This window comes from Zalophus californianus, chromosome 3 (genome assembly GCF_009762305.2).
Source record: "Zalophus californianus isolate mZalCal1 chromosome 3, mZalCal1.pri.v2, whole genome shotgun sequence".
Taxonomy (NCBI): Eukaryota; Metazoa; Chordata; class Mammalia; order Carnivora; family Otariidae; genus Zalophus; species Zalophus californianus.
This window is the reverse complement of record NC_045597.1, coordinates 138,494,350-138,638,528: the sequence shown is the minus strand read 5'-3', so window position 1 is coordinate 138,638,528 and position 144,179 is coordinate 138,494,350. Positions and strand designations below refer to the sequence as shown.

Below are 144,179 nucleotides of genomic sequence, written 5' to 3'. Positions count from 1 at the left end.
TATTTGTCTTTCTCTGACTGACTTATTGCACTTAGCATAATACTCTCTAGCTCCATCCATATCATTGCAAATGTCAAGATGTTATTCTTTTTTATGGTCAAGTAATATACCATTGTACATATTTTTATACACACACACACACACACACACACACACACACACACACACACACCACTTCTCCTTTATCCATTCATCCATCAATGGATACTTGGGCTGCCTCCATAATTTGGCTAGTGCAGACAATGCTGCAATAAACACAGGGGTGCATGTATCCCTTTGAATTAGTGTTTTTGTATTTGGGGCATAAATAACCAGAAGTGCAATTACTGGATTGTGGGGTAGTTCTATTTTTATTTTTTGAGGAACCTCTGCACTGTTTTCCACAGTGGCTGCACTGGGTTTCCTTTTCTCCACATCCTTGCCAACACTTGTTATTTCTTGTCTTTTTGATAATAGCCATTCTGACTGGTGAGGTGACATCCCGTTGTGGTTTTGATTTGCCTTTCCCTGATGGTGATTGATGTTGGACATCTTTTCATATACCTGTTGGCCACCTGGATGTCTTCTTTGGAGAAATGTCTGTTCATGTGTTCTGCCCATTTTTAAATTGGATTATTTGTTTTTTAGGTGTTGTATGGAAGATTCATGAAAACTCTGCTACCTGTAAAAATTGAGAGATCTAAAAATACCTAAGAAAGGAAGAATGAGGAATTCCCTTCCTCAGAAATGTTAAAGGCCAGGCACCAATTTATTTGCAGTTATTCGGTGGCTGGCCTAGCCAGAGATAGGTGCCTGCTCAGTGAGGTCTGAGCTGGCCCTCGCTATAATTCTGTTTGTGGCTTAGGATCACCTTGAACTCTGGAGAGTAGCAAATGCCACTGCAGCTGTCTCGCTGTCTTGGATCTGAGAAAGGAAAAAAAATCCCTTTTGTAGCAGAAGGGTGGTGACTAGGAAGCAAATCTACCAAAAGATCATTTCAGCACATGGGTTGGTGGTTTACTTGAGTAAGTGATTTATGACACCAAGTTTTTATTTGATCTGGCATTACAGGGATAAATTATTGAGTGCTAATTGTATGTTGATAAGCTGTTCCTGCTTGAATTTATTCCTTCCTCAGTTTGTGTTAATTGGGGCATATTGGAACAGAAGGGAAATTGCCCACTTACTGCCTGGTTTGGTTTATGCTGTTGTAATTGTGTCTTCACTGTTAATTCATGTTAAATGAGTAAGGGAGTTCCTACTGGTGGACTTTTGTTTGTCTTCCCATGAACGTGTATTTCTTTTCCTCAAAAATGAAATTTTAAGAATAATATCACTCCTATTTACTTGTTGGAGTTTACTCAAGTGGTAGCAGAAGGTAGGGTCAGAGGTGGACTGGCAGAAAGCTGGGGAATTTTAAATGCATATTTTATCATTTGAAATATAAATCTTTTTTAGATAGAGCCATCATGGGAGGGCTTAGGGTGGGGGAGGTAAGAAGACAAGGTGCTGAATGTTTCCTGCATAGGTGGCTTTCTCTCCCCCTCATCTCTCTGTCTCTGTCTCTCTCTCTCTCTCTGTCTCTCTCTGGCAGGAAAGGTTTTGGGTGGCAATGTAATGTGAGGCCAGCAATGAGAATCTGCATGTGTCATGTAGAGGTATGGGTATGGATGGGCTGGGGTGGTAACTACCAGATATCTGGGCCTTGTCTCTCAAGGGTCTCTGTAATAAGTACTCTAACTCCAAGTAATTCGAGTGAGTCCAGATTTTAAGAACTCAATACAGACACAATACACAAATGGCCAGCAGGATCAGAAGTAGAAAGCTGGATCAGGAGGCAAGGCAACCAGCAAGTGCAGAGGAAATAGTAGTAGGCCACATGGGCACACCAGACCCAAGAGACCCAAGGGCTTTCCAAATGACTTGCTCTACATGACCCAAGGGGAGCCTTGTAAACACTAATCCTAGACACAAATTTTGCCCTCTGCCCTGGTTTTATGAATTCTGCTGGATGTGGGCAGGTGTGTACCTGGCTGTAGACCAGAGAGAGGTGGGCCTGGCAGGTGGCAGGAGCTTCTGGCAATGGCAGGGACAGTGGAGCTGCTCTCCAGCCCTGCTCCTGGGACTCGGATCCCCTTCCACTTCTCCACACTCGGCTGTGACTTTCCTCCCTCTCCCAGTCTTGCTCTCAGATGGCACCTACAATCTCTTTCTTCTGGCTCATCTCCCTCAAATTAAAATAGAAAAGAGTTCCATTGAACGTCACCATTCATGCAGCTTTCCTGGTCATAGGAGAAACAAGCTCACTGGGCTCTGTGTAGAGAAAAGTGTTGAGGATTAGGCGAGTGTAGTTACCCAAAGACCCCTCACCCTGGAAGCACTAAAAGAACATTATAACTGGGTCATTTACCTACTGCATTGCCCTAGAGGTGTGGATTGTGAGGGCAGGGTCATGTTTAAATCCCAGGAAATATCTCTAGTTCATATATTAAGATTTATTTATTTGAGAGAGAGAGAGAGCATGTGGAAGTGGGAGAAAGGGCAGAGGGAGCGAGAAACTCAGACAGACTCCCTGCTGAGCGGGGAGCCCCATACAGGGCTTGATCCCATGACCCATGAGATCAAGACCTGAGCTGAAACCAAGAGTCGGATGCTCAACCAACTGAGCCACCCAGGCGCCCCTACCTAGTTCAAGTCACTTGGCTATTGGCTAGTTAATTAAAACAGGGGTCGTAATTACAGGAAGATTAGCTAAAATATCATTATTACTATGATGTACTTGCTCATCCTGTTGCACTTACTCATTTCCTTCCTGGTGAAGGAAAACCAGCCAAGCTGTGGCAACCCCAGTCTCACTATTGCAAAACTGCTCAACTAAAACATATTCTGCTAAAGCATGCCATGGCCTAGCGGTCTTTCTTAGGGGTCACAGGAAGTAATGGGAAGAGGGCAGGAGAGGAAACAGGGCTTTGGGTCCTAGCTTGAGTTTCACTATTGACAAGACTCCCTCCACACTCTTCCCAGGAATCTGGAGATTTCTCGGGGAAGATTCTGGCACCCAGGGAGCTGGGGCCAGGACCTGGAGCCTCTTGGCAACAGTGCTGCCTGGAGTGCTGAGACCTGGAGGGGAAGCCATGGTAGCATTCGGAAGAAAAAGCAAGGGTTCAAATCCTGGAGGTCGGGGACTAAGCTGGGATCCCAGAGCTGGCTGGGAGATGTGGAGTGAGCTCAGTGTCCATTGTCAGTAGGCCCCAGCCCATGTCATTCTCCAGGTCCCAGCCCCCAAGATTAGCCCATGGCCACCATCGCTTTAGGTTGGAAGGAGGAAGCTAGAGCAAGAGGGGAACTGACAGCCCATATGGTGTCACCCAGCAAGGTGAAATGACTTGTCCAGGGTCACCCAGCTGGAGGTGGCAGTTAGATCCAGTTCTCTGAGCTTTCAGGAATGCTTTTCTGTTATAACCTCTAGCACACCTGAGGCATTCAGGTCCATTCTGACCTTGTGTAAAAGGGATTCTAAAATCACCCCAACCAATCAAACAGGGAGACAAGAAACTAAAATGGGATTCCAGAGTTATTTGAATTCCATATTAAACTGTTTTCCTATTTTTTAACATGGTCAGGTAAAAGTTTGGGTGATGTGGACAAAAGTCTTGAGAAAAATTGAGTAGTGGCCCTCTAGTAAAGAAGATAGTTCCTGCTCCGTGGAACGGAAGGTTGACATCCATACAAATTCCTTTGGTTTTCTTGGGAAGGCTTAATCTTCTTGATTTTCTATCTCCTGGGCTGTTGTGGTTGAGATCTGGCAGGTGCAAGTTTGTTCTCGACCTTGCTTTTAAGCGCGGGGTCCCCAGACCAGCAACATTAGCCTCACCTGCAAAGCGGTGGGCCCCCCTCTGGGCTTAAGGAATCAGAATCTCTAGGGATGGGCCCAGAGATCTGTATCCTTACAAGGGTTCAAGGTGATTCTAGTGCACTCTAAGATATGAGAAGCCTTGAACTAGAATAAAAAGGCAGTGTCAAGTAAAATAATATGAAAGGCAGTACAAAGTAATAGTTCAAACTCTGACAATTGCCAGCTAGGTGGCCTTGGACAAATGAATATCTCTCTGTGCCTTGGTTTCCTTGATTCTGAAATGGTTGGGTCTGCTTCATAAGGTAGTTGGGAAACTCGAAGGAGATAGTACAGGCAAAGCCTTGCCCATATTTATTGGGTATTCGGTACATTTTACTTATTAATCTCATGATTACTACAATCCCAGATGTCTCTAGCTCTGGCAGCTCATGGTGTGAGTTCTAGAACTTTCCTCATGTTGTCGATCTCTCTCTCTCTCTCTCTCTCTCTCTCTCTCTCTCTCAGAGCCTCCACAGCTCCATCAAACCTTGTAGCTGCTTTGGAGTGAGCTCTGCAGGGCCTCCTGAGCATCTCCAGTGGCTCCCTGGTTTGAATCTTCCCAGGAAATCCAGAAGAGATTAAACCATATTTGGTCCTACTTCATGCTCTAGGAAACAGGTTGTGGGAACCTTATATTCTGAGCCAAAATTCCAGACCCATTAGCCACAAGCATGAGTCTCCTTAGGCAGAGAGGGAGGCTCCAACACCGGGACTGCCTGCAGAAATCTGAAGTGTCTAGCCTTGCTGGGTTGGAGAGTCCCACTCCAGCTGTTCTTTGTGGCGACTGCCACCAGCATCCACGCAGCCACTTTTGGAGCAACAGGTCAGACCCCTCTCCAGAGCAGCCCGTAGCCAGCCCCTGCATCACAGAATACAGAATACAGACAGGAGTGGCCGGCTGAGTGGCAGCTGCCCTTGCCTCCCTCGGGCCTACCATAATGTCTCCCTGAGGGCCAGCCCAAGCTTGGATGAGCCTTGGAAAATTAGTGGGCAATTCTGACTGGTTTAATTTTTCTCTCTGAAGAACTTGAGAGACCACGTCCTCTTAATCATCTTTTGAAAAGAAAGACAAGAGAGAAACATTCAAGAAAACACGGAGCAGTTAATCTGTTCATTCATGTTCAGTAAATGACTCTGCGCTCTGAGTACATTCATTCTTTTCTTCTATGCTCATTGGACACCCTCTCTGCACGGAGCGCTGGTGGCATGAGGGTGAATTAGGGACATTTTGCCCTCGAGAATTCTGCAAGCAGGCACGGAGGAGGAGGGCAAAGGAGCCTATCGCTTGATTGAGTACTCACTGTGTGCCAGGCATGGGGCTAAGTTGCTTCACCCTCATGAGAACCCCATGAGGTCAGTATTGTTACTTTCATTCGACAGATGAGGACATGGAGGCCAAGGGAGAGGAAGTGACTGACTTGGAGTCAGCCATTTGGGAAGTGACAGTACTCTGTGACACAAAACCTTCCCTTCTTTCCTTTAGCATGCTGCCTCTGTGGGAGCTTGCTCGCTCCTCTCCAGTGCAATGGACAGGATTATGACGTACCGTGAGAAGATGCAGTTTCTGAGGGCCCTGGCCAGTGGAGAGGGATAGCTCCTGGCTGCCTCTTGGGCCTTGAGGCATAGTGTGAGGGAGGGTGTAAGCCTGGGGAAGCAGGTGGCGGCAAGTTCCTGAGCAGTGCTGCAGGGAAGGCTGGGCGAGGGGGCAGGATGGGCCAGGTGGGCCCTGGGTATGCACTGCAGGAGTCCATGATAAGGAAGCTGAAGGACCAAGCGGCTATTATCCTAGGTCAGGCCTTGTCCTCGGTGTGGTCCTGGCCAGTACCAGTTATCAGGCAGAATTGGATAAGCTAGGACAAAACTTGGGATGTATCTTGCACTCCCGGAGAAGAAGCAATACAACTTTGTCCGCGTGTTACATTTGCTTTCATTTTTATCATCACTTCCCTGCCCCCCACCGTTCCTCAGTGCCCACAGGTGCACAAAGTGCTCGTCATTAGGCTCAGAACAGGTCCAAAAATACTAATAGCTCTCCTCGCCCAGCCCTTCCCCTTGTCCATGCTGGGTCATAGCAGCCACCTCCTGCTGACATCAAATGAAAATATCAGGCAGAAACTGGCACCTGCAGAGAAGTGAGAAGGTCCCAGGTGCTCTGACATGCCTTGGGTGCCCTCACAAGGCACTGACATGATTCCCAGTTTCTGGATATGGTCACTGAGGCTCAGAGAGTCCAAGGTGTGAAGGACCCAGCTAATGAAAGTGGGACACTCTCTTTCCAAAGTTAGTGCCTTAGGAGTTCAGGGGGCAGTTGATAGGTATCTGGGGACAAATAACAATCTGTGATAAATTTAGTTGATTAAAGTTAATTAATTAAAAGTTAATCAACTTGTATTGCCGAAGTTAAAGCAGTGTAGTAAAGAGGCAAAACAGACTGGACTTTGTAGTCAGGTAGTCCTGGGCCCAAATCCTGATCCCACTGAGCCTTACTGGCTTAATCCCTACTTCCCCTGAGCCTTATTTTGTTCATTTGTAAAATCAAAATAATAGAACATACTCTATGGGGTCATCAAGATGAAGTGGTACAATTTATGTATACTATGTAGCTCTGTTCTTGGCAAAAGATATCTCCTCCTCCATCCCATCTTCTTCTCCCACAAATGCTTGCTTCCAGATTAACTGGTTTGGACACATGGACATTGGCCATTTTGATCTACTCAGCTTGAATATCATTTTATTTCCCTGAGATGGTAGGGATACCCACATACTTTATTTTCATGGCCAGGCACAAGGGAGCTAGGATGATCAGCACGATGGCACAGCTCTCCTCCAGTGCTGCCAAATGACCTAAATCAGCATGGTTGGCTTTTTGAAATTGCCATGGTTTCATGATTTCAGGGCTCCATGGTAGTTTCATGTGGCAGAGATGGGCCAGTAGTTCATCAACCTCTTTCTTTTCCTCTTAGCCAGACTATATTCCCCAGTCTCCCTTAGAGTTCAGTGATCATGGGACTGAGTTCTGGCCAATAGAAGATGAATGGAAATGATGGGAATGTGGAAAGTGGGTGAAAAGCCTAGCCTCTAAGAATCTCCCACAAACCCTCCTCTCTTTCCTCATCTGCTGCCAAGATAGAAGATCAGAAGGACTCTAAGGCTGATGAAGAGGGGGAACCTGGGTCTCTGTATGACTGCATGGAGCAGAGTAACCATCCCACATCCCAACCTGCATTGGACTGCGAGTGAAACATAAACTCTTACTATGTTAAGCCCCTGAGGTTTGGGGTTCTTTGTAATAGCAATTAGCCCGCCCTAAACGATACAGGCTGCTTATGACTTAGAGCAGGATCTTTCCAGCCATCATTAATACTCTCTCTAAATGACCGTATAAAATCAAATACCCTGGGAGGGGTAATATATTTCTTTACATTAGCATAAATTAAGTTCTAAGCTTCGCCTGCCAGGTCCATGCAGGGCCCTCCAGATATATGGCACTGATTTGACTGCAGGTACACCTGAGGTGGGGAGACGGCCAGGGCAGTCGTTCTCAAAGCTTCAATATCCACTTGCAACTTGTTAGAAATGCAAATTCTTTGGCCCCATCTCGGGTCTACTGGATTAGAAACTCCGGGAGTGGGGCCTGCTTTCCCAAGGCTTCCCGTGATTCTGGGGCATTGGGCAGATGTTTGAGAACACCTGCAGGAGGACCGCTGGAAACCTGCTCCCATGCAGACCAAGGGCACCGGTCAAAGGGGACAAGGGAGGGTTGGGGGACCAAAGATGAGGACTTGGCAATGATTCCTTACGATTATATTGTTGATATGACACAGAGTTGAAGAATGTGATTTGTCACATCATAGAGAATTAATGGCTATACCTGAATTCTTAGTGTTAGTCTGCTAGGGCTGCCAGAACAAAATACCACAGACTGGGTGGCTTAAACCGGAGAAATTTATTGTCTCACAGGTCTGGAGCCTGGAAGTCCAAGTTCAAGGTGCTGAAAGGTTTAGTTTCCTCTGAGACCTCTCTTGTTGGTTTGCAGATGGCGGCCGACTTGCTGCCTCCTCACATGGTTGTCCCTCTGTGTGCATATACCCCGGGTGTCTCTCAGTGGGTCCTGATGTCTCCTTCTAAAGACAGTACACAGATTGGAGTAGGGCCCTACCCCACAGACCTCATTTTAACTTAAATCACCTCTTTAAAGGCCTTATCTCCAGGTAGTTACACTCTGAGGTGCTGGGGGTTAGGGCTTCCCCGTGTGAATTTTGGGGAGAACACAGTTCAGCCAGCAACAGCTATGTAATCTGGAATATTACTACTTTCTAATTTTCTTGTCCCTCTTGAAACTCTCTTAAATAGTTGTGGAGCCAAAGATAGTTACATGCTAACTTTATTTTAACACATTGTTTGGAGTAAAAACGTGTTCGATTTTATTTTAACAGTGAAGTTAGAACTGAATGAATATTTTTGGGCGGGAAGTTGGCTGATTGAAACTGGATCCAGATAAAAGTAATGCAAAAGGAAATGGGCCCTGTTTTAAAGAGAGTTTCCCCAAATGAATGTAGAGAGCTTGGCAAATGGGGGTGCTGGAAAACAACCTTATGATCCGTCGGAAACACATTTGGTCCTGAGTTGAGGGCCGCTTAATGCCACAGTAAATGGAAAAAAATATGTCTTTGAAATTTTGGTCTTTGGAAATAAACAGGAAGATACTTTCGTTAGGATAGAAAAATGAGTTCCTCTGAGATGCTTTTGAGTCAGCTTGGCTTGTTAGTAAGCTGTGGTAATCATCCTAAAGAGTCATAATGACTGAGTAATGCAGAAGGAATTGTATAGGTGGAAAACAGAATGTGTGAAAAACGGACCGACAACTCTTCTTCCAACTCATGTTTGACTGGCTCATAGGTTTTTCCCGAGAGAACTCTTCAGCGTGTCAGAGCACTGCTCTCTCTTTCATTCCACATTCTCTGTTCTGAGTGTCTCCTCTTTCTTAGGCACCCCCTCCTTCATATTAACTAGCAGGGGTCACGGATTCGGTGCCCTGGCTGCCAGGGTGAGCCCTGCCATACCAGCTTCAGGTAGTCCAAACTTGGGGCAATCTAGCTGCCTTTAAAATCCTACTGAATGAACTTTCTTATCATTTGTTAACTGCCAGGGCAAAGTTCACTGAAAAACATTCTCACAGCTAGTCTGAGAAACAGTGGCGGTTGAAATCCTCTGCATACGGGCACGTTAGCCTATGCTCAAAATATGCTTATGGGGCAAATTCTGATATGATTAATGTTGGCATCATTGAGCATACATTAGTGGAATTTGCATAATATAAATTTGAATAATGTTCAAGGACATTAAATGATTTCAGATTTAATAATGATCATAATAGCTAACATTAAGGGAAGCATTATATGTCAGACATGGCTCTAAACATTTTATATAATAATGTAATTGGTCCTCACAGCAGCTCTAGGAAATAGGTCCTGTTATCATACCCATTTTACAGTTGAGGAAATTGAGGGACAGAAAGGTTCAGTAACACAGTCCGATATCACGCAGCTAGCCCCGAAGCAGCAGAACTGGGGTGTGAACAGACAGCCTTGTCTCCAAGCCGAGCCTTATGTGGTTGTCATTGTTGAGTACACTGAGCCAGAAAAATGGCTTTGCCTTGCCAGGACCGGGCATATGAGAGCTGCACGGAGGCTTCTCTCTTAACACAACGCTTCGGCAAACTGATATTCACCCAAAAGCGTTATCTGGGGGAGTTTGGAAACAAAGTGTGATGTAGGACTAGGGTCCTTGGACCTCCCCTCTGTCGCTTTGGAGAAACTCTTATGCCTGCACACGCTTCAGAAATGTCTACTGAGGGCTATTTGCTGGGTCCCAAAGAACTGTGGTCTTGACTGAGACAGCCCCTGCTCTCTGGGAACACAGCGGCGTTGGGAGAGCCTGACCCGAAGATGTAACGAGGACCCAAGCTGACAGCCCCGAGAGTAGAGGTCAGAGTCAGGAGCCGGGCCAGGGACTGGGGAAGATTTCCCAGAGGAGGTACTGACTGTGCAGAGGCGAAAAGATGACTAGAACTTCACTGCTGAGTCAGTGGGGAGGGGGTGTTTCAGGCCATAGAGGGGGAAGACACAAGGGGTTCCTCAATAGGAGCACAAGTGGGGGCCGTGATGAGGCCCAAGGGTTGGGGCTTGGACCGTCCTGGTAGGGTGCAGAGTCAGCCAAGATTTGTAAGCCAGATAGTGCTATCCACAACGACACATTTGCTTTTTTAGCAAGATAAGTCCGGATTTGTCTAACCGGAATACGGGTGATTCATGGGACAGTATTTATTGGTCCGGAAATGGCCTTATGCTAACGTGGAAGAAGTGGTGGTCTTGGTGCTCCAGATCCCTCCAGACCCCAACCCCACTTACATCTCTTTACTTGTTTGCTGATGTTTGGAGTACCACGGCTAGAGACTTATTCCTTTTTTAAAATGCTTTTTCTACCACGTGCAGGATAGTCTCGTAAGTCACTTAAACCTAGCCATGCTAGCAGGCCCATGCAGCTTTCCTGAGGGTGGGTTGTGGTGAGACATGGAGGGAAGTGGGAGAGGAGGAGAGCGTGGGGAGGGAGCCCTAGGAGCGCATGGAGCAACATAGCAGTAATCCCGAAGGAGACTCGTGACGCAGTTACCCCAAAAGGTGATGTCGTATCAGGGGCAAATTGGAGATGCTGTGGAGTTCTGACGATTTTTCAAGTGACGAATCTAAATCTTTAGCTTATTAAATACTTTAAAACCACAAAGATTTACCATAATAATTTTGAGGGGCCATTAAAGGACTTCTTAGTGGCAGACAGCAGAATCCAGTTCTGGTTAATGTAAGCAGAAAAGGAGTTCATTAAAGGATATTCAGCAGCACATAGAATCTCCAGGAGGGCTTGTGAACCAGGCACGGAGTCTCTGTCTAGAGCCAGGGATGATGACCAAAATCACACAGCAGAAGTGGTCTAGTGAGAACCCTTCTGCTTTCACTTAGAGCACAGATACTATACTAGGCACGGCCAACACTGCTGATTTTGGTGCTAAATGATTCCACCAGAACTGCCAAATTGCCTCTGAAAATTGCATCCACCTTCACCAGAATGGAGTCTTGAAAATCCGCCATATTCTCCTTCCTCTTCCTTCTTCTTCTCTTCTTCCCCCCTCCCCCTCCTCCCCGCTCTTTCCCCCCTCTTCCTTCCCCACCTCCTGCTCCTCCTTTTTTTTTAAATGCCTCCTTCTTGGCTCACGAGCTTCCACGGTAAAGTGTAGCAGCAGTGCATGCAATGGGTGAGGCCAGATGTTCCCCAGTGCCAGGGACTGGAAAGGCACATATCTGGCACCTTGGGGGATAGGTAGTCTCTCTCTGACCAGGACTCATAAAGGGCAGGGGAGCCCCCAAACTTGAGTGCCAGGGGCTTTGAAAGGAGCGAGGAAGCCAAACCGCATGACCCGCCCCACCCCCAACAAGGAGTACTTTCGCACATGCTTATGATGCTGCCTGAGTTACTAAGGACAAAGGGAACTTCAAGGATGCTCGTAGTGATGCTGCTAAATATTTGAAAAGTAGAGCCTTTAGGTTCTTCCACATCCACTAGTTAAAGGCCAGTGTTGTTATGTCAAAATAAGGAGAACAAATTGCTCAGTTTTAGAATAAGGTTTATGCTTTAGCTTTGGACTTAAGATTTTTCCCCTCTATCTTTGTCTTTCTTAAAGTGCCGTTTTTGCCATATTCTCCAAACCTAGTTAGAAATAATGCAGACAAATATTTAAAACATATGTAGCAAATAGTTCTAAGAATATGTCTTCTTATATTTCTAAAAATGAAGTCATAGTTATGGCAATAAATTTTGACTCGATTGCAGAGTGGCTCAGTCAGAAGGAGTGTGTCATGTGACCATGATGACAGGCATTCATTCATAATTTGATGACTTCTCCACCTAGAATCTGGCAGCCTGACAGCCCAGCACCTGCGCAACCCCAGCAGTGAGCGAGGAGTCCCTCCACAGTAAATGAAGGGATGTGGGCATAAAGAGATGTTCTATCATTCAATATATTTTTTGGTCTCATTGTCCAAGTATGTAAAATTTAGTCTAAAGCCTTCAGGTTGACCATAAAAGAAACCTGAGGACCTCATCATTCTGCACAAAGCTCAAGGAGGTGCCTGGAGAAACAATTTATTTTCTGCAACTATGCAGAGGTATAAAAATGAATGGGTTATAAAGACCATTAACAATTTAGTGTTACAGTATCTCTAAAATTTTCATTGTACATACCCACTTTGGGGGAATCTATGCTACAAAAGTGAAAACATCAGTATATAAAGATACATTCACATTATTTCAGCATTGTTTACAGAGGGGGAAAGCCCTTGAATGTCTATTAGTAGAGTAATAGTTGAATAAATTCTGGCACATTCTTCCTGTTAACTGTGAGGTGTATGCTTAAAAGAATGATTTAGATCTGTGTGTATTGACTTGGAAAGATGTACACGTATATTGTTTTGTTTTTGAACATAACCTCAAGATTTTATTGCCTTCATTATATAACAAAATATGAAGCTTAGAACTGGATCACTTGGCCCTTTCTCTTCTTATCTTCTCCCAGTTCTGTCTGCTTGCCTCTCTTAATAGTGTTCTCTTGGATCTGCTGTTGGGCTCAACACATTCAAGCCTCAACACTATCTTGTTGTGGTTTCAGCCTTTTTCCGTAAAATCGGCTGTCTGCCAGCCATGGCCACTCTGCTTCCTGTCATAACACTGCTTTCCCTGGCCATGAAGAGAATCTTTGCCTTTCTTGGGCTATGTCACTTTGTGGGGTTGGTGCTTGCCACACTTCTTGCTGGCAAGTCCAGCGGGTTTGAGAAACCTTCCCCATGTTTGCAAGAGCACTGTTGGCGCGGAAAGAAAGCGCTATATTGTTACCTTAGAAAAGCCATTGCCAAAAGAGTATAAGAGGACAAACCCATCTTCATACAAATACCTATGTGTTGTATGTTTATATTTGCTGGGGTGAGCCCTGAAACGTGTGCGAAAGAATATAAGCCAAAATGTCACTTTTGCTAGGGGTTAGGTGTTCGAGATTGTTTAATGTGTTACAACGAGCATATATTAGTTTTGGAATTAAGACACAACACAGAGAGGAAAACTTCAGACATTTGGTGAGGATTCAACACAACAATATTTGTAAAATGTTTAGTATAATCCCTGGTATCTAGTAAGCCTCTAAGAAATGCTGGATGTTATTGTTGGATTTTTTGCCTCCCGGTTTGATAGAGCAAACAGCAACCTGGCTCTTGCCGTCGTCCACACTATCATTTATTGCATCTGTGTTCCAGATGGCTTGCAGTCTCCGAGTCCACCGTGCACTCTCTCTGTCGCGCCTCGGCCTTTGCACGTCCAATTCCCTGAGAACCTCGAATTCCCACTCCTTCATCTGGTTAGCTGCATTGCATCTCTCAGGTCTTAACATAAGTGCCTTTGTGACCCGCAAGCAAAGGCAAGAGGCCTGTCATTTCTGGTCTGTCTGTCCCATGCTGTAGTCCTCACCACCCTCGTTGGAATGGTTTGTCCGTCTGTGGGGCTCTGTCCATCCATCTTGGCATTTCAGGGCCATGGAATGGGTCCTCGATAAACACAGACAGAGTAGCTGAGTGGACGACTAACTGGCTGTATGACTGAACCAGAAGAGAGAGAGGCAGACGGGGTTTCTCAGGACACGCTTGGGAAGCGGGACAGGTACCCACAACAGGTACCCTGTTGCTGTGTTTCCGCTCTCGGTGCCTGCTCGAGTTACCTAAACGTAGTGTTTTTGCAAACTGGAAAAGGACGAAGGTGCTGCTGCTTTTTAAATGATTAATTTGTTCAGATTATCATATAATGTCCCTCCAATTTAGAAGTTATTAACTTACCAGAGCAGTTAATAACTACTCTTTATTAACTCTCCGCATCTGTGCAAAAACCTCAGATTAACCAGTGTCAGCTAAAAGCGATGGGGAAAATACATTGCAGCCTAGAAATTCCGAGAAGAGCTTTGCAGATGGTGGTAGCAGCTACAACAGAATCAAGTTGTGTGGCTCTTACTGGCAGAGGAATCATTTCTTGGCCCTGTGTAAAATATAATTCTCAAAAATGGTTAAATTAGGACTCTCCCACAGTTATACAATATATACATGTCAAAGATTTTCCTCAACTCATGAATCAAGGAGGGAGCACGGATGTTATAACTGATTTAGAAGAGAATCCAGAGAAGAGATACTTTAGGGATGGTCCCTATTAAAGTGAATAAGACCGTGGGAGCTAGAATGACACCATAGTTAAGGCAAGAAATATTGACTCAGTTGTAGAGTGGCTCAGTCAGAACGGGCGTGTCTGGGGTGAGGGCCAGCTTTAGTAACAGGGCCTCTCCAAGTGAGGTTATACTTGAATGTCCTGGAAATTCTCTGGAGGACTGCTCTGACTCCCCGGGTGGTGTTATAAAGCTGGGGTGGGGGGGGGGGAAATGGCATCACAAGGGCCCACATACCTACTGGAAAGACCTTACTTCCTCATCAAACAATAGATAAGATGGTGGGGAAGGGCTTTCCCTATTTGACCGAAGGAAATGCAAAGATGTGCGACATGGAGGAAGATTTGACGGTGAGAGATTCCAGTCAGCGGCAACAGCAAAGTAAGTGCCCCGTGGGGCTAGAGCAGCCCTAGATGAGAGTCATTCGGTAACAAGCCCCATAGGGGGCAGGAGAGCAGACGGCACTGAACTGGGGAGCAGAGTGATGATGGAGGAATGATCAATCAGCAGGGGGAAGGCAGAGCCCAGACAAGTTACAGAAATTAGAGGAAACAATCTCCATGCTGGGAAAAATCCGAGTTCTTACCCTTTCGGGGGTAGGCAAATTATCCAACCAGTGCATTGAGAGATGAGCTGTTACAATGTCACTCAGACGAGTGTACGGTTGCCCCGCTCTGGAGGCCTGGGAAAGGCAAAAAGGATACACGGGATTATTAGTGAAATTTTATGTTCAGATAAACAACATTGTTTTTAGTACAGAGTGTGTCCCGTGCAACAGTTGGGGCATACTTATACTAGAATTTATTTTTGCTGCTTCTCTGAAATTTACATTTAACTGGACATTCTGTATTTTGTCTGGCAATCCTAAACTGGTCGGGGATAGGACACGTCTGGATAATAGCTGCACAAATTGTTACGTTTTTCATCAGGCCTCTCCCTGATCTATATGCCACATGCGGCATGTGGCATCCTGATAGGGTTATCCTAGCTACCCTTGTCCAAGGTCATGCTCTTTCTCCTTATGGCCAATGCATTAGCGAGGATGTGGCTTTGACCTGTGCAATATTCTCAGATGCATGCCATCAGGTCTTCATCACTGCCGTCTGAGCTTCAGGTCCGGCTCTCACCCGCCCTGACCTAGAGATTTGCAAATTTCCTCATTTACTCTTCCAGTTCTCATCTTCTCCCATCTCTCCTACATGGTGTCAACACGTTGTATTTCTGGATTAAAATGTCCCCCCGAACTTACTTCTAGTAGAAGACGATTCAGACCCGCCGGCAGGACCGACCCTTCGTAATCTGATCTTGTTCTATTTCCCTGGCCATAATTGCTGCCACCCTCAACGGCCCCACCCTCCTTTTGCTCTGGACACAATAGTTACTCACAACACCGAGTCTTTGCTCATGCTGTCTGCCGTGCCTGCAATGCCTTCTTCTTCTTCATCACACCACCGGCCCCTGCTTCAAAAGTCTACTTAAGTGTTACCTTATCTCTAAAGCCTCCCTCTGATCCCAAGCTCTCCTCCCTGCATCCACTGCACCTTCTCCTTGTGCTTCCATTATACCATGGTGTTATTCGAGCACTTGTCAAATTCTGTTGTCAGTAATTGTATGTATCTGTCTTGCTCACTAGATTGTGAGCTTCTCAAGGACAGAGATTCTGTCTTACTCATTGTTTTAAATGTACAGAACCTAGCATAGTGCACGATGCAGAGTATGTATACTTCATCAGGATAAGAAGTAGCTATCTATAAGTTTTAGATCTCCATCAGTGAAGGAAATTGCCATGGAGCACTTGAAGATGAGGCTGCAACCACTGGAGGGACTAGGAAGCTAGCTGGTTAAAGATGGAATACATACAGATGCCTATTTTTCTGGTTCATTGGATTGCACACAAATGATCATGCTCACACATATTATAGCATGAGCATACGCATGTTTATGGAGCACTAAGCATATAGGTACAGATGTCTAGCACAGACTGAAGACAGTGGGGAATAAATGCTCCTAGAACTGGAAGTTACTAGATGAGCTTTCATCACAGCCTGGAGGATACTTCAAGTCTAGGAAGGTGGGAGTTAGGGAAAGAGCTTGGCTTGTCCTTTACATCCCTTCCAGGTGTGTAAGGCACAGATGAAACTTATCATTGTAACAAGATACACCTGCTCACCTTCAACATCGCACTTTTCAACTCTTCCAGAACGCTTCTGAATACAACCAACTTTTATACCTGGGAACCGTTTCCCCTGTAGAGTTCATCAGCTGGCCATGTCCTCTGTATGAACCCTTAGCTAAGCCCCCAACAGTATCTGAGAAGTCAAGAAAAGAGAAACTCCTTGCAAGCATTATAGTATTAAGGGCTTTTTACTTATTTTATTTCTTCCCTCGGGATGGAAACTCGTGAATTTCTCATAGTAGAATTAAAAATTGTGTATCAGGGGCTCCAGGTGAAAGGAAGAGAGATAATGCAGTATTTAAAATGTCGTCCCAGGATAACCTGCAACAGAACCCTTTGGTATGCTTGTTCAAAAAGCTGATTCTTGAGCCCAATCTTTATTTATTGAATCAGAATTTGTTGGAGAGGGGTTCAGAAAACTACATTTTAAATAAACTCCATACCATTTTATATACTATATAGATCGAGAGCTGGTAGGACAGACACACGCAACAGAGCAGACTCCACTCACAGGCAGTGGAGACGGTCCACTAATCATGAGATGGGTGACAAAAGCTCACTTTCAAAAAGGGCCAAGCTCTTCAGACCATCACTACGGCCACATTCTGGCTAATTGCTGTCATGGCTTTGTAACTGTCCAAACTATCACCAGTGGTCAGTGAGGTTCAAAGCTGCTGCTGGCTGGCTGCTGTGCAAATCATTTGAGTCGGCAAGAGAAGCCAGGTGACTCTATGCTGAGTTAAGGGGAGATATTTCCAAGAGGACAAGACTCTGGGATAATACCTAGGATATTGGGTAATGAAGCAAAGGGTGTGTTTCTGAATAGGGAATAAAGGGCACTATGATAGTCCTGGAGGCTTTTATACACTCTGCTGGAAACCAAATAAAACTCAAGTTTTTATATTTGAATACAGTAGTACCCTTATTCATGGTTTTGCTTTCCATGGTTTCAGTTACTCACTGTCAATGGTGGTCTGGAAGCAGGTGATCTCCTTCTGATCTATCGTCAGAAGGTCAGTAGTAGCCTAACACTACGTCACAGTGCCTACGTCATGTACCTCACTCCATCTCATCACATAGCCATTTTATCACCTCATATCAACACAAGATGGGTGAGTACAATAAGTTATTTTGAGAGAGCGAGGGAGACCCCATTCATGTGATTTTTATCATAGTAATTTTTTTTACCATTGTTCTATTTTATTATTAGTTATTGTTGTTAATTTCTCACTCTGCCTAATTTGCAAATTAAATTTTATCATAATTATGTATGTATTAGAAAAAGAGTCCATAAAGGGCTTGGTACTATTCATGGTTTCAGGCATCCACTGTGGGTCTTGGAACATATTCCCCTGCAGATAAGGGGGAGAACACTGTATTCAGTTTTAAAACTTTATTACTATGGTATAAATAATTAATTAAACACTTACCACCCACCCTTGTATTTCAGAGGTAGATATGTTGGCATTTGATACATGATGTAAAGAAATGTCCCATGTGGCACAAAATTGGTGTCTTCTCCTTGAGCCTCAGTCTACAACTTGAATCTGCAGCTTTTGTCATTGTTTATATGAATCCAAAATAGAAAAGATGATTATGAGATCATGCTTCTTCAGTCTCTTCCTGCCTACCTAAACCTCTGTGACTCTCTTTCCCGGCTGGCGCCAGTTGTCTGCATGAGCGCGGAACTCACTGGAAGCACCTGGTCCCTCTGCTCTTCTCTGAACCATTCTCTTCCTTCTCACTTCCTCTCTGATGGAAAACTTTAATTCACCCTAAGATATTTCTCAGCCACAGCCCTGGAGCTCTCAACATTTTGCATACCTCTTGTCTTAAGAGGCTAAACCTTTCCCTTTCCTTTGTGAGTAAACAGACAGCTGAAGCACTTATAATGGAAAAGCACCCCGAGTCTGGGGGAGGCTTAGCTAGATCATGACTTTGGTAGGGCTGCATAATTCTAACAGTGACTCCTGTGGGTTTGACGCTATTTCTTTTAATACTTTCAACACGGGTGCTGTTAGTACCATTTTGCCAATATATGCAGGCTTAGAAAGGTCAACTGATTTACCTGAGGCCACGCCAGCTAGAGAATGGTGAACTCAGGATTTGATTTCCAGCTCTGCATGGCTTCAGCTCCCAAGTTCTCTACATCAGCCAGGACATTTGGTGGGAATGACTGGCAAAGAGGGTCTATACCTGTGTACATAGTAGATTTGTCACGGCTAATCTTCTTTTGCCCTTTAGTGGCCTGGTACAACTGAATCAGGGCAGATCTTGTAGCTATCTCAGGTTTAGTTTTAGTGTGTATGGAAGAAATAGAAGCATCCAGAGTGCTAGCAAGGAGAGTAGTGGGGAATCCAGAGGGACGTCTAAGACAAAGGGAGTAGCAGAGGAACCAACAGGCATGTGCTGTATATGAGCAGAATCAAAGATGTATGCCGCCACCATGCACAATTCCGGCTGATTTAGTACGAATCTACCTTAGAGTCATTTGCTAATATCTGTGAAAACTAAAAAACTGAGTTTTTTGCATTGATTTTCAATTTTTCCTACAAGGGACCAAATGATGTAATTCAGTGGTTTTCAAACAATAACGAGAAAAATCAGTAGAATTTGTGTCTTTATACTAATTCTAGCCAGCTTGATGGCCTTGGGGAAGTTTGCATGTCAGCCCCTTACTCTGAAAGATGGTGGAGATGATGATGATGACAGGTGGTCTTCCAACCTCCTAGGGCTGTTAAGAACTAGAAAACCAGAGATCTTATATAAATATCTAGTGGTGTTATTTTGCAGTCACTCATGGTAGTATTCTCAGTCTTGGAATATTTTATTTCTTTTGGAAAAGTTTATGTCTAATGAGTGCTTTCTGATACTCAAGAATTTTGTACCATGTACCCAGCTTTCCTAGTGGGTTAAGATATTCCCATTTCTCTTACTTCTCTGTTAGTCATTTTGACTTTAAATCCTATTTGGTAAGCGGGTAGGGGGTCCCCGAGACCACCTCTAGGTTTGGTAACTCACTAAGAGCACTCACACACACTCACAGGACTCATCACATGATTATAGTGAAAAGGGACAAAGCAAAATCAGCACAGGGAAAAGGTGCATGGGGCAAAGACTAGAGGAAACCAGGCACAAGCTTCTAAGGATCCTCTCCCTGTGGAGTCACACAGGCTACGTGTACTCCCTCCAAAATCAAATTATAACACCACATGTGAGATGTTATCTACCAGGGAAGCTTCATAGAGACTCATTGCCCCAGGTTCTTACTGGGGCTGATCACATAGGCTCCCTCTGCCTAGCATGTATCAAGAGTCCAAGGCTGCTATGTTAATTCTTTTCTGCTCAGTAAGCTTCAATCTTTTTTTTCCCTAGTCACCTGTTTAAACAATGTGGATATAAAAATACCTCAGGAAAATTTGGTAATGTTATTTTCACACTTATGCCAGCATTTCTGAGATGAAAGTTCTCATTCAAACTCTCTGAACGCAGATAATTTACTCAGCTCCTATAAAAGCTCACCGTTGTATGATGAATTGAAATGAAAATAACAAAAATGAAACAAAAATCTAAAAGGAAGAATCTAACATTTAGAGATATTATAGCAAAACATTATTTTATGTTTCTTGTACAGAAAGTTTCATTAAAATACTTAAATCTAAGTCTATCCCTAAAGCCCAACATTTTTGTGTACAAGAGGATCATGAAAATAACTCTGAAAGCTCATGTATTAATTAGGTAAATGTTAAGCAGCTCTAACAAGAGACATGATAACAAGGTAGCTTGCAAAACAAAGATGTTTATTGTCTCACACACAACGTTCCAAGGTGAGCGGTTCAGATGGTTAAGGGTTCTCTGTCAACTCCATCAGGGACTCAGCTGATGGCAGCCCTGCCATTAGCATCAAGTGGTTTTCCAAGTTCTGGCCATTAGGACCTGAAGGAAGGGGTTATGAGTGCAAGTCTAGAGCCTGAAATTTCCTCTTAAGCAATGAGAATTGCTCCCATCAGTTCTGCTTATAGTGTATTGGTGAGAAATTGGTCACATGACCACATCTAGCTGCAAGGGAAGCTGAGAAATGTAATTGAGCTACAAGCCTAGGAAGGAGGCAAGAACAACTTTTGGTGGACTGCTAGCCATCTCCCCATGGCCATAAGAGTTTTCCATTACACGTGTAAACCAGGATATTTAGCACTTTATTTAGAGATTCATAACTTTCCAAGTAATTGCAGAGCAGATCAAGACATTTTTCTAGAATGATATTCAAGCTATCACTTTAAAGAGTACTATAATAGGGGTACCTGGTTGGCTCAGTCTACAGAGCACGTGACTTTCGATCTCAGGGTTGTGAGTTCAAGCCCCACGTTGGGTGTAGAGCTTACTTTAAAAAAAAAAAAAAAAAGAGTGCTATAATAATCTGCAGCATGAGAAATTCCAAGATGGAAAACTCATGCTGACAGCTTACCTAAATGCTTTCATTGAATTTTTATTATTCTTGATAGTTTTACCCCAACTCTGGTTGATACATTATTTCTCTTAAGTTTGCTTTTGTGCAATATGTAATATTTCCTGCCCCAAACCATACCTTCACAAAGGGCTTTAGTTCTGTTGAATGCCTTTTAACCTCTATATTATAACTATGATTTCAAGTTCAATTGTACTTCCTTAATGTAAATCTAGGGAAATTGAAAAATACCCCATCTCATTTCCACTTTTTACATTTATACCACATCTGTTATCTTACTTATGGATATAACATAATATCAAACTCCGTGAGGGTATTCCGTTTATAACTGACTTGCTTATATTTTCATTCTTGACACACAAACAGTAGAATTTGATTTGTAAAGTTTAAAATTGCCTTATAAAACTGTTCACAAGATTCTTTTGTTGTTTTATTGTATAATCTCCTATAATTTCTGTAGCTTCATTTTGAAGTTGGTGTGAGTAAAAAGGGGTAGATGCTAGACACTGATGACCAGTAATAAGGCTTCATATGCTTCATTTGTTGGAAATACATAAAAACTGGGTCATTGACTTGGCCATTTATTTTTTTTTTCAGTTCCATATTCTGAGATTTTTGTATCACCCACACACATACACTACACTGCACACGTGCATACGTATGTGTGTAGGTGTATATTTTCCATTTTAGCTGTCTTTGGCCTAAATGTGAAAAAAACTCCACACTTGCAAAAAAGTATCCCATTGCTGAAAGTGTGGCCCCTTATGTACTGAGATGATACCACTGTGCACCATGATAAAAAATTTCATTTTGAGTTGTCTCTTGGTGGTGGAGGCAGCTTTGTATGGAGTCCCTGATACAATCAAGAGGAGTCATTCACCAGGCGCCAGATTTGACTTAGGCACAGAGCATGTGGTCTGAGGACAGGATGCAATTAACCAGTTCGTATGGATCAAACCTATGCCCTCGGATTTACACAGGACCCTGAACCAAACCGCTGCAGACAAATAATCCTTCAGTGCTTTGAATTTACAGAGTGCTTTAAATATATATCATTCTCTCCCCCCAAACTATTGCTAATCTATTATCTCCTGATGGTTTCACAAAAGTCTAGAAAGGTATGAAGAGAGAAGCATGACTAAATATGTTTTTCTTTATTTTTTCATTTTCTCCGTCCTCCCTCCTCTGCCCCCTTCCTTCCTCCCTCCCTTCCTTTCTTCTTTATTTTCTTCTTTATTATTCACAGAAAGAGAAACTAAAGGGGCAGAGATCTTTAAGTAAAATCTTTAGAATTGAAATCTATTAGCTGCAAACCCAGTGTAATTGCTGCCATATAAGGATGTAGATGGAGACAGAGGAAAGTGTGTGGTGTGGGGGGTGGGGCGGTGAGGGGAGTAAAGCAGTTCACAGGTATTTCTACTTCAAATCTTTCCCTGATTATCCAAACCACTGTATCTTGGAAGGCACCCTAGGAGTCATCTGGATCAACTTCCCACCACCACATGGCACCACTCCTTGATCTGGCTTTCTCTTGATCATTTCACAGATGAGATGCTTGTATCTCACAAGGCAGCATATCCTAGTTTGGATCGTTTGTGCTCTAAGAATGTATATTGGATTGAAATTTGCCTTCCTGTGACTTCTGTATCGTATGGGAATACATAGACAGGTGTAACCTTGCCTTGACAATCTCTAGTCTAGACTTGTGATAACACCTATCATGACTTCACCAAGTTTTCTCCCCTCCAGCAGTTTCTCTTTTATTTCCTACAGCTTTGCCTCTCTATGTTTATATTGCATTTTGTCCCTGTCCCTCTTAAGATGTACAGGGTACTGAGAGCCAGACTCCAACGCAGAGAACAATGGGAAGTTACTTCCCAGAGTTGAAAGCCCTGTGTAAGGGGAGATTCAAAGAATCTCCAGAGGAAGAGGTTGGTAACGTTATCCTGACGCTGTCCCAAGGTAAGTTACCTACCTTTTGTCTACTTCTGTTTTTCCATCTATAAACTGATGATGCTAGGAATAAATAATGCTTGTGAGTAGTTTGGAACAGTGCCTGACACATAAGTCTATGTGTGAGCTGTCATTACATTTATATTTTTGGCAGTCATGCCACATTTTAGTACATTCTGAACTTTTAGTTAACTGAAGACCATGGCCGTTTATGTACAAACCACTAAAAATCAATATCCCTTCTCTCATATATATATGTGTGTACAGTTTGTACGTGAGTGTATTTGGACCTACATGAAGGACTCCATCCCTGTTAAAATTCATCTGATTTATGTTAGTGTATCTTCCAGCTTAAGTTTTTTCAATCTTTTTTTTTTAAGTATTTTATTTGTTTATATGCCAGAGAGATAGAGAGCACAAGTAGGCAGAGAGGCAGGCAGAGGGAGAGGGAGAAACAGGCTCCCCGCTGAGCAGGGAGCCCGACGTCGGGCTCGATCCCAGGACCCTGGGACCATGACCCAAGCCAAAGGCAGCTGCTTAACCTACTGAGCCACCCAGGCTCCCCAAGTTTTTTTAATCTTGATGGTGTCATCCTACATAGCAAGTCTCCCTTCCCATCTTTTTTTGTTCTCTGGGGGTTTGATAGGCATGCCTTTTGTGACTTCTACCTTATTATTGAAAAAAGGAAGCCAAGTAAGACTGGAACAATTATGTCATCATCCAGCCTACATTTACTTATCTAGTCCATGATAGTATAAGCTATTTAATTTCATGTTTGTCCAAAATCAAGATATCCACCTTGCAAGGATTCTGTATTCACTTACCATTAAGTATTCATATATTAGCACAAGGGAAGGAGATTAGTTTGGCATGACTTATTTATAAAGCACATTTTTGGTTTGCTCCTTCCTCAATTCTCCCAGCTATTAATAAATCACATTAAATACATGTGGCATTGGCTATAATACGCACAGCTACTGCCATAATTTGGCTTATGGACTTGGCCAGAACATACAATTTCACTAGTTGAGGGCCAAATGAAAGTGTGTATTTCTGGTTTAGCAGAAACTAGTTATTATTAATCCAACTATGAGTTCCATTTACAATTATAACCTGTGAAAATACTCTCCTTTTTCCTCAAAAGTCCAGTTCTCCATAGAATATATCTATTTCTCTTTATAAATATATGATCCCCAACAGAGAAAAGAGAGAAAATCAAATAGAAAAGCATGTCCAGAGACTCCTACTTATTTCTTTGGAATGATCCAGGAAGTAAATAACAGAAGGAGTAAAAGTGAGATTTCCTCTCTCCTTACCCAGTATTTTCTCCCCAGAGCAACCCTGCATTGCATTGGCCCTTGTCTCTCTCATCAGACCACCTTATCTGGTAGGATTTTGACCAGAACCTTCAGATAGGCTGGTTCACATGAGGCTTATATGTTTGAACTAACTCACCTCTGAGTCTTTTGAGGTTCATCTGTCACTAATTTGCAGTAATTGTTTTCACATTGTTGATCTCTCAGAACATAAAACGTATTTGCTAATAATAAAGGGGCTGTGATTTCATTAAAGATGTGTTACATTTCAAGGGGGAATACAATATTTTATGAAAAACAAAAGGAACCTTGTCATATTCTATTAAAGCAATCTCCTAACCTCCACTGAAATTGCCTGAGGACTTACATGGCTCCTAATTATACACAGTCTACCTTGGATTTTCACGTAATTTAAATGAATGGGTCTTGTACTGAACATCTCATTTTTAAATTACTCAATGTCTTTTATTTAAATTGTTCAAACTCAATATTTTGACCTCCTTTTTCAAAGAGTCACCTAAGAGAATAGAAGATTCTGGAAAAAAAGAAAACCTCTCTCTCAGAAAGTTATCAAATTACTCATTATTTTTTTAGACTTGACTAGTTCTACTTTACTAAAATATGGAAGGGATTTTGCCATAGAACAAAAGGAATGGATAGATAGGTTGAAGTCAAGGGTTTTATTTTCCTAAACATTTCCCAGAAAGATTAGAAAATACGTATTACTGCTATCTTAAAATCTGATCAATAGGGCTTGCCCACTGCTATCTATAGTAAAAGGGAAGTAAACTGCCAGATTGTAAACACAGCTTGAGTTGCCTCCTTTCTGACGTTTGAATGAAACTTCAGTCCTCTTGGGATCTGAATTTAGCTTTGACAAAAGGCAGCTCCCTGTTTCAACAAGGGTTAAAAAGAAATCACCTTGTAATATCTCCTTCTTAACCTAATTGTCCCTAAAGTGGTCATTTTAATGAACTCAGGTATAGATGTGAGGAAAAATTCTAAATTGGTGGGAATTTCTGAGTCTTTGGTTTGAGGTGGGCTTTGAACGTTTGGAAAATGTTTTCGGAGCTCAGTTGGACGGGACGTGAGGAAGTGCAGAGTGGGAGTGTGAGAGGTGAGGAGTGTTCATTATTTCCTGGCTGTACCTAAAGCTGGGTGCAAAAAAAAAAAAAAAAAAAAAAGAGAGAGAGAGAGAGAGAGAAAGAAAATCAAGCTTTTGGTCAACTTAAAACATACTGCTTTTCATGTCATACTTCATTGTTATAGGTTCTATTGGGTAGACCTTTCCTTACATTACCATGTGCATTTACCGTAGCGGGGATTCTCATTGAAGTGCACAGATATGGGTGAACAAAAACTGCCTGGTAAAGTGTTATGTATGAGCATGGGCCAGTGGTAAATAATAATGGTATTAATAACAAATATAAGAATAAAATGTAGTAACAATAAGTGATATTTATTGAGGACTCACTCTGTGCCCAACAAGAGTAAGTTTTTTCATGTGTACCAACTACTTTCGCTCTTACAACAACCCTATACGTAGTAGGCACCACTATCCTCACTTTTCAGGCAAGGAAACTGAGGCACAAGGAGGTAAGGAAATTAATCGAGTTGCCTCGGCTTTAGGCCAATGCTACTTACATAGTTTGCTTTTTCTGTTATGAGCTTAGATTTTTAGAAGCAACTGTCGCCAATAACTCATAGGAGAGGCATCATCCACACTCCAAATTGACTAGACCGGAGTCCTGTTCTGCTGTGTTGTCTTCATGATGCCATGTCAATTCCCAGTGACACTAATTAACCGTAACGTTTGGGGGAGGGACACTGGTGGGGAGTGAGAAGTAGCCCTATCACTGTCTGAGAAGAACTAAGACAAAAGCAAAAACTTCTAGGATAGAGCTCTGAGAAATGAATAGGACTTGGATTTTGGTCACTTGCTGATCCATTCAGCAAATATTCATTGAGCATCGACCGTGTGCCTGGCACCCCATTCTCAACTGTGGGGACACCGTAGTGATCCCAACACATAGGCTCTTCCTCTTCTGGAGATGACATGCTTCTTAAGCAAAATTACTTTTCACTCACACTGTTTAGATTTTCAGTTGTCTACAATTCTCTGCTTTCAAGGATCTTCCTTCTGTGTTTCAGCTACTTGTCTGGAACCTTCTCCATATAAACAAGTTTATTTTCTGAGGCACAGAAAGGGATTATACACACCCAGTCCATAGGATCAGGGGAAGGAAAAACTTCTTCAGGTTATTTAAAATCTGCACAAAGATACACAAGCATGACTTATATAGTCCTGGGCTCAGGACCAAGAATGTGCTGATCACGTCTATGACTACAAAACTGCATAAAGACCCACATTAAAACAGTAATAACAGAGAAATGAAAAAAAAAAAAAAAGTCTTGGAGACAGAGCCGAAAGTGTTCTTGAATTAAATTACTTTTATCTGGGCTCATTCACTTAAGGATGCAATCAACTCACTATTTCAGCAGCTTGGGACCTTAGAAATGCATTTCAAGATTAATTATAAAATGAATTCTTTAAAATGGAAAAATATACTACTTTCCTATTACTCTTAACAACAGTCTGGTTAATGAAGTCTTGAAGCAGTTTAGTGGTTTGACTGCCACCTACTGTTCATTTTTTGACACAACTCACATATGTAGCTTGGCAGGAGGTAAGAAAAACACCTTAGGCGATACTTTTTTTTTTTAAAGTATTAAACATATGGGCTGTAACATAATTATTTTAAAAATTTAAGAGATTGAAAAAATGTGATTGATTTCATTTCAAATTGCTACAATTGTCTTAGTAGTTTATGACAGTTACATTGGTTAAAAATGAAAGTTCTGTGGCATTCTAAAAATATGTATATATGTATACACATGTATACACAGGACATTTCATTTAGTCCTGACAATTTTTATACTGGCAATTTACAAAAATTTCCACAAATATGAATTCGTCAACCTGAAAATATTATCTTATGAAGTGGCTTCTGATCTTTAAAACGGAAAAAAAGATCTTTATCATCATACTTCTATGCTTACACGGCTGGTGCAGACTTCAAAAATACAAGCACTTCTTCTACCTCAATAAGGAGCTCAAGTACTGTACATCTCTAGTTATTTCAGAATGCCCCAGGCTTTTGAGAGAAATAACACTGCCTTCCTGAGATTCTGTTAAATGCTTAGGACTCAGTGGGCAGGATGGGTCAGTGCATTTTTCTCTCTCATACCTAAATTACTTATTGTAGCGTGAGAACTCATCTTCTGGATATGACAATGCTGTTTAGTGTCTAAATGTAGAATCTTGGTGGAAACTTTATAAACACATGATCCTCAGACATAGTCTTTGTGAGTCATTTTATTTTTAAAATTGTGCCTTTTCAAGTCTTGGTACTAAATTATACATGTAAAGAAAAATTGCAAACTGTTTATGTGTTTTTCTTGAAGTATTCCATATATGTATATGCTTTCGTGTTTTTAAGTGTGCTTGTAGATTGCTTCATTCACACTTGAATCTAGTTGTATTTATTATTTTTTCATAGCGTAAGGGAAAAATCACCCAGAATATTTTGGCCTTATTAAAATGTACTTCCTGCTAAAGCTATGTTGCAGTTTTCCATATAAAATGGTGCCAACAGATTCTAACATTCTAGAAATCTTGTCAGCTAACATTTTCTTTTCTCTACCAGGGACAGGTATGGAGTGGTGGTGGTTTCATTTGTTAAGACAGTATTGGGGAAAGGCAACATAAATATCCTAATTTATTTTTTGCCATAATAGTATTTTTTTCTGCCTTATGAAATAAGCCATCTTAGATTCAAAAATCACGATGAGGTCTGTGATTAGGCCTCTCTGTATAGAGTTTTACAGATAAATGCACATTGTTTGAAAATTTGTTCTTAATGGTGCCAGTAATCTCGATATAAAACAAAAGCTTTTCATGTGGCTTTATTTACAGTGGCACTATAGAATTTATAAAACTGGTATAAGATGATATTAAGCAACATGAGCGAATTTGATCAAATGCCAGTTTTTATAGCCTCTCCCCCGCAGCGATCCCACCCAATAACAATAACACCAATCCAAAGCCAAAGAAAAATAGTTTTACCTAAAATATTGGCAAAGAAGCTGAAACAAATAAAATTAGGCTGACCTTTTAATAAATGTCTGGTCATTGATTTAAATTCACATTTTTCTTTCTCTGAGCAATGCTGACGAGTCTTGTTAGAATACAAGCATGTATAATAACTCGGACACAACCATTTTTATTTCTTTTGTGTGTCATTACTGAAAGATTGAAGCAAGCTTCACCTAAGGGTAGTGATGCAAAAATAATAGTACCCCAGCCAGGCTGCACAAGAGCGAAGGCGAACAAGGGCTTCGTATTAAAGTGCCTTCTAGGTAGCTGACATGACGCATCTAGTCAGACGTAAATAATGACAGACGGAAACTATCATGAGGTCTGTGAAGCATCAACATACTGCTATCATTTTCTCTCTAACCTTGCCTTGCTAGCAGCTCTCAGCCTTATAGGCTGAGAGATCATTTAAAAAGCAAATCCTAATGACTCTGCCCACTGTAACAACAGTCAGCCAGATTGGCATCAATTTAGCTCAGTTTAGAAACTCAGGAGAACAGCCATTGTTGACTTGTGACACCCGAAACTCCAGTTGTTCTCCACATACTGACCCCCCGCCCCCAAGGCTACCCCTTCCCCATGGCTATTTCCGTTTCTTGCAAAAAGATTCTCCTCCCTGGTAGGAAAATGGTTTGTCTAGGTTATTTGCTTGGCACTCTGTACCTAATTTCTTAGGCTGCACTATTTTTCTGGACTAGCTCATTTGGTACAAAATGCTTTAAGCACCCCCTCCCTTTCTCCATGGGCCACACATTATTTTGTGTGTGTTATGTATGCACAGGGTAGCAGTGGGTAAATAACATCCCAGTGTCCCTGTAGCTTAAGACTAACACGGTTATGGTTCAGATAAACACGCCTGTACATGGCTGCCATAATCAATGTGGAATGGCAGAACAATTTTGCAGATGCAGTCCCAGGAAGATAAAGATAAAAAAAAAAAAAAGCTGTCTTGTCCAGATTCAATAGGATCTATTCACCAAGAAATCTGCGATAAAGCAGTCACAGGTTTTATTTGTTAAGACAGTGATAACTTTGCAAGCCGGTGGGAACTGAGGCTGATGTACAATAGGATAATAGCATTATCACTTTGCAAATCAGCATGTGGCTCTGCTTGGGTGCCGCCAGAAGGGCACCGGGTTCTGAGAGCTCTAGCTGCCAACCTGAAAAGGCAAGATCAGACTGCCTGGCTGGGAGTACAAATGTATGAGGATAAATTGCCATGAATCTTCTTCTGCTTGGTTAAAAACACATTGCATATGTGTGTTTTTACTGTTTTGTGAGAGGCTAGGAGATGAATGCATGGACCTGAGTCTGTGTGTGAGTATGTGAGTGTGTGTGTGTGCGGGGGAGGGGGGGTGGGTAGGAAAGAGAAAAGAATGGGGGACTCTTACAATAGCCCATCTTAATGGAGAGCTATTGATCTCACTTCATAACACTTTAATCTCCAACTAAACATCTCACTTACCTCATGTAAAAGAGATGCCAAGTTGGAATAAATAATAAACACACAATATTTTAAGGACTTTTGAATTTTGCATGGTAATAAATATTAATGCAACTTGTGACTCCCAAAGAAAATAGAAGGCACTTAATTCTGTTGTTGATATCAGGTACCGTGCAGGTTGATTTCCCGAGGCGCAAGTGAAAAATGCACTATTTGGACTTAAATTTAGATTTAATAAATAACTAATTTAGGATCTTGTTCTATATGCAAGGATATAATCACAAGGCATTCGTTTTTAAAAGGTTTCATTTATTCTTGTGAGCTTAATTATTGCAAGGAAACTGTGAGCAATTTGTTTTTTACCAGTGTCTGATTTCTGAGAATGGTTATTAAATATTAAATGGATGCATAATTCAGGCAATTAAGAAAGTAATCACACAAAGTAATGTAATGGAAGTTAATTATTACTGCATAAGCAAATAGTTCATTAATGCTAGTAGTTGCTATGGAGGCATTCTTAATACATGCAGAACCGAAGCATGACTCCTCTGTGTATTCAAGGAGCTGGTAGGAAGTTCGGTGCCACAGAGAGAGCGCCACTAATGAAAACCAGGAGCAAAGAAGACCATATTGACCCCTGACTTGTCTAAATAAGGTGGGATCATCATTACTTAAGAGAGTTTTATCGAAACCACGACTACACTAGCTGCTTATAATTTTTTTTTTTTAGGTTTGTAACACAAACCATGACTTGAATAAAGGAGAAACCAAAAGGAATTCAGCTTGTTAAAACAAAAATCACCAATCCTGTGTCCCTTGTTGTTGTTGTTGTTGTCTTAAATCAGTTCTTGTTAAACAGCCAAAGTCATCATTTTGTGACTTAAAAAGACTCCATAGATTATATTTCTTTTCATAAAATCATTACAGCTGGTAACAGACCTTATTTTGTCCTGCCCCTCAACCCCACTTGAAAATCCTGACATTTCTTCGCTAACACTATCTCCCTAAAGCACCATGCTTTAGAAAGGCTATTTTATATTAATTCAACACATATGGGATCCGGCGCTCTCCAAACCTTGGGCTGCTGTGAGGGACCAAGGTGGCCAGGGCAGGCCAGGCCAGGCAGGGGGGGCGGGGGGAGAGTGAATAATGGTGGGGATTCCGCACCGAGCCCCCAGGACCAAGCCAGGCCTGCTTCTAGAGGAGACGAGCTCCTTATGGGTTTACTTTTTAACTACCCAGAACTGCCAGGGGCTCACTACCTTGCTGCAGCAATGATACCACCTGCCCCGTCTCATCATGGAATTGCACACGGAGAAAGGCAAAGCTCTTCTACCCTTTTGTGTAGGCAGTAACTCACCATAATTAACCTTCGATCATCTGCTTGCCTACAAGCAATGCTACTACTAAGCTCTACGCACCACCTCTCAGGCTGGAGGCTGTGCTAGGTAGGCACAATGGGAGTCAAGAGACATTGGTCCTGTCAAGGGGATACTTCTAGCCACTCAAGGGCAGTGTCCTCTCTGTTCCTAGCAGTTGGCTAGCCACCGAGGGAAATAGGGAAGATGTACAAGATAGACTCCATCTCTGTTCTAGGAAAGCAGCTACAGTCCCCATTAGAACGGTAGTTCTTGTCATCTTTGGGGGGATCATGGAGCTCCTGGACCATTAGAACAGTGGTTCTTTTAACCTTTTTGGGGATCATAGAGCTCCTAGACATTTATGTTAAAATTTGCATTCAGTTTGAAAGGGTTCATGGTCTTCCTAATCCTACTTATGGATCTTAGATTTAAGACCTTCTGCTTTAGAGGACACCAGTGTCTTCAAACAGATAGTGAACATTTAGGAGATAATCTGTTTGGCTTTCTGGCGCATAGGCTATAAATACAGAAGAGGGGTTGGTGGGGTCTGAGGTAGTTTTGGGAAGGCTTTATGGAGCAGATGAATGAGCCTTGAGCTTGACATTGAAGAATGGCTGTTATTTTGAAGCCAAAGGCAGAGTACTTTGTGTAGAACAGCAAGGGCAAAGGAAGAAAGATAAGACTTCGTTTTTTCATTAACACATTCATTCATCTGAATAATACTGCATTAGATAATCAGGGGAGATAAAGGTAAGACATGTTTCCCTGGCCTCAAAGAGTTTACAGTCTAGAAGAAAGAATACAGCAAGCAAATAAATTATATTCCAAGGGAAATGCAATGGTTCTGAGCCAAATCCAGAGAACTGTAGGAGAAGGGTGAATTCAGGCAGGGGCATGTCAAAATGCTTAACGTAAGAGACACATTTCAGCAGGGTAATATAGCAAGGAAACCGTGAAAATATATGGGCAGATGTTAAGATCTTGCCTTTGGTTTGGATGTCCTACCTCAAAAAGAGAGAAGCAATCTAGGCAAAGTCCGGGAGGTGGGGAAGTATGTCATGTGTTTGGAAAACATGTTCGGCTTAAAGAAAGTGCAGGTTTTGGGTAGAGAAAATTTCAAAAGGCGAAGGGGGCCAGGTCATGGATGCTCTTAACAGGTAGGTAAGGGAGTTTGAGTAAATCACGGAAAATCACAAATTTTTCCTTAATGTGGTGCTTTAGGAAGGGAAAGCCAGGTACAGCACTCAGGCTGGAGTGGCCCAGCAATAGGGAGACCTCACAGACTGCTGCCACAGTGCTGGAGGGCTCCACTGAGGAACTGTAATTGGTATATGTCTCAGGGAATTAACAAGAGGGGGTGGGTGGTGAAAGGGGAGAAATGAGAATTTCTAATCCACACCTGCCTGCTGGGGCAGAGATGATACATGACTTTTGCTTGACGGAGACACCAGGTTTTACTCACCAGGAAGGAAGTAGGCAATCAAGACAATGGACTTTATTTTTTTTTTTGAGGATTTTATTCATTTATTTATTGAGAGAGGGAGGGAGGGGCAGAAGGAGAGGGAGAGAGAATCTCAAGCAGACTCCACGCTGAGCACAGAGCCCAATGCAGGGATCGATCTCACAACCCTGATCTCATGACCTGAATGGAAATCAAGAGTCAGACGCTCAACGGACTGAGCTACCCAGGCACCCCAAGACAATGGACTTCTATGGCATCTCTGCCATACTCTCTGAAGAAGCATTCTCAATGTGCTCCTTGCTGTAGAAGGACAGGGCATGCATAGCAGAGGTACTATTTATTTCCCTATAACACATTTAAATATCTCCTCACCCAGAGCAGTGTTTGCCATACAACACCTGGAGCATAAGTCTGGCTCATATCCATAAATCTTTGGCCTTTACACTAAACTGTTATTCTGCCAAGAGTCAAGGGTTTCCTTGAGTAGGGCTTGAAGCTTTCAGAGCATGGGCTTCTCCTCTCTCTGATTTAGGAATGAACTGGTCTTTCAGTTCTTTTTAAATGGAATCTCCTACTTTACTTCATTTGATCTCCATAAATATAAAGAGTAAACAAGGAAAATATTTTTATTTTTATTATTATTTCTATTTTGCAGATGAGACTCAGAGGAGATAAATGCCTAGCTTAAGATAACACAGCTAATAAAAGATGATCCCAGGCTTAAAACTTTCCACCTCAAGACAATATTGATGTTCAAGACAGCCCTGAGTGACTGTAGCAGGAGCCTCAATTTCCTCTACCCAGATCCAGAGAATTTCTTCCAAGCTCCTCAGTTCAATTCTAATATTGATAAGCTACACTCAAATCAGTTTCAGGCAGAACATTGGAAACTTTGAGCTTTGTCTTTGTTTTGGGGACTGCTTAATTCCCATTCAGCATTAGATCCATTCTTTATTCTTATGGAGATCTCTATCATGGCAAGCTTGTATTCCCACTAACATTCTCTGCTGAGGTGCTTTTCCTGCTCTGAGTGAGTCAAATATTATGTCTGCATAGTTCTGCTACTTAGGAACAAGTCTCTCATCCACTTCCAAGTCTCTGATGACTTTAAATGTCAGAACTAACCCAGCCATACGAATTGGGCTCTTTGTGTGTTCGTCTGTATATCCGGTTCCATTGAAAGTCTCAAGGCCAGTGGTTTGTTAAACTAACTCTAGAAGTTTCCAGAGAGTCCCAGGGGACTTCCAAATTTTAGCTGCTGCTTCCTCACTGATGAGATGATATGTTATCAGCTTATAGAATTTTGCTCTCTTACTCGACATTGTTACATCTGATGCCACAAAGCTCTCCTTTAACACATGCCAAATCAGCTGCTAACCAGTTTCTTTCCGTCCACATTTGAAATCTTCAAACCCTGGAAAAGCAAGCAGCCACAGCCTGGGCTGAAGATATGTGTGTTGGACACTAAGCTGTCGTAATGGGCCTTTCCAATGTCACTTTAAGGTTATGCTCAGTTCTCTTTTGGCAATTCTCATTGTGATGGGGGTGGCAGGGGAGGGGCAGGGTTGAAAGGAAAATCCCCATCTCATGGGAACTCGGGGCTGGCCTGCCCAGCTCTCATTAGACAGGGTCTAAGCTGCCAGAGAATGGCTCAGCTCTCACACTGGGACTCTCATGTTAAACCCTCTGCATCACCACAGTGGGAGAAAAACACGCCTTATGGGGACTAATGACTAATTCCCTACATCATGTCTAATGTGTCCCAGGGCGCCAACTTCAGCACACCTGCCTCCACTGCTGGTAAAGGTAATGAGAGTGCTTGTGAGTTACTGGCCACTGACAACATTTATAATATTCTTCAACCTAACATTATTGCACAGGTCACTGTGCATTCATCAGGAATGGGTGAGCTCTGTCACCCTGGGAGCCCCAGTTGTATGGGTAGTTGGTTGGGGAAGTGGTTCAAAACCCTTTAAAAAATGAGGTGGATGCATTTGGAATGGTTCTAGGTGTCCCATGATACCCCGTTAAAGTTTGTTACTAATTACATCATCAAGAGGTAATTATAGCACTCTGAGGCCAGAGATTTTAAAATCATAACCATCCAGGAAATTTCGCCCATAAAAATGGTATGCTTTGGCTTGGATAACTGGGATGGTTGAGGGAGAGTGTGGGGGTGGCGTGGGATAAGGAGCTTGGAAATCCAGTTTGCTTGAGTTCAGTTAGCATTTAAACCTGTAATTGTCAAGCGTGTGCTATTTAAGGTTGGAGTGCCGCTGCATTAGGGACACACGTCTCGATTTCAGAGACTTGAAAATTACCCAGTTCACTCAGGATTGTATCTAGAGGAATTATTTTCTTCTTTCTTAAATCAATCTCTTTTCTTGGTGGGTTCTCAGAAAGCAGAGCTAACATTCAGTTTAAAGTGAGAAAAGAAATGCAAACTTCCTGAGGGCAACATTTCCAGATAATGTAGATAGATTTTGACACCAAGTAACCAAGAGAAGTACAATGCAGTGAGACACAAGTGTGCCTGGACTCCTCTCAGAAGAGCTCTTTAGGCTTAGTCTTCTAGTACTATCTCTCTCCTCCTTTGCATTTCTGCCATGAGTGAACCAGAATGAAGAGCTTAGACTGCCCCTTTTCTGAGAGGCACTTTAGTGGACTGGTTAGGAATAGAGATGAGACAGAATCCCTTCATTTGCTTTCTGGCTCCTCCAGGGTAATCGTGTGTATTACTTAGGGTGGCACAAGTTGCTATCTCAAATAACCCCCCAATTATCAGTGCCTTGACAAAATGCAAGCTTATTTCTCACCCGTGTAACAATCCAATGCTGGTGTTTCTGGTGAGCAATCCTCCATACTGTGATTTAGAGATGAGGCCCCTGCGTCTTACGGTTCTTGCATCTCCTAGAACCTCAGTATCTTCTACATCCAACCAACCAACGGGTAAGTAGGGAGTGTGGAAAAATACAGCCAGTAATTGACAGGCAGGATGCGTATCTCTTCCTCTGCTTTCTATTGGTGAGGACTAGTCACGTGGTGCTTCAGGATGCAAGGAAAGCTGGGAAACATATTCCCTGCCTGGACAACGTGATTCTATGGAAGGGGGAAGCACAAATATTGGTGAAAAGTTAGCTATTCTTGCCACACTTGGGCAAGGTACTTCAACATTCCGTACCTGAGTTCAGTTCCCTCATCTATAATATAGAGACAATAGCAGTATTTACTTCCTAGAAGTTGATAGATGGATTAAAGTAGATAACATGTATAAAATGTTTGGCATGCAGAAGGCACTTAATAAAAGTTAGCTATCATTTCAACAATTTTTATTGTTGTTAACTTTTCCTTGAGTTACTTTATTACCACCCAAGAGAGATATTCATAATTAATATCTCACATTACTCTAATTAAAATAGCTAGCCAACCAATATGTGATAAGGCTCATGTTTATTTTTTGAAAAAAGAGAATCTATTTGATGGGGTGTAAAACCACCCAGTGTGACAGTCAAACAGTCCCTAAAGGATGTGAAGCCTGCCTATAAAATCATGGCCCCTGCTCTACTCCGGCTGTATGTTCTACACACAGACAGAGGGAAAGGTTCGCATTTCTCAAAGGGGATGACAGAACAGTTCATCATTTCATTGTCTCCAGGTTATTTTTCAGTATTTATTTCCATACCATTTCCATTAGAAATTACAGGAAGCTTTTGTCTTTGAATCAGTATCTATATGCACTTAAAAGACTCAAAAAGGGCATTTTTCAGTCCTTGGTGTGATTCAGTTCTGTTTCAATAAAACTGTTTCATGAATAACAACGAATTCAGTAAGGTCAGTTTTTCTGGTTGCTAAATTCCTCCTTTAAAGTGCAGAAAAATTCCATGCTCACCAACAAGAATCCTGGGAATGTAAAAATAAATTAATGAAGATAATCGAGACATAATATTATACATGGGGGAGCCATGCTTCTGATTAGATTCTCCAAAGGGCTGCTTACTTTTATGCAATTCCATAAGCCAAACCCAGCCAGACCCAATCACACCAAATCTGACCCAATGCAACCAAGCTTGGTTAGAAAGCTAGAAATCAGGACAGTATAGCAGACTTTTTAAGCACAGGGGCTCTGTTAGCAGAACGCCTGGGTTGGACTCTTGGCTTCACCCTTAAGTATACCGGTACAACCTTTGGCAAGTTATTTAACCTTTCTAAATCTTGGTTTTCTCCTCTCTAAGTTGGGGTAAAGAGAATGCCTGCCTTATATACTTAATCGAGATAATTGATGTGATGGACTTAGCCCAGGGCTTGCTGTGTAAGACTAACAGCAAGGACTTATGTTCTCTGCCTGAAGAGATTTCTCTGAATTTTCTCATTTAATCTGCATAATAACTCCATGGCAATAGATAATATAAGTACTCCCACTGAAAGGATGAGGAAACCGAGGGCAGAGGGATTGAGTAATCTCCCCAAGATCACACAGCTAGTTCAATGGTAAAGTCAAAATTCAAATCCATGCCCACTGGTTCCATAGCCCATGCCCTTAACCGCTGTATTATGCCACCTCTTCATAAAGGCTCAGAAATGTTATCTATTACTTACATTTTTAATAAAGGCAGAAGTTAAGAATTTAGTTCAGGAATGTTTGATAACATAGTTCTTGAATTGAGGATATTCCAGAATAATAGCCTGGAAAGACTTTGTTCATCAATATTAAGTTTGCAAATGAATGAATAAATGAATGAGTGAATAAATGTGTGGATGAAAACAAATCTTTCATTATCTGAAGCCAGGGATGTGTCTTGGAACCATACTCTGAAAATGAGTATTGGTTGGAAGACATAGCCATTGTACTGCCATGGTGTCACATGGAGCCCAAAATGACAGTTCCAATGTACTGGATGCATTTGAGTCATGGAACCTCCCTGCCGGGTCTCAGACTTCAGTGGAGGGAGGCTGCCACCCTTGAGATGCGCTCAGTGTGATGGCCCTGTGTCGGTAACGTGCATGCAAAGGTGGTTTGCCAGAATGCAGCGCTGGCCCATGTAAAACACATTTATGTCTGACTTCCTAAAGCCACATTTGATGTTCCATTAGCAGTGTGTAGGAGGCCCGAGTGTCCTCTGCATTACGCTAATTGTTTAAGCATGACAGGTTATTACTTCAGTCAGAGGGGTAATGTAGATCGGGGGGAAAAAAGTAGGGCACAAACACAATTTTCTAGTTTTTGAGAAGCAATTATAAATAGATGAGAGGCCATAAAAATATTACACGTGGGATGGCTTATCAGTGGGATGGAAAAGGCAGCTGGAGCCGGTGCAGCCAAGAGCAGGAGTGGTTCAAAGCTGACAAGTCTACAGCGATGATTTAAAAATAGCACTGGTAATTCTGCAGCAAAACAGAACAATGAAACCAAGAGTCACCGTGCTCAAAAAAGACATTGGCCCCACACAATGCTCTTTTATTGGGTAAGCTATTTTCATAGCAAACCCAAATTTCAAAATGTCAGCCTGATAAATAGGGGAGATCTGAAAGGATAAAGTCAAGGTGTTTTGTTTGAATACTTAAAGAATAAAAGAAACTTACTCTTGTTTCTAAGAATCTTTTAGAGCTTTAAGGAAAGAGTATGTTGGGCTTTGAAACGAGATCAAGTTACGTCTTGTCTGGATGCTATTTTAATATATACAAACATTAAGTAGGTTTAGATCATATTATGAGGCTCATTTTTTTTCTCTGTAATAGAATGAATATTGGTTACAATTCAGTAACCATAAAGAGCTATAAAAGTTTAGAATATAATGTCTTACTTGAATTTCCATTTCCTTCTGAATGTGTTATCTCAGTGTGGTAAGATTCGATAGGCTCTACTAGCATCTCGTGTCATATAATAAATACCAGCCTGGTCGGGTGGCTATGAGCATAGACTTTAGAGTGACACAGTCCTAACTTCGAAAACCATCTGTCTATCTTGGCTGGGAGAACTTGGACAGCATTTAGCATATCTAAGTTTTCTTTTTGTTAATTCTAAAATGGAGGTAAATAGCATCTACTATCTAGGGTGATTTTGAGGTCTAAAATAATGAATGCAAGGCACATAGTATGAGCTAAACAGATAGCTGCCATTGTGGTTCCTTTCACTACTACTGCCTGCAATCTTGGGCAAGCTATGGGATATTTGGCAAGTCTCTTGATCTATTTGGCTCTTGAATCTTTCCAGGGACCAGGCTAGGTAGCTTTGAGGTCGCTTTGACATTCTTCATAGAAATCTCTGCATACTTTCAATCCGAGGTCTAAAAAGACTTTCCACGAACACCGTTTCTTGGGAATCAGGAATTTTCATCCCAATTGTCCCTCCTGCTAAGTGAAGACCTCCTTAAAGCTGAATTCTGTATCTGAGATTAGAAACGAAATCATAACTGATTTCAGGAGCCAGACATGCTGGAACAGGTGGTAAGAGCAGTTTAACTCCATATGCCCACTTGGTCATACTAGCATACTTTTATATGCTACTTAACATTTTTTTTTAAAGATTTTATTTATTTATTCATGAGAGACAGAGAGAGAGAGAAGCAGAGGGAGGAGCAGGCTCCCCACTGAGCAGGGAGCCCGATGTGGGACTCGATCCCAGGACTCTGGGATCATGACCTGAGCCGAAGGCAGACGCTTAACCATCTGAGCCACCCAGGCGCCCTGCTACTTAACATTTTATAATGCATTTCTATGTATTTTATTTCCCTTGGCCCTTACAGATACGCAATGATACTGTTATCTCCTCTCTCAGATGGATGCATTAGGCTGCAAGTAACAGAAAACTCCACCAAAATGTCTTTAACAATAAATAAATGCAATCTTTTAGTTCAGCTCTGTGGGCAGATTTCAGGGTTGGTTAAGTCAGTGACTCAACATTGTCATCAAGACTCCCAGTTATTTCTATCAAACTGCTGTCATTGGTGTTGCTTCCATCCCCAGACTGGTGGGAAGATGGCGGTGGTAGTTGCAGGCCTCCCAGCAAAGCCCAGATATTTGCAGAGAAAGATGAAAGATCGTTTCTTCCCCCATGGCTCTTTCTTAGGAGTGAGAATTTTCTCCCAAAAGACTTCCTGCAGACTTCCCTTTGTGTCTCACTGGCCAGAGTTGCATCACATGCATTTCTTAAACCCATCCTTAGTAAGAGGAATGAGAGTACTTCTAGAACAACCTGGCCTATTCCTGGGGCTAGGGATGGAGTCATGGGTGCCCTGATGTCCGTGGCTGCATGGAGACTGGTGGAGGACACACAACAGAATAGGGTTTATGTACAAAGGAAGAAGTGGGGAATGGTCCCAGGTACACAACTCATAGTGTCTGCTCCGTCCAATGTCCATGTAAAAGAAAATTGAGACTCAGACTGGTGAAGGGATTGCCGAAGGAGTGGCAGAGCCATGGTTGATAAAAGCTGTGCTTGTTTATAAAGCATAGTCACAGAACAGAGAGCACTTCTGCTGGAAGACGCTATAAAGGTTATCAAGTCCTCTACCTACTCTAGCATTTTGAGAGTATGGGCTTTGGTTTCACTAGCTCCTCAGCCACAAGAGCTTCCTGCTACATCCTCGTCGTTGAATTTATCCCCCAAATCTGTTGATCTTCCCTTTGAAGGGCAACGAGAGCCCATCCCACAAGAATTTTGCGTGGTAGGAGAGCAGGCCAGGAGGACTCCCATCACTGAAGTCCCTCCTGCTCCTGAGCAAGAAGAATGTAAGAGTGACAGGCACGGGACAGGAGCTTGCTTCTAGCTGAGTGTTCCCCGGGAGAACTGGGGGTGGGGATGGGCAGCCCTTCATACAGTGAGCATCCTTCCCATCCACCAATGGACACCGTCAGATGCCCCTGGGTCCTTCTCTCTCTCCTAGTTCCTACAGTCCTCTCTGTCTTTCATGGCACTGCCTGGCTCACGTTGTGCTTTTTCCTGTTATCATTAAGTCCAGGCATTCATTTCTATCTGGACTTACCTTGATAAACCTGGAGCAGAAGCTGGGACTTGTTTTCAGGTTCTGCAAGTAGAAGGAGCTCAAAAACAAGGGCATTGTCTGTGCTAGCCTCAGAGTGAAGCAGCTTCAAGATAGCAAACCTTTCTCCTGCAAATATTGCTTGACCACACAGAGCATCATTCTTGTGTGTTAGTATGCTGGCTGAGTCTTTGTCTCTTTGCTGAACCTCATCAAATATTCTTAGGATTTTATACCTTTTAGCATAATTGTAGAACATCTTAGTGCTAAAAGAGCCACCTTCCCCCACCTCATCAAAGACATGTTTATTCAGACGTGGCAGGGGCAGGGGTGGGTATGCTCCTTATCACTGGGCCTGCCTGACACTGTCAGGGCTATTGGCCACACCATCCCTGGATGGGCCACCAATCATCTATCCCTTTGTCTTTGGGTCTCTGTCCCCACGAGTGGCTGTTTGGCTAGTTCTGAGTAGTGTCCTTTCCTTGGCTGTATTTGTGTGGAGAGGTTAGAGCTTGAGAAGGGTGACAAAGGGGGACATTCCTGTTTTAGTTTTTGGAGCAGAAGGGGGTGCTCTGCTCCCACCAAAACATTTAAAGTAGAATTTAAATGTTGCAGATTCAAATGTTGGGTAGCCAACAAATGACCCGAGTCTATGATCCTGGGGCATGAATGGCCTGGGTTTCTAGAGTGAAGGAAAGGCTTGGACCCAGCCAGAATAGAACAATCAACTTCAAGAACACCTACTAGCTAATGGAGCCAATCAAACAATCAAATGTTTCTTAGGACCAATATGGCAGTGCTTCTCAAACTTCTGGGTGTGTCACATTAGGAATACTTAGTAAAAATACACTTTTCTGAACCCCACCTTGATATACTGAATGAGACTCCTCTGGGAGTAGGGACCAGGAATCTGCATTTTTCAGAAACCTTTCCAGGTAATTATAATGCGTCATAGAGGTCCTCTGGGAAATAGTGCTATGTGAGGCCTGGGAGAAGTGACTGGCATATCATTAAAAATAGCTAAATTTAGGGGCACCTGGGTGGCTCAGTTAAGCATCCAACTCTTGATCTCAGCTCAGGTCTTGATCTCAGGGTTGTGAGTTCAAGCCCCACGTGGGACTTCACACTCCACTAAAAAAGAAAAAAAAAAAAAGCTGAATTTAAGTAGAGATTTCTGTATTGAGCACTTTATCCACATTATCTCATTTCAATCTTGCAATAGCCCTAGCTGGTAGTACTATTTTACCGATTTTACAGATAAGCATAGAGATGTCAAGTAATTTGCCCAAAGTCACAAAGCTGGTAAGTAGTGGGTATAGGATTTGCACCCCACACTGGCTCCAAGCCCATGCTCTTAAGCCTGAGCAGAAGTTTCCCTGTTAAGGACACAGAATCTAAACACTGAAGTTTGCAACCATGGGTCTTACTGAGGTTTGTGGGTCCTGGGGATTGGTCCCAAGGAGAATACAGAGAGACAAAGGTGGTTATCACACCCAAAGAGCACAGGAAGCTTGAAGCTGGAAACACGAAATTAATCACAATGGCTAATATGTTCTATTTTAATGTCTTTTAACATTCTAAAATTTGGTTCAGTAATCTTGAAACCAGATGTGTGTGGGGGGAGATTGATTTTCTATGACGTTAGCTAAAACTGTATTGTTTTGATTTATTTTTGTGGGAGTAAAATTAGCTAGACTCTAGAACCCACCTCAGGTTCAACTAATAGCAATCCTCAGACAACTGGATTTATTCTCCCTGCTTTTATCTGAAAACAAAACAAAACAAAACAAAAAAAGACAAATGATAAAGTGATAACCAGAGAGAATTTTGATTTTGAAAATATCATCTTCTAGGGCATGTTCTTCAGACCAATATCTTATACGTTCTTTGCATCCAAAATACCACCCAGTGAGACCTGACATTTGGAAAGATGACCCTGTGGCCCCGCAAATCCCGACTCATAGAACAAATGTGTGTGTACCGTGCTGAACTTGTTAAGGAATGAGGATAGTTCGAAACACAAAGGTTTCATTTCAGTTGACCAGATTATTCAGTTAACCAGAGAATCCCATTCACTGGGCATATAGTACTTTCGCCACCACTGCTGAATATTGTGGTTTCTGTGTCTGCGTGGAAGGGTGATGGTGGGTGTGGGGGAGGGATTCTTAGTAGGGAGGGGGAGAGGTTAGCCTCTGTAGTACATACACTTTTGAAAAGAAAGGAGTAGCCAAGTGTTCTGTATATAACAAAAGATATCAGTCACCTTGATGAGTTTGGATTCAACATATAAAAAATAGGAGAGTTTCAGAAAAAGAAGAGTAGCTTCCTGCCAGTCGGAGTGGTGGGTCCCATCGGGAGGCAGAGAGATGTACAAAAGTCTTTTTGTACCCATGATCCTTTGATCCTTTATTTTTATAGGAGATAAGGCAGTAATTTTTCTACTGACCCACGGAAAGATTCCTAAGAGAAGAGCAGGAACCACCCAGGATTATAGTGAATTTATAAAGCTGGCAGAAAGCATATATAAAGGTGATTTCTCTCGCTTCATTTTATATATCACTTTCTATTAAAGAGAACACTAACAAACAACATTATCTTTTCTTTTTTATCCCACATTCTTAAGAAATGTGAAGAAGACATATTGTGACTATCGTTGGGGGGCAGAGGGGAATCTAGCCGGCCTGCTAGGCTTGCATGGCAGACAGGTGTCAGAGGAGGGACTTAGGGGTCCTCTGCTGCCCTCCGCCCATATCCTCTCCACTAACTAGCACTACCTTTCACTAATCATCTGTCATTAGCCATGTGGCCTCTAACTATTTTCTGCTGGAAGTCCCATCCTAACCCCATCTCTGCTATAAATAGCCTCTTGGTCAGGGAAAAAAAAATGATCTTGAAAATGCCACTTCTGGGACGCCTGGGTGGCTCAGTGGTTAAGCGTCTGCCATTGGCTCAGGTCATGATCCCGGGCTCCTGGGATTGAGTCCTGCATCGGGCTCCCTGCTCGGCGGGGAGTCTGCTTCTCCCTCTGCCTCTGTTGCTCGTGCTCTCTCTCTGTCAAATAAATAAAATCTTTAAAAAAAAAAAAAGAAAGAAAAAGAAAAATGCCATTTCTTGTAAGAAGACTTGTAAAAACAAGTCATTTCACTGGAGAAGTGAACTTCTCACTTGAAGGAGGAGAAATCAGAAAGACCGGCAACCCTGGAATTTTCACAGACGTTTCTCACGTGGGAGGAGGGTCTATGCGCTTGTCTTCCACTGTAAGGCAAGTGGCTCGAAACATCCATTGGATTTCCCCCGTCTGTCTCAGTGGGAGTTTTGGAGGCATGGGAGAGAAAGAGACTTAGTGACCTTTAAAGCAGCGAATCCATTTTGGCATCTACTGTCGACTCTGAGGTTGCTTCAATATTTCAGTGGAGGTTTTTAATAGAAAGGAGGTTCAGGAGCCGCACGTTTCATTTCTACTTGACCACTGGGGATTACCATATTTGACCATGTGGGAGGTATTATAAATGTTCTTTCGTGTCACTTCGCTACATGGCCAGCAAATCCTAGAACTTGTTCTGAGGAAGGCAGAAAATGGTACCAGTGTAGGAGCCAGTGAAAAAATTAGTTTTCTGTGGAGTTAAAATAGACAAGTGAGTCTGTGGACTCGTGGCCTCTACAGCATACAAGGCTGGCTTTCGTTTGAGAAGGGACGGATTCGAGGCAGTTCTGGGATAAAGGTGGTCGGTGTCCTCTTGGCTGGGCTGAAAGTTGTTCCATTTCCATTTTGGACAATTCTGAGAACAAAAACAAAAACATTTTCCCGTGAAGGCTACGTTTCATGTTCTGGTTTCAGTGAAATAACACAGAGGGTTTCTGTGGAGGTTGACAAGTGCAAATGGGGGAGCGAGCCTGCATGCCCCTGGCGACCCCTGGAGAAGGGCCCCTGGCTGACTGCAGAAGGGGTAGCCATTGCTTTTGAATAATTGCAAAGATAACGTCAGGGAAAAAAACAACAAAAAAATCTTGAGAAATAACTAGAACCCAGGGTGGTGAGATGTTGTAGTCATCCAGGGGAGACACGGCCAGAGCCTGACCCAAAGAGTGGAGATGAAGGGGCATGGGAGAAAGACGACAGAAGGTAACTGGCAGTATGCAGGAAGAGGAGAAATGCTGAGTGAAAGGGATAGAAGAGGTCACATTAATGCTGGGATTTTGATTTTTTTTATTTGAGAGCCCATAACCAGGCGGCATGGCCTGACGTGATGGGTAAACGAAGATGACTCTGGTGTTTGTGGGCAATTATTGTTCTCTTCGAGCCAGTCTTGAAAACAAAATGGTACATTCACGTGAACCAACGAGGACAAGAAAGGTCCAGACAGATCTATGTGTCACCTACGTTTTTCCCTACAGCTGCTTGTTCTTGCAGAGTGGCTTATTTATGGAATGCCTGGAGGGGATATACAGCCATACCTCGACACAGAGTCAAGTAGTGTAGCGTATTTTGAAAATGTTCCCCAAAGGATTTAGCAAAGCCACAAAAAAAAGTAGTGAAATGGAAATAAGCAAAGTATACCAATCAACCAAGATGTTACTGAATGTATTGAGCCAGTGAACAATTATATTAGAAGCAAAGTAAAGAAAGACCTCAGTGCATAAATGTCTTTGGAAATGATATTATTTTGAATTCAGACTATAAAAAAAAAAAATTCCAGGTGACTTTTACTTGCCTGACAGGGAAGAGAATATTCTTCAACTTTGTTCACCCATTATAAATGGTACTAACTTTACATAATAAAAAATTAAGTACATGAAAGTTCTGGCATATTTCTTAGCATAGAGTCAGTACTTTATAAACGTGAATGAGTTGAATCTAAAATTAAGTGAGATTCCCACACAGTTTGAGTTTTCTTGCTAAGCTATTTTATCCTTTCAGTTAAATTTATATAGTATATATTCCCTTATAACTACCTGCCTCCCTCTTCTACCCTTCTGAAAAGAATCATCTAGCTTTTGTTCCTATTTCCCTGTTTTCTTGCCATCACTAGGCTTTGCCCACCTACTCTTCACTCAAACTAATCTGGCAGGAGTTACTAATTGCCAACTTCAATGGCATTTTCCTTTCTCGTTTTACCAGACCTTGCTGGAATATTTGACACCATTTTTTCCCCTCCTACATCTGTATTCACCTTTGGCTTCCTGGACATTTCTCTCTCCTGATTCTCTGCACCCCCCAACCCCACTCCAATCTCTCTGAATTAATCTGTCTCGGTTTCCTCTGAAAATTTCACTTCCTTTCTCCAGGCCCTAAATGCTGTAGTTCCTTACAGACCTAACCCTCTACCCTCCATCCAGCTCTCCTGCCCCTGTTTGTGCTATTTTTTTTTTTTTTTTTGGTATAAAAACACATCGATGGCTTTAACTACCACCTGTAAGTCTGTGATACTAGATCTGCAGAGGCCGCTGAGGTCTCCCTTGGGGTCCAGAGAAACAGTGCCAACTCCCTGGAAACCTCCCCTGGGGTGCCATGGAGAGCTCAACATTACCAGGGCTGGAGCTGAACTCATTTTGACTCTCTACCCCATAAGTTTCCTCTTTTATCCCCTGTCTTGGTGAATGATAGTACCACCCTCCCAGTAGTCAAAACCGTGAATCTGAAACTCCTCCTGAACGCCTTTCTCATGCTCAATGACACCACGTCAGTCCACAGCCTCAGTGTTGTCTTTTGCACTCCTACTGCTATTATTCGACTTTGAACTCTTATTGCAGTTACTCTCATTCTTCTTGCTGCCACTCTTGCCATTCATTCATTCATCCTTTCATTCATTCACAACACAATTATGAAGTGTTCGCTACCATCCAGGCATTGTGCTGAAAATGCGGTCCATTAGGTGAGCACAGCAAACCTGGCCTCTCCTCATGGAGACCGCACAGGGGCCCACACCCAGATAGGATCATGCTATTCCCTGTTCAGTGTCCTTCAGCGGACTCTCAAGATTCATGGCTGTGTCTGTTTTTGTTAGAGTGGTTTGGAATGGCTTATGTGAGGTACTGCTCATCGCCTCCCCAGGGGAGCCTTGACTGCCCCTGGACAAAGAGCCACCCAGAATGCAAGTCATCATCTTCCAGACTCCCATGCAGCCAGGGTCCCTCGTGAAGCTGAAAACTGTGGAGCCCTACACAAGTGTTGGTCTACACAGCACCTAATCTTCTTGTGAAAGAGAATTTATCCTTTATCTTGATTAAGCCACTATTATTTTGGGATTTTAATATTATATGCAGTTGAACTTAATCTGACTAATGAGATTTATAAAGATACTTACAGTATGAGCCTTTCTTACCACTCCAGAGTTATTTTATTCCCCACATAAGTACTGGAGCCCTACCAGCTCCTGCTTGCGCGCGCTCTCTCTCTTTCTCTCTCTCACGTGTGCACACGCGCGCACACACACACACACACACACACACCCCTTCATGCCTTTGTCTCTGCTGCTCCTTCTGCCTGCAACACTCTCCCCCCTTACCTTCACCCCTTTCTTGGTCTAATTCTTATTGCCTCGGTTCAAACCTCACTCCTACAAGGAATAATCCTTCATTAACCCTTTCCAGCTCGATTTAAGTGCCTCTCTTAAGTGCTTCCTATGCACTCTGTGCTTAAAGTCCTTTTAATCTCATGCCCAATATATTTCTTGTTTCCTTGTCTGAGTTCTTTATTAACTTGTGAGCTCCTTGAGGGCAGGGGCGGGTAGGTGCAAATGAATAGCTTACACTGTAATTTCTCCTGCCCCTCTGCCAACTTCATGTCAACCTCAATGGAAGAAGAAGTTTGAACTAACAGGGTTTAATGATTTGATCAAGGAAGATCTTAGAACCATTTGCTTGTCTTCCTTCCCCCTGCTGTGTGCACGTGAGTGGAGGGTGGGGGGACCTCATCTGAATGGGAGAAACTTGCTGAAGTGTAACCTTTCCCTCCAAGAGGAGGGAAAGTGAGTACAGCAGTTTCCTAGTACTCTTATAGGTCTTCTTACGATAGGCTACCAACCTAGGAACATGCTCCACACATGGTTAGTGTTCATTTGGAAATCTCTTCCATACCCAGGGGTTAGACTGAGCCATCTGAAATCCAAGGCTCACCTCACCACTTGCCAGACTTGACCAGATCCACTTCCTCACTGAAGATGTCCAGCCTCCTCAGTGGGGCACAGAACCCTTTTCTCTTTCTTTGGCTTCTTCTCTTACCACCATTTTACCTTTTCCTTTGCACACCGAAGTGCCTGTCCTTTGCAGACAGCCCATATGGTTTCTCTCCTCCAAACCTTTGCTCCAGCTATTTCCTCTGCCTGGATTGTCCCCGCTTCCTTCTAAAAATGCTAACTCAACCCATTGGTTAAGACCTTAAACCTTGACCCAGGAATCTTCCTTCCCTGGGAACTCCTCCCTGGGACCTCATTGTCTGGGTTAGATGTGGCCCCTCTGTGCTCCCCCTGTACCCAGCTCATTCATTTTCCTTCCCTAGCATTTAATAACTCATCTCTGGTGTGTCGGCCCCTCCAAAGGTAGGAATTGAATCTTGTTAATCTTTGAATCTTCACAAGCCTGGCACATGGCAGGTGTTCAACTTTCATTGCATTAATATATAAGCAAAATATTTAATAGAAATGCTCTCAGAACCAGGCAAATGACCTTACAGCACAAATTTTCCTTGATTTGCTCTGACAAGCCATCAGTCTGCTCCTTTGCACAATCCCACTCCCCGGAAGGGATAAATGGTTTAATCAGCTCAGATAAGAGTTTGAAGTTGTATCTTAGGAACCAGCCCAATTGTTGGAGGAGGAGGTGGGACTGACTGTAAACCCCTTCATTTAAACAGTGGGCTTCTTTTAATAACTGTGAACATATCCCCTCCCATACATACGCGCCAGTTCTGAGCATGGCCACAGCTCCCTGTCATGCCACATCACACTGCAGGGGGACTTGGGGTGCTCACTTCAGCTCCAGAGAGCTATCATTCACCTGGAGAATAACCTGACATCCTGTGAACTCCTCCACTTGGAAAACTGGGGCAGCCCAGTGGGCAACTTTGCAGCTGCTTGGTGGATGTGTCACTGTCCATGTGTGCCTGAGACACTTGGCTGTCATCCTTCCAGACTGGTTCCCCTCCTTGCAGATGGAAAAGGTGCCAGAGATTCATGTACGCGGAGGCCCAGATGGTGCTGACAAAAGGTTACTTAGAGCCTGTGTGATGTTGGGTAAGTTACTTAATCTCTCTGTGCCTTAGACTTCTCATGACAGGTATGATAATGCCTATGGCATAGGCTTATTGGGCAGACTAAATTAGATAAATTATGTAAAGAGTCTTGCAGAGGCAAGGTCCCTAGTAAGTGCTTAATAAATGTCAGCTGCCATTATTACTACTGTTAAATGTCTTCTTGTCTGTGGTGCCTACATAGAACCAATCTTGAGAACTCAGAGAGGAAAAGGTCCTGGAGAGAAAGTAAAATGAAAATGTAAGCCATAGTCTTTGTTGGGATTCAGAATCATTTCATTGAGGAAGAGTACGTCTCGTGTCATTTAATGATCTAAACAGTATCTTACAAAAACCAGAATTGGTGTGAAAATTTTGAATCTGACTATTTTCATGTTATACGATTATTCTATTGTCTTCTTCTCTCCCCTTTTTATGTTGTCACTAAATTCCCTGTGCAAAAGTCACCTCTTAGGTCCCTCACGTTGATTTGGCTCAATTATCTCTTGGAGCAGCTCTGACCTGCCGATTTATCGGGGCAGAGGATCTCAGCCCTCTTTTCACCGAGGAGGTTCTGACAGAAAGTTGTCCTTGCTGGTTTTAAATACTAACCTCCTTTGCCTATTTTACAAGATGTGGTTGGCACCATCTATCCAGTCAGGTGACTATGTTTTCTACCGAGAAAGCTTGAGATGAAGCAAAGGGCAAGGGACAGGCAAAGCCAGGAACACCCTAGGTCCAAAGGAGCCTTGACAGGAGGGAATCCCATGGCCCAAGGTGTAGATAAGTAAACCATTGCACCAGCTTTGCTTTTGCACCCAATTGGGTTTTGCCTATTTCCTTAGGCCTCCTGTTTGCCATTCCCTTCACCAGTTTCTTTTTCTCTGCTGGTCCTTCAATGTTCATGTTCTACAAGGTTCTGTTCATGGGCCTGGGTTCTCACTCTTCAGTTTCCCTGGAAGATCTCAGCCATCCCAGAGCAACAAGAACCAGATCTGTCTTCCAAGTTTCAAACAAGTACATCTGACTACCTTCCAAATGGTTCCCATTTGGATATCCCACAGGTTACTCAAACTCGATATACCAAAAATCTCACCAATGGTCTTTCCTCCTCCCTCAAATTTGCTTCTCCCTCAGCATTCCCTGTCTTAGCAAATGGCACCATTCTCAAGCTGTTACCCAAGAAGCAACCTGGAAGTTGACCTTGACTTTTCACTTTCCATGTCCCTATGCCTTCAATCAATCACAAATTCCTGTCAACTCCTCTAGTTCTTTCCTACATCACCACAGGCATCCTGGTCCAAACCACCAGCACCACTTTCCTGGGTCAGTGCAAGATCATCCCTGCTGGCTTCTCTGCATCTAGGCTTGTTCCAACCCATTCTCCACCCTGCAGCTGATTGGATAGTCTAACACTGAAAATCTACGGGATCAAACACTTTCCCACTGCCCTAAGAATAATGCCCTAAACACACTCTAGGGACCACAGTTCCACCATGATCTAGTTGCCAACTGCATCTCTCTCAGCCTCCTCCTATTTTTGTGTTCCAGCCACATGGAGCTTCACTCAGTTCCTCCAATGGCCCCATGCTTCTTACCTTCACACCTCTGCACCAGCCAGTCCCTCTGCCTGTAGTGCTCGCCAACCCTCGGTGTCTGGCTCACCTCTGCTCTTCCTTTACCTCCCAGCTTAAACGCCACTCTCTCCAGGAGCATTTCTCTGACCCTTAAGCTTGCCTGCATCCTTTGTTCAGTGTTCGCATTGCTCTCTACTTCCACCAGCCATAAACGTAATCACTATCATTTGTTCAAGAATTGCCTTGCCTGGTAATGGTTGGGAGCAGGGAACATGTCTATCTTATTCAATTGTATTTTCATTGCCTGCCATGTTGGGTATAGTCACTGCTCAATACATATTTATTAAATATTTAAATAAATGAATAAAAGACCAAAAATTATCTCTTCATTGTTTTATTTTGAATTTTTTTGACCATCAATAAGATTGAACTATTATGGTGTTTATTGTTCATTTTTTTATTAGCTGCCACTTCATATTCCTGGCCTGTTTTTCTTTTGTTTTTGTTATTGATTGTTAAGGACTTTTTGTAAATTGAAGATATTAATTCCTTTATATTTTGTAAATACTTTTACTTTTTGTAAAAATTACTTATTTATTTGAGAGAGAGAGTGAGAGAGAGAGAGCACAATTGGGAGGAGGGGCAGAGGGAGAGGGAGAAGCAGGCTTCCTGCTGAGCAGGGAGCCCGATGTGGGGCTCAATCCCAGGACCCTGGGACCATGATCTGAGTTGAAGGCAGATGCCTAACCGACTGAGCCACCCAGATGCTCCTGTAAATAATTTTTCTAATATATCCTTTATTTTTAACTTTTGGTGTTTTTTCTCATGAATAAAGGCTTTACATTGTTACATATTCAAATTGATTCATCCTTTGCAGGAGGATTAAGAAGGACTCTCATACGAACTTATGTTTATAGTCACAAAGTCAGGACGCCTACCACATATTTCCTCTGCAGGCTGATGTGGAGGAGTATGCCTATGAGGAAACATTATGTTTTACTTTGTTATAATGTTGTGAAGATTGTTGTAGAGGCTTTTGTTTTTCAAACAGATATATTGAAGAATGAATATTTAAACTTCCACTTCCTAGATATGGCATAGATATATTTTCCCTTATTCCTCCTGCTTAGTAAAACTAAAAATTCTGGACACTACATAAAAATAAAATACAAGACTCTGGAAGGTAGAAAAAAGAAGGCAGACCATCGAGAGAATTCACAACCCCAGGAATGCCAAGGGACACAGACAAAACCAGCCCCAACAAAAGCCTGCTCTCTCTAGCTAAATGACTAGGGGAAAGGCAGTCTGGCAAGACAGAGAATGTTTGGATGATAACCACTCTACTCTAGTTCAACATCCAACAGGAAACTGAGCATACTTCCACCCAAGCCAGCAAAGGTTAAGTGGAGAGGATAACTTGCTTCCACTTGAGGCTGTAACAAGGTACCCGAGCCCCCCTCTTTCCTGTTGGGGTGGTGCCAGAAAAAGCCAAGAAGAGATCCAAACCTTCTTAAGGTCCCCTCCCATCCAGCATTAGTAGAAACCACGTGGGGACATAGGACTTCTACTTCCCCAGCAGTTATGAGACAGCCTTCCACTCCTCACTGGGGTAATATCAGGGAGCCTAGGGGAGAGTCAGGATTTTCACCGTCACCCAGGGTTAATGAGGCCAATCACACTATAGTGTTGATGGAGGCCACATGGGGAGCCAGAACTTCCATCCCCATCCGGCAGGATAGAAGATTCCCCCCACCACTCTGCCCCTCTGGTGTCAGTGGAGGCCACGTAGGGAATCCAGATTTCTACCTCTACTGGCAGTAGTGTAGCAGCCCCCTGTCATAGTGGTGTCAGAAAAAGCCAGCTAAAATAGAACATTTAAATAAGATCCAGAGTCTGCTAACTTGATATATAAATGTTCAGGTTTGAATTGAAAACCACTCCTCATACCAAGAACCAGAAAGGTCTTAAACTAATTTTAAAAAAAGACAAGAGATGTCACATTCATTTTCTAGGACTGCTGTAACAAGTTACGCCAAGCTTTGCGTAAAACAACAGAAATTTATTCTTTCACATAGAGGGGGCCAGAAATCTGAAATCAAGGTATTAGTAGGGTTGAGCTTCCTTCAATGCTCTAGGAGAGATTCTGTCCCTTGCCTCTTCTAGCTTCTGGTGACTCCAGGTATTCCTTGGCTTAGAGCTGCATAATTTAAACTCTGCCTCCTCTGTATTTCTCTTATAAGGATACCTACCTATCATTAGATTTAAGTACTGGTCAGATAATCCAGGATAACTTCTATAACTCAAGATCCTTAATTACATTTGCAAAGACCTTTTCCCAAATAAGGTAACATTCACAGGCTCCAGGGATTAGTGTCTGGATATATCTTTTGGAGGGGCTAATATTCAACACACTATAAGCACCAACACTGAGATAACAGAGATATTGAATTATCAAAGATTTTAAAATTGCCATGGTAAAAAACAGAAACAACAAAAAACTCTTCTATGAGCAATTGTGAACACGCTGGAAACAAATGAAGAAATAGAAAGTCTCACCAAGAAATAGAAGATAAGAAATATTAAGTGAAATATTTAAAACATACAATATGGTCATAAAAAGCTTAGTGATGGCCTCAACAGCAGAATAGAGGGGACAAAGAAAAGAACCAGTGAACTGGAAAATAGAATAAAAATGACCCAATCTGAACAACAGATTGAAGTAGATTGAAAAAAATAAATAAACAGAACCTCAGGGAGCTGTGGGACTATAGCCAAATATCTAACATTCATGTCATTGGAGTTCCAGAGAGAGGAGGAAGAAGATGAGCTACAAAAGTGCTCAAAGAAATAATGACCAACAACTCAAATTTGACAAAAGACATAAACCTACAAATTCAAGAAACTAAAAGAATCCCAATCATGATAAAGCTGATGAAGGGCCACCTGGGTGGCTCAGTCAGTTAAGAGTCTGCCTTTGGCTCAGGTCATGATCCCAGGGTCCTGAGCAGGGAGCCTGCTTCTCCCTCTCCGGCTCCCCCTGCTTGTGCTCTCTCTCTCTGAAATAAATAAATAAAAATATTTAAAGCCGACGAAATCCATGTCAAGATGTATCATAATTAAATGTCTGAAAATTAAAGACAAAAATAAAGTTCTTAAAGCAGCCAGAGAAAAAGTGTACCTTCCTATGGGGGAAACACAATTCAAATGACATTCTGTTTCTCATCATGAACCATGGAGAAAGAACTGGCACAATTTTTTTTTAAGTGCTGAAAGAAAACTATCAATCCAGAATCCTATACTCAGTAAAAATATCATTCAGGAATGAAGCAGGGATCAAGATATTCTCAGATGAAGGAAAACTAAGAGAATTTGTCTTCAGCAGACCTACTTTAAAAGAATGGCTGAGGGAATTTATATAAGTAGAGAGGAAACAATGAAAGAAGGAACTTGGGAACATCAGGAAGGAAGAAAACACAGTAAGCAAAAATGTGGGTAAATACACCAGGATTTCCTTCTCCTTCTGAGTTTCTTAATTACGTTTGATGTTGAAACAAAAAATTATACCAGTTTCTAGTGTTGTTCCAAATGTTTCAAATATTTAAGACAATTATAGAATAAACTGGACAGGTTAAGAGCAGGTAAAGAGAAGTAAGATTTGTATACTTCACTCAAACTGGTGAAATCATGACACCAGTAGACTGTGATAAGTTATGTATATTTAATGTAATACCTAGAGCAACCACTGAAAAATCTATACAAAAAGATGTACTCAAGAACACCATGGATAAATGAAAATGGAATTTAAAACTATATTCAAGTAACCCACAGAAAAGCAGAAAACAGATCAACCAACTAACCAAAAACTGGAGGTAAGAATAAGCACAAAACAAAACAAAACAACAATGGCAGACTTAAACCTTAGCAGATCAATAATTACATTAAATGTAAATAGTCTAAATATATCAGTTGAAAGATTGGCAAAATGGATTAAAAAACATGACCCAACTATATGCTGTCTATAAAAATTGTACTTCAAATAAGATATAAATAGGTTGAAAGTAAAAGGAAATATATATATATATTTCCATATATGTTTATGTATATATATATATATATATATATATATATATATATATATATATATCATGCAAGCTTTAGTCAAAGGAAAGCAGGAGTAACTATATTATTATCAGAGCAAAGACAGTTACCAGAGACATAGAAGTATATTACATGATAGAAGGGTTGACCTACCAAGGAGACACAACAATCCTGAATGCTTATTTACCAAACAGCAGAATTGAAAAATATGTGAAGCAAAGCTGGTAGAACCAAAAAGATAAATAGAAAAATCCACAAGTATAGCTGGAGATGTCAACACCCTACTCTCAATTGATAGAACAACTAGAAAGAAAATCAGCAGGGATATAGAAGAACTGAACATCATCTATCAACAGGATCTAATCAACATTTATATAACATTCTATCAGACAACAATAGAATATGCATTCTCTTCAAGTGCCTTGAAACATACAACAAGATTGATATTATCCTGAGCTACAAAACAAACCTTAACACATTTAAAAGAATTGATATCATACAGAGGGACTTCTTGACTACAGTGGAATCAAACTAGAAAGCAATAACAGAAAGGTCACAGGAAAATTTATAGCATTAAGTGCATATAAGAGAAAAGCAGAAAATCCTCAAATTAATAAACTAAGCTTCCACCTCAAGAACTTAGGAAAAGAGGAGCAAAATAAGCTTTAAACAAGCAGAAGGAAGGAAATAATAAAGATAAGAGTGGAAATCAATGAAAATCAGAATAGAAAACCGATAGAAAAATTAATAATGAAAAGAGCTGATTCTTTGAAATGATCAGTAAGATTGACAAACCTCTAGCAAGACTGACAAGCTAAAAAAAAAAAAAAAGAGAGAGAGAAGACACAAATTACCAACATCAGGAATGAGACAGGGGCTATCACTCCAGACCTTGCAAATATCAAAGGACAATAAGGTAACACTAAGAACAATTCTACATGCATGTAATTGACAACTTAGACAAAATGAACTAATTCCTCAAAAAACACAAATTATCACAACTTATCCAATATGAAAGAGATAATTTGGGTATCCCTATATTTATTAAGGAGATTGAGTTTGTAATTTTAAAACTCCCCAAAATGAAATCTCCAGGCCCTGATGTTTTTACCAGAGAACTCTACAAAATGTTTAGAGTTAACACCCATTCTATACAATCTCCCTCAGCAAATGGAAGAAAGAATACTTCCTAATTCATTTTATGAAGCTAGTAGTACTCTGATACCAAAATTAGACAAAGACAATAGAAAAGAAAACTGCAGACCAACATCCCTCATTAATTATATATGTTATAATTATATATATTAACTATATATGATTTTAATATATATATATTCTCTATCAACCAGGGAAGTTCCACGGGTGTGTGTGTGTGTATAACTACAGCTTACATTATATTTAATGGCACAAGTCTGAAAGCTTTCCCTCTAACTCTGGGTGCAAGGTAAGGATGTCTATTCTTGCCACTCTTATTCAGTACGGCTCTGCAAGTTCTAGCCAGGGCAATAAAGCAAGAAAAGAACTAAAATCATACATATCAGAAATGAAGAACTAAAACTGTCTCTATATGCACACAAAAAATTGTATTTCTATATTCTAACAATGAACACATAGACACTGAAATTAAAAATATAATACCCTCAAAATGGCTCAAAAAAGAGAAACAAGTATAAATCTAATGGAATTCAGTTAAGATTTTTATGCTGAAAACTATACAATACTGATGAAGGAAATCAAAGAATAGATAAATGGAGTGATATACCTTGTATATCAATTGGAAGATTCAACACAGTAAAGCTATCAATTTTTTCCAAATTAATATACAGGTTTAATGCAATTCCTATCAAAATCCCAGCAATATTTTTTGTAACTATAGACATGATTATTCTGAAATTTATATGAAAAGGCCAAGTAACTAAGATAGCTAAATCAACTTGGAAAAAGAATATTTTTTAAAAAGAAGAATAACTTCAAGGACTGTAATATAGCTACAGAAATGAATACTGTATGGTACTGGAAGAGGGATGGAAAATGGAACAGAATGGAAAGGCCAGAAGTAGGCCCACACAAATATGCTCAGTTGATTTTTGACAAAGATGCAAAAGCCACTCAATGGGGAAAGCACAGCCTGATTTTCATTTGCAATTGGATATCCACGGGTCAAAAATGAATCTTGACTTAAGTTTTACCTTATGTAAAAATTAACTCAGCTCGAATTCTTTGACTTAACACCAAAAGCATAGTCCATGAAAAGAAAAGTTAATAAATTGGACTTCATCAAAATTGAAAAAATTCTTTCTCTGAGAAAGACCTTGTTGAAAAAATGAAAAGATATCACTACACACCTGTCAGAATGGCTAAAATAAGAAATTTGACAACACCAAATGCTGGTGAGAATGAGGAGGAACTGGTCATTCATACAATGTTGATGGGACTCAAAAAAGGGCACAGTCTCTATGACAAATAGCTTGGCAGTTTCTTTTTTTTTTTTAAGATTTTATTCGTTTATTCATGAGAAACAGAGGGAGAGAGAGAGGGAGAGAGAGAGAGAGAGAGAAGCAGAGGGAGAAGCAGGCTCCCAAGGAGCAGGGAGCCTGATGCGGAACTTGATCCCAGGACCCCGGGATCATGACGTCTGCCGAAGGCGGACGCTTAACCATCTGAGCCACCCAGGCGCCCTAGCTTGGCAGTTTCTTAAACTACCAAACAGGAAATTACCATGTGATCCAGCAGTTGTACTCCTGAACATTTACCCCAGAGAGATGAAAGGTTATGTCCACACAAGAACTTGTGTATGAATGTTATAGCAACTTTATTTGCAATAACCAAAAATTGGAAACAACTCAGATGTCCTTGAATGAGTGGATGGTTAAACTATGGGACATTCATACCATGGAACACTGCTCATCAACAGAAAGGGACAAATATTAATACGGGATAATCTGGACAAATCTCTGGGAAATTATACAGAGTAAAAAAAAAAAAAAAGCCAATCCCCAATGGTTACATACTCTATGATTCAATTTATATGACATTCTTGAAATGACAAAATTAGAGAAAAATGGAGAACAGACTGCTAGCTGCCAGCGATTAAGGAGAGGATGTAGGTGAGAGGGAGATAAGATAAAAAGAATCAGTGTGGTGATAGAAATATTCTCTCTCTATATATACATATATGTGTGTGTGTGTATATATATATATATATATATATTCTATGTCTTGACTGTCAATGTCAATATCCGGATTGTGATGTATTGAAGTTTTGCAAAATGTTACCCTTTTACATGGAATCTCTGTATTATTTCTTACAACTCCATGGGAATCTGTAATTATGTCAAAATAAAAAATATAAATAAAAACCATGAAAACCAGATTTTAAAATAGTTTTATTTAATACTTTCAAGATAATAATACATAGAAAAATTAATTTGGGTTATGTTGACCTTAATAGAGCTAAAACAATAGAAGTTGTAATGGTATAAATTTCCTTTGACGCATTTAACCTACTATTAGTCTATGTGATAAATTTCTGGATATGTCGGATTTTTGGTTTTGTTTTTTTATTGTCTGCTTTACTTTGTTTCTTTTGAGAAACCATGTCTTTAAAAATCTAGAGAAAGTTTTTTTTAGTATAATGCAACACTTGAAAAAGAATTATGCTTCTTTAATAATTCAAATTGCAATTGGCCTCCATCTGCCCTAAATTAAATTTGTGTTAAAGAAAAAATAAATAAATAAATAAATTTGTGTTAAAGAATTAGGAAGAATGCTAATAGTTTAAAAAAAAACTAATTCAGATCACTGCAGTCCTGACCCCAACGAACCTTCACTTTTAAACAAAATACTTGTCTTGAATATTGGAAAGAAGACACAGAAATCTTCAGTATAATACCTTTGCTCTATCATGAATGGGGTTGTATTATGAGTAAATCACGGTTCCTGTATCCATCTTGGGGCATGAGGTGCTTTATTCATTGAGGCCCTCCTCCCCCGCTTTGCTTGTGACATTGCTAGTCTACGTTCAGCACACTGAGAACAGGATTAAGTGCTTTGCTGCACTCGAGCCCCCACTTAGTTAGGCCAGCATGGTGGGCTGGCAGACTGTGGGCCTTGGGTCACAGGGTCTGGTCTGAGATCTGCCTCTCCCATCTATAAGTTGAGTGGCATTGAGAAAGCCCCTTGAACTTCCTGAGCTTAGAAATTTTAAATTTATAACAAAAGACAAATTATATCTTCTAACCAGGATTATGAGAAATAGTGATAAAATATGTAAGTAGACCTGCTCATATTTTGAGCTCAGTAAGTGACCACCCTTAGTATTATTGTTATCTGGGCTTGGTACGCTCTGTGCTGTGTTCCTATTTATCCTTGATTTATCCCCTCCAACTGGACTGTGAGTGCCTGGAGGGCAGACATGCCACCACTTCATCCCCCAGGATAATGTCTTGCACTCAGTAGGGGCTAAGTAAATATATTAGTGGACAATGGCGGTGATGCTTTAAGTGGAGCGATTGGGGGCAGTAAATTATGTTGAAGTTCCCTTGACATAGCCAGGCACAAGTTTTAGTGCATTGGAATGATCTAGAGAGCTAGGGAAACAGATTTCCTTCTCCACCTCCTCCTTGAGACAGTCTGGTTTAGCTGGCCTAGGAATCTGAATTTTAGCAAGCTCCCCGGGTCATTATGATGCAGGCGGTCTACGTACTGATCACATTTAGAGAAACCATGCTTTAGTCGATACACCTATGTTGTGCTGGGTGTTGTAAAGAGATGCCCATGTAACACATAAAGTAGGAACTGATGATCGTTTAAGCGAAAATTTGGTCTAAAGGGTCATTCAAAAAACTCCACTTTATCACAGAGGTGCCAGACAGATATTATAAAACTAATCAAAACTTACTTTTCAGAAGTTAATTAACATGTTTTATGTCCTAGTTATCTTAGCCAAAACTATATATGTACATGCTGTCTTTTTGGCTCCAGCTTGCCTAGTGAAGAGAAAATAGAAATGGAATAAAATGCCCACTGGGCATTAGACTCAAATACATTTATCCTGCAGCAAAGCACGAATTTATGAAGATAACTGCAATGCATTATGCATACAGTCCATCCTCATTTGGCCCCCAAACCGGTCTCCTAGCGGGACGTTTCCTCTCTATAGCTGCTGCTATTTAGGACAAAGGCTTGGAACCAGTAACAAAATGATTGTACTTCCTAAGAGTGCTACCCGAAAGCACTTCTTTTTAACATTAGGAAAAATTGATACAAAATTAAGCAAATAACTGGTGGCAAGAGTTATGTCCTCCTTCCACCACAGATAGGGACACAGGGACCATTTAGAGACAATAAAATAAAAGCGATTTTGTTCTTCATGAGAACAAGTAATATAGAAAAGAACCATTATTTCCTTTGGCTTTCATACCAAAACTTCAAAATATTGATTATGAATAATGCCTATTTTCAGATGGGTAATATGGAAAAAAAGGGGAACATTTTCTCGTTAGGCTACAAAACAGAAAGTAATGATTTTGACATCTTCTCCTCCATCCGTATATTATTTATAAAACTACTTCTGTTAATACATAAATTATCCAAAATAAAATATAAAACCAGTTTACTAAGAAATCACATTTCTTTAGAAGCTATTGGTATTCCCCATGTGTATTCTGGAACTCAGTAACAATCCAACCATCTTGACCCTAACATGGATTGTCCAGTGAAATGAATATAACTGGCCCCCCTTGGAGGCCATCTCCAACATTCCCACCCTGAGAATATGAAAAAAAATTGGACTTTGGCAAAAAAATACTATATTCTTAGATCTTGATTCTACTCCAACTCTGCAATAATTATAGTAATTACAAAGATAAAGGGTAAAAGTCACAAAGTGCTAGCGGGGACATTCCAGAGCAGGAGAAAGCTTGGCGCCATTTTTATAGTTATGCCTGTTAAGATTTAATAGACGGAAAGTTTCATTAGTGAGCTGGGCTGCAATTAACTTCAAGGAGGTTCCAGACTACTGTATGTTGCTGTTACTGACAGAAAGCTGTTTGGATTTCGCTCTTGAAAGGGTGTATTGGATTTTCAACACTTCAATTATAAAAACTAGTAAGGGGCACAATTTAAAAAAATGTAATGTAGAGGCTAGTTTTTTTCTTATCATGGAACACTTAGTAATAGACTTCTATTCTTAGCAGTAGACATTTTATTGACTATCTGGGAGTGAGTTATTTGGGGGATTATTATTATTGTTGTTGTTGTTGTTGTTGACAGAATGAAAATACAAATTCTTTGTAACTCTTTTGTCCATCTCTCCTCCTAACTCATAAAATCAGGTCCTGGTGAGTTGTAGCAACATTGGAAACTATTATTTCTCAAAACCAAACGATTTTTCTGAATCATATACTCCACCTTTAACAGAAAATGCTCACTTTCAATCCTGACAAGTTGGCAAATGCCTGAGAATAAAGACTGGGGAATCCAGTGACTTGCTATTCCCCAGTGGCTGGTAAGATTCTCATCCACTTTTGGAGCTTTGAGTCTAGATTTTAGAGAAAAGGATCTATAAGTAGAACTTTGCACACTCCTCCCTGGAGGTTAAGCTGGTGCTCCCCTTTTATGTGCAAACCATTGAAGTTCATCCGAGGTTATTCCTCACAGAAATTACTGCCGTACTCTAGGTTTTGCCTTCTTCAGTACACTTTCTCTAGCATGTTATTCAATTTTTCTATTCTATGGTATGGCTAACCTGTTATGGTCCTCACTGTTATATTTTATTGTATTAAACAGCAGACTGCTATGGGTCTTTTAATGACTTGAAGAATGAGACCCCCATTTTATGACTTTTAAAACCTGTCTTGATACTCTTTCTTCCAGTTACAACCCACCCGCCCCCTTTCATTCTACATATGTTTTCATTAATAGGCTGCAGACTTTGTAGGTGTGGTAAGCATGTAACCATGATAAGCACTTTCAGATACACATTAGCTTTTCAGACCACAAGGATACAGTCCGGTGTCTAGGAACCGTAATTTCATTTGACAAGCAGTTATGGAGTGCCTAAAAGACTAGAGGTTTAATCTACGTGGAATTATCCCATGGAGCAGCGTGTTTGCTGCTGTCCGAGCTGCACAAATGAATCCATTTTCCTCTACTTAAGGCTGAAGTCTGGAAGTGGGTGGCGTATCATTTACCTTGTATCAGGCGGCAACACACTGTCACTGAATTGTGAGTGGTTGGGAGGCTGTGGTCTGTATTGGACTAAACTCCTGAACTTGGTGCATCCCCAAAGTAGCATCTTCTCCCCAGTGGATGATCCTCCATAAAGCTCTAGACCCTCCTTATTTTCCTGTACTTTAATTCATCAGACCTAGCCATACCGTACCTCCAAATGTGACAGGTATGTGAAGAACGGCGACATTGTCCTGGCAGGAAGTCATGTTCAGAGATTCTGCAATCCCCAGGATACAAGACTGGACCCAGATCATAGCACAGGGGCCACATCAGGACAGGTCCCCTCAACCTTACCCACACTCCACAGTTCTCTGTACTTGGATGCCTTTTGATGTTCTAGAAAGGTAGCTTCTGTTTCTCAGAAAACCTCTTTTGGTCTAATTCTAAGAAAATCATTAATACTTGGGTTAAGGTTGGGTCAGAGTTGAAGAGATCAGTATGTTTATTTGGGTTTTAGATATTTAGGGCTGCTTTTAGTTTCTGCTCTTAAACACCAGCAGCAAATTCTTGGGGTTTGTGAAATACTGTGTCACATTCTTCTTCTGTCTCCTTGTGACATGGTGCTTGGATCATGCAGCTGGAAATCAGACTGAGAATTAAAGTCTCGTTGTCACAACTGAGTGAATCCTGACCTCAAGTGTGGTACCTCTGCATGATGTTATATATTTTTTAACTTTTCTGTTTATCAGTTCTCTCACAGGAGGGTAGTTAGAATTAATTAATCTTTAAATTTCAGGTAAGCAATGAAATATGATCAGAACAGGTTTGTGTGTGTCAAACGGACACTACATTTTGCATATTTAGCTGTCTTTATTGGTCTGCATTCTCATTTGAAGAAACATTTAACTTTTTATAAGCAAGGACAGTATAATATACAATACTACTAAGCCTAATATTCAAGAATGTTTTCATACATGTCTTAGTATTAATTAGGGAGCAGTTCTTGTTTGACATGTTTACTTTTAATTCTTAATAGGTTTCCAAGTGGGGTAATGCAGTAAGTACCCAGAAAAGCTAACAATTATCTAGTCTAAAGAGCTTTGGATTTCACTGTAAAATTAAAATTGTGGGGAAACTGTGTTTTCATTCTACTCGTATTAACCTTTTCTTATCCATATTAGCTAAAGGTTAACTTGTTCTTGCCATTTTTATGAAGTGAGAAGCAGGAACTTTGTCTTTTTATGAAAGGAAGCACAAGAGTTGCCAAGCATTCATTAGAGATTGAAATTAGAAGCGACGGTGAGATTAAGTTAGAATGTAGCTCATTGTACAAGCCCAATTTGAACTTTTGTAAGTGCTGATATTCAGAAGAGTGAACATAATTGCATATATGAAATTAACCTTCATTTTACCCTGTCTGATGCCGGCGCACATTGGGAGACAGGGTGCTGTGATTTCCTAGGAGGGAAATGCACCCCCACAGATGGGTGTCCCTGCCCCTGGGCACCAGAGCTGGGGGAGGGGCTCTGTTTTAAGTGTAGCCCGGGACCAAGGAAGATAATTCCTGTCTTTTTCTTCGTCTCATCTTTTCCTCTTTTTTTCCCCCCTGGCTTCACCACTGTATTACCAAACAGCTAACTCAATTTATTTCTCTGCCTTATATAATTGAACAATATAGCCAAAGGAAATATTAGTATCTTAACAAAGTGGCACAGTGGAAAGGACTGTTGGGTTTCCAGGTCTCATTTCACAAGTACTCAGGGAGCAAGGGGGCCTGAACGGGAGGAAAGGGGTAAGAGGCTGGCTGACTGGCTGCTGTTGGATGGGAGGCTCGTCTCCGGTAACTGCAAGGCCTTTATAAACGACCCCTTGTCCTAGGGATCTGAGGAAACAAAAATGGGAAATAACTCCTGTTTATTAGATTTTCAAAAAATTGGTTAGAAAATGTTTAACCTCCCCAAAGAGAAAGTGAGAACCCTAATTTTAAAACACTCGTTTCCAGTCAGTGGGGTGAAGCTTTGGCTAGAATTCGTCTCATAATTTCTAAATGAGTGAACAGAAATAAGAAAGGTATTATACTATTTTATGCCGAATTAACCTCACCATATACTGCTAAAGATCTATCTCTGGAGACACATCATAAAAACTAAACACTTTTACCACCATGGCAGTATTAAAAAGTATTTCATATTTTACTATTAGGGTGTAAAATTACTAATCAAAGGTGGGAAATGACCAGAAGAAAACAGGAGAAAAAGAAAAAGAGACTCATTGAGACATGCTGAAACATTACCAAGCTTCCACTGAATGCTTTCACTTGTGTTTTTCTTCCCATCTTTTAAGACCAGCACCTTTGAAATAAAAGACAATTTGTTAGGAATAATAGAGAACCACAGTAAATAACTTGCAAATGAGCAAATTCTGTTTTGTCCAATGGGATCACCAAAGCAGAAGAGCTTCTCTAAAGGCATCACTGATTTCAATGAAGGCCAAACTTCTTTTAGGTTGTAGACCCCTACCGTATTAGAGAAATGCTTTCTCTCGTGCAATTATGCAACGATTATGTTGGTTTGGGAAAGAGGATGTCTGATTTTTAGTAAATTCAAAAATCTTACTTTTGAATAAAGAAAGACATGGCCATGTATTTTGAAGAACCTGCTCCTAGAGAGCATTTCCCACGTCCTTGCGATCCTTCAGTGTTTCCCCAGGGTGTACCCTGAGAACCACCCTTCTCAGAGAAAGAGCCAGAAGTCCGGACACTTGCCTTGCATTTTGAGTTCCTTTCCACTGAGTCAGGGGTAGGCTTCTGAGTCTCTAGTCTTTAATTTTCCCCACTTCTGCTATGTTTCCCTTCTTATACATGGCAAGGAGGATTGAGAGATTTAGGTGATGAAGTTGAGGCCCTTTCTTTCTTATGAAAGGCAGTACGTGCTCTGGAGTCAGACTGCATGCATTCAAATCTCAATTCCACCAGGTACAATGCCTTGGTTTTCTCATCTGTAAAGTGAGAATAGTAACGGATTCTATCATGGAGGGATTAGGTAAGTTAATACATGTAAAGGATTCAGAGCAGTGCCCGGCACAAAATCACTGCTAAGGAAATGCTTTTATTATTGTGTGGTTATTACTATCTTCCCAGTGTCAGTTCACTCAGAGAGGCTGCCTCCTCTCTGAGCTTTCCTGGTTCTCCTAGGCAGAGGGTTGTACCTGGTGCATGATGCTGGTAGAACAACCGGGTTTTTTTTTTTTTTTTTTTTTAACAGTTTGTTTCCAGGTTTATTTGCTCGCCGGAGTGTAAATCCCATGATGTAGGGACTGGAGGATGGTTTTTATGGGTCTGTTCCTAACACTAGCACAGTTCCTGGCATTAAGTAGGCATCCAGTGTGGATGAATGAATGAATGCGTGTTTCACTTGTTGTCTCCCAATATCCGTTCTCTCCTCTTTCTTTAACAACAGAACCTGCAAAGTTTAGGAGGGCACACAGCTGTCCAGCTAATGACCACACTCCCCGGCCCCCTTTCTTCCAGGTACGGCCATGCTTGATAGATGGTTATAAGGCAACTGGTTTTCTAGTGCCAGCAAAGATTTGCCAACACGTTGTTCAACAGATTTTCCTTGTAAAGGAAAATCATTCTGGGGGAGAATCAAAAGTTGTAAGTTAACAGCTTGATGGGAAAGTATAAAAAATAGTGATGAAACATGAACATACAGATACACATACATACAGTATGGAAATTTTTATCAACATATAACATCCATATAGGAAAGTGTCTAGGCCATAAGTACACACCTTATGTACACATAAGGACATACTTTTTAATTTTCACGAGCCAAACACACCCATGTGTACCAGCACACAAATCAAGAACGTGTAACATATATTTTTAATATCTAGAGCTACATAGTAAAATGCTGAAATATAAAAAACAATATTTCTCATGAATAACAAACATTTTTTCCAGGCTTTCTATATGTTTACCTTTGTAAGCTAGAAGTAGGAGGAGCTCCTGTTTTTAGCTGCCTAAACTTCTCAGCTCAATTTTTAAACAGAAATAGTTCAGAGCGGGGGGCGCCTGGGTGGTGCAGTCAGTTAAGCAACTGACTCTTGGTTTTGGCTCGGGTCAGGATCTCCGTGTCATGGGATCGAGCCCCATGTTGCGCTCTGTGCTCAGTGAGGAGTCGGCTTGGAATTCTCTCTCCCTCTCCCTCTGCCCCTCCCACTTGTGCTCACTCTCTCTCAAATAAATAAATAAATCTTTGAAAAAATAAATAAAAATTTTAAAGAAGAAGTAGATCAGAGGAATCACCCAGCTGTACACACAGATGATAAAATTCAGAGCCATTTCTCTCCACCTCCTGGGCAGCTGTCTTCTCATCAGTTCCACGTCCACCCTATTTGTCTGTAGGGCTTCTCCCATACTTTATGTGAGTTACTTAACCCCTGGAGGTCTCAGTTTCTGCAGCCGTGGATTGGGAACTGTAGCTGTACACAGGACTGTGCTAATGAAATGAGGCAAATATACAGAACCGAGTTTACATGACATTTATATGTTAGAAGTCGTCAATAAATGCTGTTTTGTTATTATTATTTTTTATTTTGTTTTTAAAGATTTTATTTATTTATTCATGAGAGACAGAGGGAGAGAGAGAGGGAGAGAGAGAGAGAGAGAAGCAGAGGGAGAAGCAGGCTCCCAAGGAGCAGGGAGCCCGATGCGGAACTCGATCCCAGGACACTGGGATCATGACCTGAGCTGAAGGCAGACGCTTAACCATCTGAGCCACCCAGGTGCCCGTTTTGTTATTATTATTATTATTATATTAAAGATTTTATTATTTGAGACAGAGAGAATGAGAGAGAGAGAGAAAGAGAGAGAGCACATGAGAGGGGGGAGGGTCAGAGGGAGAAGCAGTCTCCCCGCCCAGCAGGGAGCCCGATGTGGGACTCGATCCAGGGACTCCAGGATCATGATCTGAGCTGAAGGCAGTTGCTTAACCAACTGAGCCACCCAGGTGCCCCCCGTTTTGTTATTATTATTATCACTGATAATATCAACTGACACATAGAGTTTCTGGGTTTGGGGAGCTTTTAGAAATAGGCACATAATTGTATTGAACTACGTGATGTCTTTCTCAGGAGGATGGGCTAGGTCTGAAGTGAGATTGCCAAATGTATGTCCTTGCTGGATGAAATGTGGCTCCTCCAGCAGGAGGAGGTGAGAGAGGTATGGCTTACACGTGGGCTTCTGGTCCTGACTGTTTTTAACGTGATGAGTTATCATGTTGGAATTGGTGTAACCCTGAAGAAAATATTTCCAAATGGTCCTAAAGGAATGTCATGTAGCATTTATTAGAGTCACTGCAAAAGGGACACTTTCCACTTGCTTTGATTTAGTGACATTACTTCTGGTTAAAAGCCTTAGGTAAGGCCACACACAGTGGCTGGCGATTTGGATAATTAGAAGAAATGGCAGAGGCCTGTCTCTTTACAAGGAAGTTAGCAGTGACATGCAATTAAAGCAAACCACGGGGGGAAGCCGTGTAGCTCTAAGGATTCCAGAGGATTGGGTGAAATCAAATAATATTTACAGATTTCCCTTTCCTACAAAGGATTTCTGCTTGCTTATTTTTTAATAAATTATTCCAAGGATAACTATAATGTTTTACATAAGCAAAACAAAGAGAACAATGTGACTCCCTCCGTTGTGATTTTCCCCTGGTTTTCTGGGCTATCCTGGCCAGTTGGTAAAGTTGTTTATCCATCAAGATCCCGATGAGTCACCTAAAACCTAAATTATCATGTGTTTATTGGGGTGGTGTTTTCTGCTTTAAAAGATGCTTTCATGTCCATTACCTGTTATGTTCCCCACAACTGTATGAGGCAAGGAAAGGAGTAATTATGATGTCCATTTCAAACAGAAATGGAAGCTGAGCTCTTACTAAGAGATTGGCTGTAGTTCATGTATGGTAGAAGGGAGAGTAAGATTTGAATAAGATGACTCCTAATGCAGTACTCTTTCCAATACGTGGAACTGTCTTCCTGAGCACAAATGTGCATTGTTGCTTTCTGAGCTTTTCAGGAGTATGGCTTTCTTTCTCTTCCTGAGACACTGCATGGGTCACGAATGCCTCGGAGAATAAGCAGAAAGTGCTAACCTTGTGCTCAGAAAAATGCACACTTGGACACCCATGTAAAAGTTGGCATCACTTCCAGGTCACCTCTTTCTAAAATCTGTCTGAGCAATAGTGTAGTGTATGTGGAAAATGCTAGTCTGGGCTTGTGGGGGCACCTGGAATCCTCAGGGAGGAAGAGTGAGGTAGAAGACATGGTACCATGAAGGTTTATTGAGCCCCTGCTGGGCAATAGGTGTTGCCTGCATACATCATGTGGGTTTAAATCTCACAACAACCTTCAAAGGCAAGTTTTTTTATTGGATCCACTTCAGAGATAAGAACACTAAGAACACTACCAGAATTTGATGCCAGATGGATACTTTTCACCACTATGCTCCACAGCCTCTGAAAGTGGTAACTACCTGCTGGTATAGAGCTATTTCCCTACAAGTCAACCCATGCCTGTGTGTGGCCATGTGGCTGGGAAGGGGAAAGGCGCGTTTCTAGAAGCCTTTCAGCAACAAGAGTTCCATGGAGAAATCTTTTTCCTAGGGTGATGGGTTGGAACTGTTAACGTCAGTAGAAATGTGAAGTGTGAGGAAGTGTCGAGAGGCGAGGATAGAAAAGCACAGGGCAGCCTCCATTGGGTGGTCTGTTTCTCTTGGGGTGGGTGTTGGACGTCCAGCTGCTGTAGTCATTTTTATACATTCCATGCTACATTCTCGTGCTAACCTGGCAAATGATTCACTAAATGACTAAAATGGGGTGAGCAAACTCATGGGTAGAGCTGGGGCTGGGAGAAAGGAAAAGGCAAGTCCTACATTTGGGGTTTCCTGAGCCATAAATAACAGCTGTGTTGCCATTCCCAGCAATATGCTTCTGTCGTTAATTAACTTTTATGGAAAGCTATGGTGTTCATGACTTTGGCCTCTCCCCGCTCTTGATCTATGTGGTGTTATGTGGTGTAGACAGCAGTGTTCACAGGTGGGATTTGTCTGACAGGGGAATCAGAAGAGCTCATGTGAAATGCCTGCTAATATATGGCACGTCACTGCAGGGGGCGGTGGCGGGCGGGGGGGGGGGGGTGGAGGCGAGAAATCAGTGATGACATGCTCCCTGCTCCTGCCAATTATTTTTCCAGCACCTATTCATGGGGTCATAATATCCGGTTCTTTGTCGGGTTAAATTTTAACTGGTACCCTAAGATTTGGTGGTGTGATACTCTCTACTTGAGAGGGGAAATGAAGAAGATGGAAGGGCCTTCTAGAGATACAGCGCCCCTCCCATCCATCAGACCAAACAGGGAGACCCGAGCCCAGCCTTTTGAGATGGCCCACACTAGTGTTAATGATTTGGCCAGAAAATTATCCCTCACCTTTGACCTCAAGTCTTCCTGCTTGGTTTCCGGAAGAGTGGTTTTTATTCTTATTTTTTTATACACATTGTAGTTTTAATGAGTTAAGCACAGGGCTATTGCCATAGGCTTGTACACATAAGTATACTAAAGCTTACATCTGAATGAAAGAAGATCTTATTTGGAAGATGCATGTATACACAGTGTAGTTTCGAGCACTGAGGCCCTTGGCTATCCCGGTAGGCTTCTACACGTAAGATCACAAACAGAGGGATGCCAGGGTGGCTCAGTCGTTAAGCATCTGCCTCTGGCTCAGGTCATGATCTCAGGGTCCTGGGATCGAGCCCCGCATCGGGCTCCCTGCTCAGTGGGGGGTCTGCTTTTCCCTCTCTCTGCCCCTCCTCCTCCTCCCCCTGCCCTTGCTCTTTCTCTCTCTCTCTCAAATAAATAAAATCTTTTTTTTTAAAGATCACAAACAGAACAGTGGTTTTTAAACATTAGCATAGATCAGAATCACAGGGAGGGCTAGCTAAAATACAGATTGCTGGGCTTACCCTGAGTTTCTTTTTTTTTTCAGCTTTACTGAAATATTAATGACATGTAACATATGTGAGTTTAAGGTGTACAAAGTGATGATTAGTTACATGTATATATTGCAAAATTATTAGCACAATAAGGTTAGTTAACACCTCCCCAAATCCTCAAATAATTTTGACTTTTTCTTTGTGTGTGTGGTGATAACGTTTAAGATTTACTCTCTTAACAACTTTTAAGTATATAATACAATACTGTTAATCATAATCACCATGCTGTGCATTAGATCCCAAGATTATTTATCTTAGAGCTAGGGGTTTTTACCCTTTGACCAAAATCTTCTCATTTCTCCCACTCCCCAGCTCCTGGCAACCACCATTCTACTCTTTATTTCTGAATCTGGCTTTTTTTAGATTCCGCATGTAAGTGAAAACACGTTATTTGTCTTTCTCTGTCTGACTTATTTCACTTAGCATAATGCCCTCGAGGTCCATCCATGTTGTCACAAATGGCAGGATTTTCTTCTTTTTTTTTTACGACTGAATACTGTGTGTGTGTGTGTGTGTGTGTGTGTGTGTGTGTACACCACATCTCTTGAGTTTCTGATTCAGTAGGTCTGGAGTGGGGCCAGAGAATGGGCATTTGTAACAAGGTCTCAGGGGATGCTGCTGTATTTCAGGGACCATCACCCTAGACTATGATGAGAAGGATAGTAGGTAACAGCAGGGGTTTGGGAGTCAGTCCTGGATTTGAGTCCTGCTTTATGACGGTGAAATTTTAGAAATGTTATCAGACCTAGGCTTGCTCACCTATAGAAAGGGGATGATGCAAACATCTTTTCTGTTTTAGTTTGTTAGTTGAAAATTAATGAGATAATCTCTATTAAGTGCTTAGCATAGTGCCAGGCACACGGAAGTGACTTTATAGATGGGAGCTTGTGAGTCTGCTCCTTACACCTAAGTCACCAGAACTTCTGGCCCAAAAATTAAGGCAGAGATACCTACTTAGGGGAGTCTCTTAGAAAGTTAAGAAAGTCAGAGAAGATGTAGGTGGCCAGAATCAGTAAAACATAGGCCACAGGGCCATATTCTGTAAGACTTTCTGATATGCTGGAATGAGAAAAAAAACAAGAAATCTACTTAGTATTACACAGTGGAGAGTCACCCCCAAGAAATCCAATATGAGAGGGGAGTAGAAATGGAAATCCTAAACTAAGAATTGGGGCTGTTAGCATTAACATGTAATTTCCAACAAATATACACAGAGTCTAATAGAATGTTATCCTAAATGGACTTCAGAAGGGAAAGCACGAGGACTCCATAAACCAGGGAAGGCAGGGTACAGTGGGCGGTGCCATTCTATGTCCACATGACATCTACTCGCAAAGATAGTGCGCGCCTGGCCAGGTTCTGAAGCAAGTGATGTCTGTCATCCTGGGCCCAAACTACTCTTGTCTTGGTCTCATTTCTGGATCTCCCCAGGCTCTTACTCAGGGCAATGAACGGTAACTTTCCATCTTTTGCTCAAGCTGTACCTCACCATCAAAATAATTCCCAGGAAAGAATCTCATAATAATTGTTAGCACAATGTAAAATTATATCCTGAACTATGATCACTCCCTAGGACAGCACCTTCCAAGCTGTGTTTCTGGGGACTATGAACAGGTGATTAGACGATGTGTGGAAAAAATCATTCTTGATGGAACATATTTGCATATTAAAGGATCTGAGAAGTCCTGAAGTTAAAAAATAAATAAATAAAAAGGCTGCTTAATTTTGATAACTCAGTGGCGATTTTCCATTTTTTCTATTTTTCTGTATTTCAACATTTCTGTAATGAGCCTATATTATTTTCATCATAAAATATGAATCAAATTATATTAGAATAAATAAGAGTACAGATCGGATCACCAACTTCTTTCCTCTCCACCCCACCTGCTGTAGACTGAATGTTTCTGTTGCCTCCAAATTCTTGTGTTGAAGCCCTCACCCTGCCCCATGTGATGGTATTTGGAGGTGGGGCCTTGGGGAGGTGATTAAGTTTAGATGAGTCATAGGCTGAGGCCCCATGATGGGGTTAGTGTTGTTATAAGAAGAGGAAGAGAGACCAGAGTGCTCTCTCTCGCGCTGTCATGTGAGGACACAGCAAGAAGACTGCTGTCCACAGACCAGGAAGAGGGCCCTGACCAGGGACTGAATCTGCCAGCACCTTGATGTTGGACCTCCCTGCCTCCAGAACCGTGAGAAATAAATGTTTATAGTTTCAGCCACCCAGCCTGTGTTAATTGTTAAAGCAGTTCCAACAGACTAAGAAACAGCAATTCTTTGGAGGAACAAAGGATGACGTGATGCCATGTTCCAGAACAACAAATTCTTCATAAAATGTCCTTTTTGAAAGATAACTGTTTATGGATGGTTTGTCTAGGTTTCGAATGCTGCCTATATTTGCCCTATTAGAAACTTCCTTTATCCCAGTTAAAGATGTGAACGCACAGGGCATTCAGTGCAATTAACTCCTCAACAAATTAGTCTAAAGAAGTGAGTCAGTCAAATCCTGGGACATCAGACATTGCCAGTGTGCAGGGATACAGGAGAATCCAGGCATTGCATTCAACTTTACTCTCCTAAGCTTGAGCACAGGCAGATGGTCATGGGCGTTGGTGCTACATGTATAGGCTACGACTCTGAGAACAGGCTTTTCCTGAGAGAGGAGATTTTCTTCCATCATCAGGTTCAGTACAAACTGGAAGAGCTTAACTCCATATCATTTGGAGATCTCAACTCCATTTCTGGGAAGTGTTTAAAATTTTCAGTTGAGGGGCACCTGGGTGGCTCAGTCAGTTAAGCGTCTGTCTTTGGCTCAGGTCATGATCCCAGGGTCCTGGGATTGAGTCCCGCATTGGGCTCCCTGCTCAGCAGGGTGTCTGTTTCTCCCTTGACCCCTCCCCCTGTTCATGCTTATGCTCGCTCATGCTGTCTCTCTGAAATAAATAAATGAAATCTTTTTTTTAAATTTTTTATTGTTATGTTAATCACCATACATTACATCATTAGTTTTTCATGTAGTGTTCCATAATTCATTGTTTGTGCATAACACCCAGTGCTCCACGCAGAATGTGCCCTCTTTAATACCCATCACCAGGCTAACCCATCCCCCCACCCCCCTCCCCTCTAGAACCCTCAGTTTGTTTTTCAGAGTCCATCGTCTCTCATGGTTCGTCTCCCCCTCCGACTTACTCCCCTTCATTCTTCCCCTCCTGCTATCTTCTTTTTTCTTTTTTTTTTTTAACATATGTTGCATTATTTGTTTCACAAGTACAGATCTGTGATTCAACAGTCTTGCACAATTCACAGTGCTCACCATAGCACATACCCTCCCCAATGTCTATCACCCAGCCACCCCATCCCTCCCACCCCCCACCACTCCAGCAACCCTCTGTTTGTTTCCTGAGATTAAAAATTCCTCATATCAGTGAGGTCATATGGTACATGTCTTTCTCTGATTGACTTATTTCACTCAGCATAACACCCTCCAGTTCCATCCACGTTGTTGCAAATGGCAAGATCTCATTCCTTTTGATGGCTGCATAATATTCCATTGTGTATATATACCACCTCTTCTTTATCCATTCATCTGTCGATGGACATCTTGGCTCTTTCCACAGTTTGGCTATTGTGGACATTGCTGCTATAAACATTAGGGTGCACATACCCCTTCGGATCCCTACATTTGCATCTTTGTGGTAAATACCCAGTAGTGCAATTGCTGGCCAGAGGGTAGCTCTATTTTCAACTGTTTGAGGAACCTCCATACTGTTTTCCAGAGTGGCTGCACCAGCTTGCATTCCCACCAACAGTGTAGGAGCGTTCCCCTTTCTCCGCATCCCCGCCAACATCTGCCATTTCCTGACTTGTTAATTTTAGCCATTCTGACGGGTGTGAGGTGGTATCTCATTGAGGTTTTGATTTGGATTTCCCTGATGCCGAGCGATGTTGAGCACTTTTTCATGTGTCTGTTGGCCATTTGGATGTCTTCTTTGGAAAAATGTCTGTTCATGTCTTCTGCCTATTTCTTGATTGGATTATTTGTTCTTTGGGTGTTGAGTTTGATAAGTTCTTTATAGATTTTGGATACTAGCCCTTTATCTGATGTGTCATTGGAAATATTTTCTCCCATTCTGTTGGTTATCTTTTGGTTTTGTGGACTGTTTCTTTTGCTGTGCAAAAGCTTTTTATCTTGATGAAATCCCAATAGTTCATTTTTGCCCTTACTTCCCTTGCCTTTGGCGATGTTTCTAGGAAGAAGTTGCTGAGGCTGAGATCGAAGAGGTTGCAGCCTGTGTTCTCCTTTAGGATTTTGATGGACTCCTGTCTCACATTTAGGTCTTTCAACCATTTGGAGTCTATTTTTGTGTGTGCTGTAAGGAAATGATCCAGTTTCATTCTTCTGCATGTGGCTGTCCAATGTTCCCAACACCCTTTGTTGAAGAGACTGTCTTTTTTCCTTTGGACATTCTTTCCTGCTTTGTCAAAGATGAGTTGACCATAGAGTTGAGGGTCCCTTTCTGGGCTCTCGATTCTGTTCCATTGATCTATGTGTCTGTTTTTGTGCCAGTACCATACTGTCTTGATGATGACAGCTTCGTAATAGAGCTGGAAGTCCGGAATTGTGATGCCACAAGCTTTGCTTTTCTTTTTCAACATTCCTCTGGCTATTCGGGGTCTCTTCTGGTTCCATACAAATTTTAGGATTATTTGTTCCATTTTTTTGAAAAAAGTGGATGGTATTTTGATGGGGATTGCATTGAATGTGTAGACTGCTCTAGGTAGCACTGACATCTTCACAATCTTTGTTCTTCTAATCCATGAGCATGGAACGTTTTTCCATTTCTTTGTGTCTTCTTCAATTTCTTTCCTGAGTATTTTATAGTTTTCTGAGTACAGATCCTTTGCCTCTTTGTTTAGATTTATTCCTAGGTATCTTATGCTTTTGGGTGCAATTGTAAATGGGATCGACTCCTTGATTTGTCTCTCTTCTGTCTTGTTGTTGGTGTATAGGAATGCCACTGATTTCTGTGCATTGATTTTATATCCTGCTACCTTACTGAATTCCTGTATGAGTTCTAGCAGTTTTGGGGTGGAGTCTTTTGGGTTTTCCACATACAGTATCATATCATCTGCAAAGAGTGAGAGTTTGACTTCCTCTTTGCCGACTTGGATGCCTTTGATTTCTTTTTGTTGTCTGATTGCTGTGGCTAGGACTTCTAATACTATGTTCAATAGCAGTGGTGAGAGTGGACATCCCTGCTGCGTTCCTGACCTTAGGGGAAACGCTCTCAGCTCTTCCCCATTGAGAATGATATTCGCTGTAGGTTTTTCATAGATGACTTTTATGATATTGAGGTATGTACCTTCTATCCCTATACTCTGAAGAGTTTTGATCAAGAAAGGATGCTGGACTTTGTCAAATGCTTTTTCTGCATCTATTGAGAGGATCATATGATTCTTATTCTTTCTTTTGTTAATGTATTGTATCACGTTGATTGATTTGCGGATGTTGAACCAGCCTTGCAGCCCAGGGATAAATCCCACTTGGTCATGGTGAATAATCCTTTTAATGTACTGTTGGATCCTATTGGCTAGTATTTTGGTGAGAATTTTTGCATCCATGTTCTTCAAGGATATTGGTCTGTAATTCTCCTTTTTGATGGGGTCTTTGTCTGGTTTTGGGATCAAGGTAATGGTGGCCTCATAAAATGAGTTTGGAAGTTTTCCTTCCATTTCTATTTTTTGGAACAGTTTCAGGAGAATAGGTATTAATTCTTCTTTAAATGTCTGATAGAATTCCCCTGGGAAGCCATCTGGCCCTGGGCTTTTGTTTGTTTGGGAGATTTTGGATGACTGCTTCAATTTCCTTAGGGGTTGTAGGTCTGTTCAGGTTTTCTATTTCTTCCTGGTTCAATTTTGGTAGTTGATACATCTCTAGGAATGCACCCATCTCTTCCAGGTTATCTAATTGGCTGGCATAGAGTTGCTCATAATATGTTCTTAGAATTGTTTGTATTTCTTTGGTGTTGGTTGTGATCTCTCCTCTTTCATTCATGATTTTGTTGATTTGGGTCAATTCTCTTTTCTTTTTGATAAGTCTGGCCAGGGGTTTATCAATCTTGTTAATTCTTTCAAAGAACCAGCTCCTAGTCTCGTTGATCTGTTCTACTGTTCTTTTGGTTTCTATTTCATTGATTTCTGCTCTGATCTTTATTATTTCTCTTCTCCTGTGGGGTTTAGGCTTTCTTTGCTGTTCTTTCTCCAGCTCCTTTAGGTGTAGGGTTAGGTTGTGTATTTGAGACCTTTCTTGTTTCTTGAGAAAGGCTTGTATTGCTATATACTTTCCTCTCAGGACTGCCTTTGCTGTATTCCAAAGATTTTGAACAGTTGTGTTTTCATTTTCATTGGTTTCCATGAATTTTTTTAATTCTTCTTTAATTTCCTGGTTGACAAATTCATTCTTTAGTAGGATGCTCTTTAGCCCCCATGTATTTAAGTTCTCTCCGACTTTCCTCTTGTGATTGAGTTCTAGTTTGAAAGCACTGTGGTCTGAAAATATGCAGGGAATGATCCCAATCTTTTGGTACCGGTTGAGACCTGATTTGTGACCTAGGATGTGATCAATTGTGGAGAATGTTCCATGGGCACTAGGGAAGAATGTGTATTCCGTTGCTTTGGGATGGAATGTTCTGAATATGTCTGTGAAGTCCATTTGGTCCAGTGTGTCATTTAAAGTCTTTATTTCCTTGTTGCTCTTTTGCTTAGATGATCTGTCCATTTCAGTCAGGGGTGTGTTAAAGTCCCCCACTATTATTGTATTGTTGTCAGTGTGTTTCTTTGCTTTTGTTATTAATTGCCTTATATAATTGGCTGCTCCCATGTTAGGGGCATAGATATTTTCAATTGTTAGATCTTCTTGTTGGACAGACCCTTTAAGTAGGATATAGTGTCCTTCTTCATCTCTTATTACAGTCTTTGTTTTAAAATCTAATCTGTCTGATATAAGGATTGCCACCCCAGCTTTCTTTTGGTGTCCATTAGCATGGTAAATGGTTTTCCACCCCCTCACTTTCAATCTGGGGGTGTCTTTGGGTCTAAAATGAGTCTCTTGCAGACAGCATATTGATGGGTCTTGTTTTTTAATCCAATCTGTTTTTAATCCAATCTGATAGCCTGTGTCTTTTGATTGGGGCATTGAGCCCATTTACACTCAGGGTAACTATTGAAAGGTATGAATTTAGTGCCATTGTATTGCCTGTAAGGTGACTGCGACTGTATATTGTCTGGGTTTCTTTCTGATCTATGCTGCTTTTAGGCTCTCTCTTTGCTTAGAGGACCCCTTTCAATATTTCTTGGAGGGCTGGTTTCGTGTTTGCAAATTCCTTTAGTTTTTGTTTTTCCTGTTTTCTTTTATCTCTCCTTCAATTTTCAATGACAGCATAGCTGCATATAGTATTCTTGGCTGCATATTTTTCTCGTTTAGTGCTCTGAGGATATCATGCCAGTCCTTTCTGGCCTGCCAGGTCTCTGTGGATAGGTCTGTTGCCAATCTAATGTTTCTACCATTGTAGGTTACATATCTCTTCTCCCGAGCTGCTTTCAGGATTTTTCTCTTTGTCTCTGAGACTCGTAAGTTTTACTATTAGATGTCGGGTGTTGACCTATTTTTATTGATTTTGAGAGGGGTTCTCTGTGCCTCCTGGATTTTGATGCCTGTTTCCTTCCTCACATTAGGGAAGTTCTCTGCTATAATTTGCTCCAGTATACCTTCTGCCCCTCTCTCTCTTTCTTCTTCTGGGATCCCAATTATTCGAATGTTGTTTTGACTTATCGTATCGCTTATCTCTCGAATTCTGCCCTCGTGATCCTGTAGTTGTTTATCTCTCTTTTTCTCAGCCTCTTTGTTTTCCATCATTTGGTCTTCTATATCACTGAATCTCTCTTCTGCCTCATTTATCCTAGCAGTTAGTGCCCCCATTTTTTATTGCACTTCATTAATAGCCTTTTTGATTTTGACTTGGTTAGATTTTAGTTCTTTTATTTCTCCAGAAAGGGTTTCACTAATAACTTCCACGCTTTTTTCAAGCCCAGCTAATATCTTTAGAGTCATGATTCTGAACTCTAGGTCCGACATCGTACTAATGTCCGTATTGAGTAGGTCCCTGGCTGAGGGTACTACCTCTTGTTCTTTTTGCTGAGGTGATTTTTTTCATCTTGTCATTTTGTCCAGAGGAGAATAGATGAATGAGAGAACAAAATGCTAACAGATTAACAACGTCCCCAGCAAAGATACTCTATACAAATCAGAAAAGACCTGAAACCAGGGCAAAAGAAAGGGAAAGAAAGAAAAAAGAAAGAGAAAACAAAAACAAAAAGAAAAACAGAACAATATAAAAAAACCAGAATATGATCAAATATGATCAGGCTAGTGCATAGATCAGTGCCACACACTAGATTTTGGGCGTATTTTGGTCTGTTAGAAAAAAGTGCCTCCTAAAATTTTAAAGGAAGAAAGACATATATGTACAAAATAAGGGTTGATTCAATGAAGGGATGGAAGATGAGTGTAAAGATGAAAATTGTAAAAGGTTTTATAAAAGGAATTGATAAGATAAGAAGTTGTTTGAAAAAAGAAAGAAGAAGATTAAAAAAGGGAAAAAAAAAGGGAGAGAATGTGATCAGGCAGGAGACTAGAACAAAGCCATACACTAGTGATTTAGGGTCTATTTTGATCTGTTAGAAGAAACTGTATCTCAAAATTTTAAAGAGAGAAAAACTTATATATATATGTCAAAAATAAGGGTAACTACTATGAAGGGATAAAATATGACTCTAAAAATGAAAAATAAAAATTTTTTTTTAAAAAGGGGATTGATAAGATGTTGGTTGAAAAAGGGAAAAAGAAAAATTAAAAAAAAACAGTTAAAAAAATTAACTTTGAAAAACTAATGAATCATGGTAAAAAAAAAAGCCATGAATTCTATGTGCAGTATTCCCCTAGCGCTGGATTTCTGCCGTTCTCCCTGACCGGTAAACTTGGTCTTGGCTGGCTGGCTGTTCGTGCTGATCTTCTGTGGGAGGGGCCTGTTGCCGTGGTTCCCAAATGTCTTTGCCGGAGGCTGAATTGCCCCGCCCTTGTCGGTCCGGGCTAAGCAAGCTGCTCCGGTTTGCTCTCAGGAGCTTTTGTTCCCTGCAAGCTCTCGGTACAGCTTTGGAGGACAAGGGTGAAAATCGTGGCCTCCCAATCTCCACCCGGAGGAGCTGAGAACTCGGGGCCCCGCTCCTCAGTGCGCCCCCAGAGAAAAGCAGTCACTCCCGTGTCCCCGGTCTCCGGCCGCTCTCCGTGCTCACCCGGCCTGTGACCGAGCGTTTCTATCTCTGGCACCCGACCCCGTGTGGAGTCTCCAAACCCAGCAGATCCCTGCGGTGCGTTCCCGCGCCGCTCCTCCCGGGGGAGGAAGGGGAGTCTCCCCGGCTCTGCCGCTTGTTGGGTCCCTGCTGGAGGAGCAGTGGCCCGACTGGGCCGCGGATCACAGTTTATGGCCACCCCGAGCTGAGAGCCCGCACCTCAGCTCCGTCTCTGCAGCCGGCTTCCCTGCTCTGATGCCTGGGAGCTCTGCCGCACTCAGGCACCCCCGGTCTTTCTGTGACCCCGGGGTCCTGAGACCACACTGTCCCATGAGGGTTCCACCCCCAGCTTTGCCACTGGAGTGAGTTCCCTCAGCGGAGCCCACTTCTAGAAGTTCCGATTTTGTGCTCCGCGGCTCTATCACTTGCCAGAAGCGGCCGACGGAGGCCCCTCCCCCGCCGTCTATCCTCCCGAATATCGCCTCGGATTCACTTCTCCACACGTCCTACCTTCCAGTAAGTGGTCGCTTCTCTGTTCAGAGAGTTGTCGCTACTCTCCCCTTCGATCTCCTATTGAGTTCGTAGGTGTTCAGAATGGTTTGATCCCTAGTCAGCTGAATTCCTGAGACCAGACGAAATCCAGGTCTCCTACTCCTCTGCCATCTTGCTCCGCCCCCCACCAATGAAATCTTTGTTTTAAAGAAACTTTTCAGTTGGGGTATAGTGTTGTTCTATAGGCCACATTCTCCTTGGGGAGGGGGTAGTTAGCGTCTCTAGTATTTTAAGGATAATCAAGGGCCCAATCCTATCTCAGGTGAAATGCCTTTGAAAGAAACTGAAGTTTGTGTTAAAATTAGGGTAGGAAGCAATATACATTTGACATTCTAGAAAGCAACTTTAGGCTGAGCCAACAATGTGGGACAGTTTTTCCAACTGGCAATACAGAAGCTCAACAATACTCATCTCTCTTTGGTGGAAGTGAAGCATAATACTGACTGGGTGAGTATCACCCAGCCCAATAAAGACGACTGGACTTCTTCTCAAGTGGGTACCAAGGTGATGATCAGGCAACAAGAGGCCACTTGGGTTTTCCTGAGCAGGGGTCTTCAGGTAGAACAAGCGAATGCTGGGCACAGGAGTTACTGTACTCACCTACCTAGGCTGTTGATAAATTAATAAGAATTGGTCTGGGTAATTTTGGTAACATAAATTTCTTAATGGAAAAAAATATTGGCTTTTATCTTAAGCAATTTGGGAATTGAATTAAAAATTTAACATTCTCAATTTTTAAGCAGTCAGTTCTTTACTATAAAACTGCCCAGTATCCCTTGCTAAAGAGGAGAACAAGGAGATGAGAGGAAAACAGAAGCTGGACAGAGGCCCATACTGTCGGGAATCATACTTGCTAAAGGGAACATTGAGACACATCACAGTGCCCACACTGTGCAACTGGCCCACAGCAGCTGTGGCTAGTGGTACTTGACAAAGTGCGTGCTGAGCTCTTCAGAATTGTAGGACCTGAAACATGTCTCAGTGAGGCACACTCTCTCTCTCGTTCCTTGTGGCAAACTGTCCTGGAGAGAGGAAGCTCCAGTACTCATGCACAGGACAGGTCATGGTAGTAATAACAGCACTTACTCACATTTACATTTATAGGTCTGGTCTTTTCTCAATCTGTTTCTCAGAAAGAAAAGTCAAATACCGGACTGTCTGGTTTAAAACCAGATACGTGGCCACTGTATTTACTAAAACTTCACCAGCTCCTAGGCACTGGGCTATTTGTGTTCACATGTATTGTGTGTTTTATTTCTTATTAAATACTGGTTATGGTTCTGTGAGTAAAATATTTAATTCCTATGGTATAGATGAGGAAATTAGAACTCAGAGGTTAGGTATCTTTTAGCTAGTTATCTAACAAGGGGGTGTGAGTTTGGAATGTCTAATCTCACATTTCTTTATTTTCCTTTGATATCTGATGCACTGAAGTGATTCAAGGTCTCCTAAAATCTGTCATCAAGCTTTTCCTTGACTGATTTCTAGATATGGAATACTTCAAAACTGAATAATAGCATCTTTTAATAATGATAATAACTGATAATAGCATCATCTGGGATCTCGGGAAGTGTGCTGTATATGAAGTATCAGGAAAAGATTTGAAGAGTACCATCAATAATCAACTGTTGATAAACTTTAATGAGGTTAAATTTTCAAAAAAAAAAATTACCCCAACAATCCCTGAAATACAAGGAGAAGAATAATAGGCTTTGATAATGATTTTCCTGTGACTTGGTCAGAAGCCACCTCTGGATCTCAATTTACCATCAAGTTTCAGGACCTGCCTAGCTGGGGTCACTTACTGGCTACTAGATGACTAGTTTGATTAGATTTTCAGACTATTTATTTTTTTCAAGACTTTCAAGTGTTTTGGTGCAATGGATGAAACCAGATGGAGAGACCCTGATGACTCTTCCATCTTCCTAAGAAAATGCTCAGGGAGATCACATGACAGTTCTCAGACCGCAGGCTCTTCTAATGGTGTGAATCCTTTCAGCTATGTTACCTAGAGGTGTGAACCAATTTCTTCCCAGGAGACTTTTTGCTTTCCTTTCTACTGACAAGTTACAGCCTCCTGGGAAGGAGCACCTCACAACAAAACTTCCAGAGCCATCAGCTGTATATTGTCACAGTCAATGAATATGTCTCGGTTTCAATTCTGGGCAACAAAAAAGACTTCTGAAATAATGTTGTAAAAAAAAGCACCTATATCTGTTTAGAATTGACTTGTGGTTGCATGTATGGCTGTTTCTATTTTTGAATTAGCCAGAGGCGTTTTCCCTTGACCTTCTGAAAATGATTTAACACCTAAACTTTACTATCATGGTGCCAAGTGGTGGGAACTCTTCCTCAACTTCATTTTAATACATGTGGAGAGTGCATGAACTGTCCTTGAGAATCTGCACTCTGGACTGATGAATTTGTAAGCAGAGCACTGATGAAATCCTTGGCAGAAGAGCAGAAGTTGGTTTATCTGTGATGATATGCAGGAGTTCTGGGAATGAGTACTTTCTTTTAGTAAGAGGCAGAGGGCCCATCTATTGGAAGCCACCCCCTAGTATCTGAGGCATGAAGAGCTAGACTAGAGTACTTTACAGGGCCATGAGAAATGTTACATTTGAATTAGTCAAGAGGCTCAGAAATCCCCCCAAAATGTTGGGTTGAGTAAGGGTGCAGTGTAGGTGGTGTGATGCCCTCATTGGTCTGTGGATTATTTTTATGAAATTTTAGTTCCTTTTCTATAATTGATACGGTAGAAATAAACACTTTTCAAGCAACCTGATATGTTTACCAAATACCCTCATCTTAAGTGAAGCAAGATTAGTGATGGGCTTTAGAAGAAAACATGTTGCACCTCACGGATCTTCAGGAACACAGCGGGAATGTATTTAAGGTAACTTTATCTTCTATGCTCCAAAACACAAGAAGCCTCTCAGCATGTATAAATGGTGACGACTCTTTTATTCACAAGGAATAGAAGCTGCCTCAAACAAGCAAGAACACCAAGGGCGACTTGTTAGGTCCCAGATCTGGGGGAGCTTGAGGCTGGTGCTCTCTTTGTGACTGCCCTGATCTGCCTGATGGCCTTGGCTCGCCCTCTCTCCCTTCCTCTCCTTCTTTCCAAGTATTAGCCTTATTGCTTTCTCCTTCATCCCCAACACTTCCTTCCTCCACGTAGACAGCTTGAGGCTTATATCATTCAGTTTCACAATTCCCTGAAGGAGTAAAAGAGCTTCTTTCTTGCAGGGTCTTATGTACAATTTAAAATTAAAACTCCAGTTGTTTCTGTAGTTTCATATGCTCATTAGAAGTCCCCCTGTTTCAACCAGAGTTTGAGGCACTGGTCCAGGCAGGAAATCAGAAAAGGACTCATAATGGCAACAAAATGGTAGGAGGTGTAGGACATTAACAAATATCATCTAATTTGAAGTAGCATGTGAAATTGAGACAGAATAAGTCTAAATGATGGAAATGAGACATCATCTAAATGAGACCAGGGTTCTTTCATGAGGAGAAATATTGTATCTGTTTACTGAAGAATGGATTAGATTCCACGTGAAAATCAACTAGGGGGAAAGTCATTCCAGAAGGAAGGAATCGTGTAAAGAATGGCAAAGAGACAGGAAAGAGTTAGTATCTTGAACAAATTATAGATTTTGTAAGGGAATAAATGTGAGCCAAAGTTAGTAAGAACTGTTGGCATCGGATCATAGAAGACCTTGAAATTCTGTTTCAACCCAAGTTGTGTCCACTTTTTTTCAAAAGGCTACGTAGAGCCAGTGAAGGTTCTGGAGCCCGGAGAGACAAGATCAAATCATTTATTAGAGAGTTTCCAAAGGCAGCCACAGTAAGGATGGGCTGAATGGGGAATTTACTTCAGCTTCAGGAACCCACCTGTGGCTGGGGAGGAGCCAGCAGTGCACCCTGGCTATGGGAACAGAATCAATGGGATGGCTCCTCTTGAAGCAAAGCTCTAAGTTTCATACACAGGATTAGGGTCATAGCTATGAATTGCCAGCCAAGATCAAATTTTATTTGTAATCGCATGGCCCCATTTCTCTGCTAAAGTCAGGTCCGTGTCTCCAACCGGTAGCTGGCCATTCCCTGGTATGTCCCGGCACCACCCCCTCACATTCAATGTCACCTCTCCTGTCATCTTTTTGTGGTGGCATCATTTTCTTAGCAATTCAGGCACGGCCATCCCTGAGAATAGGGGACAACTTTGTTGAGTCACCATGATAGTCTCAAATGCCAACATTTTTATGTGGGAAAGCATTAAGTTAAAATGAACACGAAGGACATGCTGAGGGGGTGGAGCCAGCACACACAAGTCAGGTTTGCTGCCTCACAGCCTGGGTGCCAAGGAGCAGGGCCAGCCCAGCCCTATCTGCAGATAAAGGGAGCAAAAAGTCTCATTGTTGTGGACAGACTGACAGAAGCTCAGATCCTTTTGAGCAGTGGCGGGTGGAAACCCTTCCTTCCCCTCTAGCAGATGAGTCTGGGAGACGGCCCATGTAGTAACTCAGAGGCCCCCAAGAAGCTTCCTGCAGGTCCATGATAGCCATGAGGACTCATTTGAATATAGGTCAGCTGCTATCACCACGACCCCCAAATAATAGTGACTTAAATCAGATACAGGTTTATTTCTCTCAGGCAATAATCTGAGCATAAGCAGCCCCGGGCTGATATGGCAGCTCACTGTGTTGGCAACTTTGGCTTCTTAACACACAGCTTCCATCCCATGGTCTCATCACGTCCACATTCCACCAACCCTACAAGGGTTCCCCGAAAGTTGTACACGTCACTTCCACTCACATCCCAATGGCCATGATGCAGCCCCATGGCCATGCATGGCTGGAAGTGCTAGGGCTGTGTGCACAGCTAATAACAATAGCTGATGTTCACACCATGCTTCCAGGAACCAAGCACTGTTCTAAGAGCTTTACACACATGACTTACTACCCCATGAGATAAGTACTGGCATTATCCCCATTTTACAGGAAGGTAACAGAGGCACAGAGAGGTGGAATAGCTTACCCATGGTCATCAAGTAAGTGATGGGGGTGACATTCAAACACTCACATGCTGGTTCCGAAATTTGTGATCTTAACCACTCTGCGACACTGCCTCTAAATTCAAGGTTCTCTTAGTAAAGGAAGAAAGGGAGAATGAAAATTGGGGGACAATCAGTTATCACAACCCCAGCACCCCAGTATCCATGTTTGTCACACACCACAGTGGCTCCAAGCTTCTCTCCTTTACTGCTCTGTTATTTCTAGGTTTCCAGCACATTGCCGTTCACAGCAGCCTGAGGCCCCTACCCCATGTCCCTGCTGAGATGGCTGACATGATCGGGGCTGGTCTAGCCTCTTGGCTTCCAGCTTCTCCACACTCCAGCCTGCCCTCCACTCTCCCACCAAATGAATCTTTCCCAATACTCCGTTTCTTCCTGCCATGCCCCTCTTTAGAAACCAGCAGAGGATAAGCAGAGCATAACCTGATCAACTTCCTTCTGCTAAGCTTGGCCTTCAAGGCTTTCACAATTTGCTTCCAACCTACATTGCAAACTTAGAAATACCTCCTCAGAGTCCACACAGATCCTCTCTACACCTGTCAGATGGGTCTACATGTGCCATAGGTAGCTTGGCTGTCAGATATCTATATATAGATAAAAGATTTTTGCTTCAGTCCTTTGGCCACTGAGAATGGCTGCACCTTGCCCCTGTTCACTTGTCCAAAGTCTACTTGCATCTGACTGCCCAGGGGCTAACTCAGTTCTGTGTCCCTGTGTATTGAATAGAGAGATCCTCAGTGGCTTACCCTGCCAGCCTGTGCTACCCCCTCCTCCCTCCACTCTCATTGCTCTTCCCACAGCCTGGCCAGTGGTGTCAGCCCTCCTCCTGTGTATCTAGCCTTGCATGTTATAAGGTGGAGGCCAAGTTTTTTGTCTTATCATGATCCCCCACTGCAGTGAGATGCTCAACGTTGTTCGCTGATGGCTAGTGGTTGGTTCTAAGTGGCTTGGTTAGTCACTTTTGAGATCCCTGTAAGTAACATAATTTGGAAAACAGTTGCCCAGCTAATGTTCAACGATAAGGAGAAATTCCACATTAAATCTGCCGGATGGATTGCCTAAAGTTAAATGTAAAGAAAATAAGAGTATTGCATCTCTTCCTTTGCCACGGGTGTGGGTTGACCATCTTAGATCAGTTAGAAAAGGCAGATGGAGATCTGAAAGGCTGTTTGATGCTCAAAAGACCCTTTCCTGTATTTGCATTAGGAGAAATATTAAAGAGCTCTTCCTTGAGCCGAAGTTGAACACCAGCCATCTCTTGAACATCAAGCTCTAAGATATGGGGAAAGAAGCCAGCAGGCGTTGATGAACAACATTTGTTTCAGAAAGGATGGATCGAAGAAGGAGGAAAGTAATATTCAAAGGGGTATCTTTCAGAAACATTTTTGTGCTCTTGGCTCCAGAGTAAGAGGGGAAAAGTGGTGACAAGAATATATTTTTAAGTCAGAGCATTGTAAGCTCATCTTAGACTTCTGAGCTTTCAGAGTGTTTGTTCAGGAGGTGGTTTCCAAGGTTTTACAACTTTGCTAAAAACATTTGGCCTCCTCTTTAGATCCATCCAGCTGATACCATTTTTAGTGACTTCCGAGGCAGCATTGTTGCTGAGAATTGATACAGCAATGAATCTTTACTAGCACCCATCAAAACTGGACTTTTGTATCTCACATTTTACTTTGACTAAATTTTTTTCCTTTTAGAAATGCCCTGGAAACCAGCTTTGTCTTGTCAATTGAATAACAAGCATGGATTTTATATATAACTTCTGCCTGGTCACAGGACCACTGATTTGCATCTTCTGGTTAAATGCAAATTGTTCATCTTTAAGTTCAACGGCATTTGCCTCTCTTTAAACAAACAGCACTAAAGCGACTTGCAGACACACACTGTTTTTTTAGTTTGGTTTCTCTCTTTGATCTCATGTTAACATACCTTAATGGCAGGTAATGATTGATAATAGAGTATTGTAAAGTTCAGGTAATAAATACTGCTTAACTCATAATAATGCCGAATAATGTACTTTTTATGACTCGGTTTGATGGAAAATTTCCTTGTCAGCTCAGTCTAATTGTCCAAACAAAACCACCCATTACTTGAAGAAATACATGTCCACCCTAGACACATTAATTAGGGTCATGGCTGGACTGCACAAAGGAATATAGTAACACTTTAGTTATCTTTAAATGTAATCTTTGGGCAGTCTTACTAATGCTAAACTCAGGTTTAATGAGAGACTTTTGTTTACACTTTGCCCTTTGAGGCTTGCCAGCCTCCGTTGGAATCTGTCGTGGTTGCTGTAGGCCACATGCACACCCACCGGGGTCTTTCCTTTGAGGCATCCAGAGGTCATCAGTTCTAGTGATCTGAACATCAAAAGTCACAACAGTCACTTCTCTTTATCTTGGCATGGGGGCAAGGGGATTTGTATGAAGAGAGAAGGAACATCTTTTTAATTTGTTATTACCAGGTATTTAAAGATGGATGGCACTGAGATTAGAGTTAAAAGGGGACCTGGTGTCTTGGTGTTGAGAAGCTCAGGTGCTGTACATCAAAGTGCTTGGTGAAGTCCTACTTGCCCAAGTGTGGTATTTCCATGATGCTCTGCGGTCTTTGAAGTCCCAAGAATATTCCAAATACAGCACAGCAGAAATCCAGAAGATGACCACGTGGGCTTTTGACAAAATGACCAGGGTGGTAACACCCAAGGTTTGACTTCAGGGCATACCCATAATGAATCCAAAAATAGTTTTCTGAGAAAGAATGCTTGGTTTTAAAGTTTAACATGATTCAATTCATGATTCCAAATTAGTGAATTGTTACTATACTCAATCCAGGGGCTAGTTCCTTGCATGCATGTGGTGAAAAAAAGGCTGTGTGTTTAATTTCTCAGATTTGAAACAAATTGCCATTTCATGGATGATAGTCTCATATGTTATTTAATACCTAAATTTCTAGGGAAACCCACAAGAGGAAACCCATGATGGGAAAAATTTCATTCCCATTTTTCTTTTCTCACAACTGTCTATAAATGACTTATTCCTTAGGTATTAGACATTTATGGTTAGGTACCCAGAATGGCTTGCTTTCATGAATAACATTGTCCACTTCATACAAATTACTTGCTATCTACCTTGAGTCCTATTTTTTTGAAAGAGCAGAATATGTCACATTGGCTTTAAAATAAAATCTGTTTGTCCTTAATAATTTCACCCATTTATCCCGATGATTCATTTCATGTTCTACTTCAGTCTGTTTTGGCTGAAATTCTTGGAGGACTACAGAATTAAAAATGATATTCTTTAGAAATTTGGCTTGCCGAATTTATACAAAGGTTGGTGTCTTAGTGGGATCTATTTGTTTGCTCCTTTCAGTTAAAGACATAAATACTTTTTTCATTGTTAAACATGAGAATACATGCCTAGAACTCTTATAGCAGTTAACACACCATGGACTTTAGAAATGTTCCACGTTAAGAACCGCGTGCACCAAACAATAGGTACATTGCAAATGTCACTGCCAATCAACTGCTTTGCCTTTCCTGATGGATGCATGCTGATGTTTGGTGAGGCTCACCAATTGACATTTGTCTCGTAAGTTTTTAAGACAAATTAATGCAACAAGAATGATCATTTGATCACTGTGTACTTGAATTACATTTATCTTTTCTGATATTTTATTCATTTAGATAAAAAAAATCAAGTTTTCAGAGTCCTTATTTTTATATATATTCTATTTCTTTTTAAATTTTTTAAAGATTTTATTTATTAGAGAGAGAGAGAACACAAGCGGGGGCAGTGGCAGGCAGGGGAGAGGGAGAAGCAGGCTCCCTGATGAGCAGAGAGCCTGACGTGAGACTCTATCCCAGGACCCTGGGATCATGACCTGAGCAGAAAGCAGATGCCTAACCGGCTGAGGCCCCAAGCATCCCTATATTCTATTTCAAGAGGAATCCATTTTAACTGTATTTTGGTAACTTAAATCAACACATCTAAATAAGCTAGACAGCAGATATTCTCAACCCTAGCTGCATGGTAGGTCTTTAAAAATGCTGATATCCCAGGCCCACCCAAGAAAACTTAAATTAGGATCTTGGAGTTGGGGCTCTGACTTTATACGGGGTTTCTCTTAAACCTTCCCCAGGTGGTTCTAACATGTCGATCAGAAGTTAGAAACCACTGAGTGGGTGCAACGTTTCTAAAACTCAGGTCCCAGACAGCCGTCATACAAAGTTGAGTGGGACACTTGTTAAATTCATCTTCCCCAGCCCCACCCAGCCCCACTGAAACAGACCTGCTTCAGGAGAGCCTGGAATCAGAAGTTCAGCATGCACTTCCTGGTTATGCGGCAGTGTGAAATTTACTACCCTGCTCCATCTGCTTCATTTTCCAGAAAAACTGGTCTCACATTAAAAAAAAAAAAAAAAGTTAGATTAGCTCCTTTAATCCTCACAACAACCCTTTTGCAAAGGCTACTAAGTAAGATTACCATTATACCAGTGGGAAAACTCTCAGAAGGTCCCACTGCAGAAACAGGATTTGAACTTTCACGGTCAGACTTCACAGCCTATGCACACGCACAGCCACAACTCTGTAACTCCAGAGCTTATGCTCGGGACTGCTGCTCTGCAGTGATCACAGAGAGCCAGCTCTGTGGTTAAGTTACGCATTCACGAAGCACAGTAAGTAAGGTGCAGTGTATGGTAAGGTAGAGAAAAAGGGGGATTCATTCTGATGTTGGTGAGGGTTTCAGGAGAAGCTTCACGAAAAGACCAGGCATTTGAGCTGGCCCTCTCAGGGTGCAGGGGGTTTCTACAGGCAGATTTTGTGCAAACGCAGGCATAACAAGGTGGGAGGTGCTCAGAGAATGGCAAGAGTTTCTACAGTCAATGCAGGGTTGTGCCAGGTGGGAGCCAAGGCTGGAGAAGCAGACTTGAGATCTTCTGTGGGAGAACTGGATTACATTTGCTTCTTACCTATTCCAGCAGTCAGCCATTCAACCAACAAATATTGTTATTCCAATACTTAGATGGTTGCTTAGCGAGCAGAGGGGAAATTTAAGAAGTGGAATCTTTCAGGCACCTGGGTGGCTCAGATCGTTAAGCGTCTGCCTTCGGCTCAGGTCATGATCTCAGGGTCCTGGGGTTGAGTCCCACATCGGGCTCCTTGCTTAGCAAGGATCCTGCTTCTCCCTCTGCCTGCCACTCCCCCTGCTTGTGCTCTCTCTCTCTGGCAAATAAATAAATAAAATCTTAAAAAAAAAAAAAAAAGTGGAATCTTTCATCACTACTGGTCAAGAACTCATGCTCCAGGGGTCACTCAGATCATTTAAAATATTATTTATTAACTTTTGAATAGGAAATACATTCACATGGGATAAAATCCAAATGAACAAAAGGCTGTCAATGAAAAATACGTCTCCTACCCACCTGTGACTACCAGCTACCCAGCTCCTCTTCCCAGAAACAACCATTATTACTCAACTAGTGAAACCTTGGCTGCTGCCTCTTTCTTTCCTTTACCACATTCACATGGGCACATAGTCTGTGCAACTGTAAACCCACCCCATCCCAGTAACTCGCTGAGGTTCAGCCCAGAGTATGGTCATACAATAATGCATCCAGAATTCTCATAAGATACCCATTCAACAAACATTCCTGGATGCCTACTGTATGCCTACTAGGGACTGGCTAGAATGGGGATAGGGAGGTCAGTAAGAGATAACACTTGCCCTTAGGGATCACACAGTTTGATAAGGTAAACCACCAAAAAATAATGATTACAATGCACTGTGGGAAATGTTGTAATAACAATAAATGCAGGGCTTTATGAGGATAAGTGGCCTCTAAAGCCCAAGCTCTTTCAAGTTGCCGCTGCCTCTGGGCAGAGAAGGTTGCTGAGCCACTAAAGCCCTAGGCTAATGTCCTACTTAAGGTGAATTGTAACCTTCCAAACTCACTGTGTTTTTCCTTTTGCATAATTTGATCAAAATCATTCCTCCTTGTCATGGTCTCTTCCACATGTGGACATTTTTAGATGAGTGTTCCCTTGCTAATTATTAACTATGAACCATGGCTCATCCTCTCTTTCAGTCGATTCATTTTACTTTTAAACGCATTCTCTCACAGTACTGTTTTGGATTTGGGGCAGATAGCATAAACCAAATTTTGTGAGTTTTGTGCCACTGGCATGTGATTTTGAGCACTGCTTTGTTCTGTTTAATTCTCGTGTGGTCCACTGAAATGTCAATAGGCTATGAATAGTCACAAGAGTACAGGTCTCAGTAACTGCTTTTATGAAAAATAACGCAGCACGTTGCACATGAAGTTTTTATTCTTTGGAAACAGTTTCTTAGACTGTGTTCCAAGGACACATTTCATAAGCTATTAATAGATATTATACTCAAAAAAAAAAAAAAAGGATTCATGGCTCAGTACTTTTGGAGATGAAGAAATACATGGACTTCTTTACTCCAGAAATTCTTAGAGCCTTTCATGTGCCAACATACATCATGGATTTCCAGGAGAAAGTTGTATATGGTGCTCTCAAACCTATTTTAAATGAAAACTGGGTTTTGTTTGATTTTTGGAAATATAGCCATTGTCATCTTGGGACGTTCTGTTTTATTAGATGACTTATGATGTCTCGTGCAATCTGCATGGGAAATGCCTCCAACATATGGTTCTCTATCAGAAGAGAAATCCTCTTAAAAGTATATATGTTTATATTTTACAACACATGTTTGTGTAACTGAAGTGGTAACCTTTCTGTACATTGATAGAACATTCTAGATTACTGTGTCCCAGTGAGGCCTTGAACATGCCTGACTCAGTTTTCAGCTCCAAGGCTGGTCATCTCCCATTTGATGCCTCTTTCCCCCCTTTCAGCCTTTTGACTTTTGTTAACACCTCTCCTTTCCTCTTGTCCAGCTGCCCCTCTGGCTGTAGGGAGATGTGGACAATAGACGTTGACGATACAGATGACAAAAACAGACTGAGTGCGAACAGGCTGCCAGAGCACAGGGACGGGGATGGGGAGTTAGAAATGAAGGTAGAGGAGAGAAACATGACCACCTGGCAGCTAACAATGATCTTTAAACATTTATGCCTCGTCGCTTCTCCTAGTTGTTAGATGCGGTAACGCGTGGCATGCAAATCACGTAAACCTAGAAATGTTCCTAAATTGCAGGGGAGGGTTGGCAATAAAGAGGAACGTTGTCATCTGTGTTGCTCTTTTATGAAGCCGATTAGGGAAGTTGCTTAGGAAATATCTAGCCAGACAAGTTCTTCCTTTTAATTATCACTTTCCCCCTGTCAGACTCCATGCATCTATAGTCTTAGTCTATGTTCCTAGAAGGAGTGAAACTATAGTTGATCTCCTTCTGTAGACATTCTCACTGCGTGGTTAAGAATGAGAAAAATGGGTGTGGAGGAAAGAATGAAGCTCAGAAGCTTAGAAAAGAGCTGATGGGTGAGTGGAACACAGGGAGCTATGGATGGGAATGAGCAGACTTCAAAAAAAAAGCCTTTCTGAAGGTGCATTAGTTGCGATTACATTCAGATGTAAGTGACAGAAAATCCAAGCTAACAGTGGTTTCCACACGATAGAATTTTATTCCTCTCTCATCTAGAAGTGTGGGTAGGTGGTCTGGGGCTGGTATGGTGTCCACATACCTAATATTTTTTCTATTGACCTCATGCTCCAAAATGCTTGCACATGCACTGTAGGCAAGAGGATGGAGAAAGGGATGAAACACACACGCACACACACACAGAAAGAACACATATGTACTATCCTTTTAGGAGGGTTTCTGGAACGACTCTACCACTGTCTGCTTACATCCCATTGACTCTAATTGGTATGGACCAATACCTAGCTGCAGGATAATCTGAGAAATTCACTCTTTATTCAGCCATTTGTGCAGTCAAAACGTGAGCTCGTTGACCATGGAAGAAGGAGATAACTGATATTGGGGGATGGGTAATTATTCACAAAAATTGCCCCTCACTTGCCACTGACATCAAATTTGGCCATGTAACTTAATTCAGCCACCAAACTATAAGTCAAAGCTTTAAGAGAGCTAACCAGTAGTTTACCATGTCCTTTGCCCTCTGCCATGGGACTGTCAACATTTCCAACCAGAGGCTGTTCCATCACACTGTGTTCTGGAGGGACGGTGACAGAGAGCAGAGTTGCAGCTGGCCTGTGACAGACATGGGATGTGAGTGGAAAATACCCCTGAGATTCAGGGGCCATTTGTTACCACAGCGTAGCCTACCCCAGCAGTTTCAACATGTAGTCCACAGACCGTCACCATCAGCACTGCTGGGGAACTCAAGAAATGCATGCTCAGCCCCACCCTAGACCCACTGAGTTAGAAACTCCGGGGCAGGGCCCGACAACCTGGGGGCTAATAAGCCCTCCAGGGGCTTCTGATGTGGCTAAAGTTTCAGGCCACTGACCTGGTCTATTTTGCCTGCTACGGGGGACTAGTTGTCAAATACAGGGAGAAGCAGGGAGCAGAAGCTGCCATCAGTTCCTCATGAGAGGACAGGGAAAAGAGACAGATTCAGTAGCTGTAGAGGAGAAGTGGCATCTCCCTGCCCTTTGGTGTGGCTTTAGCCCCAAGAGAAGACACCACACCTAGAGGAGTTGTGGATCCCAGCTCCTCAATACGGTGACGGAATTGGTTATTGCAAGAAGTGGAGAGTTGGGCCCATGTCCTTGAAGAAGCAGGAGTAGAATGATGCCTTACAAATTGATTTCTCACTTCTTTGACTTTATGTCACCCTGCTGTTATAGTTGGAGGGCACACAAGCCACTAAAACAGCATTATCTTAGATATTACAGTAAATTGCCCCTTATGTGGTCTATATCTGACTTTCCCAGATACTACCACCCCACTCTGGTTTGTTCCAAAGCATGGCTGATAAATTACACCTTGAATTCTCAAATGTGGCTCAGTGCAATGCCTGTGGGGAGAAATACCAAGGTGTTGCTCTGTAGGGCTGGAAATGAGCAATGGACACTCCCAAAAGTCAATCTTCGGTGCTCATTTTGACCCCCTTGCAGAACTCTCTGCATCATCCAGATTGCTTTGGTCCATCAGAATTCCATATTCGAGGTCTTTCCCAACCATCCAACGTCTCCACTTTCCTGCGTATTGTTCTCTTAGGACTCCAGGTTCCATGATTAAATAGATGGGAACTATGATGTCTGCTGTTAGGTTGCTCTCTTAGATGTAGGTTTTATTTCAACACTGCCAGTCTGAAAGTATGAACACCCATGGCTCAGGCTCTAGGAGATGTCTGGAGGAATAAGTCTTCCATAGGACCATGAAGGGAAATGCAGCCAAACCAGGGTGAAGTGTGGGAGAGGAGCAGGAAGGATGTTTGAGCTCAGAAACGTTGGTGTGTGGTGAAGTCATGGCAGTGACGTCTCTTCTTACTTCAGGCAACTGTATTTCCCCCTCTGTTATGGTTTTGTGAGAAATTCAGGTTTCAAATAACCCTAATGAGGTAGCAATTTAGCCTGAATCAGCAATATTCTATATACATCTGCCTCACAGTGTGAACTGAGCAACCCTTCCCACCACGTGAAGAAGCAGGCACTTCATTTGCTGCTTTTGGCTGAAGAGTTGCCATATTTAAAAGAACAAACATGATTTCCCTAGGATATAACTTTTAATGTGCTCCGGTCAACTCTCAGACTATGCTTTTATATTAGTCATTTGGCATTTTCCTCAGAGCCCACATGGAAACTCCACTGTCTCCGTCCTACTGAATGCTCTGTGCAAAATACCACTGCATCAAAGAAGCCAAATGTCCTGAACTCCACAGGGGAAAACCGCAGATGACACAGCTCTGGGACCGATCCCTGAGCAGACTCGCTCAGAATCCCATGCCTCTCTGCCTGGGGCCATCTCCAGGACATTGCAGGAGCCCAGACAAGTCTTACTCTCCAACCCCTAATATTTTTCTATAAGGAAGATCAAATTAAAATGAATATCAAGGGGAGCAGAAAACCAGAAGATGACAGAAAGATATCATGATGCTCAGAGCAGGGACCAGGGTGAGTTATAGGAAGGTGACTTAGACCCAGTGTTTCTCTGCTTGTGGGTCTATGAACTCGTGGGGTCTTTTTCTCAGCGCTGGTTAGTTGACCTTGACAGTGAATTTTGAAACTCTGTTTGAGGGGCGCCTGGGTGGCTCAATTGGTTAACGTCTGTCTTCAGCTCAGGTCATGATCCCAAGGTCCTGGGATCGAGCCCCACATTGGGCTTCCTGCTCAGCAGGGGTCTGCTTCTCCCTCTCCCTCTGCCCCTCCCACCACTTGTGCACATGCACACCCTCCCTCCCTCTCGATCAGTTGAATGTGTAAAATATTAAAAAAAAAAAAAAAAAGAAACTCTGAGCTTCTTTCTTTCCCTGGGAGCAAACTATTTAGTGACTGTGGAAGGATATGACAAACAAGACAAAGGCAAGCAGCTTCTTTAAGCTTCCTCCCACTTCAATTTATTTCAAGACCAAAAAAGACTTTGGCTCCCTTGGCTTTGTTGGGATCAGCCCATAGGAATTTCTGGGCTCTGAGGCTGAGCCAACAATGGAGGGTTCCCTCACAGAATTCAGAGGCAAAGGAGTTCCCTGAAGCTGCTCTTCAGGGGGGTGGCTTGTTAGAGTGACCTAGCCAGTCGGGTGTAGCCACAATTAGAACGGGAGGACCACAACTGTACTATATCACTCCCATGCATCAGACCCCTTGCCCACGCGCTCGCTATCCGTCCCTGTCTTTCCCTGCCCCCTGGTTTTTATATCTGTACCTCTTCCTGGTCTGATGGCTGCTCACCGTATGGACACTTTTTCTGGGCATATCTCAGCTCCTAACCTAGGCTGAATAATTACAGTGACCTCTTTCACCACCATCATTTTCTGTAGCTCACGGGGATGAATTGAAAACTGTACATACTCCAATGAAGGCAAATGATTTGCTATTTTATAATTTTTATAATTACAATCAAAGCTTTCACAGTATTCCCCAAACCACAAAGGTAGAGACATATCAAAATGCTAAAGACCAAGCCCCGACCCAGCCCTACCCCTTGGGTCCTAGGGTCTGATGGGTTTCCCCACCAGGGTGGAGTGTGGGGTGCACACGCTTTGCAGCACTGTGTCCAGCCCTGTGGCCCAAGGCTCAGGCTAGCCTCCAGGTGCCTTGTGGCTGAGTTCCACTCCTCAGGGAAGGAAGGGCATGTGCCATTAGCAGCTGGGCTGCCCAATCCTCTTCTGTTCCAGGGAAAGAATGAGATGTTTTCATTCTCTCTCCCCTGCAGGTAAGATCTTTGTCCAAAGACCACTGCCATCTTCTTCCCAGCCTCAGGCCATCGCCCCTGGCTGCTCCTGATCTTCTGGCTCTGAACTGCACTAAGGTATCCTTTCTCCTTTTTTCAATATTCTCTTCCCTCCGATCTTACTCCTTTCATTTTCTGTCTACCTCATTCTTCTATCCCTCAGTAGAGTATTGCTCTTCAGTTTTTTTTCCTCTCTATCTTCTTCTCCTTCCAGGACGTCCTACCCTGATACAAAATGTTATCATTAAGCAAAGAATAGTAAACAAGAGAAGGTTTCCAAGCAGTGGATTCTCTTTTTTAAAATTCCAAGGTAGTGTCTGTGAGTCTAATTTATTTTATTTCCAACTTTTTGTTTTGAAAAATCTCACACCTACCAAGAAGTGGCCAAAATGGTATAAGGAATACACGTACGTCCTTCACCTAGGTTCATCGACTGTACCTTTTGCCACATTTGTTTCCTCTTTCAGGGTGCGTATAGTCATTATTGTTATTTTCCTTGCTGGATTATTTAAGAGAAAGTTGCAAATATCGTAACCCTTTATCCCTAAATACTTCAACATGTATCTATTAAGAACAAGAGCATTCTTTCACATAACCACAATATAATTATCAAATGCAGAAAATTTAATAGTGGTACAAAACTACTATCTAGTGACCCAGCCATGTGAGTCTATTTAAAAGTTTGAAGGAAGAATCTGCATTTGGCTTTGATTTACATCATCTAAAAATAAGGGCTTCATTGCAGTTTCACCAAAATCCACATCAATAGGAATGGGTGGTGGCCTCAAGGAAATGCTTTTTTCCCTTCTTAGTCCTTAATTTATTTCCCTTATAAAGCATAGATACCACTAATGATACCTATCAGCCAAAGGAATTTGGTTGATGAACTGTATTTCCAGCATGTTAAAATCATTGAAAAACAATGGGAGGGGGCGGGGGATGGTACTATACGCACAAAGACCAGTGCCTCGTTTGGAGATAACTTCCAGAGCCCTTACATGACATTTTGACATAATTTAATTTCCTGAGGACTCACATTTAGGGACATAACCCATCAAGCTTCTTCCAGGGTTGTGTTTATAGCAAGTACCCCTTCAGAACGAAAACCCGAGATGATGTTAAAATGGAACCCGTAGCTCTTTGTTGTGTTTTTCGAGGGAGAGGTTTGTGCTTCTACACGTGTCAACAAGCAAGCGTTGGTTTAAGAGCATCTGTATTCCTGCATCCCAGACACACAGCTCTGCCTGACAACAGCCAAAGTCCAAGGTTCGACTTGAGACTGATTGCACCAACCTGCTTGGAACAGACCACAGGAGATACCTCTCTGGCCCCTCACCAAACCCAAACCGGTGCCTCTGGAATCAGTACCTTTCTGACTTTGGTGCTTTTCCTGCGCGGTCAAGAGGACATCCCGTCTTTGGCCAAAAGGGATTTGTCCTTTTTATCTCGTCAGGAGCGTGCTTCAGCTATTTGCATTTGTGAATTGCTTAGCTGCCCAAGCATGCTCCGGGTGTGCTGTTTGAAATGTGTCACTGAAGCACGTGACTGCTCTTCCCAAGCTGATGTTGGACTTTCTCCAACAAATATGGATTAGGTTAAAGTCGGTTCTGAATTGCCGAGGCTCTGTTAATAACTCCCAGACGGGCGTCTCCGTGCGCTCCAGCAGGGAAATGCCGGCCGTCGATGGCAGGAGCAAGTGTTTGGCAGGTCCATCATTCCGTCATTAAAGGCCACATTATGACTTACAACTGTGCTTGCATGACAATGGCTGCGATGAGCCCAGCCTCGCAGTCAGGAGCACTAGGAATTTGCTTTTGGGTAGATTGTTTTCCAGGTGGTGAAAAACATTTTGTATGGAATTTCCCTCTTCCTAGCTCCAAATAAGATAATATGAGTGAGTCAAAGGGCAGGCCGGGAGGTGGGGTGGTGGGTCTATGCTCTTCCCTTGGAGACCCAGGGCAAGGCAAAGCTACATGGCCAGGGGTATGTGTCCAAGGATCCTCGTGCCGAACGGCCCTTGCTCACTGGAGCAGCTTTTCTCCGCGCCTGTCCTGAGCTTGTGTCCTCCAATGCCTCCTTCCTGCCCTGGCAGGTTCCAGTGGGAGCAGTGAATTACATTAGGCTTATTGGCACTGTGGTTCTAGTTTCCATTAGAGGCATATTTTCTTTGTCTCTGGTTCTTAAGCTATAATAATACGGGCATTTTAATACTGTTGTGAAATTTCTTAAGAAACAAAAGGGGCACCTGGGTGGCTCAGTGGGTTAAGAGTCCAACTCTTAATCTCAGCTCAGGTCTTGATCTCTGAGTCGTGAGGGCAAGCCCCGCATTGGACTACACCCTGGGTGTGGAGCCTATTTAAAAAATAAAAAATAAATACATAGATAGATAAATAAATAAGAAAAGAAACAAAAACGGCCCATCTTCCATTATAGCATTTCCAGTCCAGAAAGTAAAATGGTGTACCTTTGTTGTTAAATACCAATGTGCCAGGTATTGCCTCAGAGTATGCAGGTCATGGATTCTGTGGCTAATATAGTTAATCGTGATGAAATTGCATATGATGATGAAAGGGAGTAATTTGACAGAAAGATAACATATTGGTGACCGTACCGGTGCTGCGATAGATTTCAGCAGAGTAGTGAGAGGCAACAGGGTCTCTGTTTGCCAAGTAAATGCTGCATGTGCATTTCTTTCACTTAGAATGTAAAAGAATCTTTCGTCCCAATATGTATGTTGTGGTGAGACTGACCAAGCACGATAAAAAGTAATTGAAAACATTCAGTTGCACATGATGCGCTTTCTCCCTTGCTCTGGGTCCCTATTTCAATAACAAGTAATCCAGCCGCGTAGAGTCCTTACAGTCAGGTATTTTATGATGTCATTTCATCTGCATAGGCATATCTATATGTTCTCTTTTCCTTTCCAGCAACTCCAAGGAATTTAAAAGTATAAAACCACATCTGCCAATAACATCAGGATGAACCATTTAGGATTTGGTTTTTTACAAGGCAGCAGCGCTAAATGCCATTGATTCCCAGAATGCACTGGTACGTTTTTAGTGCTAACAGTCAGGATTTTAAAATATTTCATTTTAGTAATTTAAAAATATCTAAAGATCAGCAAAAGATTTCACAGAACTTCTGCATTGAGGCCTGCCCAAAAAGGGTTCGTATGGGTGTGGGACTGTTGAAAGGTGACAAGTTGGATATCCCAGAAAGGTGGGGAAAAGTAATCTAGCTTGCAGGGTTTTCCGTAAGATATGGCCATGGAGCTCCCTATAGGCTGCAGTATTTAGACCACCTGCACAGCAGGGGAAGGATTTTTGCCATCACCTGCATGCAAACTACCCCAGTGCTTTATAAGTGTGTTTTAACATATTACACTTCCTTATGTGTGAATATCATGAAGTCTCTATAGCCCAATAGTTCCCATAACCCTGAGAGGCTTTATTTTATTGAAAATGCCTTCAGCTCACCCCCACAAGTGCAAATGACTGCCCAGTGGATTCAGATTCAGTAACCCCAAATGCAGGACCATCAGGGTCCTTTGCCTGAGTTTGCCCAAGGAACAAAAAGGGGGAAATTTTTGCTTAAAAGGCGCTGTAGGTTTATTGACCCTGGGTATTTCTTAAGTCTTCAAAAAGTACTTTTGTACCATTAATATTCCATTAAAGAACTTCAATTAATGAATTTCTATTTGTAGAAAGTTTGGGGAGTTGGCAGGTGCAATAGCAATAGAAGATGTCCTATTTTAATGGTCATTAAGTTGAAACTTTCTGAGATACTATTAGACCCCAATTAGTTAGCCGAGTATCACCAGTGGTTCATCATTGTCATTAGGTATTAATTAGCAGCTACAGAGTGCTAGACGCTCTGCAGAACTCACCAAAGCAACTGTCCCTGTTTGGGAGGAACGTATACTTCTAGGGGTGGTGATCTTTGTTGTTGTTACATTAGCATTTGTAGTGAGTATGTGCAGAATGCAGTACTTGGTATTCTGGAAGGGCTTTACTGGCTCTAATTACAGCCTCCATAGCTCATACTGTACATGGTTACATTTACAGGAAAGGGATTCGACTCCGGAAGAGGTCACGTGGTTGAGCTGGCCCTGCTGTTGCGGCTTTCTGACACCATTTTTTAAATGCTATGTCACCTTTGACAGAACATATCCTAATAACCCAAAGAGGTGTAAAACAGGAGACTTTGAGGGAGACAGACCCTTGGGTAAAACCCCCAGTGGTATTCATCAGAGAGCAGCTCGGGTGAAGAGGCCCGGGTTTTGTTTCTCCTTCCCTATCGTTTTACCACGTAGGACAACATTCTTCTCATAATGGCGCTCAGGTTTCTGGGTTGTTAAAAAGAAGCTTATAAGAGCAATTGAAAGTAATGTGGGCATTTTAATATTGTGACACTTAATGCTACATAAAACCTTTGTTTCCTACAGGTTTATTGAGCTGGTGTATTAGATTTCCTGCTGTATGAGCAGGAAGATTATGGTGGCTTAGGTCTAAGTATACTTTAGGGAGGCATTTTGTATTTTCTCTATAAATAGTCTTTCTAAAACAACACAATTGTGTAACTATTAATGTTTATATTGCATTATACATCTCCCAAAGTTTACTATGCGTAGTGTAGAGTGTGATAACCAAAGGAAATGTCTTTGTCTATGAAATAGGCTAGGAATTGTCATTATCAAAGTAAATCTCTTTTACTTATTATTTCATCAGTAGGATCTTCATGCTTTGGTTTTACATTATGGTATTATGTCATTATGTCTATAAGTTTCCAGGGGCTAGTATTTATAGACATACACATGCACACATCCACCTGCATACATGAGTATGTCATGTTTTGAAGTAAAAGCTATAGCAGAACTGAAAGACTGACTTTAAAATAGAAATAATGACATTTAGGTGAATCCAAAATGGGCAGAAAACAAAAAACGTTGGTTTCAAGTATATGGTTTTTAAAGATGAAAAATCTGATCAAAAGGACTTTTGTTTAGAGCATGCACACAAGCTTATTTTTCATCCTGAAACAATTTCTCAGGCTTAATGAAACCAAACAGATCATTAACTCCTTATTATATGTGCATTTTTGAATAGCTTACGCTGGGTACCTCTCACAAGTACAGGGTCAACGGTAGGCCCGCAACAGTGCAGCACAGACTTCCACCTGGGTTACTCTTCTGTTCCTTTTCCTAGGGAAACATAACCTATGGTGAAATTGCATTTCTTTGTGTGAGTAATTTAATGAGCAATTTCTTCAGAATTTATAAGAGAAGAGCCCCAGCCCTAGCAGCGCAGGTCCCCCCAGAGCCACTTTTCCTTCCATACATGAATAGCCAGTTTCATTATTATGGTCAAAAGCAGAGCATGAGAGAAACAAATGGGGAGGGCCGTTACATCCAAAGAAATGAAAGATTATCTTCTCCAAGCGGCAGAAATTAGATGTATCGGGCCTAGCTTGGAATCACTCTGGGCTTCAGATAGAACATGACGTATGGGTAATCTGCAATTTGCTAGGGGCATTGTTAGCATGCTTTGCCTCCGGGGTAGGATTTTAACCAGGCCTCCAGCAGCTGTGTGTTTGGCGTCTCAGCCACATTAGGTATACAGAACCCCCCTGCTATTACCCTGGTGAAACCCGTGCCAAGGCCCCTGGTGACACGATGGAGGTAGTAGGTCAGATGAGTTACATTAAGTGGCAAGTGATAAATTCAAGATGACAATTCAAAACAGCAGTGTTTCTTCTAGTAATTAATTCCAGTGGTGCCTGAGGCGGTGCTTGGTCGCTGCCACTTGGTGCGGCTATGCTGTGTAGCTAATGAGGAAACATTACGGCGAGGATTAGGGGCCTGTGCATTCTGGCAGGCTGAGGTCACTGTGATTAGGAAATATTAACACAGACTTACTGTGATAAACCATATACGCCCAGGAAACTTAATTTTTATTTTATTCATGTAAAAACTGTTGGAATCCTTTACAATGCGGTGATTCACTAAGTGGGCTGGGGAGAGGGGTGAGGCATTCCACCGTGCCTCTGGGGCAGCCCCTCCAGGGACACTGGGATGGGAACAAAAGGGCTTGCCAGAGCCACTAGCCCTTTTTCTTCATGTTGTTGGCACCTAGAGACAGTATAAAATGATGGGCCTGTTTCATTTTCCCAAATGAGACTTAATTAAGAGGGGCGCCTGGGTGGCTCAGTCGGTTAGGCGTCTGCCTTCGGCTCGGGTCATGATCCCAGGGTCCTGGGATCGAGTCCCGCATTGGGCTTCCTTGGCGGGGAGCCTGCTTCTCCCTCTCCCTCTGCCCGCCACTCCCCCTACTTGTGCTCTCTCTCTCTGTCAAATAAATACATAAAATCTTAAAATAAAAAAAAAGAGAGAGACTTAATCAAGAACTTTTCTTATAAGTCATCCTCCTTGCCTAAGAAATCACTCTGAATTGGTTTTATGGTGGTCTTGTCAAGCAATGGACGAGGAGCTTACTTGCTCTCGCTAAGTCTGTGCTTGGTGAGGGCACCTTTGATGTCATAGTGCTAACAAGTCTTCAGAGGGCTTGCTCCCAGTTATTCTCACTGCCAGACAGTCCAGAGAGCTATGTGCAGGAAGTGTTGCCATCCCAGGACGATCGACGGGAGACAGGAGGCCAGAGTGGTGCTGGGAATGAGTTGGAATTACATAGTCACGTAGCCAACTCCTGGTTGGGCCTAGAACTCAGCACTCAAGGCACTGACATGTTGTTCACCTGAGTGTCTCCTAGAGAAGGAGCCAACCAGCCTAGCTATTGCCTATGGAATTCCTGAGGAATATTCCACTGGGCATTGTTTTGTGCACAAACACATTATGTGTGCATGAATGCACACACATTACACACACACGCGCACATATACATGGAATGTGAACTCATCCCTGGCGAAGGACTTTTAGTATGAGCAACTACAGATGTCCTGTGGTGTATTAGATATATGACCTATAAAATACCTACTAAATACTTTGCCTTTGGCACTGAAAAATGAACTGCTTCTAGAGGTAAGACTGTTTCCTTATCACCTGCTATAAATTGGCTCTGGTGTTTGATACTCAAGTTCAATATGCGCTCGTCCCACAGGTATGTGTGTGAGTGAAGGGAGATGAGTGGAAAGGCCATTAGCGACATGTGTTCTCTGAAATGTTGAAGTGCTGCCACCACTTATATGTCTGTGTTCCAACTTCTTAGTTTATTAAGTCGGATACATTTTAGAGAAAATAAGAAAAACTATAAGCACAGTGTGTTTTCTTGTTTTTCTGAATTCCATAGAACACATGATATTGATCTTGCATTAGTGACAATGAAATTTAGCCAGTTCCATTTTCGAGAATTGCAGAAATCATGGAGAGAGGTTTTCTCCATGATAATAGTAGAGGGAGGCTCAGTTTCAACAAAGTAACAATTAAAAAATACTTCTAATAAGGTATATATAACTTTTGTCATTTTTGTGCATGGGAAAGAAACTTAGGAAAAGTCAGTGTTTTGCAAATAAGTCTATCATTTCTTTACATGTTTTGAGCTGATGGTTTGAAAAAGCACGAGAGTTTCTATAAAACCTTTCTCAACTTTGTTTGAAGTGGGCAAGAGGTGTGCAGATGAGGGATGCCCGAGTTAATAAAGGAGTAGGTAGAATGGTCAAGTCCAATCACTGGGCTATGCAGAGTAGGCAGTGGGGATTCATGTAATGAAGGCATTGAATCAGAGTGTACTCAAATTATTTTTGTCTTAACTTCTATATTTTAACCTTGAAAGAGTCCTATCTTTTTGCTTACTTAAGTTTCCACAGTTGAGCAAAAAAGCACTATGCAAATCATTTTCTAGGAGGCTAAAATCTACTGAGAACAAAACACAACTTCATAAATGTGTAGGAAATCACAGTTCAAAAATATGATCCTAAGCTGCCTGCCATTTTGGGAAATGAAAGAAGACTATATTTCCTTTTGTAAGTGCTTAAGATTACATTCTGTTCAATTTATGTCAGACTGTTTAATCATCTAATTTTACTTGTAATTTCACACTTGAGAATTTTAAATATTCCTTTAGTGAGGAGGGAGGGAAGTGCTCATTTCAGGCTTTGGATGGGATGTTCTTTTTTCTCTGTGACAAGTCAGAAAATAAAAGGTTTCTAATGTTTGGAAGCTTGTCACATGTCTAAATCAGTAGGCAGGTTTTAGCTACTAAGACAATGCCAAGTCTTACATAAGAAGACTCTAGAACAAAACCATTAATTCATCTGGATTCAAGCCTGTTTCTCGTCTTGTGTCTAGTCACCATTTTTTTTTTAATTAACCACCTAGATACCACACGTGGAAACCAGGCTATTGCTGCTTTGTTTCTGCCAAACTTCAGGTTTCTCAGGGTCTCACATTTTGAAATACTCTGTTATGCTATGAAAGGAAGAGCACTGGCCTGGGAGTCCAAAGACTGGGCTCTAGTTCTAGCCCCACCGCTGACTCACTGTACGAACTCCAGGCCTCAGTTTCCTCATTTATGAAATGGGAGAGCAGGTTCCCAGTCCTGACATCTGATACATCATATATACTTGGAAAGTTTTCTTTTCTCTTCTTTTTAAAACTTGTTTAGATAGTCTTTTTCTAATTTTTTTTATTTTGAGAGAGAGAGAGGGAGAGAGAGCATGCAACATGCATGAGCATGCTCACGCCCTGCGAGCCAGGGGAAGGAGCTGAGGGAGAGGGAGAAAGAGAGAGAGAATCTTAAGCAGCCTCCACACCCAGCCCATCATGGAGCGGAGCCATGGCAGGGCTCGATCTCATGACACTGAGATCACGACCTGACCTGAAATCAAGAGTCAGATGCTTAACCGACGGAGCCACCCAGGCCCCCACTGATAGTCTTTAATTTAAATTATACAAGTCATTTGTTCTTGTTTTAAGATGTCAAGTAGTATGAAATATAAAGAAGAAATTTGATAACAACCCATCGTCTTCCATCACACACGCTTCCAATCTCACTCCCCTGAGGTATCCACTATTAAATTCGGCATGGATATCACTTAGGATTACACTTTGTGTTGTGTATAGTTGAAATACAGAGGAAAATGAGTTAAACAAAATAGAAGTTTATATCTCTCAAAGCTAAATCATGTCCCAGAGGTAGGATGTCCAGGGTTGCTCTAGTGGCTCCATGGTGTTATCAGGGACCTCGGCTTCTGTCTTTCCATCCCACTATCCTAGCTCATGGCTGCCATGCTCAAAGTTACCTCGTGATCCCAAATGGCTATTGGAGCTCCAGCCAACAGAGACACATTGCAGGCAGAAGAAGGAGGAAAGGCAGAGGAAATAAAAAGAGGTGGGGGACTCTCCCCCGAGTCATCTCCCTTTAAGCACACGGATTTGTCTACATCTTACTGGCTGAAATTACATGGTCACACTCATTGCAAAGGAGGCTGGGAAATGTAGCCTCACATTCTGGGTGGTAATATACCTGGATACAGACTCACTGCAAATCTAAAGAGAAAGGAGAAAACTGTGTATCTTTCCCCAGTCTGTAGCTTTCCACACTTATTTTTCATGCTTGTACAAACATACATAAATATATAGTTTCATTGGGTGGTTCTGTTGTGATTGTTTATTAAAATGAGATTACATTTTGTTTTTCTATAACTTGACTTTTTTTCTCTTAACATAATATGGACATTCCTCCAGGTCAATGTATAGTGATTGGAATTGTTCCTTTTAATAGCTATAGAATATCATATGAATTTATCATAATATATTTACTCAGTCCCCTACTGATAAAAATTCAAATTTCCCATTTGGCTACCAAAAAAATGTTAAAGTAAATATCCTTTTATGTATATCCTTAGCCATGTTTTCTTACATTTATAAAATTATTAATTCCATCACACATACAAATGAGTGTATGTCATAAATATGCCCAGTTTATAGAGTAATAAAGCAAATGCATGTATACCCACCACTCAAAAAAATTATAACTATCTTTAAAGTTCCCATATACTATTCACACATAGCATACCCCCCCAAAGGTCACCAATATCCTGAACTTCATCATTTCTTTGCTTTTCTTTATAATTTTACTATGTGTAGATATATTGTTAAACATATCGTTTGGTTTTGCTGATTTTTGAACAGTGAAGTCATATGTATATTTCTGTGACTTGCTCCTTTCGCTGTACGCTATGTGATGAGATTCATCCATGCTGCATGTGGCTCACTATGGTTTACTAATGCTTGCTTGTGTGCAGGGTGGTCTACCACATGAATATACCACAATTTCTTCATCTGTTCCCCTGTTGATGAACATTTGTTTCCATTTTTATTGCTAACATAAAAAAATGCTGTTTTATGCATTCTTGTTTGCCCTTATTTTCTTAACCATATGTGCAAGAGCTTCTCTTGCTTATATACTCTAGAATGTAGTTACTAAGACATAGGGTATATGCCTTCCCCCCCCCAAGTATTTATCCCAAATTACACTGCACCTGTTGTTACACATCTTCATCAAAAGTTAGTCGTTTCAGACTTTTTTCCTTTTTTTAAAATTGAAGTATAATTAACAAACAATATTATATTAGATTCAGGTGTACAACATATTGATTCAACAATCCTATACATTACTCAATGCTTGGTAGGGTCAGACTTTTAAAGTTTTGCCAGGCTAGCTATTGAATTGTGTGAAGGGCCCTGTTAAAAGTGCCTTAGCCCTTGAGAACTGATTGGGTAGGTCTGGTTTGGTCATCTTATAAAGGGTCCTAGGAATCTGAATTTAACAAATCTCTGGTTGGTTTTGATGCTTAGCCAGGTCTGAAACCATGAGACTAGACTGCCCTGTAAGACCCCGTAGAGTGTGACTATTTCCAGACCCTCTGTTACCTTTCATTGCCCACACTGATGCCGCCATCTTGGTCTGGGGAGTCTTTTTCCACAGAGTTCTTCACATTTCCAATTCTCCTTCCTTTCCGCTTCTCTAGCCAGCACACGAGCCCTGAATCAGGACCTTATTACTCTCTGTCAAGATTAGAAATGACATAGAAAGTGATTACATACACAAACTCTGGAGTAAGTCTGGGTTCAAACACTGGCTCTACCACTTACAAGCAGTTTAGCCTTCAGAAGGTTGTCTTCTCTGTAACATGAGAATGATAATGAACACACCTGTCACATGGGAAATGTGAAGATTAAAAGGGTTAACACAGGTAAAGATCTTCAAATGGGGCCTGGCACAAGGTAAGCACTGAAGCAATGTTATCTGTGACTCTGACTGTCCTCGCTGCTGTCAGCTTTGTTCCCACAACAGCCTCCTGCTGGAGTGTGGGGAATTGGAAAGAAAGAAGGCCTCCCTGACAACCTCTCTTCAACCTCAATTCTCTTTACACTAGAGTGCTAAAATAATCTTCCACCAGCAGCATTTCATCGCATTCTCCACTCTTCAAGAATGTGCAATGGGGGGCGCCCGGGTGGCTCAGTCGGTTAAATGTTGACTCTTGATTTGGGCTCGGGTCCTGATCTCAGGGTCGTGAGATCGAGCCCGGTGTCGGGCTCTGCGTTTGGCGGGTGTGGAGTCCACTTGAGATTCTCTCTCCCTCTGCCCCTCCCCCCCTTAAAAAAAAAAAGAAAAGGAAAGAATGTGCAGTGGTCCCTTTTGCATGTCTTGGGGAAATAACCCATCAAACAATCATGGAAATGTCAGTGGTGTGAGGGGTTCACTACATTTGAAAGAAAAGAATTTTGCCTTTTCTTCTCATTCGGCTGTAGCTTGTCTTCAACAATTCTTAAAAAGTGGCTTATGGTCATTGTAGGAGCCAAGATTGTGGTTCAACTGCTTTAACAGAGACCAAATAATGGTGTTTTAAACAAGCTAGAAGTTTATTTCTCTCTACTTAACACCAAGCTTCTAGGCAACACGGGAGGTCAAGTGGCTGCATTTCATGGAGTCAGACCCTGGTTTCATCCTTGTTGTTGCTACACCATTCTCTAGAGCAGAGGTCAGCAAACTTTTTTTGTAAAGGGCCAGACAGTAAATATTTTAGGCTTCTGTGGGCCATATGGTCCCTGTGACAACTACTCAACCCTGCTGTAGGAGCACACGAGCAGCCAGAGGGAGGACATAAATGAATGAATATAGTCTCTAGCTGGGCTGCCATGTTCCTAGCTAAAGTTGAGGGGTTTTATTACTAAGAAGGAAAGGAATGGATATCGAGGGTCCATTAGCAATCTCTGCCACAGCACCTGAGAATCAAATTGGAATAATGACAGAAAGATTATCTCCTGGGGGTGGAGCAAGATGGCGGAGGAGTAGGAGACCTGGATTTCGTCTGGTCTCAGGAATTCAGCTGAATAGGGATCAAACCATTCTGAACACCTACGAACTCAACAGGAGATCGAAGTGGAGAGTAGCAACAACTCTCTGAAGAGAGAAGCGACCACTTACTGGAAGGTAGGACGTGCGGAGAAGTGAATCCGAGGCGATATTCGGGAGGATAGACGGCGGGGGAGGGGCCTCCGTCGGCCGCTTCTGGCAAGTGCTAGAGCCGCGGAGCACAAAATCGGACCTTTTAGAAGTCGGCTCCACTGAGGGACGTCGCTCCAGTGGCTAAGCGGGGGGTGGAACCCTCGCGGGACAGTGTGGTCTCAGGACCCTCGGGGTCACAGAAAGACCGGGGGTGCCTGAGTGCAGCAGAGCTCCCAGGTATCGGAGCAGGGAAGCCGGCTGCAGAGACGGAGCCGAGGCGCGGGCTCTCAGCTCGGGCGGGGTTGCCATAAACTGTGATCCGCGGCCCAGTCGGGCCACTGCTCCTCCAGCAGGGACCCAACAAGCGGCAGATCCGGGGAGACTCCCCTTCCTCCCCCGGGAGGAGCGGCGCGGAAGAGCACCGCAGGGATCTGCTGGGTTTGGAGACTCCACACAAGGTCAGGTGCCAGAGATAGAAACGATCGGTCACAGGCCGGGTGAGCACAGAGTGCGGCCAGAGACCGGGGACACGGGAGTGACTGCTTTTCTCTGGGGGCGCACTGAGGAGCAGAGCCCCGAGTTCTTGCCTCCTCTGGGGCAGAGATTGGGAGGCCACCATTTTCACTGTCCTCCTCCAAAGCCGTACGGAAAGCTTGCAGGGAACAAAAGCTCCTGAGAGCAAACCCGAGCACCTTGCTTAGCTGGGACCGACAAGGGCGGGGCAATTCCGCCTCCGGCAAAGACATTTGGGAACCATGGCAACAGGCCCCTCCCCCAGAAGATCAGCACGAACAGCCAGCAAGCCAAGACCAAGTTTACCGATCAAGGAGAACGGGAGAACTCCAGCGCTAGGGGAATACTGCACATAGAATTCATGGCTTTTTTTTTACCATGATTCATTAGTTATTCAAAGTTAATTTTTTTAACTGTTTTTTTAATTTCTCTTTTTCCCTTTTTCAAACAACATCTTATCAGTCCCTTTTTTTAAAAAAACATTATTTTTCATTTTTAGAGTCATATTTTATCCCTTCATAGTAGTTACCCTTATTTTTGGCATATATATAAGTTGTTCTCTCTTTTAATTTTGAGATACAGTTTCTTCTAAAAGATCAAAATAGACCCTAAATCAATAGTGTATGGCTTTGTTCTAGTCTCCTGCCTGATCACATTCTGTCCCCCCTTTTTTTTTTAATCTTCTTCTTTCTTTTTTCAAACTTCTTATCGTATCAATTCCTTTCATAAAATCTTTTATAATTTTCATCTTTACAGTCATCTTCCATCCCTTCATTGTATCAACCCTTATTTTGTACATATATAAGTCTTTCTTTCTTTAAAATTTTAGGAGGCACTTTTTTCTAACAGACCAAAATACGCCCAAAATCTAGTCTGTGGCACTGATCTATGCACTAGCCTGATCATATTTGATCATATTCGGTTTTTTTGTATTGTTCTGTTTTTGTTTTTAATCTTTTTCTTTTTGGTTTTTTTTTCTTTCTTTCTTTTCTCTCTCTTTTTTCTTTCTTTCCCTTTCTTTTCCCCTGGTTTCAGGTCTTTTCTGATTTGTATAGAGTATATTTGCTGGGGACGTTCTTAACCTGTTGCCATTTTGTTCTCTCATTCATCTATTCTCCTCTGGACAAAATGACAAGACGAAAAAAATCACCTCAGCAAAAAGAACAAGAGATAGTACCGTCAGCCAGGGACCTACTCAATACGGACATTAGTACGATGTCAGACCTAGAGTTCAGAATCATGACTTTAAAGATACTAGCTGGGCTTGAAAAAACGTGGAAGTTATTAGAGAAACCCTTTCTGGAGAAATAAAAGAACTAAAATCTAACCAAGTCAAAATCAAAAAGGCTATTAATGAGGTGCAATCAAAAATGGGGGCACTAACTGCTAGGATAAATGAGGCAGAAGAGAGAATCAGCGATATAGAAGACCAAATGATGGAAAATAAAGAGGCTGAGAAAAAGAGAGATAAACAACTACAGGATCACGAGGGCAGAATTCGATAAGCGATACGATAAGACAAAACAACATTAGAATAATTGGGATCCCAGAAGAAGAAGAAAGAGAGAGAGGGGCAGAAGGTATATTGGAGCAAATTATAGCAGAGAACTTCCCTAATGTGAGGAAGGAAACAGGCATCAAAATCCAGGAGGCACAGAGAACCCCTCTCAAAATCAATAAAAATAGGTCAACACCCCAACATCTAATAGTAAAACTTACGAGTCTCAGAGACAAAGAGAAAATCCTGAAAGCAGCTCGGGAGAAGAGATATGTAACCTACAATGGTAGAAACATTAGACTGGCAACAGACCTATCCACAGAGACCTGGCAGGCCAGAAAGGACTGGCATGATATCTTCAGAGCACTAAACGAGAAAAATATGCAGCCAAGAATACTATATCCAGCTAGGCTCTCATTGAAAATAGAAGGAGACATAAAAACTTTCTAGGACAAACAAAAACTAAAGGAATTTGCAAACACGAAACCAGCCCTCCAAGAAATATTGAAAGGGGTCCTCTAAGCAAAGAGAGAGCCTAAAAGCAGCACAGATCAGAAAGGAACAGAGACAATATACAGTCACAGTCACCTTACAGGCAATAAAATGGCACTAAATTCATACCTTTCAATAGTTACCCTGAATGTAAATGGGCTCAATGCCCCAATCAAAAGACACAGGCTATCAGATTGGATTAAAAAACAAGACCCATCCATATGCTGTTTGCAGGAGACTCATTTTAGACCCAAAGACACCCCCAGATTGAAAGTGAGGGGGTGGAAAACCATTGACCATGCTAATGGACACCAAAAGAAAGCTGGGGTGGCAATCCTTGTATCAGACAAATTAGATTTTAAACCAAAGACTATAATAAGAGTTGAGGAAGGACACTATATCCTACTTAAAGGGTCTATCCAACAAGAAGATCTAACAATTGTAAATATCTATGCCCCTAACATGGGAGCACCCAATATTATAAGGCAATTAATAACAAAAGCAAAGAAACACATTGACAACAATACAATAATAGTGGGGGAATTTAACACACCCCTGACTGAAATGGACAGATCATCTAAGCAAAAGATCAACAAGGAAATAAACACATTAAATGACACACTGGACCAAATGGACTTCACGGACATATTCAGAACATTCCATCCCAAAGCAACGGAATACACATTCTTCTCTAGTGCCCATGGAACATTCTCCAGAATAAATCACATCCTAGGTCACAAATTAGGTCTCAACCAGTACCAAAAGATTGGGATTATTCCCTGCATATTTTCAGACCACAATGCTTTGAAACTAGAACTCAATCACAAGAGGAAAGTCGGAAAGAACTCAAATACATGGAGGCTAAAGAGCATCCTACTAAAGAATGAATGGGTCAACCAGGAAATTAAAGAATTAAAAAAATTCATGGAAACCAATGAAAATGAAAACTGTTCAAAATCTTTGGGATGCAGCAAAGGTGGTCCTAAGAGGAAAGTATATAGCAATACAACCCTTTCTCAAGAAACAAGAAACGTCTCAAATACACAACCTAACCCTACACCTAAAGGAGCTAGAGAAAAAACAGCAAATAAAGCCTAAACCCAGCAGGAGAAGAGAAATAATAAAGATCAGAGCAGAAATCAATGAAATCGAAACCAAAAGAACAGTAGAACAGATCAACGAATCTAGGAGCTGGTTCTTTGAAAGAATTAACAAGATTGATAAACCCCTGGCCAGACTTATCAAAAAGAAAAGAGAGATGACCCAAATCAACAAAATCATGAATGAAAGAGGAGAGATCACAACCAACACCAAAGAAATACAAACAATTCTAAGAACATATTATGAGCAACTCTATGCCAGCCAATTAGATAACCTGGAAGAAATGGGTGCATTCCTAGAGATGTATCAACTACCAAAATTGAACCAGGAAGAAACAGAAAACCTGAACAGACCTATAACCACTAAGGAAATTGAAGCAGTCATCAAAAATCTCCCAACAAACAAAAGCCCAGGGCCAGATGGCTTCCCAGGGGAATTCTATCAGACATTTAAAGAAGAATTAATACCTATTCTCCCGAAACTGTTCCAAAAAATAGAAATGGAAGGAAAACTTCCAAACTCATTTTATGAGGCCACCATTACCTTGATCCCAAAACCAGACAAAGACCCCATCAAAAAGGAGAATTACAGACCAATATCCTTGATGAACATGGATGCAAAAATTCTCACCAAAATACTAGCCAATAGGATCCAACAGTACATTAAAAGGATTATTCACCATGACCAAGTGGGATTTATCCCTGGGCTGCAAGGCTGGTTCAACATCCGCAAATCAATCAACGTGATACAATACATTAACAAAAGAAAGAACAAGAATCATATGATCCTCTCAATAGATGCAGAAAAAGCATTTGACAAAGTCCAGCATCCTTTCTTGATCAAAACTCTTCAGAGTATAGGGATAGAAGGTACATACCTCAATATCATAAAAGTCATCTATGAAAAACCTACAGCGAATATCATTCTCAATGGCGAAAAGCTGAGAGCTTTCCCCCTAAGGTCAGGAACGCAGCAGGGATGTCCATCTCACCACTGCTATTCAACATAGTATTAGAAGTCCTAGCCACAGCAATCAGACAACAAAAAGAAATCAAAGGCATCCAAATCGGCAAAGAGGAAGTCAAACTCTCACTCTTTGCAGATGATATGATACTGTATGTGGAAAACCCAAAAGACTCCACCCCAAAACTGCTAGAACTCATACAGGAATTCAGTAAAGTAGCAGGATATAAAATCAATGTGCAGAAATCAGTGGCATTCCTATACACCAACAACAAGACAGAAGAGAGACAAATGAAAGAGTCGATCCCATTTACAATTGCACCCAAAACCATAAGATACCTAGGAATAAATCTAAACAAAGAGGCAAAGGATCTGTACTCAGAAAACTATAAAATACTCATGAAAGAAATTGAAGAAGACACAAAGAAATGGAAAAACGTTCCATGCTCATGGATTGGAAGAACAAACATTGTGAAGATGTCAATGCTACCTAGAGCAATCTACACATTCAATGCAATCCCCATCAAAATACCATCCACTTTTTTCAAAAAAATGGAACAAATAATCCTAAAATTTGTATGGAACCAGAAGAGACCCCGAATAGCCAGAGGAATATTGAAAAAGAAAAGCAAAGCTGGCGGCATCACAATTCTGGACTTCCAGCTCTATTACAAAGCTGTCATCATCAAGACAGTATGGTACTGGCACAAAAGCAGACACATAGATCAATGGAACAGAATCGAGAGCCCAGAAAGGGACCCTCAACTCTATGGTCAACTCATCTTTGACAAAGCAGGAAAGAATGTCCAAAGGAAAAAAGACAGTCTCTTCAACAAAGGGTGTTGGGAACATTGGACAGCCACATGCAGAAGAATGAAACTGGACCATTTCATTACAGCACACACAAAAATAGACTCCAAATGGTTGAAAGACCTAAACGTGAGACAGGAGTCCATCAAAATCCTAAAGGAGAACACAGGCAGCAACCTCTTCGACCTCAGCCGCAGCAACTTCTTCCTAGAAACATCGCCAAAGGCAAAGGAAGCAAGGGCAAAAATGAACTATTGGGACTTCATCAAGATAAAAAGCTTTTGCACAGCAAAAGAAACAGCCAACAAAACCAAAAGACAACCAACAGAATGGGAGAAAATATTTGCAAGTGACATATCAGATAAAGGGCTAGTATCCAAAATCTATAAAGAACTTATCAAACTCAACACCCAAAGAACAAATAATCCAATCAAGAAATGGGCAGAAGACATGAACAGACATTTTTCCAAAGAAGACATCCAAATGGCCAACAGACACATGAAAAAGTGCTCAACATCGCTCGGCATCAGGGAAATCCAAATCAAAACCTCAATGAGATACCACCTCACACCCATCAGAATGGCTAAAATTAACAAGTCAGGAAACGACAGACGCTGGTGGGGATGTGGAGAAAGGGCAACCCTCCTACACTGTTGGTGGTAATGAAGCTGGTGCGGCCACTCTGGAAAACAGTATGGAGGTTCCTCAAAGAGTTGAAAATAGAGCTACCCTACGATCCAGCAATTGCACTACTGGGTATTTACCCCAAAGATACAAATGTAGGGATCCGAAGGGGTACGTGCACTCCAATGTTTATAGCAGCAATGTCCACAATAGCCAAACTGTGGAAAGAGCCAAGATGTCCATCGACAGATGAATGGATAAAGAAGAAGTGGTATATATACACAATGGAATATTATGCAGCCATCAAAAGGAATGAGATCTTGCCATTTGCAATGACATGGATGGAACTGGAGGGTGTTATGCTGAGTGAAATAAGTCAATCAGAGAAAGACATGTATCAGATGACCTCACTGATATGAGGAATTCTTAATCTCAGGAAACAAACTGAGTGTTGCTGAGTGGTGGGGGGTGGGAGGGATGGGGTGGCTGGGTGATAGACATTGGGGAGGGTATGTGCTATGGTGAGCGCTGTGAATTGTGCAAGACTGTTGAATCACAGATCTGTATTTCTGAAACAAATAATGCAAGATATGTTAGGAAAAAAGAAAAAGAAGAAGATAGCAGGAGGGGAAGAATGAAGGGGAGTAAGTCGGAGGGGGAGACGAACCATGAGAGATGATGGACTCTGAAAAACAAACTGAGGGTTCTAGAGGGGAGGGGGGTGGGGGGATGGGTTAGCCTGGTGATGGGTATTAAGGAGGGCACGTTCTGCGTGGAGCACTGGGTGTTATGCACAAACAACGATTCATGGAACACTACATCAAGAACTAATGATGTAATGTATGGTGATTAACATAACAATAAAAAATTAAAAACAAACAAACAAACAAACAAAAAAACCCCCAAAACACACAAATGCCATATGGTCCAGTAATTCCACTATTGGGTATTTACCCAAAGAAAATGAAAACACTAATTCGAAAAGATACACACACCTCTATGTTTATTGGAGCATTACTTACAATAGCCAAGATATGGAAGCAACCCACGTGTCCACTGATGGATGAATGGATAAAGAAGAGATGGTATATATGTGCAAAGGAATAGTACTCAGCCATAAAGAAGAATGAGACCTTGCCATTTGTGAGGCAACATGGATGGATTTAGAGGATATTATGCCAAGCGAAATAAGTCAGACAGAAAGACAAATACCACATGATTTCACTTATATGTGGAATTTAAAAATCAAAACAAACAAACTCATAAATACAGAAAATAAACTGTCGGGGGGGCAGCAAAATAGGTGAAGGGGATTAAGATACTAACTTCCTGTTATAAAATAAGTCACAGAGATAAAGTACAACACAGGGAATGCAGCCATGTTGTACATGTCGTTGTTTGCTGACAGATGGTAACTATATTGATCACCGAATACTCACTATTGTATAGAATTGTTGAATCGCTATGTTATATACCTGAAAGTAATATAACACTCTATGTCAACTATAATTCAATAATAAATTGTTTTTTAAAAAGGAAAAAAAAAAGATTATCTCCCAAATATCCTTTGAGTTTTGTCTTCTTGTCATTGCCAAAAATGAGATCTAGGATGCTCAGTGACTATAAAATAAATGGCTTTTGCTGCCCAGTGAGACAGACACAAGGGTCGTAGAACCACGGGGGCAAAGGTTGCTGGTCATCCAACTGGCAACTATCACTACAGAATGTAGTCAATGTTGTCAAGCCATTTGGTGGAGAACTGTCATTTAATACTAAAAGTAGGTGTCAAAAATCAGCGCAGAAGCAAAGTGCTTTTGGCTCTTGGTTTTAATCTCCCACTTGTGTCATTTTTTTTTAATTTTAAAAATCTGCTGATATCTGGTAAGCCTTAACATAATCCAAAAACCCTTATCTAGATGTTCATATTGAGGCTGGCTACCCCACTCTCAGTCCCAAATTTTTAGTTTATGCTGGAAGAAAAAGCCAGGGTGAAGGGCAGGAGGTCAGATGCTCACTGAACCTGCTCTTCTTATCAGAAAAATAAGAGCTTTCTAGATAGACTCAACTGTAAACTTTCAATCTGACAAGAAGTGAAGATCTTTTTTTTTTAGCTAGACACATTGCTACCCTGAAAAACCTGAGGTCCTGTTGGTAAGGGGAAGGACAGATACGGGGCAGAGCTCTTGATTTATTCATCCTCTATCCCATACAATAAATGACTGTATTTACCATGTGCAATTCGATTGTTGAGTTTGCAACAGATTTACTGGGCACCTGCTATGTACAGGGCACTGTACTGAGCTGTAGGAAAGCAAAAATTAACAATATGAAACATTCGTTCTTGAGGAGCTCATAGTCTACAAGGGGAAACAGATTAGCAAACACATAATCACCATGTAGTATGATAATAGAAGTGTGTATAAAGGACAGAAAGAGTTCAGAACAGGCAGTAGTTGACCCTGACTTTGGAAGGGTGAGAAAAGAGGTAAGAGAAGCATTAGCAGAAACACCGAAAGGAGAATCTCCACCTTCTTCCCAGAGAATAGACTCTGGGTGTGAACAGAGTAGAATCCCATCCATCCATATCATGCATGTGATAGGAGAATGCTAGAATAGTCACATCGAATGTGTGCCAGGGTGCAAGCATGTGTGTGTGCATGTGTGTGTGTTTGCACAGGACAAGTCAGCACCAGGAGCAACACCATTTCCCCGCCGGAGTCTGAGCTTTACTGCCTGCAGTTGGTAGCCCGCATTTTTCCTCACCGTGGTGCAAGGGCTTCTCCCAACCCCAAGGACCATTTTCACAAGCCCTACCTTGCCGAAAAACACAATTTGTTATATTAAAATATGCTTGGGATATGTATGTTTCTTTCTCTTATTTGGTGCTCACTTGGTAAGAAGTAAAATGAAATGCATTTCTTAGGGCATGAGGGAATATATGCCAGGAAGTTCCCTTTTTTCTTTCTTAAATTAAAATGGTCTGCTTATATGGCAATATTTATTTTTTTGTTTACCGAGAACGCTGCCCATGTTTGCATCCTGGGCTTACATATCGTGGACCCCAACAAGCATTAAAAGCCAGAAGCGGAAGGCTCGGAGAACATATAAACACGGGGAGATGACAGGCTTTTGCGGCAGTTGGAAGCTGGGGAATAGATAATTACATCATTGTCTCGCATTCTGTTCCCACGCGGACTTGCTTAAATGTCATTTCCACTGCAGGGTCTCACTCTTGCCTTCCTTGGAAACCTGATTCAACCTGCGCTCGGACGTCCCGAGAGCCGCCCCGCGGCCCCCCCGTGCGCCCCACAGGGCATTCCTACTCCGGTAGCGCGGGTCCTTGACCCGGCTCTTGTTTCTGATACTTCCCCGCAAAGTTTCTCAATCGATACGACATCAGCCCCAGCGGCTCCTGGGAATGCAAGCCCGCAGCGTACTTAATCTTGGAGCCAGCCTGTGCTCTCTGCTCCGCTGCTAAACTGGGTAGTTGGCCTACTTGATGTGGCATTATTGCTTCTGAGGTCAGGTGTGAGCGGCGTGGCGAGGGCTGATGAATGGCTGTTGGGGAGGAAGAGCCCCTCCAGCCCACCAAGAGACATTTAATAATGATAGAGCATAACTGCGCGCGCACAAAACTCCGTGTGGCTTGTTTGTGCGCCCTCCGGGCTGGAGGTGTGGAAGGATTGGCATTATTATGGAAGGAAGCTTTCAAAGTGGTGGCTTGGGGTTTCCCACACAGAAAGGACAGGGGGAGAAGCTCGAGGGCTGTTGTGGCATCTTCAACGATAGTAAATAAAGTTTTCTCTTCCTTCTCAGAGAAAGCAGCGGCTGTAGGCTTGGTCCACCCTTTGTTTGAGCATAACTTGGAGACAGTGTGGAAAAAAAAGGGGGGGGATTATTTAAATTGTATCAAAATGGAGCATTAATAATATGTTCATCATGGAGGGAGTAATTATTCAGAATGAGAAGGGTGGATTTTGCAGTGTAACACCCACTAATATGGAGAAATTCGTATCGAAATAATAATTGAGCATAACATTGAGGCCTCACCCCCTATTGTTTAGAATGTAACACTATGAAGCCTGAATCATTCTAAAAATGGTTGTCCTGTAAGAGGTTTCAGGGCATTATTTATCTATCTAGCTATTTCCTGTTCCATGCGATCCTTTTTTTAGTAATCAGACAAAGCAGGAATAATAAAAATGCTTGGTGTGACCTAAACATTCTGTCTGTTATAAATGAAGGCAGGTTTCTCTGTAAATAAATACACCACAAAATATTGTCAAGAAAATCATCAAAAGTGTAAAGGTTGGGTTCAGACAGAACCTCTACAGAATCGGAGGGCTTCATTAAATATTTGATTACACAACAATTATCTAATGAATAGGAGAGTGATGGCTGGCTTTTCAGAGGTGTGACAAGCTTAATGAGTCTTTGGACAGTGCATTTAGGGATGGGCTGTGGATAATAGTTGCGTGCTCTGGGCAGAGCTCTTGATTTATTCATCGTCTATCCCAGGACAGCGTCTCCTGTAAAGAAGGTCTGCTGTAAGCTTGGATGGTGAATGGAATGAAATAGAAATGAAATGAAGTAGGGGATGGTTTGGGGACACACCTTCTGGGGGTAAGAGGATTGATGCTCTTCTAACTCCGCAAGGTTATATTTTTCCATCTCCCTAGTGGTAAGGATGGGGCTAAACTAATGATCTTAAACTACTGATGTTTGGTTTGCATGCTGCAAAATCATTTTTTCAAATATGTAAGGTAATTTCAACTTGTCTTTTTTTTATTATGTTATGTTCATCACCATACATTGCATCATTAGTTTTCGATGTAGTGCTCCACGATTCATTGTTTGCATGTAACACCCAGTGCTCCACGCAGAACGTGCCCTCTTTAATACCCATCATCAGGCTAACCCACCCTCCCACCCCCCTCCCCTCCAGAACCCCCAGTTTGTTTTTCAGAGTCCATCGTCTCTCATGGTTCGTCTCCCCCTCTGATTCCCCCCTTCATTCTTCCCCTCCTGCTATCTTCTCCTTTTTTTTTTCTTAACATATGTTGCATTATTTGTTTCAGAGGTACAGATCTGTGATTCAACAGTCTTGCACAATTCACAGTGCTCACCATAGCACATACCCTCCCCAATGTCTATCACCCAGCCACCCCATCCCTCCCACCCCCCACCACTCCAGCAACCCTCAGTTTGTTTCCTGAGATTAAGAATTCCTCATATCAGTGAGGTCATAGGATACATGTCTTCCTCTGATTGACTTATTTCACTCAGCATAACACCCTCCAGTTCCATCCACGTCGTTGCAAATGGCAAGATTTCAACTCGTCTTTACGATTGTACTCGATCACATGGCGACCAGTTCTCACAAAGGTGCAAAGAAAATTTAGCTTTCCCATTTTTTATGACGAGTGCTATCTTTTTTATGCCCTCCAAACCTTATCACCAAGACAGAGTGGGTGTGGGGATCATCTAGGTCCAAACTGTTAAATTCAATCCCAAGCAACAATTTCCATAGATGGTTTAGGTATTGTTCCTTTTCCGATTTTCTACTCTTCTTCCTGTGCTTCTCTGGTACAGTTTTGCGGGTGTCTGGGGAGAAGACTTTACACTACCTCCGGTGGTGGGGAGGAAGGGGTCTTGGAATGACAGGCTCAGGTCACTGTCCTGTCCTCTAGGGCCTGAGACATGGCTATCCTATGTCCTCCAAGTCCCTGGGTGCCCTGCTGGCATAGATGCTGACTTCTGTGGCTGATGAGCTTGTGGTCTGTTTGCGTGGCTCCATCTCTGTGTGGTGAGTTGGGTCCACCTCCATCTTGTAAATTCTGCACATGCCCTAAAGTCTGGCGGCTGTCCCCATTTATTCCCAGCCTCGGCAGGCTGCCCTACAGATTGGGACTTCAGGGCTCCTCTGCTTCCACAGTGGGGGCCCCCTTAGGGAGGACCCGTGTCTTGGTCCATGCCCTCTTGGTGTGTGGGAGAGATCGCATGAGGCTCTTCCACACATCTGGCAGCTGGGAAGGACTAACTCAGGTGCTTTCCTTGCTTGGCCTTGCCACAGCTCCTGGTTGTGGAGAAGGCATCCTGTAAGGTGATCTTCTTCCCCATCCTCACATGAGAAGTAGAGAAAGCCTCTGCTTTTGGCTTCCCCAGACATGTCGAACACACTTCTCCTCTCCAAGACTTGGGCACAAAATGGGGGAAGACAGAAGATACACCTCTCCTCCTTCCCCCTAGGAGGCCCTCAAGGCCTGAAAAATGAAGGCTATTTGCTTCCTGTCCCAGGCATGGGACTTCTCCTCTGTTAGCCTGTCTTCCTCCTTCACAGGATGTCATGCCCTGCATTTCCCAGAGCCTGTACTCGGGAAGCCATGGGTAAGACTACCACGTGAGGGAGGAAGGAAGCCCAAACTTAACAATCCCCCTTATTACGTACTTCTTCATTTCACTTCTCTTCTCTCTTGTTGCAGTACTTTTTCTCTACACCTCAGTAAAACACAGCCCAGCCAATGTTTGAACCCGAGCTTCAGGCTCCTTATAAAGTTTGGCACCCATGAAGGGTAGCAGTTTGAATGATAGCTCCCCGAAAGATACATTGCATCCTGGAAACTGAGTGTAAGCTTATTTGGAAAAAGGATCCATGCAGCTATAAATGAAGCTAAGGAGGTCAAGATAAGATCATTCTGGATTATCCAGGTGAACAGAGCAGAGAGAACATGGAGAAGACAAGGCCATGCGAGGACGGAGGCTCAACTGGAATGAGCAGCCACAAGTCAAGGAACGTCCATAGCTGCCAGAAGCTGGAAAAGGCAAGTAATGAGTCTCCCGGAGAGCCTCTGGAAATCAACGCCTTGATTTCAGGCTACCGTGAGAGAGAAATTCTTCTTGTTTTAAACCACCCAGTTGATGGGAATTTGTCCCAGCAGCCACAGAAATGATTGCATGAGGTTGTGTCAAGTTGGTTTTCCCAGCCAGACTCCTTTGATTCTGGATTTCGTGAGTGTTCAGTAAGTAGTAAATACCATGTGACTGGTTTCTGTGCAGTATTTCTCAATTGCTTTCCTATGCTGGTTACCTTTTTTTCAGAAACACCTCAGTTAATTTTCATATTTGTGGAGCACCTACTGGGTGCCGAACACTATGCGAGGTGTGCTGAGACCCAAGATAAATAAGACCCAGTCCTTTCCTTTCAGGAAATTTGATGCCAATGCCTATTAGCACAAGAACATAGTGATGTATCTTTTGGTTTACCCTGGAGTTGGGATTCCAAATGGACCTCTTTTTATGCCTCTCTCCCTATCCAGAAGAATTATTTCTGTACAAATTTGAACCAAGGAATTTCAATGGTTTTCATGCCAGCCCAGTTTTCAATCTTTCTTCCCAGGGTTGTCAAATTAGTCCCTGTTTTCTGACACAGACTCCCCAGAATAACAATAATAAGGACAAATATCTCTAGATAATAAGATAACCTGGGAATTAAAGCATGTACCAGCATTCATTTTGCAGTGATTAGGCCGTGTTGGCTAGACTAGGCCAGATAATAAGTACTAATCAATGTACACATATGCAGATTAGAGGGGTACTGGGACTGTCCATGGGAACCTTCAGAGATCACTGAGATCATTAAGTTCAAACACAGATTCAGTTTCCTTAGCCCACATCTTTAATTTATTGAGTGCACGGTGAGGGCTGGGTTTACATGATCAACGGTACCGTGTTGGATCTCCAGGGTGCACTTGGGATGATGAGACAAGAATTATGGGCATGGGTATTGGGCGCTCTATATTAACAAAAGAAAAGAAAGCCAGAAAACCTGAAGATCTAAAAGTATGCCAGTGATTCTACAGATATTTTTAAAGACAGCAAGAAGCTGAGAACCTACAACTGAGTCATTGATTCAGGCTTCCCACTCTTGCTTCCAAGGGAGGAAAGATGGCACAGAAAAGCAAGCTTTGGAATAAAGTAAACCTGGTTTTAAGTCAGGGCTCTGACATTGCCTATCATACCATTTGGGGCCAGGGACCTCTCTGCCTCTGTTTCCTCACCTGAAAAATTAAGACTCTATTACTTACCTTTCAGGCTTATTAAAAGATTATAGCTCACGTTTGTAAAATGCTTAACATGGCGCCCGTCACTTAGTGGTCAGTTAACGAATGAAAACTGTTATTATTTCCCTTTCATTCCTGTTCATCATTTTAGCTGAAGCAGCAGGGAAGGAGAAGTGTCAGAGGAACATCTTTACCGGCACAGAAAGGGCCAGTGGAAGAGTACACTCTTGAAGAAAAGGAGGATAACATGGAGAGATAATGGCCATTCAGTCAAGAGGCAGTGGAGAGACCAGTGGCCTGGTCCGGGAGTCAGGGCGGCTGCGGTTTCGCCCTGCTTCTGCTGCTGAGCTGCTGGCTGACCTGGGGGGGGTGGAGAAGGAACCCCCTATGTCTCAGTTTCTTCTCCAGTAAAATGTAGGATTTGAACTTAATATTCCTAAACACCTGTCTGAGAACGAATGCTAGTCCGTAACTAAGTTCTCACTGGTATGCATTGAGCTAAGGGGGGAAAAAAGGACACTCTCGGTAGTTTTTCACAACACTAAATGGATTACCTTCAAAGGATTGCCCTTAATCTGAAATTATGAGTGCCCTGACTTTCTGATGTTATAATATCCTTTCTTTTGAGAAACGATGGTGATAGTAGATGGCGACTACATCTTGGCAAAATATAAAAAATGGCAACCTCATAAGTGCCCCAAAGTTACTGATGTGTGTGTGGTGGTGGTGTTTTTTTTTTAACTTATTGGGCCATGAAATCCCCAGACTTGGGAGCCACTGAGCTAGATGATCTCAAGTGCCTCTTAGCTGTAAAACATCTGGCCCTACCAAATATCACTAATAATATTTTTCTCTTGGGTTGTTTGCTGGAACGAGAACTTGATCCAAGACAACTGATAGGAGAGATTGCGAGCAATTCAGGCAGGCATGATTTGAGAAGAGAGTGTGTCTGAAAAGGGCCGAGACGGTTGGTAGGCAGTGCGATGGGCCACTCGGAGAGAGAGGTCCTAAGATCCAGGAACCAGGCATGTCCATCATGGTTGAACTACCCTTTGGAGGTGGAGAGAAATTGAGACCATCTAACTCAGTGGTTCCCAAGTCTGGGGCTTTTTTTTGGTTCAATAAGTTAAAAGAAGTTAGAAGAAAAACAAAAAACAAAGAAACATGAGCAGTTATAAGGTTGCCCTTTTTAAAACAATTTTTGCCAAGATGCTATTGTCAATCTAATTTACCATCACCATTATTCCTTAAAATAAAGGGCATTATAACACCAAAAAATGAGAAAGGGTATGACCTCAGAGTAAAAGACAATCCTTTGAATGTAACCAGGTTAGTGATGTGAAAACCCATCACCCCTCATAGTGATGTGAGGAACCCCATCTGGTCCAGAACCAGCATGATGTCCAGATGACATGTGGACAGGTGACGAAGGAGGGTTCAACCAGAAAGAGGGACGCTGGCTGTTAGGCCAGTTGGGAGGGGAGCAGGCAGGTCAGAGCAGGCAGCTGGGGCTGTCCCAGCAGGCAGGCCCTGAGCCAGCATCAGGGTGTTTGGCAGCTGGAAGTGATCTTTTCATTAAGAATGGGGTTCAGGGCCTCACCTCTAGTCCTGGAGAGGGGCCGATGGATGGATGGATAGATGGATAGGAAGAATGAGGCAGGGCGCCACCATAGGAGAACTTTGGGTAGAAACCTGGTCATCAGGTAAATAAACTAGGCAGAGAGATAGAAGACCAAGAACCAGTTATTCAAACTGGGAGACAAGGTGAAGTTACAGAGCAGAACTGGAATACAAGATTCAGGTAGTGCTGAGCTTACCAACTAGGGCTGCTTACTCTGGGGGTCTCAGATTGGCTCAGCACATTCAAACCCTCACTACCCATGATCCATCCCAGATTCTGATATAATTCTTATGGGGTTGGTCCTAGGCTCGGGCCTTTTTTTAGAAGCTTCCTCAGGGGACACGAAAGTGCAGCAAGGGTGGGAGCCCCTGAGTGATTCAGAGCCTCTGTGGAGAGAACAGAATCTAAGCTGATAGGAGAGGGCTGAGATGTGGTTGGGCCTACAGGTAGACAGGTAGTCCTGACAGTGGGGGAAGTAACATAAAGGAGAAGAGAGGTGCCGAGCACATATGCAGGCGTTGCTCCGTCGCTGTCTGGACAGGAGCTCAGGGAAAAACTAGCTTGCTGAAAAATTCAGAGCTCTTTGCTATTCACTGGTATAAGCTAACACCCCCGTTGGGGAGCACTGGCTTAGCAAATATAGCTTTGTGTGTGTTAATTGCTTCAGTAGATGTAAGAAGCATGACAGGTATTCACTCAAGCAGAAAGATCAGAAATTTCTCAGATATCTTCCACTCATTTTATTCAAAATTGAAAGGATATTCTGCCGTCAGCTGGGACATTCTGCTCTGCACAGGAAACACAAAATCTTCATCACCTGCCTGATGGCCTCAAGCTGGAAACCTGAAGAAATGGGCACAGCACCACCCATTTCTACTGTTTGAAGTCCAATGTTAAATTCTGCTTTGAAAGCAAAGCAGTAAAAAAGGTTGGGTGCCCCTCCCCTTGGTAGTTTGCCAAGCAAAAGAAAACACCCATTAGAAGAACTTGAGGACTTTTGATGGGAGACCTACAATATCAAATAATAAAAATAATAATAATAGTAGCCAACATTTACTAAGTGCTCACTGTCTTGGTCTGCGTAGGCTGTGATACCAGAACACCACCGATCGGTTGATTAAGCTAACCAACAGAAATGTACTGCTCATAGTTCTGCAGGCTAGAAAAGTCCAAGATCATGCCAGCGCATTTGGTTTCTGGTGAGAGCTATCTCCCTGGCTTATAGATGGCTGCCTTAATTGTGTCCTTGTAGTGGGGGGAAGGAGACAGAGGGGGAGAGAGAGAGAGAGAGAGAGAACTCAGAACTCTCTTGTGTCTCTTCTTTTTTTAAAGATTTTATTTATTTATTCATGAGAGACAGAGAGAGAGAGAGGCAGAAGCAGAGGGAGAAGCAGGCTCCCCGCCAAGCAGGGAGCCCGATGCGGGACTCGATCCCAGGACCCTGGGATCATGACCTGAGCTGAAGGCAGATGCTTAACCGACTGAGCCACCCAGGCGTCCCTCTTGTGTCTCTTCTTATAAGGCATCAGCATCAGGGCCCTCCCGCCTTGACCTCACTTAACCTATCACTTCTCGGCCTTTTGGCTAAGATCAAGTGTAGTTGGACCTCATTTAACTTTAATTCCTTACAGGCCCTGTCTCCAAATACAGTCACAATGGGGATTAGGGCTTCACCATAGGAGTTTTGGGGGACACAATTCAGTCCATGGTGCTTACTCTGTGCCAGCATTGTTCTGAGAACTTTGTACATGTTATATAATTTAATTCTCACAGTGCTATGAGAAAGATACTCTAGTCAGCCCCATTTTACAGGAAAGGTAATTGATGCTCAGAGAAGCTAAGAAATCTGCCCAGGGTCACATGGCTGTAAGTAATCTCTTTGAAATATGAAGTATACCAAGAAATGAAGAGACCGAAGCACTACTAATACTTTCCCTGATTTCTTATAGAATAAGTCCTCTTGGTTATGTCAAGTCCCCTGAGGACTCTATACAGCTAATGAGCTCTGACACCCATGATTAGGAGAGCTGTATTGGAAATATGTGATACTTACACCCTCTCTCTTTGCAATGAACCAAAAGTTCAATTCAAATGCACAATCTCACGCTTGTGTGTAATACCATTAGGTCAATATTACTTCCTTTATGAATTAAACCGATATTTTTAAGAACATACACTACTATCAGGCACTCAGACCTTTTTCTCTTCTCCAAGAATTTAAGTGAGGAAGCCAGACATATTTATAAATAATTACAATACAAAGTAATGACTGTCGTAAAAAGTTGTTGTCTGGGAGCTAGGAAAGAGATGGGAGATACCACAGGTCACAAAGACCATCAGAGAAGAGATGGTACTCAGCTGGAATCTTGAAGGATGGATGCCAGTTGCCCGGCGATCCTTGCAGGAAGGGCCCTCCAGGCATGCGCCGCGAGGAGCAGGTTAGGGAGCCATGGCAAGATAGAACTGAAACTCCTATTTGGGAAAGAAACCAAATCCCAAACTGTGCAATGCCTTCTCTGCATTTCTCAGAAATGCTCCCGCTAGAGGTGTGGGCAAGCTGTGCAGGACCTTAAGTCTAGGAACAATATGACCAGATTTGTGTTTCTGAAGGATGATAGCAAGGCCAACAAAGAGTTGAACCACCAGACTGAAGACAGGGGTCCATTGCTGTAGACGTTATCAGAGATTCTGGGAGCCTGAACTCAAGAGCCAAGTGTGGAGACGGAGAAGCTAGAGCAGTCTTAACATGTACGATCAATATTTACGAAGTAAATCCAGTGGTACTCAGTGCCATAAAATAAAACCGAACTCGCTCCCCATTATCTGATTACGTGTAAATATAACTTCTTGGAAAACATAAAGCAATTTCTTTCCTTACTAGCTTATGATACTCTTTAGCTAGTTTTCATCATCAAAAATTATACAATTAGATTGCTGTTCACATGTAGAGCTCTCCTAATCACCAATATGAATTGACCCTGCCTGCTGTATTGTTGAATAGTTTCCATTCTACTATACTTGAGACTCCTTTATGTCTTTCTTCGACTTTTCTTAGTTCCGTTGCTGTTGAGAGCAATAGGCCAGGTGGGAAGAAGTCCACAGCGCGAGTTCTCCTCAACTCTGCCAACACCCTGACTCTATCTTCATCAGCTCCTTATTCCTCACCTCCCGGACTTTTCTACCTGCTTCTAGGAACATTCCCTCCTTTACTTTTCTGAACTTGGGATTAATAGTTCTCTTAACTCCTTAGTTTGGCTGAGATAACACTGGAAATTTTTAAAAGAAACTTTACAAAGGACACATTTCTTATCATATGTCAATGAAAAAATAGCCCCTCTAGATTTCCTTATGCATGACATAGCTTCCAGTTTATGTCGAAGTACTTTGGCTTCCTGGAAGAATTGCTATGCTATGTACTTTCTTAAAAGGCAAAAGGCCTTACTTTTTGCTTCGGTTACCAGGAAGCGCAAAGCCAATTATGCACTCAGCTGTCACAAATGTTAGAGTTTACTCTGGATTCTTCCACTTCCATTCTCTCTTTGCTTCAGTCCTTTTTTTTTTTTTCTTTTAAAACTTATATACATCATCTCAAATCCTTTCAGAGAAGGGAGCCATAAGTAAATTCTCATTAATAAATTCTCGTCAGCTGAGCTTGAGGTGCGTATGGACTTGCCTGGAACAAGTTCTCTCATGTCAGTTCCTTGCCTTCCTGTCTGATTCAGTCAGAGGTAATGACAACATTACATCTGCCTTATGGCCCAGCCACTGAAAAATCTGAAGCTGGGTGGTCTCTGGAGCGAAACTGGCCCATAGCCAGGGCAAGGAGTTCCACAGAGTGGGCAGCTTCTCCCTGTTGACCTCTCCTCAGTGACCTTCCCACCTCAGAGAAGGTGCCTCTGCCCCCTGTTCTAAGTCCACAACGCTGCTCCACATCCTCGCTCTCACTTCCATCCTAAGAGGTCTCTCTAGTTCTTTGCTTGTCTTTTAGAGCAGAGGTTATTGGTTTGTTCTATCCCAAGACATCCTCAAACCTTTTCCAGTCAGGTCAACTAGACCTCGTACTTCCCCCATTCAGTGTTCTTACTAATAATATTTACATTAGTAACCAACACATACTATGAATTTCTCATATGTCCAGAATTATTCCAAGTGCTTCCAATACATTATGTTATTTAATTCTCACTGAACTCCCAGGAGTTCAGAAATATTATCATTCCCATTTTGGAAGAGAATTCTGAGATTTAGAGAGATTCAGTAGGCTATTCAAGGACACATAGCTAAGTTCAAATCAACTAAGTTCAAATCAAGCCAGGAATTGAACCAGGCTTAGACCAAGACAGTCTGATTCCTGAGTACCCACTTGTGAGCCTCGCAGCATCCTTTACCCTCAGGTGCGCTCCGTGCCATGGAGTGATCACAGCAGATTCTGATCATCACAGTTTAGTAATGGCAGTATACCATCAACTTCCTGGGGCAATTACAGGTTAAGAGGTAAGTGATTGTCTCACACACCTATGTCTTAATTTACTTTTAGTTGTTTTGTCATTTTTGGCTTGAGTACAGATGGGAATCTGTATGATGTAAGTTATCTTGTGCATACCATTCTCATGCTTATTGTGAAACCCCATTTTTGTATTTTTTTAATATTTTCAGATGACAAAAGTAATAATTGCTTACAAATGCGAATTCATTCCTTCAAGGAATAATGAACAGGACTTGATTTTTGCCTGGGAGAGCTAACAGCTACTCTTCTCCACGTACTGCAGACCTTCTCATTAGAATCCACATATACAAAATGTTCAGAAATAAATAATAAAGGACGATATTTATTACATGAAAAAAAATACCTTGATGTCAATAACTATCACATTTAGAACATCTCAAATGTCCTTGTTGTCCATCTGGTCTAGCACACCAGGACTGGGTCTCCATATCCTCTGAGAGCAGTCTTTAAAGTTAGTACAAAGAAGCACACCTCATTTTGGCAATGAGAAAAAGATTTCTAGTGCAAAATCTGTATCAGGTTATGGTGTCCTGAGAATCCTATTCTCTCTTTCTCTCTCACATATACACAGAAATCCTTAGCTCACAATAGGCAGATAACTCTGAATGGGTTAAAAATAAACACAAGCCCTCAAAAGAAAGGCAGAAACAGTAATGACAGTTTTGAAGTATCCAGTACCTGTTGTGACAGGAATAACAAATTAATTGGGACTATAACGGATTCTTTGTAAAGGTGAAGTAAACACACTTGACTGTATATTTTTCACCATCAGTTAAGTCTCAATTGGTTCTAAAAATAAACAGAAGACATTGAACAGTTTTAATGGATTCTGACACCTAGGTATTATGCTGTCACTCCAGTATAAATGAATCATAACTTTAGACTGCACCTAGGAATTACTACACATTTGGAGAAAATTTATGGCGCACCAAGCTTTGAATCATGATGTGATATCAAAACTAAAGTCAAAAGAGGAAAAAAGCTGGGCATAAATTACTATCCTCAATACTGTATGTATCTTTCCGTGCAACAGGTAAAGGTTTGAGGATTTAGGAATATTGCCAATAATTATCATGGGTGCTGAAACAAATTTATCCTTCTGAAAGTGGTTTATAGTTAAAAAAAAAAAATCCAGCGGAAGGCCAGTCTTGTACACATGACAGAAATGTTTAATGTCTGCTTTGTGTGTGGGTCTCTCTGTCCAGGCAGACTGACCCCTCCTGAGGGCATGAGTATTTCTGCAGTCTCAGGGTATCTCTCAGGGGCCACACATCTCTATTTTCAGTAGAAAGACCATTCACTGAATGGACGACTTTAGTAACTGTAATCAGTCAAGCATTGTTTCCAGTGACATAGGCAAAAATCACTACTTCTTGCTCTTCAAATGAACAGTTGGTGTGGTCTAGACACTGCCTCGAGGGCTGTGACTCATCATAGAAGGAAGGCCACCAGAGGCTATGTCATCTTGCGATGAGAAATCTGTGAATGAGTAACTTGGTATTTTGAGACTCCAAATGTATCATCAGGAGACTGCTAAATGTTCACGTATTTATGTGGTTGAAATATCAGGTTTAAAAGAGAATAACGTCTAAAGATATCAGATTCCAACATCAGGAGAAAATTTTTATGAAGTGCTTCTATTGCATAGTAGAAATTATAATACTGCACGTTTGTATGGCATTTGACATTTTTCAAAGCATTTTCATCAAGAATACTTTATTCTGTTTTCCGCAAAGCAATGGGGCTGGCATATGACTCCATTTTATGGATAATGAAATGCAGATAAACAGGTTAACTCAGTCAGTGAAGAAGCAGATATTAGAATGCTGGTCTTTGCTTCTGGGACCAGTATTCTTTCTAGAAGTTTACTGATTTTACCTCTGGATAAAGAGAACAACATTGAACATTTGCATAGTGCTGACAGGGTAGGTAGGCTTATCCCCATTTTACAGAGGAGGAGACTAACGATCTGAGAGAGAAAGGGAATTGTGAATGGTTGCACAACTAGTAAATTACAGAATCGAGGAAGAGAAACTCCCACTCTTCTCACGGAGCTTCTTCACATGCGTGGGCTATAGAAATCTGGCATATTAAACAGGACTATTCTTTCTCCTGTGCAGCTTCCTATATTCTCACGGTTCCAAACAACCCTGTTAGTTAACTCATTGGGTTTGTTGATTTTCCCCGAGACCCTTAACTTGCAACAGCTGAGGCCCTAGATGCTGGAATAGGGGTTGAAGTCTAACCAGGGATAACCCTTTGCAGCTGGTTTATAAGCTGATTCTCTCTGAAGAAAATTGCAATGAATGTCCTCATCTTTTCATGATAAATCTATCAATTATCACACATGTACCAAACTATGGGAGACTCGGGATAGATGTCTCCAAGTAAACTTCCGTGTGTCTTTGAGATAGGGTCCCAGTCTGGGTCCTGGGAGGACCCAGAGGACAAGACAAAGACCACGTGTGGAAGGGAGGGTGAGAGTAGGGTAACGAGGGAGGCCTTGGGGGGTGGGAGCTGGGGAGTAGAAACAGACTCGAAAGAGGCAGAATGGCAGCGCCCTAGGTCAGCAGGCCAGGGCCTGGAAGCCTCTCCCCACCACCCTGGCCTTGCAAACAGGTGAGCCCAACCACACCTTTCCTTGTCTGTCGGCTCCGCTCTTCCCGGCTGCCATTTTGTTACACGCATCGCGAAATGGCATCCACCCATTCGCGACGTTCACTCTAACTTCTAGGTTTAATCCATCCCTTGTGGCTACTTGTGCCGGTTCAGTTTCGATGCAAGCCTTTCTGCGTTGACCTTGTACAGTTATAAATGTTTTAACATCCATAAAAAAAAAATAACGTGCGCTCCCATAAAGAGCAGCAAACAGAAAACACAGTAAGTCGTGGGAAGATTTGAGGCCGTGTCGCCCAGGCTCCGGAAGGCCGGCGTTCCTGCCAGCTTGCATCGCATCCCTGACGTTTAATGGCTGTGAACACGGTTATCGCGGGCTTTTTAGAGGGCATTATATTAGTGTCACCGCCGGTAAGTGCCAGCCTCACATTTTTATTTCCACCGCGGAACATTTCCTATGCTCCTCGTGAGGAAGGGAAACGGGGCTTTGCGGCGTTTTTAACCCCCAGGAAAACAGACTGCAGCTGCAGTATTCACAGCCCACCCGCTTCCGAGGCTTTGGGAGCTTTCCTTCGGTTAGGAGGATGTGCCGTTCATGCTCGAGCGCAAGTTTCCCAGTGCTTTTGTTTTTAAGATTAAAAAACACCGGAGAGGGAAAACAAAGCTTTTAAAGCTCCATGAAAGGTTGTGAGTTCACTCCTTTCTGTTTCTCGGGGTTATAAACATGGTTCCAGAAAAAGCTCCATCTCGGAGCCGAGAGACCAAGCAGCTCTTTAAAGGGGTAGCCCCTAAACTTGTCAATTTCGAGACTACCAAATGATCCTGGAGGTTTTTTATTCCTTTAATCAGCTGTAATTTTCAGCTCTGATGCTGTCTGACAGGCTTCAGCGCAACCCCCGTGGAACATTGCTCCTCTGGCTCCTTTGCCATAAGATACAAATAAGGGGGAGGGGATCTGAAAAATGAACTGACAGCGTAAATTGGGTGGGACCTCACCACCCTGAAGGGACTCGTGCCACAGTTGAGGTGTGAAGGGGAAGGGTTGAGAGGATGCCTGTTTTGTGGGAGAGGGACGGGGGCCAAGACTTTTTACATTTCTTCTTTTTTTTCTTTCTTACCTTCCTTACTCCCCCCCCCCCCCCCCGCAGTTCTCCTTTTTTGGATGATAGGCACGCACACATATGCATATATGTGCACACACATATGCACACATATACACACCCAGAGACAAACACAAGCATTGTACACTTCACAGGGGCATTCGTATCTTGCACATCGAACAACAACAAAACAGTAACTCTCACGTATTGAGAACTCTCTCCATGCCAGCGCTGCGGTCGTGCTTTACAATGTATTATCTCCATTAATCCTCAAGTGCTCTCTACGAGGCTCATTTTACAGGTGAGGAAGCTGATAGAAGCCTTGAGTGTGGATGAAAAAGAGACAAACTCCAGAAACCCATGGCCACCAGATCAAAAATATCCCTGCTTCAGATTAAACTCTCAGTTTTATGTATAACTGGTAATCCCCCATATACACCAACGAGTAGTTGGGGTTTGCAATGAGTCATATGGGGACTGGTGACCCCTGCAGGGGTTGTGCCTCAGGTGTAAGGACCACTTAGGTCCAAAAAGCACTTCTCTTTTACTGCACCCCCACCTACGTGGGGCTTGGTGGGAAGCTGCCAGATGAAGTGTGACCTTGGGCTCAGAGCGTGGGGTCATAAGGAGTGTTTTCCCACCTGAAAAGCCAATACGAGGGAGGAGAGGTGATTCTGGGCATTCTTTCTGATCTTGCACCCTGGAAAGGGTCGTGCCAGTGCTTTCTGGATGACCCGCCAGAGAGTAGGAAGACCTGCTTCCATCAAGGGGAGACCCTATCGCCAGGTTCCACACACATAATGCAAGGCAATCTTTTCTGTCTCTTTTTAAGTAAGGCTTCAGGCCTTTCCCGGGGAAGGTATCCTAGCCTTAAATATGTAGATACACATGCCCTGGATTATTTCAGAGTCATTTTTAGGAATTCTCTTTTGTGTAAACAATTCGTTTCAGAAGCGTTCATTGCATTCCTACCTTAGCTTCCTTGTGAGTAAAATGAAAACTGCAAATCTCTTTATCTGTTAGGAAAAGATGATGCAAGAAAATACTAAGATAAAATTAATTTTAATAATCAAATGGTTTTAGGTATATATGAATAGTATGTTCCTAGCTGATGTAATTTTGTCACTGTATAGCTACAGTCCACATTGTATTTCGTAGGTAGGTCCCCGGGTGTCCCAGGCAGCATGGAATGAGGATATGAAAATCATATTTCTTTCTCATTTCTGTCCAGTGACGCTTTCTCTTGTCTTCATGCTCATCCCCCTCCATCTCCCCACCACAAAACCAAACCAAAACAACAACGATATCGTACCTGAACAACTTGAGTACAAAGTCATTCAATTCCATGTATCTTGTTTTTTTCTATTTTTTTTAAATATGTGAAAAATCCCACAATTCTATATAATTTGCTACTTCATCCAGGAGTAATTTCTTATTGAGGAATCTCCTTCCTAAATTACAGTTCAAGGTCATTACTGACTTACTAATTTGATAAATCTAATATAATCATTGGCACGGGAGACCAAATTCTTTGGCCCTTTGCTCACTATCACTAGTTTTAAATCATACTGCATCTTCTAGCTACCAAACAATGTCAAAGATACAAAATAGTACCTTGAAGAAGTAAAATAATGAAGTGGCTTTTTAGGGTCTTAAACTTATAAAACACCTGTGCAATCACGTAGGTGAGACCATCACACATCATGAAGAGAATTATGCTCTGGAATTATGGTAATTAACTACCTCCCCAAATGGCTGGTTGTACTTGTAACCCTCACGTCAGGAGTAGAATCCTTGAAATAAGTACCGTGTTTATGGTTCTAATTTGATTTCCAATTGATTCTCCTAAAAACCATAAGCCAGAAAAGTGCTTATTTTATAGACCCCAATATAGCATTTGTGGAAACCATTTTAAAATTACTCTGGTGTCCTACAAACTTCAAGATCTTTTGTTTTCATAAATGATGAAAGGGAAATGTCACAAGTGCGCATCGGCGTGGGGCCCCGGCTCTGTTGACAGCTGTATGATGCTCACTCAGTGCAGCTGGTTGGGAGCTGAGAGTTTCATCAATAAATATGACTCTGATCGCTTCATGTCAACGGTCAAGGTAATGGCCTTTAGTGTCTTGGAAACATACCCCACTACCAGTCATATGTGGACTTGAGAGCTGAAATCCACAGTGTGGAGCATGTCTCATTCTTCCCTCTTGACAGAAATTTCACTTTTTATCTTTCTCACAATTCTTGATGCTAATCTGTTTTTAATACAGTCATATTTCTTACTTGTACTATACTACCACGTAAGGCTGCTCATATATTGTATACAGCGTGTGAGAATAAGAGTTGAAGCTGATGTTGTCTATTCCAGTAGAAGGAGTATTTCACCTCCCATCCAGTTTAAGCATGGGCTTGACCACTGCTTCGCTGGATCCCTAAAGACAATAGATCAGTGTTTTAAAATATAAGGAAAACAAACCACAGAAGGCCAGGGGAAACTAATCCTACATATAGGAAGGATTGTGTGAGATAAATCTCAAGGGCATGGTTTTTTTTAGAAATCAATATTAAAACATTTTATGTGTGAATTAATTTAAAAATAAACTGTAGCTCCCCTTAGAACCCAAGCTGCCCTACTTTATCAGTTTTTTCATTTACCTTTTATTCTTTATCTGCAGATCTCTCTACCATGGAGGTTATTTTGCATGGATGTTATATCCAGATATGTGCATAAGTAGCCTTTAAATTAATTAGTTTCATTTATTTAAAAATTACATTAAAAATAATGAATGAATAAAAATAAAGATTACATTTGTCTACATTTTGCTTCTCTCACGATTTCATAGTAGAGCTCAATATAGAAAGTTGATGGATGAAAAGGTGTTTTTTTTTTGAAAACAGATTAAAGATACTACATTAAAATACGGAAAACTACATATACATGGTAACTGAGTATTTTTTATTTTTCATGTGCTCCTCTTATTATGAAGCAATTCTTTTTAGGCAGTTCTTTGTCCATAAATGCTCCGCTCAGAAAATTTTTAAAGTTAACATGAAACACCTAGGCTTAAAATGTCACACAAAAAAATTAAGTTTACATCTCTACGCCACTAAATTTTCACTTCAAGATTTTCCAGTGTTGACTTATAACATTTTTTTAATATCCACAATCACCTTGACGGAATTTTCAGACTCTGAAATATAGTGTATTAATTTGACTGCGAATGTTTCCTTAAACCACAAAACACAGAAAGGCAGGAAATCGTGAAAATCCTTGCATCTGGGAAATAGGGTGGTAAGTAGGTTAACATGTTATTGAAACTATAGGGAGATATAGTTTTTGACATATGAATGTTAAGAACAAGGTCTTGTAGACCTTTAAGCTGTGTTTTTTACCCCTTTGAATCTATTTTTACACTGACCATAATTGAAATAATGTTAAAGTGTAACCAAAAGAATTCTCAGCAAAAATGTTGAAAGGGACAAATTTATGTGTAAAAAGATCAAGAAAGACAGGCTTATTTTTAAAAAGCCCTATTCTCCCACCATTAATTCTCAATCTCTGCAAAATTCATTTTATACGTATAATGACTTTCTGTTTTTGTAAAGAAAATACTTCTTCCTCCTTTATTGACTGAACTGTGATGAGAAAATAAGAAATTTAATGCCATTGGATTATTCCTACATTTTTTTCTTTTCTGAAGACCTGGGAAAGAATTGGCTCCAGTTAATGCCAAGACCACTTTATTTGTGTAAAAATATAACATGGTTAATAAAACGCTAGCCATGAATAAAAATGTAACTGTAGTGAAATTCAAATGTGGCCACTACCAATGTGCAGTGCTATATATCCGAGTTGATTTCTTTAATGGAGAAAAATATCTATGATGCTCTCAGTAAATTAAGTTACATCAGAATGTGTTCTTTAGGTGGTTTCGGAAGCTTGAGATTTCAGACTTTAATGCCTGCACACAAACTGACTTTAAAAAGCGAAGATTTGAAACAGATAAAGCAACATTTTGCCTAAAGTTCATTCATCAAAGGGCTGCATATTTTGAAAAGGGTAGAAGTACTACTAAACCCATCAGGGATAAGTAAAGGCTATATACTATAGATTATTTTAATCCCCCAGCTAGATATAAAAGGGATAATTACATATTTGTGGTTGAAGCCATGTGGTGGAAAAATCAATACAACTTTTTTGTATGACACTTCATTAGTGTGAAAAATTTTTAAAGCTGAAAAGAACTGCCTTGCAATTAAATGCCTCTGCTACTCCAGCTCCAGTAATGGGTTTGTATTATTATCTAGTTTATTTGAAATAGTGGTTGCACTATAGAAGTAATTGGAAAACATTGATTATGCACTTGTATCTGGAAAGCCTGGCAAATCATTACAGGGCCTGGCAACAGTTAGTTAGCCTTACTAATGAAGCACTAATTGCTCTAAGTAGGTTAACATGTTAGTGAAACTATAGGGAGATAATAGTTTAGAAAATTCTGAGATATCTGGCCAAACATGCATTTTCATTTAATACTACAGAGATAGAAGCCATGTGGGTTGGTTTTCTTTTCCCCTTTTGTTTTGTTTATGATGCTCTCTTGGAAAAGAAAAAAAAAAAAAGGTCGCCTCAATGAAGTTCCCATATTCATTTGGCTTGAAATGACTTCGTTTCCTTTCATGCTCTTTTCCTATTAACCCAACCACTTCTAGCAGAAGGAGCTAAACCACTATCAGCACGGTTGCCTTGAGCAGGTGTTTGGGTTCTGCCATTCAGAAGCCTCTGACATATCTCTCTTGGCTCCTTCTCCCAGCTCAAGGGCTTCATGGTTCAATCCATGCAGAATCCTCCTGCTGTTGGTCATCATCCCACTGTCCTACCTACATAAAAGTGATAATTTAAGAACTATATACCTTTTTACTTGAAATTTCGTTAGTGGAGTGTAATATAGCTTTAGGGGCAGGAAGAGAAGCAGTGCAGCGCCCCCCGCCCCCCCCCCCAACTGCCATTCTTGGGATTTTCAGGAGGGAAGAAAACTCAGTGCTGGAGAAATTCTTGCATTAGTGCGCTAGGAGACAAGGACAAGAATGTTCTGCAAAAATAGCAAGCAAACAGAAACACTTGCAACCACTCAGTGCCCATTGATGGGAATGGATACATAATTGTGTTATATGTGCCCGATGGAGTATTATGCAGCCAGGAAATATGGGTGACATACAGGCAGACTCGTTATGAATGAATCTTCGAGATACAATGTTGAGTGAGAAAAGAAATTTCCAAAGGACTGCATATGATATGATAAAAAGCTCCCAAATAAGCAAGGCTAAATAATTGTAGTCATATATACATATATAGCAAAATTAAACTCTTAAAAATCTATGTGCTGGTATAAAGTTCAGGACAGAGGTTATCTCAGGAGGTGGGGTAGGGCCACACAGGAGTTCCCAAAGGTTTCAGCAGTGGTGTAGTTTTTGAATTGGGTGGTAAATTCATGGGTGTTCATTTTAGTGTGATTTATAACTCAAATTTATGTTACAAATGTTCTTTTATATATTACAACAAAACGTTTTGAAAGGGTGAGTGTCTTACAGTCCCTTAAAAAAGTCACATCATTTTGCCATGTCAAATAAGCCAGTCTACCCCTTCTGGGTTTCTAAGGAAATCAGAGGTAAACTGTTGCCATTTAAAAGTTGTATTTTCTGGCTAATTATTGAGAATATAAATGTAAGAAACCGAAGGAGAAAAATGTTTTCTTTAATTTAAAAAAATCTACATTAAAAATGTTTTCTTTAATTAAAAAATCTGCATAAAATACTGCATTTTTATAAATACAGTAATTTACTCTTGTATGATTATTTATTCATAGATGTATTTATTCGTAAATGTATTTTTCTTTGCAAGGCTTGGGTGGTGAGTCCTCTCTCCCAATGAGTAGGGAGTACATCAAGGTTTACATCTGAGTAGCAGATTTATCTTTGGGGGCAATTAAGGAAATAACAGTGGTATAGAGGCTGGAAAGGGCAAGTTTTTGCCCCTCAAAAAAAAAAAATAAAAGAAACTGTTCTTCATGTACCATCATTTACCAATATAAGAGGCAATTGAGTAGCATGTCCCTATAAGATGGCCAACAGAGTCTGGAGGTCAGTGTGAGAGGGATGAGTCTATTTCATGTATCTTGCATTCCCTGCCTGGCCATTTCTTTATTCCAGTATCTAACAGAGCTTAGCATGTAGCAAGTGGTCAGTACATACATATACATTTGGATCAAACTTTTTGTGGAGACAATGTCCACGAAGACAGATACCTTGAAGTATGTGAATATATTTGAATGCCAGAAGTGATCGTTTACAAATAATAAGACAATAGCTCATAGAAGAAAAGTTTGTCTACCTGTATCCCTCAAATCAGTGAGGAAAACTCTCCTCTGAAACAAACCAGAGACTAGCAATGCTCTTGAATTTTTCTTTATATTTTCCAACATCTGGTAGAATGGTATTACAATGAGAAATGCAGCTCATGGGAAAACATGTCCACAAAAGTCTTAAAGGGTGTGAGGTTCAAATATTTCCTTGACCTATTAAAAAAATACCAAGGGCTTCTTATCTTTTAAAGATACCTGCTAGGATGTTTGCAGGTCTGATAAATGAAATAACGCTTAGGGTTTGCTCCAAAACAGTGCAAGGTGGGGAGAGGGTGGAAATGCGGATGAAACCAGATTGGCCATGAGCATGAGCTGATATTGGTTGAAGCCGGGTGGTGAGTACATGGGGATTATTATATTACTGTCTCTTTTTGTGTGTTTAATTTTTTCTACACCAAAAAGCTTAAAATGTGTGGGGACAGATTTATTGAATTTCTCATGTGAAACTATTTTTGTTAAGCAGTTAGTACCTAGCTAACTACTCATTCTCTCTCTTTGGGTTGGAAAAAATAAAAAAGAGTCTCATTCTGGCCATTGATTGCTCTGAAAAGACTCATTTGTTTATTTTAAGCTAACATTGGATGGTAACAAACAGGTCCCATTAGGTGATGTCAGTTGAAATAGAACTCTCAGCTTTCAATAGGGGTTTGTGTTTCCCTCAATGTTGATTTTTTTTTTTTTTTCTCTTGGAGTTACTGGAAGAATCTGGCTGGGGTGGGTGGTTGCAAAGAGAGGGGATCATTGTTTAAATGGAACCCTGTTTCTCAGCCGTAAGTAAGAGGAGAGCCGAATATTCTGGTTGTATTCAACATTGCAAAGAAAAGTAACAATGCTCTCAGAGAGCCGCTTTCTACAAAGCAGCTCATTATTGTAAAAGGCGCATGTTTAGACTGCTAAGGCAAATCATAAAAGTACGGCCTCGACCGCAAGCTCCTTTGGCAGTAAACATTGTCCTCAGGCCAGATATACTTCTGGGGAGCCCCCACACCACCAGCCTGCCGGGAAAGCTCACCCAGTGATTCTGAAATGCAGAAAGTGAAGTTATGGACGTATAAATGTGCATGGTGAACATTATCTGCAGGGTCTTTTATGTTAAGGAAATCATGACACCTGCCAATCTTTCAAATTCCAAAGGGTAAAGCACGAGGCCTAGTTGGCTGTCATTGAACATGACAGGCTTAATGCCAAGTTTATAAGAGAAAAAGGGCAATCTTATTGTGGTTTATTCGGTTTTATGTTGCTGGGTCGGGAGGCAGTCTCCCTCTCTCTCTCTCCCTCTCTCTCTCTCTTTTAAAAATCTAATTTATCACATTTGAAATACCAAACAGATTCTTTGCATATCTCCTGAGCCCCTTGCTCCTCTTCACTACCTCCAGTCTCTTCTTTAGGGAGCAACCCTAAATCCTTCCAATTTAGCATCTTTGTGAGGCCAGACAATGGTGTTAGTTGAGCATTTCCTTCCGTTGTTATAGAGCTGTTTCCAACTGCAAACATCTCCGTTTAATTACTCCTCCGACTGTTGCTATATTTTCACCCAACCTGCCCCCTCGCTTGAGCCCATTGGGCTGAAGAAAGAATTACTCCCCGTGCTGGTCCTTAGCCCTGCTTGTTCGGATCTGTAATTGGCCCTGTGTTTTTGACTTTTTGCTAATAAGCAGCTTACTTTCTCTCCCCCTAGAGTCAACCCACCACTTTTGTTTCATGAATTTTACAAAGGATTTTAATAGATGCTTTAGGCTATGCAAAATGTTATATGAAGGGAAGCATTAATGCAACAGCCTTGACACAGAGGACGTGTGAATGGCTGCTTATCATTACAGTCAGGTCTCAAATTTTCATTAGGAGTTCTGGAGGACAAAAGAAGGAAAAAGTGCAGCTATATGAAGGAATATTAACCTATACTGTGTAACCAACTATAATTGCTTAGCATTTTGCATTAACTCTCTTCAGACTCAGCCTCTCATTATTTTTACACATACATAATACCTGCTTATTACAGCGGTATAGTTCATGTCGATACCTTGTGGATAGGTTGTGTCAGCACTTCTCATATAAGACCCACTTTCATGGCTTTAAAACAGCTGTAAAATTTACCTCCAGACCAAAGATTGGTAATCAACTTTCCACCTGGAGAGGGAATTTTGTTTCAAGTTTAAAAAAAAAAAAAAACACACGCGCCGCGCACACTTTCATTAAGAGAAGAAGTTTGCTTGTTTTAAATTATGGGCGTAAACAAAATGAATGAACATGCCCAAGACATTTTTTTAATTTCTAAATGGGGCGGTTTGTTTAAAGCCATTCCAAAACGTGCGCTTGAGGATAAATGTAAATAAATAAATTCTCAACAGCGCCAAAATTAAATGCCACATCCATAATAGACTTTATTGAAAATACTTATATTCCCAGTAGATTGCATTTCATACTCTGGTGCCAGAAATTCCACACGTATTTTCAAGATGCATAATCCATAGTTTCCATCAGAGAACGAATAAAAATATTTATCAATTTCAAGTGTTAAGAGCTCATGAACACTCACCCACTTATATAACAACATGCAGGCTTTCAGAATTATGCTGAAATTCTGTTTTCAGAAAGTCTCTGAACAAACTGATTCTAAGAGAAGGAGAAGAGGAATTCAGCAAAAATGCTGATTTTATTCTGACCTAAAGTTAGGGACAGTTAAAAAGAGGTGGTAGATATGCCATATGAAAAACTGAATCCATTTGTAAGGGTTTGGGCTTCTGACAGAGTAATTCAAAGAATGATATTGTTAATTTTCATTAACTTTGCAAGATCTTCCAGTTTTCTAGCCCCTTCACATTTGTTACGAGTTAGATTACTTGTTTCTAAAGGAAATGAAAGCAACAGAATAGGATGTAATTTCTTGAAGTTATCAGAGAAACCCTTCTAATGGGTGAATGAGAACTTACATGGAAATTTTCACTGATGTTGAAGAAAAAGCTTAGCAAAATATTTTGGGAGTACTTCCAACTGTACTGGTTCTCTAGCAACAATTGGAAATACAGCCTCACATGCATGATATTTCTGAACAATAGACCAACTCTATCAAACACCAACGGGTTAAGATAGGTCTTGTGTCCTTAATTTCCATTAAGCTTCTAGTTTTTTCATCTGCTTTCTTTCGAAGGCCAGTCGTAGCTACATTTCTCAGGCCTCGCTGATTCCCTGACATAGCCCAAGAACCGCGAAAAACCAAAAAGGAAGAGATGTTCACTGAAAAGGCAAATACGGAAGAATATCAGATGGCATAAAGCGCTTTATTCGACCACTGTCTCTGGAAGTGACAGCTTACAGGAAGTGGAGACGTGGACGCAGAGTGGCTCACGGCGCAAAGACGTTCACGTGTCGTGGTTTGGGTGTACCAAGGAAGGAGCAGCTCCGTCCCTAAACTGTTGGAGTGAAGGGTTCCTGGCTGGCAGGTGTGCGGTGACTCCTCCACGTTGGAAAAGCTGCAACTTGTTAGTACGGTTCCAGTAAACAGCGAGCTGGCCTCACACAGCTAATTGGCTGCGGCCCCGGCTTGCATGTGCTGTGTAGTGACAGTCTAATCAGAGATGATTGTCATCAGATATCACAGATGTCTCTCTCTGGCTGCTCAGCCCAGGCAGGCACTCGTGCAGTTTGGGGAAGGCCGCTCTGGAGGCTGTTCAGAGACACCGGGTGTCCGGGTGCCTCAGCTGTGGGCTCCAGGCAGCTCGTCACTCCTGCCTCGAGCAAGAAAGCAGGGTGAGGCAAGGGGCGCAGCATACCTGTCGGGTTTTCCAGGAGGCAGTGATGCAATCAGTTTGAAAGGAGAGCTTTCAGAATGAAAGTATGTCAGGGAAGCTACTCGGGACTTTTTGGAGCCACCTGGGATTCTGGGAGATGACAAATTGCGAATTCTTTCCATTTATTAGGTATGTTTGAACCGAGCCTCAGAGAGGGGAAGGAAGCGGGCTTCAAGATTTACAAGCCACAATCCAGTTTGTGGTCAGAAAGATGAAGCCCTATGCAAAGAGGTGCGACTTTAACCCCCAAGCGAGAACCCGATTGCCCCATAATCCTCTGCCTCTCGTTCTCAGGCTGTCCTGCTCATTCCACCCTCGAAAGCTTCCGAGGTCTCTGACCCCTCTACCCAGCATCCTGTCGCCCCTCAGAAATATGGAACTTCCTCTCACTGGGGTTGCTGGTAATCTTCCACTCTGAAGACCCTCAGCGTCCAGAACTTCTCTCAGAAACACAAATCGCCACCGCTCAGCCCTATCTGCAGCACCATGCTCATGGCTTCTCTATAGCACTGTCTCTGCTCTCACAGCACTTCTTGGGCTCTCTGCCCGGGCCGTCCTTCCTTGCCTTGTCCCTGACCCTGGAGTCTCAGGAGCTCCATCCCAGTCCTTGGCTAGTGCCCTTCTCAGCTGCCGTCTCCTGCCAACCTCCTCTGCAGCAATGGCTTCAACCACCAAGCCCGCTCTAGAAACGCCCACATTTTCCTCCCGGGCTGTTAACCTAAGTGTCACGTATTTATTGAGCAACAGTCACTAAATACCCCGTGGACATCCCCTGGTTAACCTGCCCCAGACTGTACAACCTCATCTCTCCTGGGCCCTGCCCCCCCTCACCCTATGGTTCTCCCTCTAAGCCAGGTCCTCCCTCATAGCTGCCACCCTGGTGAAGGCCACACTCTCTCCTGGGTCACCTGAGTCAGAAACCTGAAAGCACCGTGAGCCCCTGCTTCCCTTCGCTCCCAAGGCCTGGCTCTCCAGAAGCCAGGTTGCACCCTCCTCCTCTTCCTCCATGTCCCTGGATTCATCCCCTCCTCTCCATTTTCCCTGTCTCTGGCCTTTGGGATCTCCCTGCGGGGCTTATTCTTGGTATAAATAAATAAATAAATACAGTCTTCGCCGGCATTCAGCATGGCATTTCTGAAATGTATCTGATCCTATCATTCCCTTGCTCAAAATTGTCAACAGATCCCTAAACTTTGAGGAAAGCCCTGCATACAAGGCTCTGTCAGCGGACCTGCCCGTTGCTGCCGCCCGCGGCACGGATGGCTGCAGTGTCCCCCCTGCCCCTGGCCCCCCACCCCACCCCTGGTCCCAGTCTGGTCACGTCTTTGCATATGCATGAAATGTCCCTCCCTGTTCCACTCCACGGAGTAATTCCCAGATTCGCCTCCGAGGTGTCTTTCCTTAGAAGCCTTTTCTGACATTTCCAGTAGAAGAAAATGCTACTTCCTAAATGCTCCTAGCGCCACAGTTTCATGTTCCTGTTCCAGCTCTGATGACATTCCTGGCAACGTTAACATCTCTGCCTACTCCACTTAGCCAGCAATGCCTGGAGGGCAAGTGAAGTTCATCTTGGTAGCTCCTCGTCTCGCCTAGTGTCTGGCACATGGCAGACCTTGAAATATTTGTTGAATGAATGAAATAAATGCAAGGATGAATGAATGAACGATTAAAAAT

The 144,179-nt window shown here is 42.0% G+C and overlaps 1 pseudogene; it reads left to right on the top strand.

Moving 5' to 3' along the window:
• The first annotated feature begins 125,642 nt into the window (after positions 1-125,642).
• On the top strand, positions 125,643-125,755 carry LOC113921238 (annotated as a pseudogene).
• The last annotated feature ends 18,424 nt before the right edge of the window (positions 125,756-144,179 follow it).